This window comes from Manis javanica, chromosome 2 (genome assembly GCF_040802235.1).
Source record: "Manis javanica isolate MJ-LG chromosome 2, MJ_LKY, whole genome shotgun sequence".
Classification (NCBI taxonomy): Eukaryota; Metazoa; Chordata; class Mammalia; order Pholidota; family Manidae; genus Manis; species Manis javanica.
Window position 1 is genome coordinate 181037904 of NC_133157.1, and position 138402 is coordinate 181176305.

Consider the following 138402-nt stretch of genomic DNA (forward strand, 5'->3'; position numbering starts at 1 on the left):
AGTGGATATAGTTATGGAAATGTGGAGGAGAGAAAAGATGTCCCATCCTAGTAAAGGGATGGGACACTGGGGCATAACCAGGAAGGAGTGGGAGAAAGGTATGTGATTGTCTAGGATTGTGCATAAAAAGGGGGGGGGGGCTTGAATGGGAAAATCTGTTTACCTCCTACCCCGACTATAGGAGTAATGGCTGGCGTGGTAGGGCCCCGGTATTCTCGCAAGACTGAGAAGGTGGCTCCTGTATCTAGGAGGAAGGAGATGGGGCAACCATCTACTGTTAAAGTAACCCTGGGCTCCTATTTGGTGATGGAAATGGTCGAGCAAGAAGCCCCCGAGCCCCATCAATCTTCTTCTGCCAGCCCTACTACGGCAGGCTTAGGATGGGGGTTGTTCTTCCAGCCTCCCCTTCTGGTGGTTGGGCAATCAGACCCACCCCAGTGGCCCTTTTTGTGGCATCTGGGGCATGGGGTGGTAGGAGATCTGGGGGAGGGGCACATCCTTGACCAATGTCCTTCTTTTCCGCACTTGAAACAAGCTCCTGGGGGGTGCTTGTTTGTAGAGGGGCACCCAGGTTGTGGTTTTATCAGCTGGGCCAACATTTGGAAGTTGGCCTGATCAGCCTTTTGTTTACGGCATTCTTTCTCCTTCTCCTGGTTATGGAAGACTTTAAAGGCCACTGTTAGGATCTCAGTTTGTGGGGTAGCGGGGCCCTGTTCTAACTTTTTGAGTTTAGCTTTAATGTCAGGGTAGCTTTGAGCTAGGAAGTATGTCATAAGGACATGGCTTCCCTCAGGCGTTTCTGGGTCTAGGCTGGTATACTGTAGTAGGGCTTGAGTGAGTCTGTCTAAGAACTTGGAGGGAGTTTCCTCCCTCCTTTAAATTATGTCTTGGAGCTTTTGAAAGTTGACTACTTCACGAGCTGCCTTTTTCAGACCTGCTATTAAGCAGCAGGCGAAGATATCTCGAGAGCGGAGACCTACAGCGGTGTTATAATCCCAGTGTGGGTCTTGTTCGGAGACAGTGGTGGGGCCAGTGGGATAGGTGGTGTCAGTCCTGTGAGTTTCAGTAGCATGCATTTGGGCGAAGTCCCAAACTCGTCTACGCTCTTTAGGAAGGAGGGTATTGACCAGGAGCATGAAAATGTCATGATGTATGAGGCTGTAAGACTGGAGTGTCCATTGAAACTCCCTGATGTATGTCGTGGGATCAGTGGAAAAGGAACCTAGGCATTTCTCAAGTTGCACTAAATCTCCTAAGGAGAAAGGGACGTGAACGCGCACGATGCCTTCGGATTCCGCCACCTCCCGGAGGGGGGGCGATAATTTTGGGAGGCCCGTGGGACCGAGTCCGAGGGGGACTGAAGGGTTCTGGCTCAGTCTGTGGGGGAGAGACAGGTGATAGGGGCAAGGACAGAGGAGGCTCCTGGGACTTAGTTAGAGGGGGGCTGAAAGGCTCAGGCTCCATCTGCGGTGGGGGTGAGGTGAGGGGGATGAAGGTGGAGGGAGTGAGGTGGGGGAGGAGATGGTGGCGGAGGAAGGGGGAGGGGCTGTTGTAGGAGAAGAGGGGGAAGGGAGAGGATGGGAGGCTTCTGTGGGGGAGGAGGTGGAAGAGGGGGAGGGGTTGTAGGAGGGGGAGGGGCCGAAGGGGGAAGCCTGTATGGTGGAGGTTCGTTGGCTGGGTCAAAGGTAATCGAAGAGGGACTGGGAGTGTGGGGAGGGGAGGGAGACGGCTTGCAGGCTAGGAGAACTTGGGGCAGGGAACAGGTGGTGCAGAGGCTGGGATTTTGGGCTAGGAGGCGAAAAGCCTCAATATAGGGAATCTCCTTCCATTTTTTCAGGTGCTGGCAGTAGTTAAAAAGATCGCGAGTGATGTTAGGATCAAGAGTTCCCCCTGCGGGCCATTGGTTGTTATTGTCTAGGGGGTATGTCGGCCAATCTTGGGAGCAATATTTAAGGAGAAGTTTTGGTTTTATATCAGGCATCAGGGAGAGGGTAGCCAGATGCTTAAGCAGGCATTCAAGAGGTGAACTTTCAGGGAGGGATGAGGAGGCTCCCATGGCTAAAGGATAGAGAAGGAGACAAACAGGGGAAGACGAACGGAGATCCTCGGACTGGAAGCAGACCACAAGGAGACAAAGGGCATCCCTGATGATCCTTGGTGGTCTGCGGAAACTCGTATACCAGTCAGAGTTTCTTAGGAAGTGTGGGTCGTCACCCAGACTTCCCTAAGAAGGCAGAGTGCCAGAGTCACGAGGAACCTAGCACTAGGAATTTTTGGCGGAAGGAGCAGAAGGAGGAAGAGATGGGGAAAGGGAGCGTTCTCATCTACAAAGGAGTCACCTCGTTTATGACTGTCGGAGGAGGGGCCTGAGGGTCTGCCGCAGCCATGAAGGCCTGAGGCGGGGAGAGTTCCCTCCTCGTCCCCGAGCATCAGGGCCTTGCCGGACGATCACGGTCAGTGGTGCTGCGATAGCTCGGGGGAGAGTGGCCCACTCTGGGGGAAAACTTACCCAAAGGCTCGAGAGGAGTGGTGAGTGTGATGAGCCAGCGCCGGAAAAAGAGGACAAGGGCAAGCTGCTGCTGGTGTCGGGGGGAAGACAGGGCCCAGTTGGGGTGTCCCATCTCGCGGGTTTCGGCACCAATGAAAGGAAGGAGCGACACACAGCAGCAATTCACCGGAGAGTTCCGCTTTATTAGGGAAAGGTGCTGGGTTATACAGGAAGGGGCATGGGGTGATTGTGGTGTTACTTCTACGGGGCTGGTGGCTATTGGCTAGGTGCTGGGATTGGGATGGGGGCGAGAGGTGATCGGGCTTCAGGTGGTGCCGGCAGGAACCGAACACCCGGAAGAGAAGCAGAAAGTTCGCCATCTTACGGATGGGGGCCCTTCAACGGCTCAAGCCAAAAACTGAAGTCATACTTGACTCCACTCTTTTCTATGCCACACATCTGGTCTTCCAGAGATTCTATTGGCTTTACCTTTGAAATACACCCCAAATCTGGCCCCTTTTCACCACCTTCACTCTGCCACCTTGGCCCTAGCCACTGTCATTGCTCATTTGAAATCTACCAATTGTCTCCTAACTGGTTCCTCTACTTCTTTCCTTGTGCCCCACACTCCAGCAGAGGTCCCAAAGTCATTTTTTAAAAAAATCAGGTTATGTTCCACTACTCAAAATCCTCCAATGGTCCCCCATATCTCAGAAGATAAGTCAAATTCCTTAATATGATCTCTAGGGTCTGTATTATTTTCCTAGGGCTTCTGAAGCAAGTCACCACAACCTTAGTGGCTTAAAAGAACAGAAACTTATTCTCTCACAGTTCTAGAGGCCAGAAGTCTGAAATCAGAGTGTCCTCAGGCTGCATTCCCACTGGAAGCTCTAGGGAAAATGCATCCCTTTCCTCCTCCTGCTTCCGGTGCCTGCTGGCATTCTCTGGGTTGTATTCCATCTCTCTCTGCTCTTTCTTCCCATCATCTTCTTGTTGTGTGTCTGTCTTATAAGGATACATGTGATTGCATTTAGGGCCCACCTGGATAATCCAAACTAAGCTCCATCTTGCAAGATCCTTAATCATATTTTTGCTGTATAAAATAATATCCACTCTGCTAGATGAGGGAATATTTGCAGGTTCCAGGGGTTATGGTACAGAAGTATATTTTCGGGGACACAATTCAATCATTGTAGGGTCCTATATGATCTGCCCTTGTCAGCTCTCTGGCCTCATCTCCTGCTCCTTTTACCCTGTTCTCTCCTCTTCATGCTCACTGGCCTTGCTGTGCCTTATGCAGTCCAAAATCATTCCTGCCACAGAGCCTTTGCATTTGCTGTCTCTTCTGCTAGAAAGCGGGCTTCCTCACTTCCTTCAGGTCTTTGCTCAATTTACCTTTCAGTGAAGCTTTCTGTGGTGATCATATCTAAAATTTCAATACCTATTGCATTTCATTTACTCCTTCCCTGCTTTAATTTTTCTCCATGGCACTTACATTATAGATTTTACCATTTCATCTCAACTTATGACAGATTTTACATAACTGTTTATTGCCTGTCTTCCCCCACCAGAACGAAAGCTACCTGGGCAAGGGTTTCTGTCTATCTAATTCACTGATACGTCCCCAACACCTGTGCCTGGCACATAGTCTTTCAGTAAATATTAGTTGAAGGAATAAATGTGTTGAATGCATAAGTACTTGCTAGACACTGTGCCGAGGGTCTTACATGCACTACCTCATTGGAATCCTCATAAAAATACAAGGTACAAACTGTTATTCCCATTTTGCGGAGGGGAAAACTGAAGCTTCCAGGTTTAGTAAGTCACCCAAGACCACACAGCCAGAAAGAAGCCCAGCCAGGGTTCAAACTTGCACTGTCAGATCCTAAAGCCCGTATGCACAGTTACTACAAATGCCACCTAGTTTGCTAGAGCTCTTGTAACAAAGCATGAAGATTGCATGACTTAAACAACAGAAATTTATTTTCTCACACTTCTGGAAGCTGGAAGTCTGAAATCAAGACGTCAGTACTCAGAGGCCTCTCTCCTTGGCTTGCAGATGGCTGTCTTGCTGCGTGTCCTCATGGTCTTCCTGCTATGCGTGTCTTTGTCTTAATCTCCTTTTCCTATTAAGACTCTAGTCATGTTGGATTAGGGCCTACCCGTATGACCTCATTTTACCTTAAGTACCTCTTTAAAGAGCCTATCTCCAAATACAGTCACATTCTGAGGTGCTGGGGGTTAGGACTCCAACATATGAATTTGGGGCCACACAATTCAGCCCATAATGCTACTTTGCCAGACAGCAGAAAAAAGAAAGGGCTCCCCTATTCCTAAATCCACGGTCCTACTTCATTTTCCCTGACATCTTCAGTCTTTCTCATGAGAGGCTCTTTTTCTTCAACCCACAATTACATACAAATCTATCAATATATAAATTGAAAAATCTGGTTTTCCATCTCCTTGACACTCATATCCACTCGCCTTCATTTTGCTGCCAAACTTCACAACAGTCTCCTCCAGTCTCGTTCTATCACTTGAAATCATCATTGTTCTTCCAACATCCACTGACATTGCTTTTGCAAGAGTCACAGAGCTCAGGCTTGTGGTGTCCTCTCAGTCTTCATCGTTCCTACACTCATCATCACGCACAGTGCTCTTGCCTTTGGTTCTCACTTCACACCTTAGGTTTATCTCGGACAGCTATGATGCTCTTTAGGGGAAGGTAAAAGGAGAAAGGGAAGTGAATAGATAATTTCTGGTTTGGGGAGTAAAAAAAGGAGCTGTCTCTTTAGCGTTCAGTTGTCTCTTTAGGATTTAGAGTTGCCAGATAAAATAGGGGTTACCATGCAATATTGGGGACATACTTATACTAAAAAAGTACTCATGTTTGCCTGAAATTCAAATTCAATTGATAGTTTATTTTTATTTGCCAAATCTGGCAATGCTGCTAGTATTCAATTTAGTTGAATAGCATTTCCTTGCCCCACACCTTCTGTGACATCTGCTATTCGCAGTCAGTGGTGATTTGGGGAGTAAGGTAACCCAGGCGGTGTCCTAAAGGGGTCAGGGGTTGAGGAAGGGAGAACACACAGGAAAGACTGTACATTTAGAGAGAGGACTTGCCTAGGAGAGAAGTGAGCCCATCCCCCAAGTCCCCAGAGATTAGAGAAAGGCATCCTCGGCACCTCCCTTATCTGAAGAAGTTCAAGCCAATTGATTTCAACATTAGAGGAAACAATCATCCATATTGTCTGTACTGTAATTTAGAATACCTCAGCATAGCCAGGGTGATATACATGTAATCTACACCCTAGAAGGACCCTATCAAAAACACAGTTAGCATTTGGATGGCGTTATCAGGCATTCACACTCTAGAAACAATCACTACAAGAGTTTCAGTACTATAGTCAGGTTTGTAAACTAACATTAAGAATGTTTTAGAAATATCTTACTATGGAAATGACCAGGGCTAAAGATACGGGAATTGGCTAGAAATGCTGTTCAGGCAGCTGGCATGAAGGGGATATTAGATCTGGTGAGTCCAGTGGCTAAATGTCTCTGGAGGGGCCTGTTTTACCCATTTCCTACTCACCCCACTGGTGAAGAAGGCATTCCCACCCTAGGGTTACGGAGAAGACCAAACATGTGACGCGACACTGGACAGGAAAGACAGACAGCATTTTGTCAGTCATATATACTTACAGCCCAGGGAAGAGGACACTGCCACACAGGGCCACATGGGGCGGCACTCAGGAACAGCGGGAACAGCTAGGGAGAGTGGGAGGTGAGGCAGGCTTTGTCGTGCCAGGGAGGGGAAGTGGCCACTAGCTCCCTCAGGACGATGTGATTGGCTTGTTTGAATAATTCCATAGGCTGGCAGGGAAGTGAGTCTGCTACTCTGGGATAAGCAGGAATTGTGCCTGGTACCTGTGGTAAGGAGGTTTGTTTGCTAAGGGACCTTATCTGCAAGAGCAGAGTGGGGAGGAGAACTTGTGGCTGGACCATTCAAGGCCTTACTGATTTTATTAGATGTCAAAGAAGCACAAAATTTGGGGTGTTAATTTTAGACCACAGGGTCCCCAGGCTTAGGGCTCCACTTGGGCCTGGGTGTCCCTGCTTCAGGGAGAATTCATCCCATTAGCTTAGAAGGGAAGATGATCCCACTATCACTGTCACATCTGCCTCAAGAGAATACTACAGGCAAAGTATTGTTGGAGAGCTAGGGCTTCACTAAATCAGAAGAAAAGCTTGGGCAAATGCCTTTTGCTGCACCTGTTAGTAAATATGTGAGATTTGCTTTTTCCATTATTACGTGCCTCCTGATGGAGATATTTTGTGGGAGAGACCACATACTTCTCATATACCTCTAATCCTCAGACTTCTATTCAAACCAGTCTGGCAATTGTGAAAGGCCAACAGGGTCCTTTGTGGCCTGGAAGGCTCAGGGACACCTGGGGGGCTGACATAAGGAAACATGCACAGTCCATCAGATCTGTTTTTAGGGCCCTTCTCTTCTCACTCATACTCACCAATCAATCAACCCAGGGCTTCAGTTATAATCGCTCTGTGGATCTAATTATTGTTAGATTCTGGTCTTCTCTGGACACCAGATTTACTTTCCCAATTATAAGGTGGATATTTCACATGGTGCCATTAATTCATTAGCACAGTCATTTATTAGACATTTATTGGGTAGTAAGTGTTCTAAACACAAAAATAGATGAGAAGTTTTGCAGTCTTCCTGGGTGGGGGAATTCCTGCAGGCACATAAACTCAACACCTCCTATAAATAATTGCCATCTTCAATATCCAAACTGATTCCTTCTTTTTCAATTAGAGGCACCACAAACCCCACCACCTACTAAAATGAACAGTTCTAAAGCCATGCCTACTTCCTCTCTCTCTCCATCATCCTCATAATTCCCTGTTACCTTTCTGTCCATGCCATGGGCCGCTTACCATTTGCTAGCCAAGAGAGTAGCAATATAGCTGCAGTCAAGGTTTACTGGGCTGAAACGAATTTCATTACAGCCTCTTAACCTCCATCTCCCAACTTACCACTCTAACATTTTGCTCAGTTATCATTCTTAAGGTTCCCTTAAACATGGACTGTTGTCCTCAAAGAGTTGTACTTCGTACTTTACAAATGTATGCCTTACATCTTGAAAGCACATCTTTTCATCAAGGTTCTCATTGTTTTTTAAGTTAAACTTCCTAAGACTTCAAGAAGTCTGAAAACTCCATTGTCTACAAGACCAAAACAAGCTAACAGATGTGGTCTGGTCTTTTAAGGGCAGATCTGAGGTAAGGAAAGAAACATCCTTGCTGCTTAGAAAGATGCTGATGGTGCTATTCAGAAAGGGACTCTAAGGATTCCAGTTTTAAACAAACTCTAATAACAAAACACTCTCAGCCAAAAGGGAAAGCTGATCTCCTGACATAGAAGGTGCCAGCAATACCACCTTCCTCCCCTCAGTGAGGCCGCTGACGCCTGGTGACGCATCTTCCCCTCTTCTCCCCAGTTTGTGGGAGAGCCAATCAGTCCCCCTTTGAATGAAATCTTTATTCAACAGTTTAAACACTCTTGGGGGAAGGGAGGGAGAGGACAAGAGAAACATTTCAGAAACAAATGGAGATACCCAAGCGCCAAGTTTCTGTTCTTGTTACTGTTCAGGTTTTGGCCTTGTGGAGACTGTCTCAATTCCATGTTTTTCGTTAAGCTGGTTTGTTTGGCAAAATCCAATGATAAATACAAAACTCTGAGGTCAGTCTCACCTTACTCAGAAAGCTAGAGCTGGGAAGTTCAGCTTTCTGTGGTCGGGAAACTTGGGAAGCGCTGATCCGCTGTTGATAAGGGGAGGCAAAGATATGGGTCAGATACTTTTTTCTTTACAAATGTACAAATCTAGGACTTTCCCCCTTAAAAAACCAACATACAAGCAATCCTTTGTTGATAGCTCAGGCCAGTGGCTAGGAGGCAGGGGGATGTCTAGATAGAAAACACATTGAGTCCATAGAGAGGCCAGGATCTATTCTTTTAGTTATTAATAAGCACCAAAACTGACTTGCCTCTTGACCCTGTTTTTCTTACCCTCAGCTACTCAAAGGCAGTCACACCCCTAAAAGGGTAAGGCGTTAAGGGGACATGGCAGGGAGCAGGCACCTAGACCTTGGAGACCACCGGTCAAGCTGGAGGAGCCTGGATAGCCTCTGTGGGGCCCGGATCTGTTTATCCAGCATGTGTCCCCCTGCTGCTTTTACTCAGGCCACTCAAATAAGCCCTTTTTCTCCTCCGGCCATTGTCAGCTTCCCTCACTTAAAAGCAGAGGAATCTAAATGTGAAGGAGAATCTGTTTTAGTGCTGGAAATCTAAAGGACAAAGTGAATGTTTAGTTTTGTGTCACAACCTGTGAAATCATAATGGACAACATATATTAAGTGAGGCACCATTGTTTGTGTTCATATATTTAATCACACAATCTCTGAGTAATATTTTGATTATTTCATTTTTTATATACAAGGGGCCAGAGGCACAGAGAAGCTAAGTAACTGATCTAAGGTTACACAGCTGGGATTTGAACCCAGGCAGTCTGATGTCAAAGCCCATGCTCTTAAGCAGTCACACACAGACCTGGCCTGTCCCCTAAGTAAAGGCATGTGACCAATGGCCAAGTGGCCTGGATAAACTTCTTCCCCACCCTTATTCCCATAAGTAAAGGGTAAGAAGTGAGGGCTGCCTGGAACAGCAGACAGAATCAGAAAAGGAGATGGTAGCGGCAGCTGGCTCCTTGGACCGGGTGCTGCTAATACAGGTCTCACTGCGCTGAGCCAGGCACGGGCACATGTCAGCAGGCCAACCAGCCAATTGGAGGGAACTGAGAGGTGCCCCAATGTCAAGTTATTGTGGGTGTGTGGTCACCCCAATGGGAAAGTGGGCACGCCAATAAACTGCCCTCAAATATGGGTGAGACTGAAGTACCACTGCTGGACATTACATATATAAACTAATAATTACATGTTATATAATAATTATGCATATAAAATAGTTCATGTCATGCAGTGACCCACCAAAATATATAGCTTGGATTCAGTGTGTGCACTGGAAAATAAACAGCTTGATGATTATAATACAACCAAAAGATCTCTTAGTTGTCTTAGTTTGGGCGGCTGTAACAATACCAAACACATAGATTATGTGGCTTAAACAACAGACCTTTATTTCTCACAGTTCTGGAGGACGGGATATCCAAGATCAAGGTGCCGGCAGGACCGTGTCTTCTGAGGGACCACTTCCGGGTTTGTAGAGAGCTGTTTTCTCATTTCCTCACATGGTGGAGAGCCCAGAAAGAGGAAGCAAGCTCTCCCATGTCTTTTCTCATAAGGCCACTAATCCCATCATGATGGCTCCACCCTCATGACCTGATTACCTGCCAAAGGCCCCACCTCCATATACCATCACAGTGGGCATTTGTGTTTCAACATAGAGGTTTTGGTGGGGAATACATTCAGTCCATAGCCGATGCCATTCTATAAGGCTTCATTAGCACCATAAAAAAGTATACACACACACACATGCAAACTGTGCGGGCCTGGCCCAAGCCTGGCCCAAGGGAGTGTTTGGCCTCACTGCCAGCACCTCTATCCAATAGTCATGCAAGCAGAAAGTTTAAATAATTGCTCCATTGTTCCTAAATGGCTTATTTAATGTCACCATGTCACTAAGACATTTATCTGTTTTGTTCACAGACAGCTTATCTGTTTTGTTCACCACCGTATGCCCAGTGTTCCATTGCCTGGGACTGCGAAGTACTGAGCTGCAATTATTGTGTTCAGTTACTCAGACTATCCCATTCCTCACTGCAATCAAGATCTGTCTGTGTCTTCTCCCTGAAACTTCCAGTGAGTCCAAACCTCCAGCTGTGTTTCTAGATTCTGACTAGACTAAGTTACCTCTGTTATCCCATAGCAGAGATGGCTACAATTTGTAGTCACTGCCAATATTTTCACAGTTGAAAGGAAGTAAACATTCCAGGATAAAGATAACACTGGATTGTGATTAATGTAAAGATTTTCCAAACTATCAGAGAGAGACCTACTCCATTTTTGTTTAACTCAGGCACTACCCTCTATACTTTAAAATCAGATTTGTTTATCCAGTGAAAGACTCTCTTCAATATTTAAACAGCTGCCTTCACCAATCCCTCTACTCTTAAACCCCTATCTTAAATCTCTGAACCAAAGTCCAGAGACCCTTTTCTCCTAGGAACTATGTGCTATGGAATAGAGGTTATAAATTTAGTCAAGCCCTAAGTTCCAACTTGAAGTGTTAAGGTCTAATGTTTATATTTTGCTTTTTAAGTCAACCAACTCATAATTTGAAACAGTTGTTCATCAGCAAATCAGTTTTCTTACTTTTTCATCTTCAGATAACAGTTTCAACAGTTAAAAGATTAAAACATGGGTCAGTGAGGTAAGCTATTTTTTAGGTCTCAATACTCAAGTTAGTTAACTAACAAAATCTTATACCAAAATTTCAGTGTGGATTGGAAAGAAAAGCAATTTGGGGAGAAAAAAGAGAAATGAACCATTGTCCAAGAATGTCTGTTTCTTCTTTTGGCTCACCCATTTGTGCTATAAATATTTGAGTGAGGTATAGACATAAGGCACTTTCTCTAACCCCAGAGATAAGTTCCAGCAGGTGGCTCCACGTGTTGTTTGCCTTCTCAGTCCATTTCCAGTAGGAAGCTCTCTTCCTCAAAAGGGCATCTCACTGTGTGGCTTTTATACCAAGTTTTGCACACCAAGTTAAGTAACTGAGTCTTACAATTTTCTAATTAAGCTGCCAAACTGCTTCCAGACTTCCAAGGAGGGACTCCAGAAGTAGCTTTTTGATAGGTGGGTATTTAACATAATTTAAATGCTGACAAAGCAGCAATGGCTTCCTATTTTGGAGGGCTCCACGGAAGTTCAATCCAAAATCCTTTAGAGATGATAATGACACAAGGCATAGGAAAGGGTGAGGGACTTCCAACATAGCAGAGAGAATAGTGCTTTCTGATAAGGTGCCTACTATGGAAGAAGAAATGAAGAGAAAGAGGGCTGAAGAATCATCAGATATCTTACTTAGAAAGAAATGAGGAGTGGTAAAAGATTGAGTTGAAAGAGGTTTAGAGGTTGTTTCCCCATATGGGAAATGTATACATGTTTGGAACTGGCGATCCTTAGGCAGGGGTGCCCAGGTGATTCTTATGATATATATTTTTTAATGCTGAATTAGAATTTCTGGGAGTGGGCCTTGGGCATGTGTGTTGTGGAAAAAGCACCCCAGGGGCTTCTAATACACCCCTGATTACAAAAATGTATGTCACATACATGTTTTTTCATTTTTATTTTCTCCTAATATCATAGTTTAATTTTTCCAATGCCATTAATTTTTTTTAAAGTAACAATTCATTGAAAATTTGGAAAACATGAAAAAGTACACATAAAAGGCTAAAATTATCTCCAAACCCATTAGCCAAAGATAAACTTTTCAGTCCAGGGAGTCTAAATATAGAACCGCTGGGTGAATTTCAGAGGGTCCATGGCCTAAACTTCTGCAAATTTATGGAAAATTGCTATTGTCTTTTTTTCCCAAGCATATTTAAGGCTTTTATAATATGAATATAACATTCTAAGTTTAGTTTTGAAACTGCTTTTTTATTTAGTCAACAAGACCTATCCTTAATATCCCCCCAGTCTTCAGCACCCTTTGAGAATATCACTTTCAAAGGGCGACTAACACCCCAGCCACCATTCCCTCATCGTTAGACAGTAATGTTATTCCCTCATCACTGGACAGTGACATTATCCATGTTTGCTACTATAAACAATGCTGGAATAAACAGCCCTGTACGTAAATATCTGCATTTTTGGCTATTTCTGAGATTTGGAATTAATGGGCCAAAGACTCTTGGAATTAATTAAAGACTCTTGGCATCTACTGCTTCTGAGAAAGATCTTGTCAATCTGCATGTCCGCCAGGAGTGACTCTAGTTTCTTGTTTGTATGCTTTTAATACATACGGTGTGTCTTCGATATCTTTCCAGATCCCTTTTATTAGTACAGTTCTTACGGAAAGGGACAGCTGATGAAGGGCCCATGAGCTATCTGAAGAGGAAGGACAGAGTCACTCCGGTAGCTGCCAGGCCTGCAGCCCAGCTTCTCTTCCTCCCTGGTGACCCCCCGACGATCGGTTCCTTCCTGCAGTGTAGATGTGGCAGTGCATCCACATCAAAGCTCCAGCATCTGAACCTGCTCCTGGCAGGTCACGGGAGGGAATCTTCTTCAGTGAGTCCTGACTTTGGAAGGCAAAGCTATGCTTCTTGTTACCAGAGCTTCAGGAGCAGTATGCCTTCTCCTGACAGTCAGCGTGGGGCACCTGAGCCAGGCTCCACCAGCTGCATGGTTCTAGCTCAAGATTTTATCTTACAGGAACAACACAGGTCCAGGGATGCTGGGAAATTACTCAGGCCAGCAGAGGAGTGAGCAGCTTTATCCCGGTCCTGGGGCTGGACACTGGCTGTGTGTACTTGAGTCCATCCATCCCTTTCTGGAGGTTTCCCTCTTGCCTTCTGGGGTAGGCTGAATAACAGACTCCCTTCCTAAAGGTGTCCTCATGAATATGTTACTTATATGGCAAAAGGGACTTTGCAGATGTTAAAAATCTTGAGATAGGGAGATTATCCTGGATTATCTGAGTCGACCCAGTGTAATTACAAGGGTTCTTAGAAGAAGGAGGCAGGGGTGTCTATGATAAGAGAAGGCCATATGCTGATAGCTGCAGAGACTGGAGTGATGTGGCCATGAGCCAGGCAATGCTGGCAGCCTCTAGAAGCTGGAAAAGGAGCAGAATTCTTCCCCCTGAGCCTCCAGAACGAACTAGCCCTGATGACATCTTGATTTTAGTTCCATGAGATATATTATGGACTTTTGATGCCAGAACTCTAAGACAATAAATTTATGTTGTTTTAAGCTAAGTCTGTAGTGATTTGTTATGGCACTAACAGGGAACTAATACACCTTCTGAGGACTGCATGATATCCTCCCAATGCAAATGTCTACTTAATTCAGCCACAGTCCATTCCAGTTTCTTATCAACTCCTGAATGTTACCCACCTCCAGCCCCAACCCTGGTGTTGGTTGGGTTCCATTCTCCATGTTCCCACGCCATCCCCTGCTTTCCACCAAGAAACCCTGCTCACCCTCTACTTACCGGGCTTTCCCCCTCCGCAGTGTGAATTCAGTGAGGACAAGTATTGAATATGATTAATCTTTGGGCCCCAGCACCTAGCCCATTGTATGAATAAATACTAGTTAAATGAACATATTAAAATTTATTTGTATACAAACATGCAGAAAAAGGTGGATGCCTTAAAATAAAAAATTTTTGAAGAGATAGAGGAACCCTCATATCAGGCTCCTTTTCCTTTATAAATGGGAATTATTTTAAAAATAGTATTCTTATTTATCTAGAAGGAAAATTCTGATTCATGACAGGTTTTTTAAAAAGCTGATTTTTATGTGAACATAAAATACTAAAAATACAATATGTTAGCTAAACCGCTTGGATAGAACTGAAAGCAGAGCAAATGTAATCAATTTACAGTATTATTAAAACCTAAGGGGAAATGAAATGTCCGTTTCAGTAACATTGGGTGTGTCCATGTTTCTGACACTTCAGTGTTACTGCAGGACACTCCAGCGACTGCTTGCAAAACCCCGATGCTCTGCTAAACCTGGCTTTATCCAGGCTGGAGTGGAGCATGCATTTGAGACACTTGGGCTTAAGAGATCTCTCTCCTTTGCCTGACAGGGACTTTTAAAGGATTTTCTCCACTCCCCACCAACTATGTTCCCTGTGTAAACTTTTTAAACCTTTGGTCTCTGTCCTACAAAAATGCAAGAGACATGTGCACAAGGATATTCACTGCAGTGCTATTTGTAATGGCATTCCATTGGAGGCAGCCCAAATGCCAATCAATGCGAAAGTGGTTGAATAAATTATAAGACATCCATAATCTGGAGGGCTCTGCTTTCCTTTAAAAAAATGAGGTAGTTTTATATGTTCTACTTACTTTAAAAAAATAGTTCACTGCTCTGCTTAAAACTCTCCAGGGCTTCCATTTGCAACATAAAACTCAAACTCTTTCCTCTGTCTGAAAGGCCCCCTATCACCAGGTGCCTGCCTTCCTTCTGACCACACGGTCTGCACATCCCCTCCTCCGTCCAGAGCCAGCAGATGGCCTCCACCTTCCCCATCAGCTCCCCTCAGCCTCTGCTAGCTCACTGCCACCACAGGTCCTTCGCACTTTGTTTTCTCGGCCGGGAGTGCTATTCCCTAGACCAGTGTTTCTCCACCATAGTTCTGTATTACAACAATCTGCATTATCAGGCTGCATTCCCAACCAGTCAATCCTGAACCTCCGCAGTGATACCCAGGTATCAGGTTGTTTTGGTCTGGGCTGCCTGCCTATTTTTAAGCTTCCCATATGATTCTCTGCACAGCCTGCCCTGAGAACCAAGGTGGCTTCACATGGTGGCCCCTCGTCAATCTTTAGGGTGTAGTTCAAATATCACCTCCAGAGAGAAAGTATGATTGCACTAGTTTTAAAACTAAAGATTTCATTTAACTGATAAAGTTAAAAAAGAAAAATACAGACAAAAGATGAGTACAACATGAAATGGATTTGCGAATGCAAAGATGGTAAGTATGAGATGGCATACATTGAAAAGACTGCATAGCAATTCAAGGCAGATGGACTTTAAATTTCAGTTAGCTCCCCCGTTAACTATGATCTTATACCAGTTACCAGTTTCATACCTATATGAAAAGTGGGTAATCATACACACCTTAAAGGGGTGTTTAAGAACTAACAAAACCACAAATGGCACATAGTGAACACTGAGTAAATAATATTATGTATTGTTAGATTCGTTGAAGCAATAAGTGCCTAGAAATTCAAAGAAAATAGAAACGTCAAGTGCCTGGGGATCAGAGAGCTTCTCTGCCTAGGTTGAATTTAATTTTCTTCTTAAACTTGGGCACGTGTAAAGAATAATGAAGGAAGTGACATTCCAGGAGACAGCGAACAGGAGGGGCAAAGACGAAAGGTGGAATTTTGCCGAGTGTGTTTGGGGAAGAGGAAGTTAAACAGAAGGAAAAAGCTTGCCCAGAAGGACGGACGGTGCAGCAGTGTGTCAGGACCGGTGACCCTTCTGTTTTCTGTCATACAGCATCTTTTTAGTGTCAGCATTTCCCTGAACTAAATTGCATGGAAGAGTAAGTCTCTGATTGGAAGCAGATCCATCAGGCATAGAGGCAAAGAGGTGGGGGTGGTAGGAGACAGGACTGGGAAGCCATTCCCTTCGACAGGAACTCATATAGTCTCTTGGAGGCTGACTCTGGGCCATGAGTTGGCCAATCTCATGGAAGCAAGCTTGTTAGGTCTCTCAGGGGCAGGTCCCACACCAGTTCTAAGCAGCAGCACTTGGTACTCCCATGGGAAAACCAGCTACTCTTGGGAAGAGCCCAGCTCTGTCTGAGTGAGTCAGGGTTCTTGGTTGCCAGTCAGGTTCCTGCAACCAAGGAACATCCAAGGAAGGGGCTACTAACAAAGGTCAGGCAGGTTAAGGGGACCACCAAGGATGTGGGGAGGCCGAGAGCTGCAGGAACCCTGAGAGGGGCGGCCAGCCCTCAGCCCAGAGCGGGGTATAAATACCCCAGTCTCTCTGCTTGTCTGCCTTCTCCTGCAGGTAACTTCCCCTTGCTCAAGCCTGAGCCGGAAGCCAGAGGGCAAGGCTGTCTGTTAATGCAAGTCCATACAGGTTGGCCTCCTGGAGTGCAACACAGGATGGAGAAGTGCAAAAAGTGGATCTGGAATATCCACCCAGGGAACAATCCTACAGAATGACAAGCCCTCTTAAGGGCTGATTACCAGCCTGCATTCTCCATTAAAGGATCTCCTGCAGTGAATCCCCTTTCTATTTCCCTTTCTGCCTCCCACCTCCACCCTGTGCACACGTAATTGATCATCTAGCCTTGCCAATTGGACCTCTTAGTGTCTCTCAAAAATATACTCTGCTCACACCATATACCTAAATTCCATAGGGATTTAGATTTATGGTTTTACTTCTTATAGCTAAAAGTACTGGCTGAAAACCTCACTGGATATTTATACAACCTTGTAGTAAAAGGAGGACTTCTCAAAGTATGACCTTAAAGGCAAAACCACAGAGGGAAAGGCTGATAGATTGTACTACATAAAAATTGGAAACTTCCATTTGACAGAAACCACCATGAACAAAGTTGAAAAGGCATCAAAAAGTAACCAAAACAAAATTCAAACAATGAAATAAGAAAACATCACTTCAGCAAATTTAAGTAAAAGGAGTATTGTCTAAACATATAAAGTTCTCATACAATAGATAAGAACTAACCCAAATTTGGGGGAAGGGAAAACTAAGAAACTAAAACTAAGCAAATAACGAAAAATCTGTGAAACTAAAAATAGACATATAGGCAGAGGACGCGAACAAGATTGATTAAGGAGGAAAAACAACTTGATAACAGGATATGGGAAAATGTTTAACTACTCAATCCAAGAAATGCAAATTTAAACAAGAAACTCTTTAACTAAATGCACAAAGATTGTTCTTAATGGGAATACTGACTGCCGGCAGGGGTGCAATGAAAAGGGCCCTCTTGAACTGCTTAGAAGAGTATAAATTATTACAAAGTTTCGAAAAGCAAATTGGCAGTTCAGCATTAAGAAACTTTATAATTCAGTACCCTTGACCCAACTTGAAAATTCTGGGAATTTTCACTTCACAGAATGTATCTACTTTCCTGCTCACAAAGTCCAAGCATCTCAATTTGGAATATGCCTTCCAAGTTTCATCTCCCACATCTCGCAGTTGAAATTTGCCATCCGTTAGTGTGAAACTGCCTGTTCTCTGGACATACGTCACGCACTTCTGTGCCTCTGACCATTCCCTGTTTGTTTTCCCCTGGTTGGAAAGCCCTTCATCATCCTCTTGGCTTGGTTGCCTTTGCTTACTCTTCTGGAATCAGCTAAGTTTTCAGAGGGTCTCCCCTGATCACCTAGGTTGGGTTAGTTTTCCTTATTCATGTGTCCATAACACACTTTATGCATAGTTTGTATAAATAACCTATAACTTTACATAGCTATTTATATATTTATGTAGCTATTTATATATTTATGTACATATCTGTCTTCGCCATCTTGGTTTCTCTCTTTGTACACCTTACATTGGTGGTTTTCAACTGGGGGCAATTTCGTCCCCCAGGAGACATTTGGTGATATCTGGAGACCTTTTTGGTTGTCACAGCTGGAGGGAAACCAGGAATGCCGCTAACCAGGTACAGGAGGGCCCCCACAACAAAGGATAGCCAGCCCAGGCTGTCAACAGTGCAGACACTGAGAAACCCTATCCTACACCTAGCTTCTGCCCAGCAAGGAATGGACAAAGCATGCACCAAGAAACAAACAAATAAACCCAAAAAACGATAGAACAAACAATGGTAAAGTGAATATTTTAAGGCCAATTCTTCTTCCATACAAATGGGTGTAATAATATCGATGCCAGAAGGTTTCAGGGAGGATTAAGAGAGACAGTATACAAACAATGCCTGGTATAAAGATGATAATACTTCATCAAAAGCAGCTCATCTTAAGAGTGAAGTGCATAAATTAAATCACAGAGCCAGAATGTTTTGATGCTATGAGTCTTAAAGACTGCAGTTAAACTCCTTTCACAGCTTGGGAACCCCTATCTGTAAAGATGTATTACTTGCCTAAATTGCTGGCCTCATATCCAAGTTTCCAGTTAGTGGCAAACTACATGTTAAATGCATTCATAAGAAAGAAATTATAAGCTGGCTCTTTTGTAAAACACATATCTTTTTTTTTGCTTTGGCTTATAAATACAATTTTCATATATATATGTATAGAATTTTCTTTAAAATTGTTAGAATAATAAAAGAACAATGATTCAATTGAATGTTACCAGAAGTTTCACAGGGATTTATTTGAAATTACATTTTGACATTTATGCAAAAATAGGCAAATGTATTAAAATACAAAGTAAAACAAATAATACATTCTTTTGATTGTAGAGAGAGATAGAGTCAGAATCCAGAATTACAATTTAAATGGTTTGTCATAATATCTAAGCCCCTCAACTATTAACAGACTTTCTGGAATCTATGCTAAAAATTAACTACCTTGTAATGACTCCATTCTTCTTGCCTGCTCAATTGCTAATACATACAATGAAATTTCTTAGCAAAATACAGTTTAGAGGCACCATCCAACCTGAGATCTTAGATCCTAACGTTATGGTTTTAATATGAACACCAGTAAAACCAGAATTTAAACAAATTATGGCAAATAAATTAAAACATTTATAATTTAACATCTATAGACTTTATTAGGTGTTCATTATACAGTCATCTGGTATGTTTAAAGAGTGAGCAATCATATAAAAGGAAATATGGTCATAACTGATTGAAGTAATAAAATCCTGAAACCAAATAACATCTCATAATTCATTGCACAGCATATATTAGATTTCATTACATCAGTATATAGCTTAGTAGTAAATTCTCCTGATGGCCATAAACCTCTAAGGTGTTGTCATCCTGAAAAATGAAGGGGAGTTGGTGGGCGTACAGAATGGATAAATCTTCAGTCGTGCTGGTGTGGGATGCCTTTAGGTGTAAAGGTGTAGTGCACTGCCACCTAGTGGTAGAATATTCACACTTACTACATTTTTCTCTGATACTGTAGTTCCAGAAATTCATGCCAGGCATACAGTGTGAACCCAACTGGGCTCTACCCACCAGGCTGTCAGGGACTAGGTTAGTGTGGCTTTTATGTTCATCTAACTTTTTAATTCCAAGTACTTTTGTTATTTTCAAAGCCACACACAGAATAATTTTATTAATAAAACACCATCTCGTTTACAAATAAGAAGGATTATTGTAGCTATAGGAACTTGGGGCTTTCTTTGACCAGGTTTTTATTCTTATTAATGAATCTTTTAGCAAGTCAGAATTAGTGCAGAGTTAATGCTTTAAAAGAGAGTCCTTAAAGTAAACAGCTACATGAAATCTTTATCATAATCTACAGTTTGGATTTTATTAAGATCCTAGAATTTTAAAAGAGGTAATGGTGCTGCTGGTGAAGATTCCTTCACTAAAATTTTGGTACCATTCATACAGCATCATATAAATGCGAGGCCATGAGAACTCAGTTTGGGGATGTCCAAATCATATCCAGTAGTTTAGGATTAGGACCAGAGTCATCACTGGAGGATCTGAGGCCACACCATCCCTTATTTGGCTTCCGATATTTCCACAGCATAAAGGCTTTGTGATGCACTACAGGAGTGAACATAAGCCAGGTGTCTGCTTTTTTGATGGAATTGCAAGTACAGAAGAACAGGAACTAGACCACTTTAGGGTAAGCAAATCTGTCTTTCTTCAAGGTTGAGGAAACCATATATATCAAAACCTAAATCAACCTCAAACTTTCAACAGTAAAATATATCAAACATTTTACACTGTACAAAGAAAACTAGCAGGACGTGAAACGTTGGAAGTTTTAAAACACTGCCAATCCAAGAGGCAAAACAAGGAGGTGGCAAAGTCTTAGCTCCATCCCAATCCAGTGGATCCAGTCACACCAGCCTGCATCTCAGGCAATGGGTATTTCATTCAAGGTCAGACATCCAAGGGAGTTAAATGGGCCAGAAATGAGAGTGCCATGTAGGAAATGAAAGGATGGAGCCAAGGACTTGGGCCTCAACTATGCAGATACTAGACTTGATGATACTCAGCATTCTCCCAGAATATTCATTCTCCCTTCTGTTCACATAAAGAAGCAAAGAGACGAACCTTTGGAGTGCCATGTGCCAGAAGCTGATCTAAGTGTTTGGAGGAAGTCAGTTAAGTTTCATAACATTACTGTAGAGTCAGTTCTACTGCTAATCCCATCTTAGAGCTGGGGAAACTGAGGCACAGAGAGGTTAAATCATATTCCTGAAGTTACACAATGTCAATAAACTCTTATCTGGACAGTCTAACCCAGAATTGGCTCTGAATCACTCTATTCTGTCTACAGATGATGATCCTCTGTATTTCAGATACTCCCATGCTGATTTTTCAAACAGTACAGCTTTTGGTAACAAAAAATTAGTAAAATTCTCATCCCCTCCCCTCTTTTTTTCAATGAGCCAACTACTAGTTCTTTCTTATTCTTTCTAACAAGCTGAACAGTACCAATAATTATAATTAACAGTAAAAACGTTGACTGTTTTCAAAGAACTTTTGCACTTTTTCCCCATTTAGAATAAGAAAATAAAGTGACATTGAATAGCCACAGTTTGGCAGTAGGACGAACTCTCAAAGTGCAAGTTGCCCCAGTCATACCAAACTTCCTGCCTCTAGCAGGTGATGGTCCAGAAGTTCTTCCTGTTACACTTCAACCTTAGTCAGTCGTTTGTCCTCCCATCTTTCCATGGGGCTCTTAGGCTTCTTTTAATGTGCACACAGCACTTACAAGTGTGGTTCCCAGGGCCAGTGCCCCGGCCTCCCTCCACCCCATCCTTCTCCCTACGCACTTTCATAACGCTCTCGTTTGAGGCGCTTCAGTTCTGATCTCCTTGTAAAGGTGCACATCGGGTGCCTGGTTGAATGAGACCAGACTCCTGCAAAAGTGATCTTGAACTTTCAATTAAGAGCCTCTGGGAAGTCAGTCAAGGAAATTTTCTGAGCATGCAAATACTTAAAAAAAACACAGGAATTTTGGACAGTCCTCTTCTCAACTTGTTTCTGCTAAGTAGGACTACACTGGAACCTTTTTCTTTTTCTTAAGACCTTCCAGGGAGTCTTGATCTCCCCTGGGTGGTTTTCAATCCTCGCCTTGCTAGGGAACATAGCAGCAATAGGTATATACAAGGGCACAGCCTGCCCACTGCTCTTCTGCCCAGTCTGCCTTATTCAGCCTGAAAATGTTTAGAACTGTTTCAGCTTATTGCCAACCATTTCACCCACAGGAGCCCACAGCAGCATGGGGATCACACAAGGCCAGGGCACTTGCACTGAGAACACAAGAATCTGCTATCGTTTTTTCTATTATAAAAGTGATAGCTACAACAAATGCTGGCGAGGATGGGGAGAAAGGGGAACCTTCCTACACTGTGGGTGGGAATGTAAACTAGTTCGATTTATTATGGAAAACAATATGGAGGTTCCTCAAAAAACCAGTAATTCCACTTCTAGGAATTTACCCAAAGAAAAGATCCCTGATTCGAAAAGACTTACGCAACCCTATGTTTATTGCAGCACTATTTACAATAGCCAAGATACGGAAGCAACCTCAGTGTCCATCAATAAGTGAATGGATAAAGATGTGGTATATATACACAATGGAATACTATTCAGCCATAAAAAGAAATCTTACCATTTGCAACAATATGAATGGAGCTAGAGGGTATTATGCTCAGTGAATTAAGACAGGTGATAAAGACAAGTACCAAATGATTTCACTCATTGTGGAGTGTAACAACAAAGCAAAACTGAAGGAACAAAATAGCAGCAGACTCAAAGAATCCAAGAAGGGACTAGCAGTTACCAAAGGGAAGGGACATGGGAGGGTGGGAGAAGGGGATTAAGGGGCACTATAACTAGCACTCACCATATAGGCAGGTCAGGGGGAAGGCAGTACAGCACGGAAAAGACAAGTAATGACTCTATAGCATCTTACTACATTGATAGTGATTGCAATGGAGGTGGGGGCAGATAGTGAGGACTTGATAATATGGGTGAATGTAGTAACCACAATGTTGTTCATGTGAAACCTTCATAAGATTGTACATCAATGATACTTTAATAAGTTTTTTTTTTAAGTGATTGCTAATTATAAAAAATTGACAATCAGGGAGAAGGAAAAATCCAAGACCACCCTTACACTTAAAAGATAACCAGTTGCCATTTCGGGTGTTTCTTCACTCCTTCTTTAATGAGGAGTTGGGAATGTTGTTTTATCTAGGTGCAGCTTTTTCACTTACCTTTAATACCACAAGTTTCCCAGCTTTAAAACTATTTTCCAATTAGCATTGTCCTATTACTGAAAACTTACATTTCTCTCAACTTTTCACTCACTGACAATGCTGCAATAAACATTTTTCATAAAGCAGCATCACACTTTTTTCATGGCTGTATAACCTTGGACAAGTTGCTTGACCTCTGTAAGCTTTGGTCTCCTCATTTGTGAAGCAGTACTAGTTTCTGTCTCACTGCATTGTTGTGAGATCAATGGTAGTGTACAGTGCTAATGTAAAATAATCACTCAGTAAGTGATGGCTGCTTGTAAGTCCAGGGAAAGGAAATCTGGGGCAAAGTACTTCTAAAAACCAAAATCAGTCAAAGGGAGAAATAAAGTTTAAAATCCATTTATTGCTTATAAACTGCAGTCTGGGGCCATCTCTTTCCTGCTCCAGCAGAAGCAAAACTGGTCCTCCCCCTCACCTACAAACTGCAGTCTAGGGGCATTTCTCTCCTCTGTTTCGGAAGCAAGCCAGCGTCGTCCTCCCCTTAATTTCTCAGGTTCAGACACATCCTTGGTTGTCCAGGTAATTATCCACTGATATGGAGATGAACTTCTTTCCGCCCCTAAGGAATGATGCAAATGCCCTAAAGACATACTTCTCTCCACCCTTGAGTGCCTGTTAATATGCAGATGTACTAAGGCCAGGAGAGATATTCTGGAAATATTACAATTTTACCCATACTGCTACTGGAATTATTTAAGAGTAATTTTACAGTTCTTGACATGGCCAAGATATTGTCCAGGCAGGTTATACAAATGTAATACCCATCAGCAATGTATGAGATTCAAATTTATTTTAAAAGGTCTATGAAAGAAAATTGAAGCACTGAAACACTGAATTGTTCTTGGTTGTCTGAGTTTATCTTAGTTATCTAGTTAGGTTTGATAGGGAAGTACCGTGACACAAAAATACTTTACTAGTCTACTGGCCTTTATGCAAATAGTCCCTCACTAAAATGTCCCTTAACACTAGCATCTGCCAATATTTTATCCGTTTCTCTGTGATCTACAATACTGTTCCAATAATATAATTCAGATTGATTGGAAAACCAAATCACAAATCTTACAACATACTAAGTAGGTTAAAGGAGAACTGCTTTCACCATGACTCAACCGATTATCAAATGGGCATCTACGTTATTTGGACCAAGCAAAAGGAAATTGACAAGAGTGATTCAGGGTAGGTATTTCAGGTGAAAATCAGAGAGGCTCTTAGAGAATTTAACAAGGGTTTTAATACTTTAGCAAAAAGTTTAAAGACACTCATGGTTATGTTGTCAAATATAACTCATTTTATGGAAAAAATGTATCCAACATACTTTTTTTTAGGAAATGTAAAATAAAACGCAAGACTTATTTTCAGACTGGTTTTCCCCAGGTTAAGAGCCCAGTCAGACATTCCCTTTACACACAGCAGTGGCTTGTGGACCACCACACAGGCCGCATGTTCTACCCATTGCTTCCCTACATGCTGCTGTTCCACACTCACTTCCACTACAGCATTTTAGAATTTAAGGGGTGGAATGATGACATTACTACATGGTTCTAATTTATATTTTAAAAAGTAGCCTATAACCTTAAACTCTTATCTATGATCAGTATCTAACCCTTATAATATACTTTCCAAAGTGGAAAACTCACTGGTATATGGAGGAAAAGTATAACTTACCTTTATATCTTTGCCTGTTTTTCTAATGCCAATTTTTTGTTTTCTGATTCACATTATCACAGGAGCACACACATACGTAACTTATACAGACCCATATTGGGGCTGCATAATTTTTAAAAAACGATAGGATGTAAAATCATTTACATTTGGAAAGCAATGGTTAAAGAAAGCTGTTTCCCAATCTGGGGAAACTAGTGGGTGAATCCTCTCTCCTCCCATCTGGTAACTTTTGAAGTCTGAAAACCAGTCTATTGGAGTGCTGTTTGTTTCAGGTAAAATATTGGCACTTGTTTCTTGCTCCATTCCATCCCAGCAATTTAGGTCCTGAGGGGGCTTCTAAGTATCTTTTTAATCTACAGAGGCAATATAAAGGCAACTATTCTACCTGGAAGAATGTTATATCCTTTAGTAAATTAACAAGTTATCCAATCAGTGAGGAAAACTGATTAAAATGGCCTGAATGTTAGGAAGCAGTTAAACAGTAAAAAATATCTTAGAAACCGGGAATGAATTTTAACAGATAAGTTAAACTCAGTTTTTATTCAGAATAAGGTTCAGAATTCAGAAATTCCAATAATTACAATGGACATTTGTTTGAACTTAATACACTTGTAGCCTGAATAGTTCTAAATCTGTACATTTCACATTTAACCAACTTCATAAAAATACTTTGAGGACAGCTGCAACCAGATTTCAACTACGATTATTTCTTTTCCCATTCTTCTCTCTCTTTTCTTTCCCGAATAACCTCTTTCAAATAAGGTTCAAGGTAGAATTTATCCTAAAGAATGAATAAAATAAAAACATTACATGTCACCATCACATACTGGTATTTCCCAGAATAATAGGTCTTAAAGAACAACAAAAATCTATCAAAATTAATTATTTCCAAGTTAAGCAGATTAAGAATTGTTGACTTTTCTAAGATGTAAAAAACCACAAAGATATTGTAATAAGTTGCTCTGAGAGTTTATGAAAGTCTGCCAAAGAGGAAAAAATGAAAAGTCTTCAAGCTTTTGCCTAATTTCAATGTGGTTCAAGGGGTGAGGGTTTACCTCAGAGTCCTTCCTAGAAGCTAGAAGGTCACTCACATGAGCTCACACGAATTCCAATATATTTTCATCTGAGCAGGAAACAGAGTGTACAGGGAGAACAACAATGGCCTGGGAGACAGAAGACCAGGATTCTACACCTGGATCTCTGTATTAGAGACTTGTTTATAGATTTTGGAGCAGTCATTTCAACTCTAAGCCTCAATGTGTTTATGTCTAAAATGGAGCTAATATTTGCTCTATTCATTTCACTGGACTGTCATAAGGATATTTGATACAACTTGAAGAACTAAATTACTAAACAAATGAATGTTTTTCTTCTGTTTCTAATACTCAATCCTTCATGGACAACACTGTTAGATACAAAAAAGCTGTGTGCTACCTCCTCATATTTTGTCCACTGCTCTTTAGGCAGGATTTGCTGCCTCATGGAAAGGTCCAGTGCTCTTTTAATGCGGAACATCCTGTCATTGTAAAGGTTCTCAGGAAGCCGCCTTATGGCTTCTTTCACATCATCATCCTCATATATTGTATCATCTCTCATTAACCCTATGATAGAAAACAGAGTTAGACTGAATATTCATCTCAAAAAGCAGGATTTTATTTTTAATGAGTAAAAATCTTTGACTTATAACTTAAGACAGGTAAAATATCAAATCAGGTATGATGGTAGGTAATTCAATGCATTTCATACATTAATAATGGGTTAACAGATTATTTCTTAAATGGTACTATAGAGACAATATATGAACCTTTTAAAATCCACTGCCCCAAAACACATTTTACCTGCAACACTTTTTAAAATATTTAAAATGTCTACCTTGTTTTTAAACATACATCAATAAACTACATCTTTATTTTCTTCCCCTTTCCACTTTAAATCTGAATCAAGGTATTAAAGAATCTTAAGATGACAGTGTACTAAGGAACCAGTAATACTTAATGATACTTCCATTAAGCTTCAATAACAAAAGATAAAGTTCATGACAAATTATAAAGTCTAAGAAAGTTCAAGAATCAGATGATTGTAAAGAAGTCATACTTTTTTTATGGAAGTATCATTGATATACAATCTTATGTTCATTTCAAATGTACAACACAGTGGTTCAACAGTTACCCACATTATCAAACCCTTACCTCCTCTACTGCAATTACTATTTATCAATGTACAAAGATGTTACAATATTACTGACTATATTCTCCATGCTGTACTACCTTCCCTGTGACCAACTTATATTGTGGTAGTGAATTATTAGATGTCGCACATTTTTAACCTTTGAAAAATCTCTACTTTCAACGTGCATAAATGATTAAGTGGAAGAGTTAGGAGAGGGAATGTATAATAAGGAAAATGTACTGCTACCATATTTCAAGAGCAAAAATTATTTCTACCTTAAGCATTTGAGACAATTTCATCCCTCTCTTCTTAAAATATTAAAAAGAAAATGGATTTAACATAACAATAAAATGTGACCTAATTAAAAAATTTTCTAATGTGCACAGGCACAATTAGTTAAAGGGATTTTTCAGAACCACAAGAACTTTTGCAAAAATACTTCTGAGAAGCAGCAAAAAAAGAAAAAAAACAAAGGAAGAAAGCACAGATACTCACCTAGCTTATTGAACCCGGCAGCATTGTAGTACCACTTTCGAATACCCTCTAGCCACCGGCCTGATGCTGAAACTGACAATGTCACACTGTTAGTTGCTACAATTCACTTATACCACATGAACACATTGACAGGCAAGTAACCAATACTCTTACAGTTACATTAGAAAACATAAACAGGAATTTCCTTTTAAAAGCACAGACTCTATATACTGTAGATAAAAAATAAAAGTTGGTTATTTTATCTATGAGCCAGAGTAACTGCAGGTAAAAAATTGGGAAGCAAGTCATGGGAAATAAGGGTAAACTCAAAACACCTAACTTACAAAAGATCTATAGGTACAATTACTGCCACTCCAGTCTCTCAAAATCAAGAATCCATCCTTTATGTTCCCCTGCTACCATCAGAATTGAAGGGGTGGGGTATGGGAAAGGAATTCAGAGCTTTTCCAGCATTTGTAGTTTCAGAAATAGATAATAGGTAATGTAAACTCTTCTTTTCAAGGAAGTTGGGAGCTATAGGTAAAGAAGGTATTTCAGGATAGGCTGGCAGATCTAAATGACCTTCATCTTCCAAAATTCCTATCCTATAGTGCCTTTATTTCACACAGCTACCCTCTTTAAAACTGTATGTATCCATTAATCAATCATTTAAAATTAATATAGCAAAAGAAGCCCATTTTCTTCCTTGCAAGCTGCTAACTTTCCTACTCCTTAGTACATCACAATGACAGAGTTTTGGTAAATCTTCTAACTTTAGCACCAGGCACAATTGTTTTTAGAAAAGCAAGTACCAAAGAGTCAATTACAAACATACTTGTAAAAGACAAATAATGTGTAAATCTATTTATCAGGGTTGCGATAATGATTAATATTCACTGAACAATTATTGCCGCCAGGCACTATCCTATTTGCTTCACCCACATTACCTCGGTTTGTTTACAACACGCCTATTCGTGCAGAAGAGATACAAGGCTTACAGAAGTTAGCCTATCCAAGATCAGAGCCAGCAGCGGTAGGGATGAGGCCAGGTCTATCTAGTTCCCAAGCACAGCACAGAAACAGAGGGTCTTCAGTATCTGTCAAATTTTAATGCCTCCAACCCCACCCCAGCAATCTGATCTTTTTTAATAACTTTACAACTGCTGGGAGAGGGGTGAAAGGCGACAGTATTTTTAAAAAGCCAGTAAAATTTGTACCGCCGGAGAGCGGAGATTGGCAAAAGAAAAACGAAAAAAAAAGGCGTGCAGGGGGAAAAGGAAGTGCCTTGATGTCTACTTTGTTTTAAATATTCAGTCAATTTCTTTATTCTGTTCTATCCAATAACAAATGTTTGTTCTAATGCCTACAAAAATACAAATTTCTCCAAATCTACAGCACAAGGTGACGTTCCAGAGAAGCCAAGGTTAATGTGAAACCGCTGAAACCCTTTTTTAGCTGCCTTTAAATCCCAGTTTCAGAAGCGACGGGTGGGGAAGGAGGTTTCCAATCCTATTTCCTCCGGTCACTCTGCTTCAGTTACCTTACGAGCGTAAAAGAAAAAATACTATCTCCCGTCGCGCCGGCAGAATTTATGGATCTAATGCACATGACAGCGCTTGGCTCACAGTAAGCACTCAGTTCCTTCTGGCTTAAAGTCATCCATTAGTCATCTCCCTGTGCCCTTGAACTGTTCTAAGGCCGAGGGGAAGGACTGCCGAGCACGGGGAGCTGGTACACCAGGGCTGCCCGAGCCACTGCGGGCACCTTCACCCAACAGTAGGTCTACGCCCCAGGCCTCTAGGCGAGAAGCGGTAGGGAAAACGCGTCCTCTCGGCGGCGCTGGGGCCGCCACCTCCTCTTACGCCGCAAACCTGGCCACTCAGAGAGAGCGAGGAAGAGGAGCAAGTAGCTGAGAGAGTAAAAGGTTGAGCACCGGCGAGACCCGCCAGGCAAGCAACCAGCCACTTACCAGCAGGCCTGCTTGCCATTTTGACCCCAGGCGGACGCACGACCTACTGGGTAAGTCCCAGAAAACATCCTGGGTCCAGTGCGCAAGCACCTTACGTCACGTCCGGAGGCTAGGGAGGATGCCGGCGCAGGCGCAGTTCTGGCGGCCGACGCAACTGCCGGTTGCTAGTCTCCGCAGGGGTCGCCCCGGTGGAGCAGGCTGGATATTTTGTGTTCTGGGATTTAAGAAGCATTCCCCGTGATGTGATAGGAAGAATGGTAGGCAAGGGATTAGGCCACCGGTCTTTAGCCTGGGTTCTATTACTGACGAGCTATGAGAGCTTGAGCAGTATTAATTGCGCCCTTTGTGCCAAACAGACTGCTAAGCGTTTTACAAGCATGTTGTCATTTAACTCTAAATCTGTAAGGTAAGTATTATGATTATCCCCATAGTAGAGAGGAGGAAACTGGGGCTTTGAAAGGTTGGATAAATTATCTGAGGGCACACAGCTAGGAAGAATACGGATGCATCATCCATAATGTGAGAAGTGAAATAAAACTTTGGGATTCCTTCATCACAGGGCATATACTACACTACTAATCCAGGAAAGTGTGGCCTTCAGTTTTTCTAGTTGAAGATCTGTATCAAGCCATTTTAGTGGAAGGCAAGTTAATAAAAAAAAGACTTTGAAATGTTATGTCAAAAATGAATAGCAGGATTTGCATGCAATTTTAAATAAAACACAAGTACACTTTTAAAGTCTCAGCCCCAACAAGTTAAGTATAAGGCATTAAAATCTGGGGACAGAAGACAATTAGAGTAGTTAGAATGACCCATAACTCATTCAGTTCCTGGTGAACTTGTCGGTACTGTGTTGGTCAGCTCAGGCTGCCATAACAAAATACCACAAACTGAGCATCTTAAAAAATAAATTTATTTTCTCAGTTTGGAAGGCTAGAAGCAAAAATCAAGGTGCCGGCATGGCCAGGTTCAGTTGAGCTCGTTTCTGTGACTTGTAGAGGGTTGCCTTCTCAGTGTGTCATCACACACATGGGGGGCAGTGAGCAAATTCTTTTGTATCTCCTGTCTTAAAATGACACTAATTCCATCAAGAGAGCCCCACCCTTACTACCTCATCCAAACCAAATTATCTCCAAAGGTCCCATCATCAAATACCATCACACTAGGATGTAGTATTCAATATTAATTTTGGAGGGACACAATTCAGTCCATACCAACCCACCATATTTTTGTTTTCTTTGATTTTGAGCTGAAACCTGGGACTATATGGAACTCCATCTCATTGTAAATTCAAAGGTTAGATTTAGTGGTCTTAGCTACATTGTACTTCTGGTGCTTTCTCCCTTTTTCTTCTCTGTGCCACCACAATTTCTCATTTCTCCTGAATGCAGCACTAAAAACTGGTGAATGGATGCTTCTAGTAGCCGATATGAAGTCTGAAAGATGTGAAAAAACGCAATACATTTGTACAGTGTCATATTGCTTTACAAGAAGTAAATTCTGCTCCCTTCCTCCTTACACTTTAAATCTCTCCCTACTGGTTACAGGGTGGAGGCAGTAAGTGAAGACCTTGTCAAGGGATTAGATAACCAGGAAAGTCACAAAATCCAGCTCTTAGGAGCATAAAGCCTAGAGAGCCTGAGTTTGCTGGTAGTCATTAGTGATGATTGAAAAATTACTTTTGGCTTATCTCCTGGCACATGGTAGGATTGCACTTATCTGCCTTCTTAAAACTAGGCATGCCATGGGAAGTTCTGGCCTAGAAAAATCTTGAGATTTTCAAAGCAATTCTCCACAATCTTTCCCCCTTCCATTGACTACACTCCAGACATGGTGGAGGCTCCATCAATTTCTGTTACTGAAGATGTGGAACAGAACCTTTTTAGTCTCGTTGACATGAGATTAAAAAAAGTTCCATGGTTTTAAATCATTTGAGGTCTGTTCACTATACAGCACAGATAGCTTATTCGGCCTGATAATGAGTTTAATAAAGGCAAAATGAGGTTCGGAGCCAGTCAGGGTGGTTCTATGCTTTGTGTTCTTGCTGTATTTTCTTCCTTGTTTACCGTTTATTGATCTCACCCTAGCACTTCTTGAAAGCACTATCTATGCCACACTCACCACTGTATTCTAGGAATTCAAATGTCTGTTGACTAAACGAATAAAATAAGTAACAGGAAGACAACTATACTCAGCCTTAACCAATTAAAAATTTAGTTTCTCCTGAGGTTTCAGAACATCCAGCATACCACAAACCCTGGTGCTTAACAAACTACCACCAAAGCTAGGGGTTTAAAACACTTTATAATTCTCCCAATTCTGAATTCACCTGGGTGGTTCTGCTCTATGTGGTACCTACTGAGGCTAGAATATCCAAGATAGCTTCTTGGGTATTTGTCTGGTGCTTCCATGGTACAGCTAAGGTTTGGCCAGGCCCCCCTCTCCTTCCCCTACAGTAGTCAGCAGGCCTCTATATGGTTGCTCAGAGTTCTAAGAGGACAAGCCCCAATGTGCAAGTACGTAATCAATACTCCACTTGATAATGTCCCTTGGACCAATTCACACTGGCCCAGAGTCAGTGTGGAAGTGCAGATACCAGGCATGGTTCACCGGGAATGCTACCAGTGTTTAACAGTCTACCCATCCTAAGTGATCCTGAAGCAGGTAACTGAAGTAATGATGCCTCATTTTACACATAAGAATCAAACTCAGAGGTTAAATCATTTGCCCAGGATTATATGTCTAAATGATAAATGGGGGGGAAAGGGAGGTGGGGGAAAATATCAATTCATGCTATAGATTTTTGCATACTGGCAATAAGGCAAAGGTTTGTAATGGCCTTTTACCATGTCTTATTGTTCTCTACTTAACTTCAAACTCTCCTTGCTATCCTTTTTCCTTTCCTGATTCTTAGTAGCCAACTGTGGGCAATTTTGTATATCTATACTCAGGAAGATGACGATGTAGATAATCCAAAATGGAATGTGTTTTGTAGCATTATCTAAATGAGCAACAGATATTTGGTGAAAAATAATAATAGTATGCTCCAGAAACCCCTAATATTTCAAAGAAAACAAAGATGTCTTGTGATGAAACCACTTTGAGACCTGTCAATACAGGAGGAAAATCTGTTCTCATCTTCACTAGAATGAAAACATGCCAGCCTATAGGAAATTGACTCTCTTTAAGTTTGCTGTATTTTTAGTTCTCTCCTTCCTGAGAAGATGGAAAGATCTACCATAAGGATGAAAGACTTACCATAAGTACCCACATTTACATGAAAGATCTACCATAAGCACCCACACTTACAGTATCAAGAAATTGTTTCCAATATTGAGGAGGCATTTATTTAAAAATATATTCATTCATTCATATATACATTCATTTTACATTATTACATTTTAATATGCATCAAAAACTAGACAGTTTTTAAGAACTTTTCAAAGTCTTGTACAGAGGCTTTGGCAATCTCTTCACAAAATATTTCATCAGGTACAGATACCAGTCTGTGCAAAGAGATGTAGTTAGGTTTTGCTGGGTCATACTGTGCTCTTCCTAAATATGTCAGAAACAAATGTCTTTCTTTCACTTTAAACAACCTTGTATTAAATACCTAAAAAAAGAAAAAAAATATTTAAAAAACATTCTGTACTGGAAAATCAACTATCAAAATATTTGGCTAAAAATTTTAATAGGCTAACACTTATGAAGTATTGACCACATGCCCACTGTGATAAATGCCACAGGGTTTTAACTGTAGTAAGTAATTATCATTAAAAAGGGACTCTAGATTAACAAAGAGAAAAATTATAAAATAACCAAGGACTACATTGTAGGTAAAGAACACTGACTAATCCAGAGAGATAGAAGAGATGTTATAAAAGCAAATCCTTAGGTCCCACCCCGGAACTACTTTGACAGTGGGGCTCACGAGTCTTTCAGACGATTGTGATACCTGCCAAATTTGAGAACAAAAGGGAGTAAGATCTATGACGTCAAAAAATTTATAAGATTTTATCTGTGAACTTTCTAGTATTATTATTATTTTTAAAATTCCTGTGGCTCCCTTTCTGTGACTAACATCAAAACAAAATGAACCTGGCCTCTAGGGAGGAAGCAAGTAGGGAAAGTGAGTCTTGCCCGCATCAGGGTTAAAACTCCTAACTAAGGAGGTACAGTGGCTGCAACTTCACAAAGCAATCAGAAGCAGGGTAGGTCCCTACAGCCAGCCCTTATAGCCAGCTGTAAGAAAGAATGGAGAATTGGGAAATCTGGCCACACTTGATTATTAGAACCAAGAAGCAGAAGAGAGATCCATGAGGCTCCCTGGCAAGGCCCAAACGAACCACATGCTGCTTTTCGTCTCGGGTTCTTCTCTTGGCTATATTTCACATACACTAAGGACACTGGACATGGCACATAACCTCAAGAGTCTTATGTTCACGTGGTAACAAAATAATAAGAGATCATTTAGAGAGGACATTATGAAAAACAATTGTTGAAAACTAAAACTCTGAGAATGGCAGCCAAAAATATAGTGTGCCAACTCAACATGGGATTGGCTTGCTTTGAGGACACCTTTTTCTTTCTCTGCAAGAACATATCAAATAATGTTCTGCCTTCATTTTGGTAACTAAATTCCTGCTACTACATTATTACTGCTCATAAAGATGTGAGGAGCTTTTAGATGTATTTCTTTAGAAGTATGACTCCTATGCAGTGACTCCTGGCTTACAAAATGATCATACAACAGACAAAACCACAAATGACTGAAGCTCCCAAGCTATTAATTTCCTAAATATAATAACACTTTTGGCCATTTATACAGCTTATGACAAGAAATCTTCCAATGGATCAAGATGACTTCATTATCAGAGACTTGTGTGATATTTCAAGTCCGAAAAGCCACAGTTCAGACTGAGACTGAGTTATAATTTCCTTTGTTTTATTTTTTTTCCTTGGTTCTTGACCATCAGGAGCCACTCTGCCATTGTCAGAAAAAGTTTATCTAATTAATGATCTATTAAATTCCCAGGGATTTAAAAACAAAGACCCCTGGGACTGAGAATTACCTATCCCCTCTCGTCCTGACATGGACTCCTGCTCTGCCTTCATGGAAACCGACAGTGGGAGAAGAGAAACATGGTTTTAGGGGATCCTGAATATTACCTCTTCCCTTATTTCCTCATGTTCATTCCCCTAACTGCTTTTGTTATTCTTTCCCTTCCATGGTTGCTGCTTTGAAGTTACTAAATTAACCATAGTTATTAAGTTACCATGTTTCCCCATTGTTAATCACTGATAAAATATATGTGCTAACCATAACTGTTACTTGCACAAGAAACCTTGTTTCACACCACTAAGTTTTTAAAGCACCAGCCAAAACCTTAAAGTCCCTATCACTTCCCTGGCAGCCCTACTGTCAGTTATTTTATTTTTTATTACTGAGGTTTTTATTTTATTTTTTAACATTACTAGCCAGTCCCTAAAAGTCTGAGAATCCCAATATGGAAGCCACAGTTCTACAACTGGGCTTCCCAGAACCTAGGTTTTGAAGTGGTTAAAATCTCTGTTTTTGAAGAAGTGATTTTGATAGTTTCCTCCTCTTAGAAAGTTTCTGTCCATCTCTGAGACCCTACTCATTCTACAGACAACTCAGATGTCACTTCTTAAAGTGGCAGCATTTCCTAATTAAGAGCATGGGATTTTAAACTTGACTGCCACACCTCTAATCCTAGCTCTACCCCATTACCTAGGTAACCTTGGACAAACTACTCAATCTCTGTATGCTTACTTCATTATAAAACAGGGATAATAGTACCTAACTCACAGGTTGTTGTAAGGATTAAATGAATGAATTATAGAAGTAAAGCAGCAGAGACAGCTGGCACATAGCAGGCACTCAATAGGTGTTATTATTTCTATGATTTTCCTACTTTTTCTACAATAACTGTAAGACATCTGGTTAAGACTTTTAACATTATGTAAGCAATTACATTTTTAAAACTTGTCTTCCACACTAGATTACAAGTTTCATAAGAATAAAGACCATGTCTCATTGATTTTTGTATCCCCCAATCAGATTCTCTTATCAGGCTCTATTATCACTGAATTACCTACCAACCCAGGGGAAAGCTAACTGCCATTGCTTTTTTGTTGAAGATTACAACTGTTCTATAGCCAATTTTGTACGACTACAGGCTTCTACTAATTTTCATAATGAACATATATGTATATAAAAAAGAAATCTTCTCTATGAAGGGCCCATTCATAGAGAAGTATGATTATTTGATAAATAAACATTGTTACTGGTGAAGGAACTGTACCACAGTCAATCTAGTTCTGATAGTTAATACTAAAGTTGTATTTCTTCTGCCTATCTTTATATTAAGAAGAGATGTAGCAAACGGAGTAAGAGAATTACTTGAATGAAATTTATTTCTCCAGAGAATACTTTGAGAGTCTACTCACATGGCAAAAAGGAAAGAAGGGTGACTCTGATGAAATTTAATCATTCATTTGTTCAAAAAGTCTTTATCTAGTGCCTATTAATTGGCCCAGTATGGTTCCAGCACTGGGAATTCAGCAGAGTATAAATCAGACAATATCTCTACTTTCAAGGAGTTAACGTTCTTACAAACAAGAAGATAATGTCACTCACTAGGTTAAAGAACAGGAAAGTCTGATTAGTTTAGAATGGAATTACAGCTTTGCAGTGATGGCAAACTGGAACTGTTTAATATTTTGGTAGTAGATCATTACAATGTGGCTTATTAACTAATGGATTTATATAGACTGTGTATAAAAAGTACATGTAGATGAAAGGACCTTTAAGGGAAGTGATTTCAAATTTAAATGGAGAAAAATATGATAGAATATATTAGATCCTAAAAGGCAGAACAAGAGTAGGTAAAAACTACAGGGAAATATATTCATCACTTCTCTCTCCTCTGGAGATGCACGTGTGTATGCTTGAAGTTGTGAACTTTTCACAAGTGATCTCTCTACTATGTCTGCTATAGACATAGCAGAGAGATGCTATTCTTTTTACCCAAAAAGAAACATGAAACATGACATTAATACAATTCTTAGAACTACATTGCATTTGGTCCAATTTCACAAACAGTAAGGAATTTTCACATGCAAACAGTACCATTCCCCTAGAAGCAGCTCTGGATGAAGGGCATTGTCTGCTACGACATTACCTGTGGAACCTGTGGGAACCTGACATTACCTGTGGGAACCTGACAATGATGTGGTGGGGAATGTTCATCACATTATGAACATAGTCGAAAGTCTCAGTAAGTTTCTTTTTATTTGCAGTTAACATCTTGGGGATTTTGGTGATCATATGTTGAATTTCATTATGTTTAAAACCTAGCTCAAGACGATATACCTAAAAGAAAATAGAGTTGCTATGAATCGTGAATAGAAATAGTTATTTTGGTAATATGCTGGAGGGCACAATGATTCTTTTAAAATATAAAATAAGGACATTAAAATCTGGAGTCAGCTATAGCAATGCCCTCAAGAGTTCATAACTTCGTGCTTCTGGGGTAACCTGAATTTCAAACTCCTCTCCTGAGAATGAGCTACTCACAGCATGCTGCTCATCATGGAGATCACCAGAAGGAGCTTTCAGTTATGAGACAGATAATGGTGGACATAGGAAGTCTGTTCGGGCTATCTGTATAGGCCCTACAACACGCAAGCCAGAACAAACAATGGATTTTCAAGTGTTTTTTAAGCCTCTGTTCCCAAACACTCTCTCCTACACGTTATCTGGAAAAACTACATGTCAAAATCCCAGACAGACATGATAAAACTAAAAACCCAAATGTGGGCCAGGTCTTCTGTGTGCTTCCCCACCAATCCACTCTGCAAGTGGGACCCCTTGCAACCTGAGAGCAAGGACTACCTCCCCAGCACAGAGTATGGGCAGGAATTCAACACAAATTTCTCCAACTGAATGTGACATACTTTAAGCACCTCAGAAAATAGGCCTTACACAGTAATTTCAAATACTACTATAGTTTCATATTCCAATTAGTCAGCTGACCTTGGCTCTATCCTATTCTCTTGGAAGAAGGATAGCAGAGAGTGTCTGACATGTCTGTGATAGAACTACAGCTGGGAATCAGCACAGGTTCTAAGAACAACAATGTGCTGGCTATTATTTTCTTCACAGAAGTCTTTGCAATCCAGCCTTTACAACTCCTCCCCCACCTAGGTGACACAGACATAGACTCTCATACTGAGCAACAGAAGGTTAGATTCCAGGTTCCACCCTGACACCTAAGTTATTAATCCAGGATTACAGGTATCAGTGTCTGCAAGGTGATTTACTATGTCACACCTGGTCAACGTGTGAAACTATTATTTGCTAAAATAAATCACTTGATATTTATTAAATCATTTCCTCTGTCCACCTTTTTATAAATAACTTTTAAAAATCTAGTTTTAAGATGACAGTAGCAAAATCTGCCCTCCTCAGAGGACTTAAAACACATACAGAAAGATGCTGATTTCTTAAAAGCTTTAAGCCATCCTACCTTTATATTTTCTTTCACAGGCTCCAGACTTCCAGTTAGTAGCCTTGGGAGACGAACTATCAAATCTCTGGTCTATGGTTATGAAAATAATCGATTATTACTATATATGTATATTGAACTATTTTGGAAAATAAGACATTACTAGGAATATAAAACTAAAATTTTAAATGTGACCCAGTCAGAGAAATGCTAGGAACCACGGAAACAGATAAACTCAATACTGTTTGAGGAATAAACAAGTACTGAACATAAAACTCAAGGACACCAACTTGATGGAATATTATATGATACATGTTTAACCTAACAGGGTAATTTCTTCTTGTGCAGAAATACCTGGCATTTATAGAATTCATATGGGCCAGACATCTGTTATAAACGCCAAATCTAACAGTATCTCGATGTATCTGACATGGAAATACACAAATTTTCCCCTTTATTTACCTTTTTCACACTAAGTTCAAGTTCTTTCTGAAAAAATCCCAGTCTATTATCCAATCTCTCCACTGAAAAACTCAGTAAAAATGGTGCATTTCTGACCATCTGTGCAATATCGGCCTTACTGAAATTTTTTGACAGTAGATAAGCCACTCTAGAGAAACAAACAAAATACATGTACATATGATAAACATTTACTAAACATACTAAAGTCATGCAACTAAACATTTACTAGTGTCATTCTACTTTCCAAAGTAACATGTTTTTAAAAAAGGCTCCCAACAAAGGATCAATATCTGATTAAAACTTTATCAAAACTGTTGTCTACACTGTGATAATTTTTCCAATAAAAAATTAAGATATAAGACTGAGCCCAAAACAATTTTTAATGCAGATAATTCATTTGAAAATTCTTATACACAACTAGCTTTTTGTACATATGAAATTTTCTTCATTCAAAACAAGTATGTGAAGTCAGTGCTATCATAGAAATTCTATAAGACTCCTGTACATAACAGAGCCAGAAGATAAGCTCAATTAAATAAAGATTATCATACCCTTGTCTCATCCAGTAGAAGCTTATTTTTTCATTGTATACCCTTTTAAATACAGGTGGCAAATTACTTATTAAATAATTCCAAGTAATTTTAAAAAATGCTCCACAATTTAATTTGACAGCCAGGTTTAGGAACCACTAAACTATACCATCAGTGTGAGAATATTTCTTAGTTCATGAACAAGTGACTTAAGCTCCCTTTAAGCTTAGATTTCCTTCTTAGAATTAACAGTAAGGAGACAGTATGGTGTAGGAGCCAGTACTGTGGAGTTAGATTAAGTGTGCTTGAATCTCAGTTCTGCCACTTATACTAGCTGTGTAATCTTGGGCAAACTGTTAACCTGTCTGTGCTTCACCTGCAAAATGGACATATTAATAATAATGGGGGAGTGGGTAGCCTCTGAAATGGCCCACAGTTATCCCCACCTCCTTGTATGCATCCTTCTTTGGAATAAATCTTGAGCAACAGGGCAAATTAATTTTTGAATGGGGAGGGAATCTGTGTTCCAGTCAGGAGGAGTGAAGCTGAATATGTCAGACTGTTTCCTACAATCATTCTTTCTCTCCCTTGTATTGTAATAACCTGTCTATATTTTACCAGACTGTAAGTTCTATGAAGGGAGAGGGCATGTCTATATTACGTGGTTCAGTGCCTTGCATACATAAAAAGGACTGAAATTGTTCAGTGTAAGGAATGTAGTTTATGTTTTGTTTTTTCCTAATTCAGAGACAAGGCATTACACTCTGATTGTTCAAGGAACCAGAAAGCTCTGTGAAATGAAATGAGGCTCAATATCAGTATGAGAATAGTCTAGCGGGAGAAGACTAAAGGCTGACCAGATAGGAAATTGTTGCAGTAACATTCATGTGAAATGATGGGACTCAAGGTTAAGTATTACAAGTGAAGATTAAAAGAAATGCACTGACTGATTTGAGAGAGAGAAAAATATAACTGATAGGTCCTGATATTTTAGATGTGGATGCCAAAAGAAGAGAGGCCAAAGTTCTACCAATATTTCTGATTTGGACAACAGGGTGATCAGTGCTCCCATTCAGTAAATCTGTAGGAAGAAATGATTTAGGTGAGAGGTGGGGGTGACGACAAATTCACAATGTGAACAGAGGGAAAGGGACTCTGTCTTGTTCTGTCATGTTCCCAATGCCTTGCAGGATTCTTATTTCACAGATCATCTTACTGAAATGATTCTCACAGTTTCAATAAATTCTTTGACTGCTGAATGAAGTACAAAGACTTTCATGGAAGTGCTAAAGAAGAAAAAAAGGAACCATAATAGTCAGCTTATGGAAAAGATTAAGCAATTTGCCAAGAAAATGTCAATGTCTATCATCAAAAATTGGCCAGAAAAAAACAGAAGTTCTGGCTTTCATAACTTAAAGTGCACTCTCAGATAATTTTGCCATTTGTAAACGGATTTTTTAAAAACTTATTCCAGTTTCGGAAGAGAAACAGTTAAGTACTCACTCAGCAGTAAGTTGGAAACATAAGTAATGAATAGTTGAATAAAATAACTGTTTTGGATATGTAATTTTCATCAAGGACTGCCCGTAACAAAAACCAGTAACATTCATGTTCATAATCTCAACAAATCCTTGTGTAGCTGAGACTTGAAAAATAATTTATTCATTATGTGAAAATTATTCTGAAACCCTACCTAGTCTTCAGATTTTCCAGGTCTTCAGAGAAAATAGCATGGTTTTTAGTCAAATATGTTCCCAGTTGGTTATCCTCTATACCCAAATCTTTAAGGAACAGGAGTATTTGCTTAATATCTTTTTCAAAATCCAGCCTCAGAAGGAGATTGGCTGCATCTGGATGTTTCTCTATCTTGGACAGATCCACTCCTATAATAAATTACAAACACTGAAGATAATTGCTTAGCTTAGTCATTAAACTTCATACCTAGAAATATAAGAAATTACTGATGGAGATCAACAACCTAGACAAAGGAGAACTGAGACAGGCCAATAGAAACTTTTAAATATTTTACTGCAGAAATAAAAATAAATTAAAATGAAAATGCAGTGCTTATTTCAAAGCCATGTATAGAGGAAAACAGTACATTTGGGGCTAAATTTCCATCCCAAACAAATTCACTAAGTCATACTGACCTGGGATCATCATCTTTATCTATGATTCCCTAACTAATGATTGAAGGATGTTTCTGAGTCCCTAATGCTCTCCATAGTGATTGCTTATGGAAATTCTGCAGGGAAACAAACCCTATGAACAAACTGTTACTTTCTTTGGAGTTTATCATTTCTTTAGTTATAAGCATTGTTTTAAAAATATACCTATGATCCCCTCCACAGGGAGAATAAAAGTGGCCCTATGTCTTACTCACTGTAATCTCCAGATCTTGACTATGGAGACAAATACCCTGAACAAGCTCAAGAAATGTCTACGAGAAAAAGGGCGAACACACACAGCCCTCAAGAACACAACAAAGCAGAAAGTATACAGCCTTTAACCTTCAGGTACCCTTATAATCTTAGGTAACCTAAGTAAGTGAGGCAAGGGACAGGAGAGACAGAAGGGGAAGAAAGCAAGTTATTACTTTAAAGTATTCTCTGGTTATGGATATAATTAGATGTCAACATTAATTAGGCAGGGAATCAAAGTAACCTAGAATCCAAAAATTCTCATTAAAACTCATCATTTTATTCACTTAGTTTTTCCTTTAATCTGGTTTAAAAAATTTAATTAAGCCTGCACAGGAAAGGCCTACTCTTTACCTTTAGAATAAACACATGGAGATAATGTAAAACCTTAAGTTTAGATTTAAATTTTATATTCTTAAAAATATTTCTTCAGGTTAAAAGTAACTCTCAAGTTGTTTTCTAGATGCAACTTTACAATCTTACCATAAAAGCAATGAAATAAAAAATTCTTTCTATAATGGTATCCACAACCAGAAAAATAAATCATAATTTGATATATTATTAGATCCAAATATAATTCTAAACCTAAATTTCTTGTATTATTGACGTAAGATGGTTATGAACAGAAAAACAGATTAGATAAACACACACAGAATAAAGACTAGAAGATCCAGGATGAACTAGAAATTTAGCATACATAAATAATGACATTTCGAATCAATGGAGTAAGATGGACTATTCATTAAAATATAATGGGACCACTAGCTATACATTAGAAAAATAAGAATTCCTTCTATATCTGATTAAAAAAAAAACTTCAGATAGATTAAGAACATAAATGTATACCAACTCTAAAACTAAAAAGAGAAAACACCAAATTTAAAAAACAGTATTAAGTTTGATAGATAAAAATATAGAACCTACTTATGGCTTTCTGTAATATATGTATTTGCATAAAAAAAGGTCGGGAAAACTACTTAACAAGTTGGTGACAGTGGTTACCTTTGGAGAGTAGAATTGGAGAAGTAGAGAAAGTAGGAGTTCTTGTAGTATTTGCACTTTTAACAAGTAGATGTAATTGTTTTGTGATTTAAAACTAAAATTAATAGAAAAATAAATTACTGAATGGATGAATAAACAAGACAGAAACTAGTCTCTAAAATCTGTGTTAACTGTGGGAAGGGATGCTTTAAACATAATAGAAAGGGTTCAGACTTCAAATTTAACTCAATATTACAGGGTACATGTGCTAAGGCACCTTGCTCTGCATGAGCTATCACACCCCACCCATGCTGAGACAGAAATCCTGAAGAGTTGTGTTTTAACAGCAATAGGAGAGTAGAATCTCAAGGAGAGCACACTGCTGTCTCAGCAGAAATCATCTAGGCCTACTCACAATTGCATTAACTTGAAAAAATAGCCACTGAATACTTATGAACCAGACACTTCCAGTAGGCTCTGGGATTTAAAAAAATGAATACATGATTCTAACTTCTAGGTGACCACAGTTTAAGATGGCTTTATCCACTCAGTAACCACAAATATTACCACTGTATTCAGTTATGGTTATACATATTTAGTGTATTATGCAGGGTCTGGTAGGAAACAGAAATTGCCCTAGAAAGTTTAAATGAAAAGAACTTTAAAGAAGGGACTCTGTACAGTGGTATGAGCAGAGTTAGGGAACAAACAAAGGCACCCCTAGTGCTAAAGGGACAGGGAGGAAAAAGTATTACCCAGACGCCGAGGGAGCTGGAAGCCATTAAAAAAGGGCTGCTCAGCAGGAGCCGTTGTCCTGGAGCAAGGCAGTTACAGGACCCAAAGCAGGAAGGGAACAGGGAAAAAAATACTCCCACCTGCCCTTCCCCTCCTTCTGAAGTTGCCTCCCATGGGCTGAAACCCCAGAAGCCAGCTGGCAAAGGAGGCCTAGCACACAGAGGTTAGCCTACAGGGATAGAGAACAGGCAGAGGACGGCAGAAAACAGACCTGAGAAGCAGAGAAGAACCAGAACACTTGGGTACTCAAAACTCCCATTTACCAATGCAGTCATGGTTCCTCTAAGGTAATGTCATTTAAGTTACTTTTAAGGTGTGCTAGAGATCAATAGCTGAAACATATTCCAGAGCTCTAAGTAGACTGTTAATTCTTTAAAGGTAGGGACCTCATTCTATGTTCATCTTGTATTACTCACAGCACCTAGCATAAGGCTGGGAGAGCTGTTCCAAAGGAAGGTGACTGGCTCTCCTGCTTGCAACAGATGTCACCTTTCCTTCTCCTCTGAACCCACAGAACACTTTATATCTTTTGTGTGGGACGTACCACTACCTTTCATCTTTGCATTCCAGTTATTTCTATATATGTGCATTTAGATGCTTCTGAAGACTTGAAGCTTCTTGAGAACAAAGGCTATATCATATACAATCAGGTAACTTGCACAGGGACAGGGGAGTAAATACTTATAATGTTATTAGTGCTAGGGTTGAAGTGAGCAGGGGAGATGTGAGAGCCCAGAGAGGACATTTAGAAGTTACTTGGATTTGAGTTAAGTTCTCCAATTGTTAGAGCTGGCCAAGCAAAAGGGGGGAAGTGGCAAGCAGCGAAGCTGGAAAGGTACACAGCAACCAGACCACAAACTTTTGATGCCATGGAAAGGCTTGGAAGGATTTCAAGAAGGTCACTGACTTACTCAGGTCTGCATTTTAGAAAGAGCACTAACATTAGAGACATCAGGACAATATTGATTATAACAAACCCATCAAGTTAGGAAGCAACTGACTTTTCATAAAAAATGAGGACCTAAACTAAGGCAGTGACTGAAGAATCATGGAGGCAGATGGATTTGAGAGAGAATGCTGTGCCTCTCAATCTCCTAGGAGAAAGGCTCATCATCTGGGAAAAATCATGTAAGAGAAATCCAAACCCAGAGATACTGGGAAAAGTAGGTTTCAATAAAGTGTCAGACTAAAAATAAAAGAACCAGAAAGTTTGCAGAGAGATTCTTTGGCTGCCTTCAGCTATCCAGATCCAAGTGCACCCTACCAGTCCAAAAGCTAAGATAGTTATAGAGTAGGCCTGGAGAGAAACCATCCAAATCAGGGGGATAGTGGGCTCCTGGAGGAAGGCCCAGGGTGTGGGAAAATTTAGCCCTAGGACAAAGAAAACTCATCAAGTGAAAAACAAGACAATTATTAACTATGAAAAATCAAAAAGTTATACAGGAAGAAAAACAATCACAATACACTTCCTGGATAGCAGTAAGCAATACAGTTACATTATCAATAATGTAATTGTTGATGGTTTACCTAAAAATTGTTAATATAACTGTATTGGGATAATTAAAAAAAAGGGAAAAGTATGTGTGTACATACAAGAGAACCACTAATGTCTAAAACTGATAAACCAAGCAACAGCATTACAACAATTACATAACATTTAGAAATCAAATACAAATCCCCTCTGGGGAATGGGATGCAAGGACAGGAAGGATGGAGCAGGGAGAATGATTCTTCACTAGAAGCCTTTTCACATTATTTGATTTACGTTCATCTGCATGTACTACTCTGGTAAAGATTTAAAATGTTAACTTAAACAAAGTAAGGCAAAAAAAATAATAAAGGTACACTCAAGAAGTACCTGTAGGTTACTCAGACTTACCTAGCAGCACTAATTTCTGCAGATTCTCAGAATGATCCACATAGTCTCGAAGTGTGAATGAAGCTGGGGGCAATGGAGGGTCTGCAACAATCTGGACAGCTTCCTCCTCAGAAATCGGTTGTAATGGAGACAATGGGGGCAAATCGTCCAGTTCTTTGAAGACAGTTATGTGGAAAGAGAGAAGCAAGTGAGCTCTCCAATCTGTATACTTAGAGCTATTTCTACAAAGACAAGCAATGTCTTCCCTAGATTGCTTCTTTGTAAATCTTGGGATCATCTCTGAATGAAACATCTAAGAAGTCCAAAGAATTTCTACCTTCTAAGAGGTAAGGTTAAGACTAATTTAGACTGATCACTTTCTGTTACTCAAATAAGAAATTAGTTGGTAAATTTCTATTCCAAAAGGAGGAAGTCCTGTACAAAATTTTTCTTCTTTTCTTCTTTTAAACAACAGCTAAGAACACTAAAGATGAACTCACCTTCAAGTACATTTTTGGGAAAGAGATTGACTCTGCCAAGGCTTGTTAACTTAGCCAAAAGAATGACATATTCTACCAGCCTGAATTGTATGGATTAAAGCCATCACATCCTGAAATATCTGTTTCGATCCAATCCCCTCTCCTCCAAGTTATTCTCAAATATGTCATTAAGAGGACTTCTACGATTCTGTTTCTACTACCTGTAGTCTTCTGCTAAGGACATGATCCCCTACAGTAGACTTGATTCTAAGGTTTGGGTTTGTTTAAATCAAACACAATATGGAAGATGCTGGCAACTGTAACCTACCTTAAGCTAAGGAATAAGTATTAGATTTGTTTCCCCTAGTTTTTGCCTCTGAACACCACCCTTTCTCATTTTTTATAGCTATCTTTTCTTGTCTCCCCCACACTCCCCTATACATATCGACTTCCTTCCTTTTATGGTTTGCTTAACCTAAAATTATCTCACTTGTTGTGAAATATTTCTTGCATAGGAATATTCCTAGAATAGGAAGCATAAGAGGGAGAGGATTAAAAAGTGACAAAGGGAGGACAGTGACTGTAACGGGGTATGTGGTGAGGACTTGATAATGGGGGGAATCTAGTAACTACAATGTTGATTATGTGATTGTATATTAATGTATATTAATGATACCAAAAAAAAAAGTGACACAGGGAGCTTTTTGGGGTGTTCTATTTGTTCTTTTATTTGTTGATTGCAGTGCATGTTACACACTACGTATATGTCAAAATTCATAACTATCTAAAAAAGATGAATTATACTTAGTATAAATTATACCCTAATAAACCTTAATACTACCATTCTCAAAAAAAAATGTTTTTAAGAATCTAAATAATAAAATACTTAGAAAGTAAATGTTACATATAGAGTTGTAAAATAATGTTATACATATTATTCTACAAACTTTTTTCTTAATAAAATAAAGGTATAATACAAGTAAACAAATAGTATTGGCCCTGTTCTTTTTCTTGCCTGGTACAAAGTATGACTTGAAATGGGCTAACAGAATGTAAACAGGTAACCTATTCACACTACCAAAGTGGGGCAAAGGGGAGTTTTCTGAAAGTTCAGAATTACCTTCTAGAGAAAGCTCAGAATCAAAGCTGGATATATTTTGTGTCTTCTGTGACTGCTCATTCACAGAAGGAAGCAGAGTGCTTTGGGCAGAATTAATCTCTTGCTTCCTTGAGTTGGTAAACTGGGAATTATTCCATAAGGACAAAGTCCTGTAAGTCTTCAATCCCCACTGGAGAAAGCAATCCTCAGAGGACATTTGAGGTTGGGCAGAAAAGCCATGTAACAGTGTTTTTCCTGGTCTTTGAAAACATTTTCCAAGTTGTGCACAGGTAATGAAGCTACTCAATTTAATTGAGTTAAACCATCTGGGTATCTGGTGGGCTGGCAGGGCCATTTTTCTTAAAGCAGCCTATGAAGAAAATACACAACCATCAAAAAAGAGAAACTTACTTTACTTAAATGTTTAAATCAGTATTCAAACAAAAAAAAGATAAACTGGAAATGTTTTTTTTAATTAAAAGGTGTTGAATAATTTTAGATGATTAAAGCAGTCAAATGTTTCTAAGCACAGGAAAAGCCAAAAACAAGACAGCCTCAGCTACAAACCCAAAGACAGAATTTTTGAGCTGGAAAAAAAAAAGATATTCTTTACAATTCAAAAATGAATAGCAAAATTACTGGTGTAAAACATTTAGAACAAAAAAAATCTGTAAATGTTCAAATTAGTCAAACCCAATAACCTTCATTAATATAATATTTAACAAAAATAAGGTGATGCAATAAGTGTTCTTGAAATTTGGTTTGAAGGACATTTAAGAGGCAGATTGCTGATCAAAATAACACTGAACTATTCAAATATATTTGATGCATATATATTAGTCACAAAATAAAGAACAGGAAGAAGTCTACTGTGTCTTAAATGAATCATCAAAATATTGTCATTTCTATCTAGAAGGTTGTTTCTGGCTTCATCCTCAGGGCTGAACACTGTTAATTAGTTCACAGAGAAAGCTGTTCTCAGCAGAGAATTGAACAAAACCAATTTTGTCAAATTCTGTTTGACTGCAGGGAAAAAGAAAAGCCTTCAAAAGAGAAAGGTCAAAAATAGCAAGCAAAGTGAAGTGAGGGAAATACATAAACAACCAGCAATGAATACATGCATATTTTGACTGAAAAAGAAGTTGCTTTTAAGAAGATTTTTATCTGGAAAGGCTGTCACTTCTTTAAGCTACAGGTATATGAATGAATTTTATATTTAGCCAGCCTAATTAGAAAGGTAAATCTGATGCATATACTTTTACATTAAATAAGTGAATCCATAAAAATCATGGCATGGAGTCCAGCATATGGAAAATAGTTAACAAATGTCAGCCATTATTATTATTATTATTGATTACACAACCAAATATACATGAATTCTGCTCAATTAACTGTTGCATACAACTTTTTGATTTACTTTTACACATAAGGGAACTCAGCTTATTTTATGCTTTAAATAAGACTAAATAATTGAAGTTTAGGGAAGTTTCCTGAAGGACATTTATAAAAATTAAAATCTCATCATCTCAACTGATTTTAGAAAGGAAGTAAGTATTCATGATAGCCTTGTGGAATATGTGATTTTTGTTAATTTTGGTAGGAAATGGGCTTCCACATCTGTCAAGTTTTTCCTCAAACCTACAGCATTCATTCTCTACACAACAAAGTCAGAAGGGTGATAACTGGGAGCCAATTACTCAGTTACGCTACTTTGACAAGGCTGTTTCTTGTGATGATTTAGCACAATGGCCCATGATGGAAGCTCAAAAACCATTCTTTAAACAACATTTTTAAAGGTTACTGAGTACAATAAAATGATTCTTTGTTTTGACTTTAAGTTTGTCAAAGCTTTAAAGTGTTTTGACTTTTAAGTTCGTCAAAGCATTTTGCCCTCTTTCAAAACAAACTTTTGAAATCCTATTCACTCTGAAGCCTTTCCAGGCTCAAATTAATACTCCTCCAACATCGGGCAGATTAGTTTTGAATCCCACGTTCATTATAAGACCTTTAAGCATACAACTAATGATTATACTTTTATTACAGGCGCACAATCTTCTCTACATCATTTCATGACTGTGTATACCTCTTAACAATTCATTAATTCTTCGTTCCCGAAGAGCTGGGCTGCGTCTCATCTCCAGATCCACCCTCCCAGTGACTACTCCCCGTTAGTCCAGAGGCCAGCACGGATCCAGTGTTTGCTGGATGGCAATGAATCATTTCTAACTACAGCTAATCCATTTGCCTACACCGTACTCAAGAGCAGGTAAGACATTTGCAGATGTGTACAAAAGCCCTGCACAGGGATAACAGTAAGCTTTCTTACATGACTCTTAACAGGTAAAGGAAAAAAGAATTTTTCTTAAAGCATTAGAGAGCTTAGAGAATTAAGTCCATAAACATATCATATACGAGTTCTCAACTGTATGCCTTGACCTGTACTCGCTGGGAATAGGAACTGCCACTGAAATACTGGTTTTCGAAGGTTCAAGATTTCTACCTCTGCAAGGCAACCAACCACCGGAAGTGAAAGGGAGGGTGGGAGGACGACTCCGTGCTACAGGGATCCTGAGCTACTGCTCGAGGCCCTCCCCAGGCCGCGTTAGCCAAGTCCACTCAGCTCCCCACACCCAACTTCCGCAGGAAGCCCGCTGACATGCCGCCCGCCTGCTGCATCCTCCGCAAAGTGCGCTAATAAACAGGACGGTGTCTTTTTTTGTCTCGTCAGTCAGGGAAGAGCCAAGCAAAACAGAACACATCATTCCCGATAGGGCCGCAAATGCCTAACAGCCATGAGGCCCCGGAGCGCGGCCGATCACTGGTGGGCCCGGACACAAGCCCAAGGAGGAAGTGCGCCCCCCGCGCTCCGGCGCCTCCGGCTTTACCTGAGGCGAGGCCCGTGCTTCGTGGGTTGCGCTGCGGGGGCTGCCAGGCTGGCTAGGCCGCGCTTACGGCCCCGCGCCACCTCGCGCCCGCTAGCGCACCAGGTCCGCAGGCTGGCGCCGCCGCGCGCCTGGGCCCACGTGGACTGCGCCGGAGTAGGCGAGTCCATCTTCGAGGCTGTGCGGGGGTATCGGGCGGCCTTCGAGGGAAAGAGCCGGCTGGGGGCAGCAGCTTCCGTTCTCCCGCGCGCCACTTCCCATAGGCCTCGTTCGCTGAGAGTCCGGAGACACAGCGAGTCCACAGAAATGCCTCTTCCAGGTCTCTAGGGCGGGCACGGTCGGCGGCGTCCCCCTCAAGGCGCCGCATCGGCGGCGCCGCGACCCCGCCCTCCGCGCCTGCCCTCCTCTCGGCTCCCAACCTTCCCTCCGCGCCAGACCCGGCCCCGCCGTCCGGCAGCTCTCCTTCCCCCTGCGGCTCGTCACCTCCGGGGTCCCAGCCTACACGGGCCGGGGCCGCCGCCGCCGCAGGACGGGGCGGCGGGTCATGGCGTCCTGCGTGGGGAGCCGGACCCTGAGCAAAGATGATGTGAACTACAAGATGCATTTCCGGATGATCAACGAGCAGCAAGTGGAGGACATCACCATCGACTTCTTCTACCGGCCGCACACCATCACCCTGCTCAGCTTCACCATCGTCAGCCTCATGTACTTCGCCTTCACCAGGTGACACTGGCAAGGCCGGGCCGCGCGGGAGGCGCCCTCTTCGTCCAAGGGGAAGGGTGGGCGGGCTGTGGTGGCTGGGAGCTCGGCCCGGTGGGGCTGTGGGTGAGGAGGCGTGCTGGCTGCCCTACAGACGCCCGCAGACCCTCCGCCCTCGGTGCTCCGCCACCGGCCGGGTGTCTCACAGCACACCCCGATCTTCCCCTACAGCTACTAAATTGGCGTTAGCCTCTACCCTCCAATCCCTACCCCACCCTTCTTTATACCGCCTTTCCTCCCACAGCGCCCGGGCTACATCAGGAACACTCGAGGGTCACCTAGCACGGCACCCCTTCTATCGCACTCAGCATCGCTCCCCACACACATCACGACACGGACCCCTTCCTCTCCAGCCCCCTTACCGACCCAGCACACCGCATGAATCATCTTGTGTGCACCACTGCCAGCACAAAACGCTGTACACGGAAAGCACTCCCCGTCTACAGCGTCTCCACGCAGAGTACCTGAGCCCAGGACATAATCCTGACCCCTTCCCTGTGGAAGTCGTCCAATATTCAGCACTACCCGCCATGCACAAAAAGCACATGTGAGGTGAACTACAGTCTTTCTCATGCAGCACTTCCCATATGCACTGCACACAAATTATCTAGCATAGCCCTTCCCCCAGCCTCAAATACGACCATGTTTATCACAACACAAACTGCCGCTGTAGACACATCACAATTGACCTTTCCTCTTCCAGCACCAGGCCACCACACTTCACACACACAGTTGCACACTCTGCCCCATTCATTACCTAACATACATGCTGAAGTGAGATATTGTCAAGCAATTGTAACCACGCCTGGTGCATAGTAAACACTGTAGAAGTGTTAAACAGAACAAATAAACCTTGCCCAATATTGCCCAATTCTATCCCCTTGAAAATACAAAGGTTCAAAGCACTTCTGATATATATCTGTGCATAGGAGTTACCCACCCCAAATCTTTGACACCCACATCATGTAACTACTTCCCTAAACATGTGACCCCTCAATACCTACCCAGGGGAACTAATTCATCCCTGGTTCATAATGTCGCACACACCATGGGTCCTACCTAACAGGGATTTATACTTTCTGAATGAGCATCTTTAAAGAAAGGCAAGGCGTGCATGCCTACCATAACATTGTGGCTTAAAAGACCAATCCCGAGGATTGTAGTTTTGGAGCTGGTCTCTTGGTTTCAAAACTATCTGTGTGTGTCTTTGGTTAAGTTATTTAACCTTTCTCAGAGCCTCAGAATCCAAACCAGTAAAATGAGGATAAAATATGTGCTTACCTCATATGTGATTATGAGGATTAAATGATTATGTGTGAATGCATTTAGCAGAGTACCTGGTGTCTGATGCAGTTAATATCAGTTACTTCTTCCAGGTCAGCAGACACTGCAGGGGTATATAAGTGGAGGAACTTTTGGTATTAACGGGTGGGGGTTAAGGATACTACAAAGCATGGGACAGCATGTACAATGGAGAACGAATTGTTCCCCAGTCATGTGTGTGTGCATACATGTGTGTACACACACATGTGCCAATGGTGCCTCCCTTGGGAGTCATTGCAGTTTTTCAGATTTTTGTAAGATTAATAATATTCTCCTGTATCACACTTGTCCTTACTGCATAATCTTGGTTATTACTTTATAAGACTCTTGGTTCTTACTTTATAAAAGTTTATCTGTTTGCATGAATTTACCTAAAGCTGTAAAGCATATGTAACAATTACTTTTAGTAACAGAGAGATGGCTACATTCTTATACTCTTCTGCTAATGCTGTGCAGTGAGATAGGACCAGACCTTTCTACCCTGTCCAACTAATAATGTATTTCTGGCGTTGGAGAGAAATCAGTTTTGTCCCCAGTTATGGTTGCCCTCACATCTGATTTTAACACTTAATAGCTGTGTGGCCACTTAATTTTGCTAAGCCTCAGTTTCCTTATCTGTATGTAAAATGCGAATATCTAGTGAAACCTCATAGAATTGTCTGTCATGAGGGTTCAATTCTTTTTTTTTTCTAGATAATCTGTTTTTAGGTCTCTGCATGACTTATAGTGAGTACTCAGTAAACATTAGCTGCCCATTATTGAAACATTAAAATTATTTTGAAAATAATACTGAAAACTATTTTATGGAAAATTAATGATTAAATTTTGCATTATTTCATTATATGCTAGTGCCTTCTCAATTATATTTGTCACTGAGCAAGGCTGTAGTATACTCTATAATTGAGAAAAAGGATAAAGGATTTGAAAATGGACATTTTGCTTGGCTAGAAAGTGTTATCTGTTTCATATTAACTTAAGGGTAGCTACATCTCGTGTGGGCTAGCAATGATAGAATTACATACTGTAGGAGTTTCTTTGGAAATTAGAAAAGTAATTATGGTATTTTATTTTAAATAATGAAAAGCAAGAATGAGTAGTCTGTTTTAACCTTTATCTTTAATGTTATTCTAAGCCCCTTTAGAATAAATCTCTCTTCCTCTTTTCTAATACAGAAAGTCACATTGTTCTGTAATTTCCCCTTTACAGCATATTCTGCCAAAGCAGTCAATAATTGCAGCAACGGAAGTCTAAGAAACGAGTGTGAATTTCAATAGCTTGTCAAAAGTAATAGAAAAGGATATCTAAACCTCACAGTGGCTTTTCCCAGAAATGATCATTTTATTTCTTCCACTAATTTCGTAAAGGAACAGGAATTACATATTGAAGAACTAATTAATGACAAGGTTCTCCTTGTATAAAATCTTAAGTGCCATTAATACAATTAGTACTTACTATATTGTACTCATTTTTGTAATGATTTGTGACTCTTCAAAGTGGGCCGTTGCAGATAGCTCTCTCTTCTTCCATAAAGATTGACGGTAATGACTTCTTAAATGAAAATTATTCTGTGCTCTTCTGTAATGATTACCTCTAGTACCATATACTTTATAATGACAGAATTTTAGTTGGATGACTGTTGTGTACAATTCTTTCAGTAAAACTTACATGTCTTAAAGTTTGTTTTTCAAATACTTGTAGTGGAAGAGGAGATAAAATACTTTTGGGGTGTCTTATTGCAGTAGGTGAGAACCAGTACCTGGGTTATGTCACATGCTACATAGACATGGCAAGAATTTAGGATTGGGAGGATTAGCTACCCTGCATAGAATGCTGAAACAAGTTAAGATATGTTAAGTAGTTATTTGGTAAATAGCAACTTGGTCAACTCACTGTTAAATCATAATGTTTATATTTCCTGTCCCTGTCACTTTCAATAAAAATAAAGGCAGATGCTATGGAATCAATCATTCTCTCTAAGCTCATCCTGCCACATTTTAGGATAGATATTGTTACAGGTTAAATGCTTTGGCATATGGCTCATTAGGTGTTTCAACTAAATGGGGGCAAGAAGAACCTTCTCTCAAGCTCAGAGTGTAATAATTACTGAGGTATCTAGTATTTATTTGGCTTTTAGAGATTGGTAAACTTGGAAATATTGAATTGCCCTGGTTTTAAAAACTGAAACTTTAGATTTGGAAGCACTAAAATCCACTAAAACACATTCAGAGCAGCCCGACCTCTCCTTAAGAGGCACCTGGCAATAAAACAGTGGAAGCAGCCTCTCCAGGAGTGCTTGCCCAGAAGACATCACCACTCACCTAGAAGAGACTGCCCTCCTGTAGCTTGCTCTACCAACATGATTATCAATTTGTCTATGCTGGGTTTTTCCGTGACATGGGATTAAGGCACAGAAATGAACAGACTTATGATTTCTTCATTTTTATTGATTTAGTAATAATGGTTTTTGCTTCCTTTCCTTTCTTGGCCTGAAACTCCAGTGCTTCATCATATCACTGAGCCATCATTCCACCTTCTGTGTCACCTTTCTCATGGGTACCTGCCAGCTTTCCCTCTTAGACCATATAAATCCCATTAGAAAGGGTCTCCTCCCACTGCTGACTCAGTTGTCTCAGTTTTGTTTCCTGTATGTACATCATGTTCTTTCTTTCCCAATAGCGAAGGCCTGGATGTCCTTGTTCCCTGACACCTGCTATACTGATTGATTGTCCATGGTGGCTATGTACACAGTTTAAACCAACCCTGGAGGCGAATAGAGCGCACTATTAGGTGGTGTCCTCTAAGAAGGTTCAGTTAACAGTGATCTTAACATCTCTCTTCCCCAATTCACATTTGAATCATATTTTTTATGGGTTTTAATTGACATCTTTGTATATCCTTTCTTATGCTTATTTTTGGTGTTTTATGTACCTAATAAGATTATATACTTACTGAAGGGGAAAATATGTCATATATTTTCTTGGGGTCTATTGTAGTAAATAAGGCACCTGGGTGACTTCAGATACTTTTTGGTTTAGGTAATGCCTTATCTCTGAGAGACTGCATGTCTAGGAATTGCTGCCTGTGTTTAGCATTTTAGCTATAATTGTGTTACTGAGTATAATACAATTTATCTTGTGATTTAAGCCCTGTAGCCCCAGATTTCTGTAGGGAAGTTTGCAGTTTTTCAGTCTCAGTGAATCCAGAAACCAGGACTCATCCAGTCAGCCATGATTGCTTCCTAAGCCCTCACCCTTGGCATCATGTTTAATTCAGTTTAATAATGCAACTGTCCAGGTCTGTGCCAACCTGGAGTTCGTTTAGTTTACCTTCACCAGGTCTAATTGGGCCTTTATGGCTTTTAGAGCTGTTCTCCTCTTCCTGAGCCCAGGCCTTAGCTTTGCAAATCCCTAGCCCTTTGAAATAGCACACTCCCAGGCCTTGACTCCCATCTCCCTTCAGTCCATCCTCTACCCTGCTGCTCTCATGAGTGTTTAAGGACAAATTCCTGATCCCATGTGTCTCCTACTCAGTCTTTCACTAGATCTGCAACACCTGTAAAAGTGCTAGCTGTACTCTCAGTCTTTCATTACAGAGTAGGTCTGCCTCTCCACGCTTACCCTCCATGCAGCACACAGCAGGCCTGGGCTGCTCCCAGTGCCAGGCTGCAGCCCTCTTTCCAGCTAGGGAGCACCTCCCAGTACCTCTTTCCTACCCACAAGGCCATGACCTATTTCACCATCCACAGCATGGGCTCCCTTCTGGGCACTTTTCTTGATTGTTCCAAGAAGCACAGAGGAAGGCATGTTTATATACCACCAAACACCTTTTTTATTGTTTCTCTCATATTGCAATACTTGTTACTTTATCTGTTTCTTGAGGTCAGATATCTTAAATCATCCCAGGATATACACCCAGTAAATGTTAAATGAATCAAATATAAGAAATCATTTATCCCAAGAACTTTTTAACAAATATCTGTTCTCCTTTAGTTGCGATCTCAGCTATAATTCTTAACCAGTATCATGGCTTTCTATAAAATGGAATAAGTGTAGTCTTCAAAGGTAATAAAACTAGTTAACATCAATTCACCTTGTAACACAGAACTAAGTTTTCCTTCGGGAAAGAGGATTCTTAATAGTGACTAGCCTAATAAACATGATCCTACATATGTGTGTCAATTTCAAGGACTCATATTAAAGGTCAGGGAAGGAGAATATAGGAGCAGAGGGAGAGCAGTCAACTTAGCAGCCTTAGGATTCATGCAAAAGGGTTATTGTCTGCCTGACCCCAGGGAGAAAGCCTTGTCGAAAGATTGCATGGAAGTGAATGGAGTTTGCTTTAGTTTCCCCAAACTGTCTCCTTGCCCACTGTCTGCTGTCAGACATTAAACTGCCATAGAATCTGAGTCCAAAACTTTTTCTAAGTGCAAACTGTTTTTTTGTTTTTAAACTTAGGGCTTTCCTTACAGTTTTCCTGCTTTTTATGTATTACCTCTTCTCTGGATAGTTACCTATCCTGATTGAAACAGTTTGACAGAAGGAGTCAAAGTGTTTAGGTAATTGATTGGCTATTCAGCACTAGGGCCTGAGAGCTGCTGTTGTCAGTGGACCCTGTGGCCTCAGGCTGTGATTCATCCTCCCGTTACCTGTGTCACTGGGCCCACTCAGCCAGAGCATCTTGCTCATTCTGGTATCCACTGTGTTGAGAATGCCTCTTGTGCCAAGTGCTGTGCTGGGCACTGGAGTTTCCTGGGAGGAATGAGATGGGACCAGTGCCTTCTGGAGCTTAAATTACAATTTCACTGGGTATTATCAATGTATGTAGTCTAGCTTACTTTAGCATGCTTCTGGAGTACCTCCTAAGTTCAGCAGAGAGAAGAGAACTTGGCCTCCCTAAGCTTGTCTGTGTGTATCATACTCGTAAATGTAGCAATCTTGACCTAGAGCCAGTATTCCAGAGCCCTAGCTTCTACTTCCACTCTGCCTCTGTGTGTGTGTAATTGTGGGCAAAATAAGACAAGAACTTTATTTTCCTCATCCTTCAAGTAAAGATAATACTTCCCCACAGAACTGTGGAGCAGATAAATAAAATGCCTGCAGCAAAAGTTCTTTGCAAAGTTTAGAGCACCAGAGACTTAAGATGTTTGTTGTTAGTAGCTACAGTAGACCTAGGAAAGAAGTGAGGGAGCTATTGGACCATAGCAGTTGAAAGCTTGAAGTCCTTTATTTTACTTTTTTGGTTTGACAGGTTAGAGCAAATAAAAATAAAAAGCTTTTCTCTCAGACTAAAACTATACTAAGATAATTATTTTGCATCTCATTGTCCATTTCATCATAATTATCTCAAGAGTAGGACCATGTCCATTCATCTTTGCCTTCGCAGCCCCCAGCCTAGTACCTAACCCAGCAATAGGCTTTAGCTAGATGAAGGAATGACATTCAATTACACTGAACTAATAAAATCAGCACTTTCTCTGGGCCAGGCACTACTCTAAGGACTTTACATGTGTTATTTTATCTTCACAACACCCCAGTGAGGTGGAACTATTATTTTCCTCAATGTACTGGGGAGGAAACTAGGGCACAGAGAAGTTAAGTAATCTCCCCAAGATCATACAGGGTGATAATTGTTGAAGCAGAATTCTGGTCCAGGCAGTCTGGCCCAAAGTCTGTATTCCTGGTCACTGTACCAAGCAGCTACCTAAAGGGGAGAGAACTTGGACTTCAGAGCCAGGCCCCATCAGTAAAATTCACATTATGATCATTTCTCCCTTTTAGGATGTTATTAAGAGAGCTGACATGCCAAAGAGCTAGCCTAGATCTAAGTGAGTCACAGATGCAGTGGATGTCCAGAGATAACTAATCTGGATTTGATAGTGTGGTCTTGTGGCCTTTGCAGCCAAGTTGCTTTTCATGATTAACTATTGGAAATTTCTGTATATATGCTTCAGTGTATGGTTAAGTCTCTGGATTATTGGGAGGTGAGAGAGGATGAACTCACCCCAGACTTTAGAGAATGGTCCTTCGTGGTCATGTTGTCAGGGACGGGGATGGGGGAGTGGCCAGAGGGGGGTTAGGCATGCTTCAGCAGCTACCTCTTGGAGCTTTTCTAGATGCTGTAGATGTAATCTTTTCACTCTCAAGAAAGAGTGAAGCTGGGGCTACTAATCTGATATGATTCAGGTTACTTCTTAAGCTCAGCAGCCCACCAATCTTTGATCAGAGAAGTTTGAAATTCTTGTATATTTTCAGGTTATCTAAAAACGTTGCTGTCCATATTTCAAAAATTTTTTTCTACTAAGACAACTATAAAAGTGCCAGCTTTTCAGATATACTGCTATGTTACTCATGTTTAATTGGTCTTTTTTCTCTCCTGAAACTAGGCCATCTATTTTATCCTGTGTTTCTAATAAAATTGCTGAAAATTTACAAAATTGCAGTTTCATTGGTTTTATATCATTATATGTTACTGATCTCAAGTTCTTACAAATAATGTTGATGTATGTTCTCAAGCATTTTGACTGTAGGCAATTTTAAATAGAGTTTGCTGGTTTACCATAAAATACCATTTATTTAATTAAAATTTTAATTAATTAGCTCTTTTGAAAAGAATAAAGTATCCATCCTGCTTAAAATCCAAGATACACCAGAGGGTATGTGAAGTCTCCCTGCCACTCCTCTTTTCCCAACTCCACAGTTAAAACCAGATTCTTGGGTAGATTTCCAGACATGTTATGAAGCTATAAGCACAAGTTACAAGTTACATGCACATAAATATGCCCCCTTTTTTGCATAAATAGCTGCTTACTATCCTTACTGTTCTACAACTTGCTTCATTTACTTTATAATATCTCTTTAAGTTATTCTGTACCCATTAACTCATAAAAAGCATCCTTCTTTTTATGGCTACCTGGTATTCCATTATGAGATGGGACCATAATTTAATCAGTTCCCTCTTGGCAGATGTTTAGCTTGTTTCCAGTCTTTTACTTTAGTACATGTGACACCATAAGCAACCTTGTATATGTCCTTCTTGCATAAATGGGGGTATATCTATTACAAATTTCCATATGTAAAATTTCTGAGTCACAGGGCATATGCATTTATAAGTTTAATATGTTGCCAAATCACCTTCCATAAAGGTGATTTAAATTTGTACTACCACTAGTACATGTATGAGGGGTTCCAGTTTGTTTCTTCCTATCTTCACCAGCTTAGTCATTAGATGTCTACCTTTGCCCATGAGATAGATAGATAATGGTCTCAGAGTTGTTTTAATTTGTCTCTTGCCATGGTCGAGGTTAAGCATCTTCTCACTTGCATTAGAGCCATTGGATTTCAGCCATTGGACTTATGAACCATCCTTTCATATCCTTTGCCCATTTTTCTATTTGCTTTACTTTGTCCATTTGTTGTCCTTTTCTGTTCATTGATTTTTGAGGAGTGCTTTGTGTATTAGGGAAATCAACCTTTGCCTTGATATGAGTTGCAAATATTTTTTCCAAGTTTATCACATTTCCTTTACTGAATTTTTTACCATGCAAATTTATCAATTTTTTCCTTTATTTATGACTTCAAGGTTTGTGTCATGCTTTAGAAAGGTCTTCCCTACTCTGAGATTGTGTGTTTTGTTTTTGGTTTTTCATTTCTCTTATTGTTTCTTTTAGAATTTTTTTTTAAATTTTTATTCTTTGAACCATCCAGAATGCATTTTGGTATTAACTATTGAGTTATGGAATCAGCTTTCTTTTACCAGGCAATAGTTACTCATTTCAGCCTTGCTTTTACTTTGTAACTTATAAAGTGTGTGCCCTGTCCATCTCTCTTATACCATCCCTGTGCATCTAACATGAGTCAGATTGATTTAGAATGTCAGGTGATTTTTTTCAGGAGGCAGTGGGCATTAGCAAAAGATCATCTTCAGAGTCTAGCAGACCTGGCTTCAAATGCCCACTCTTCAACTTCTTAGCTATGCAATCTTGGGCAAGTTACATAACCTTTCTGAGCCTTTGTACCTCATTTGTATGTGGTTGATAATACCCCATTTTGCAAGTGGGTTGTGACAATTAGAGATAGTGTTTATAAACTGCCTATTTAGTGCCTGGCATACAGTAGATACTTGATAAACAAGAGCTCTTATTGTCATCATCATTACCAATATTAGTAGTGTGAGGTTGGTCTGAATGAGGACATCGTGCCCCCTGCATATTCCTGTGTGTAGCCATTCTTCAATAGAAGCTGGTGTTCCTGGAAATTGGATATGGGGCTTCCATGCTTAAGCCAAAGGGCATGGCAAGTACTCTAGTAATGATCTGGCTGGCATTTTTAGGACTGTGTTAGTAACTTCTGGGCAGGTGTTAAATTGTTAGGGTGTCCATTAGAGTAAGATTGCGTTTCACTGCAAGAGGAAGTCTGACTGGTTTGGAAGTTTGGTTTTGTAAGCAGATCTAAGAAGTTAACAGTCAAGCATTTTTTGTTCAGCGCTAGTATTAATGCTGTTTGGCCATATGATGCTCTAAGAAACATTTACAATTTGTGTGATTCGTTATTTCAAAATCTTAGCAATGACTAGGCATGAGATGGAGGAAGCTTGTCTCCTTTCTTTGTAATTCTTTGCTTCTTGTCCGATATTAACTCTTTTATTTTGTTTTCTCTTGGTTTTTCTTTTAACATTCTTTTTGCTAGTGTTTTCTTATTACCCAGAATTTTCTCTCTTCCTCCTCCCCACCATTTTCATTGTCCTTTAGATGGCCAACTGCCCATGTTTAAGAATTGATTATATAATCTCATTGCATTATGCCTTCTTCCTTATAATCTTATGCTTTCTATTTCCTGAAAAAATTCTTTTCTGCAGTCTGTGTCATGAAGGCTATCTTTAGTCTTGAAACCGAAAGGCATTTCTCCAAAATAAACTTTATCTTTTAATATGCCCGCTATTTTTTTTTTTAAAGAACAATCTCTTGCAAATGCTTGTCTGAATAGAATGTGTGCTGGTGTGTGTAAAGTTGCCAATTGCCTTTCGTGTAATAACTGGACTTTATTATGAGATTGTATTATTTCAGAAATGATAGTAGTGAGTAGTATGTATAGTGACTTTGCTCGACAAAATAAAGTTAGCAATCCCCCAGTTTTAGAACATGGAACTTTACTCCTAGTTTGTTTAGATCTGAAAATGAATACTCAATGTTCCTTTTCTGTTTTCAGGGATGACTCTGTTCCAGAAGACAACATCTGGAGGGGTATCCTCTCTGTTATTTTCTTCTTTCTTATCATCAGTGTATTAGCTTTCCCCAATGGTAAGTGATGTAATGCTTTAGCACATTTTTCCTGTGCATTGTGTTCTTTTGGTAATTTTGAAATGCCTATTATCTAGAAATGAAACTAAAAGGTGGAAATATAAAATAATCTGAATTTTATGTGGTGGTTAGGGGCACAGGCTCTGGAGGCAGACTGCCCACCCTGCCATCTCCTGGCTTTGTGCCCTGGGAATTCCCCATCCTCTTCTCCAGTGCTTCAGTTTCTCGCCTGTGCAGTGGAGATAACAGTAGATGCTGCTGTAAGGGTTAGCTAAATTACTACACAGTGGATTTTCTGAGTAATGACTAACAAATTGTAAGCTCTCAAGAAATGTCAGCTCTTCTTGTTGTGATTTTTGTTATTATCAGCTGAGTTATAAAATACTGAGTTATTACTTACTCATTTTTGCTAAGAACAGGGTCAATGCTTTCATGAGTATTACTTAATTTTATTGTCATAAGTGATCTTCTTATCACAGTAAACTTTTTTTTCTTTTTTCTTTTGGTATCATTAATATACACTTGCATGAGCAACATTGTGGTTACTAGTTTCTCCCCATTATCAAGTCTACCACATACCCCATTACAGTCACTGACTATCAGCATAGTAAGATGCTATAGAATCACTACTTGTCTTCTCTGTGCTGTACTGTCTTCCCCGTGCTCCCCACTACATTAAGTGTGCTAATCATAATGCCCCTTTTTCCCCTCCCCAGTCCCTTTCCCTTTGGTAACTGTTAGTCCATTCTTGGGTTCTATGAGTCTGCTGTTTTGTTCCTTCAGTTTTTTCTTTGTTCTTATACTCCACAGATGAGTGAGATCATTTGATACTTGTCTTTCTCCACCTGGTTATCACAGTAAATTTTGCTGATTATGAACTTGGGATATGAATTTTCATTATTATGATTCCAGGGTGAGGCAAAACCTTTGTTCAAAAAACTGGTTTAGTATTCTGCCATACTTAAGATCCATTTCTTTCCTCTGAATTGTCCCTATGAGTTGCTTTATTTTTCTTACTCCCCTTCAGTGCCTTCTCCCCATAATATTCTCTACTTACCTTCCATACCTATTCCTGTGGTCACTCATGTGACCTATTTCTTTTATACTTAAGATATTTTGAAATTGTTTCAGTCTTTCATATAAGTTATGCTTCATAGGCCCTATTCAGTTTTAAGTATGCTTTAAAACATGTTTCTTCTCTATCCTTCCATCTATTCACTAGGATATAATGTGTAATGTAAGAAGCTCATTTTGAATATTGCTGATTGCTATCTGGAAATGTACCATGCTAATAGGATTCTAATACTATTTGCAGTGTTTGTGTTGGGGTTAGTAGAGGTCATGGAGGGGGTCCCTCACCAACAGGCAATTCTCAGACACTAGCTGGATCTCCTACTGTTCAGCTCAGTTCTGATACTACCTGGAAATGCATCAGATTCCACAGGCCAAGGGCTTGGTCTCACAAGACTGCCTCCACTTCAGAGGCCAATCACAAGTCCAGGTTGTTGGTTGTACTTCTGACTGAATGCTCATAAATCAGAGGTTCCCATGACCTCCTTGGGTTCAATTAATTTGCTAGGTAGAATGGCTCATAGGACTCAGGAAACTAGTTTACTCACTAGATTACCTACAGGTTTATTACAAGGGGCCTTAATCAACAGCCAGTTGGAAAAGATGTATAAGGCAAAGTGTGTGGTATAGGATGAGGAGCTTCCACACCCTGTCCAGACATGCCACTCTCCCGATATCTCTACCAGCCCAGAAGCTCTCTGCTTACTGAGACTGTCCTTTGGGCTTTTATGTAGGCTCCATTACATAGGCATAATTAATTAAAGCATGAGCTATTGGGGCAGCCTCTCTCCCTTCCCTGGAGGTCTGGGGGTGGGACTGAAGATTGCAATCCTCTCTCTAATCATTCACTTGGCTCCACTGGCAACCAGCCCCCATCTTTAGGCACATTCCAAAAATCACCTTATTAACATAACAAAAGACACTCTTCCCACTCTCACTTAGAAAATCCTCAGGGTTTTAGGAGCTCTGCCAGAGGGTGACAAAGAACAAATATCTATTATTATAAATCACAGTGTCACTCCTGGCAAGGACTTCAGGCTTTCCAAGATGGTGGCCGTGGAATTTTGTTCTGTATTTTTGCTCATCTGTATAGCACTGTGTGGTTTTTGCTGGTAGCATAATAATATAACCAGTAAAAACCATGACTTTGAATCCCTCAGGGACTGAATTGTTTCAGATAGCCAAGTTATTTGGCAGCTGGTTAACTCTCCAGCCACTCAAACTTTTAGATAAATTTTTTTTTTTTAGTGAAGACCTTTCAAGATAAGAAAACCTGCTGTCTCAGTGCAGGCTGCCATAGCAGAATACCGTAGACCCATGGCTTGCATCAGAGGACTCATCCTGTGGAAAATTCCTCTCTAGCTGTGAGCCTGTGAAACCCAACAAGTTATGTACCTACAAAACACAGTAACAGGACAGGCATGGGATAAACATTCCTATTCCAAAAGGGGAAATAGGAAAGAAGCAAGGGGGGACAAGTCCCAGGCATGTCCAAAACCTAAGAAGGCAAACTTAGCACTTAAGCTTGAGAATGATTCTCTTTGGCTTGATGTTCTGCCTTCCTCACCCAGTGGGTAGTGGTGTGCCTCCGCAGCTCTGCCAGCCGGGGTCCAGCCCCTGTGGCTCCCCTGGGCTTTGGTCTTGCCCTTTGAAACCAAGGTGGAAGCATTCCTCACTCTCACCCCTCTAGGCCCTTGGACCCCAGGCCTATTGCTGGAAGTGACAGCCCCGATGATCTCTGAATCACCTTCTGGGTCTTTTTTCCTATGTCTTAAAGAATAGCAAACATTCACAGCCACATAGCTTTATGATCTAGCCCTGTAGAGCCCCAAAAGCCCAGCAGTTTTCCCATTGGGGGTTAGCATTTCAACATAGGAATTTTGGGGAACACAAACATTTGGTCCATAACACCCATATATGCTGTGCAGATTTGACAGACATAGTTTGACCTTTCCGTGGTAATTGGGAGTTTGATAATGCTCAAGTATTAGGGTATAAGCAGAAGGTGTTCATGATTTGGATAGGTCATGGAATAAAGGAATATTGACCCTGCAGTAGAATTCATTTTCTCAGAAAAGTCCCTGATGTCAAACTATTCACCAGTTTTCTTTTTCCTCCCATTTCTAGCACATAAACCTCAGAATTTTAAGTTCAGGGGAAAGCCTGGACATTAGGTAGCCCATCCTTTCTTTCTAGGGTGCCCAGTTAGGGCACAGCCTAAGTAGCCACTTGCAGCATAAGGCATTTTACACATACTGGAATTACCAGAGGCTATGGGGTGGTCCCCCAGTTCTGGAACCTGGCCATTTCATATGAAGGTGACAGAGGAATATAGCCCAAAGCAAAAAGATGGGAGCTCCCAAGCCCAAAGGGAAGGTGAGTAGGTAACAGTCCAGTGATGGGCACTGACGCTCCTCCCCTCAACCATTCTCCCCTCTGTGTCCTGTGACGGTCTGCCATTAGTCCATGGCGAGACCATTATTGCTCTCTATTCTATTTTATACTACCTTTTTTTTCTTTTTTCACTAGAGCACTATCCTTGCTCTGGAAACTGGTTATTCCATAGGTATCAGGTGTGTTCTTTTAAGTCTTCATCTTTTCTTGGCTATATGTTAATTGTTGCTTAGTTCTCAAGGGTTACTTCTTCATGGCTTTGAACGTTTTCTTTCTTTCTTTTTTTTAACTGACCATTTCTGAATCCAAGGCCATTTTGGAAATCTAAGCATTCTCAAGATTCATCTCACAATAGCCATGATTTTACATACATCCCTTCAATGAAGCTTCAGCACCAGCTGAGTTTGGGGGCTTCATTAGCAGATGTTTATCTTAAGGCATCAAAGGCCCAGGAGGTTAGGGGATTAAAGTTTTTAGACATGACATTTTGTGTGATTTCTGCAGGTTTTTCCTGTTTGCTAGGAAAGTCCTCCAGTCTTCAAAGTCTTTTTTACCTGCCTAGTCTATCATTGTGGAACTGTGCTTTTGTTTTCCTTTTGAAAAGATAAAAGTTCAGTTTGTTTTATGCTTTTCTTATCCTGCCTATGTGGACTTTGTGATATATACAAAGGGGGAACAACCCACAGGGCTCACCTAGTTTTCACCCACTCGGGTTTCAGTTGAGAAAGCTGAAACCCATTGTCCATCATCTGCGAGAGGTCACTCAGCTACTTGACGTCAGCCTGGTATTAGGGTCCTGGCTCCCAAATTTTCCTTTACTTGGTGTTGTAATGATCATGTTAGGTATCTTGTGAAGTGTTGTTATCTCTGTCTCCTGTCTGTGTCTGTCTTCCTCTCTTCTGCTGTATCAGCCTGCGTTTCTCTTCCCCAGGAGTGTAGTATTAGTGTCTTAGTTGGCCTGTACCTGGTGTGTGGATCCTGCAGAAGGTGGGTGGTGGTTTGTTCCTGAGCTCCTCTTGTTACTGTCCATGACCAGCAGGAACTAGCAGGTTGATCTGAACCTTCCTACTTATTCCTTTTTCTTCTCTCTTTCTGCCTTTTTTCTTTCCCTTTCACCTGTGTGTATGTGCACATGTACACATACACACTGCTCATCTATAGGCAGACCATGGCAAAAAGAAGGTTTTGGGTATAGAAAAGGGCAATGGGAGTTCAATATTCTATATGAGAAGGATTAGGACATTAAGAAGTGAATATTTAGAGGGATTCTCTTGAAGCCATGTGTGTGTAGCAGACACAACATTGTGTCTACCTTCTTTTCTAAAGACCTATAGTATTAGTAAAGCTGTAAGTTTTCCACAGTAAGGAATGTTTATTATTGAAAATTTGTAGATTAGGTGGCTTTGGGAGGTGCCTGTGGAGGTGATGGGGGAGTTAGTAGGGCCACTGGGAGAGATGCCCCTGAGCTAGGTGACTGCTTCTCTGGGTGAAATACATATGCCTTTTCTTGCTCCAGTCTTCTCATCTGACTTCCATTCTTCCCACGCTTGGCATATATTCTCAAATTAAGTAATGAAAATGAATGGGGGAATGGAGCCCAACATTTGCTTTCGCCTTGAAAGGCAGTTTTGGAAAAAGTGCCTGCAGTGAATGGCATTCCCAGAGTGGTTCTGTTTTGGCAGCTTCAAGTGCCCATTTACCCTTGACCTAGTAAAGGCCACCCTGCATGTTTGAGTACAGGCTTCAATTTGACTGTGTCCAATATGTCTCATGTTTGTGAGTTCATCTATGTCGTCTGGATGGGAGAATTGGCCACCACTACCCTCCCCCAGGAAGGAAGCCCTGTGATTCTTTTTGTAGAGGATCTAGATAACAGAAAAGACCCTTGACTTTCCTCATAGGGTTTCATAACAGGATGCTTTGACTGCAAGTAATAGGGACCCCATTTCAAAATGGCTTAAAGAATGAAGAGAATGTTTACTTCCTTATATTACAAGAAGTTTGAAGAGTGGTTCCAGGGTTGGCTAATTAAGAAACTCAGTGACATGTGAAGTCCCACGTTCTTCACTTTTCTGCCTACCATCTTCAGCATTTCAGGCCTAGCCTGTGTGTCACTGCCCCAATGATCTTGATTGAGATTGCTGCTCTGATGCCTGACATGGTCCTGGACAATGTCCAGGGGAAAAGGAGCTCATTTCTTCCTGTGTATCTTTTAAGAATGAAGAAACCTTTTCTTAGAAACCCTCCAGCACACTCACTTCTCTGACTAGGATTGGGCCACGTGCCTCTTCAGCCAGACCAGAGGACAGGAATTTCCTGAGCCTGCACAAACAGGTACACAGTAGATCTTCCATATATTTCACTGACGAAGAATAAAAGGGAAGTAGGATTACCTCCATTGGCTTAGAATGTACTGCTGAGTTATGTGGGAGAGGAGTGGACACTCAAACAAAATATCATTTGACGGCCAGCAGGTTGAGTGGCTGGGGTAGGTCCTAAAGTTCCTTTCTTCAGCCCCATGAAGAGACATGGAGGGAGAGACCCTAAAGTGAGACCAGGGAGTGAGAAGGTCTAGTATCTATGTCATGCTTCTTTCCTGCCATCTCCTCTCCCATTCTCTTTTGGTTCCCCTAAAATGATTTTTTTTTTAATGCTACCTCCTCCTCATTATAGCAGCTGACACTCAAGTGTGAGTATAATTTTAACTGTTCCACTGCATCATTAGGGTATAATTATAACTATGTCACTTCAACACTGGAGTGAAATTTAGAAACCTATTTGGTCTCCAGTTGGCCATGGGGTTTCTTTCAACAAGCGACCTTCTGGTGTATGTTTCCAGCTTCTGAGGGAGCTGTTCTCCTCCTTCCACCCAACTCTACTCAAACCATCCAACCTTATCTGTTCTCCCAGAGCCTGGCCATGGTGGCCTCTCAATAAAAATACGTATACCAGGAAAAAAGTTCACAGAATTAACCCTTTCTTTTCCTTTCCTAGTCTGTAAGAGGAACACCATGAGGAGAGCTAAATACTAATATTTCTTAATTTTTCCTGAGTGTATCTTTGTGTTTGCCTTTTACCTCATTTGACTTTTCTGAGCTAAGATAGCGCCAATCACATCTCCTTGAGGTTTGAAGTCTCCTAAAGTTAAAAGAGTTCTTGTCTCCCTCATTCTCTGTCCCCTGCTCCTCTACTTTTTCTTATAAAAAAATTACCTAAGTTTGAAGTTTACTTAGAGATAATTTTATTCATCTTGTTTTTTTCTCGGGATTTAAATTTATAAATGATGGTAATCAAATGTCTTACAGTTTTTTCAATTATGCCTCAATAAAGCTGAAAAAAAAAATCAAGGGGAGGAGCAGACTAAGAGGCCCTGAGGACACAAATGTGTAGCTGTTGAAGAGGCAACTTCTGATTTTGATTAAAAGAAATACACCTTCTAAGCAACCTAAGTGTCCATAGATGAATGGATAAAGAAGAGGTGGTACATATACACAATGGAATATTATTCAGCCATAAGAAGAAAACAAATCCTATCTTTTACAAAAACACGGATGGAGCTAGAGGGTATTATGCTCAGTGAAATAAGCCAGGCGGAGAAAGACAAGTACAAAATGATTTCATTCATCTGTGGAGCATAAGAACAAAGCAAAAACTTAAGGAAGAAAACAGCAGCAGACTCACAAAACCCAAGAATGGACTAACAGTTGCCAGAGGGAATGGGACTGGGGAGGGTGGGTGGAAAGGGAGGGATAAGGGGGAAAAGGGCATGACGATTAGCACATGTAACATCGGGGGCAGGGCACGGGGAAGGCAGTATAGCACAGAGAAGACAAGTAGGGACTGTAGCATCTTACTATGCTGATGGACAGTGACTGTAATGGGGTATGTCGTGGGGACTTTATAATGGGGGGAATCTAGTAACCATAATGTTGCTCATGTGATTATATTAATGATACCAAAACTTTAAAAAAAAGGGGGGGAAATAAAAAAAAAAGAAGTACACCTTCTAAGGTTAGATCCCTTACACTCATATATTCACAGGCATAATAATAGGTTGCTGGCAAGTCAAGATCTTATTTTCTAATTTATGAGGTAGTCTTTTCAAATGCTTACTCTTCTCATGGTGAAGACATTTCATTTCTATTTTGAAATCAAACTTGCTCTTAATATCTAATTGAAAGTTATGTATTCTTGATGTAGGAACTGATAAAGAAAATAAAACATGTCCTTTTTAAATGTGCCTTGTAAGAAAACTACAATCTGAACAAGAACAGCACTTGTTCCTTCACTCCATCCTCAGGGGCCTTCACGGTTCCTCCTGCATAATCCAGAAGAGTACCTGGAGAGCCAGTCTTCTAGGCACTTTTATCCAGTCAGATGTAAAGTGTAGATTAGCACACTGTGAGGTGGGGCACTCTTTACCATCTCCTGACCATAACATGAGGCAGAGGAAGGAATCCTCTCCTCACAAGGCTCCTGGGAAAATAGCCTGGAAAGAAGGTCTATGTTCAGTGAAGGCTTTTGGTAGTATTGACATGCTGGGCAGATGAATGCCGTGGAAAGCATGGCTCTAAAGCTGATTTGGCTACAGTAACCAGGTGTGGGTAATCTAGTGAGCATAAGTGTCAGGTTTATGATACAGAGAAAGGCCAGCCTCATCCTCAGTTTTTTAAAAAGCAAAAGAATATTTTTAACAGTGTTCCGGTCTTTGATGGTAAAGATGGTACTCTTCATGAGTAATGCTACTAGAATATACTTTTTAAAATATTTCATCAAAACATTCAGTTTTTTCTGAAAGAAGTGGGCATATTTGATGACTAAAATAAAGCCTGGATTGGGTTTTGAAGTTAGCTGCTGGAAGGGTCGCCTTACACTCTTTGTCTCACTTTTTGTAGGCAAAGACTCCAGTGATGCCCACGGATCTGTTTCAGGGTAGAGCTGCTGGTACACTACCATCTCATCTGAAACCCACCACATCAGATTTCTTAAGCCTTTCTCAGACCCAATGCATTTCTGAATTGCAAAGCTGAAAGGACATTTTTAAAAGTTGTATTTTATAGGAAACATTTATGATGTGATTTTATGATGTGTAAGTGGGAAATCTGGAGAAAAGAGGAAAAAAATAGGAGTCTGTCAAGGTGGAGCTTTAAAAAAATGCTGTAATAAGATGATAATTCTCTTTTCAGATTCTGCAACATATGTGCCTGTCACAGAACCACAGAGTGACAGAGAAATAGCCTTGGGCTAACACACTTACATGTTAGGTTAAGGAGAGCTGCAAGGCTCCATCATCCCCAAATTCCTCCACCACCTTGTCCTCCTGTTTGCTCTGGACACACAGCATAGGGTTAGGTGAGAAAGGGCTGAGTTCTGTTTTTAGAAGATTCCTCTTGAAGTAATCATAGGAGGCCTTTCTGATGGTTGATGTGAGGGAACTTTCATCAGTCTCCTGTCCTCTCCCATTTTGGCTGACCTTGTTTATCACTGCCACACTGCAGCAATTCTTAACAGCACTCACTGCTTGCTTCTCTCCCCTTGCTCTCCTGGCTCTGAGATGGCCTCAACTTCCTCCATGCTTTCCTCCTGAGCTGGTCCAGGCCCGCTAGCTGATAAGAGGGTACATATATATGTGGACTGTGTGACCCTAGGCATGTTGTTAAGCCTCAGTGTTCTTATCTTTAAAGTGGGAATGGTAGTAGCACCTTCATCCCCCAGCTCTCAGGAGAACTGGGGAGAGATAATGTGTGGGACATCTCATCCCCCAACCTGCTACACGGCAAGTGCTTAGGAAAGTACTGCTGACATTTGTAATTGTGATCACCCCTGAGAATAACACTGTTTCTATGATTGTAAGTGTTAATTGGGCATGAAATTCTGTTGGAAGCCAAATAATCATAGAATTTTAGAGTTTCATCTAAGAGGAAACCACAGAGAAAGCTGGGGTCCCAGTTATAACCAAAAGTTTAATTCAGTAGTCTGGATGAGGTAATACTTGCTAGCTATAGAATTCACTCATCACCTATCAGCGAGGTAGAGCATGTGGAAGAGAAAATTTCTTAAAAGATGACAGTTTTAGCCAGCAGTTTTTCAATGACTTGAAGAAAGTTGACCATGTTGTGTTACCTGGAAGGGCACTCTGGTTTCACTGCTTTTATGAGAAAGAAGTGGCTGATTAGAAAGAATACAGCAATTTGTTGCTATCTAAGCCTTTACTGTCAGAACTCAGAAATCAAACAGGTTTGGAGAAACTTTGAGATAAAGCCCTCATTATCTGTGTTCTCACTATTTGCTGTCTAAAACTCAGATACCATATTACTTTGGATAAAGCAGGGCCCCTAATGAACCTAATTCACCTTCTGAACTCTCATGTCTAAACTAAGGAACTGAATAGATTGGATGGTAAGAGATACTTTTAGCTGATTGTCCTAATATGAACTTGATTATTTGAAAGAAAGCATTTGAAATATTTCAATGTATTCTTTTTAAGAAGAGATGGGGTAATTTAGAATGAGTTTGATAATAAAAATTATAATGTAATGTTTGCTTCAGACAGGATTCCAAGTTGCAAGCAACAGAAGCTGGCTCTGCTGATTAAAAAGACTTAGAGGATTTGAGCTGGTGGAAGAGTGGTAGGAGGGCTGGGAAACCAGTCTCCAGACTAAGCTTCTAGGAACTGGCCCATCTCCCAGAACCAGTCCAACGAAGAAACCCCAGTGAGCACTGGCTATAGTCTGTCCCCTTGTTGCCTCTGTAGGCAACTCTAATAGAACTGAGACTGCCACAGTCATCAGTGCCACCTTCACTGTTGTGAGGAGTGCCACCCCTACTGCTGTCCTTGCTGGCCAGTGCCAGAGAGAGAGAGAGGGCAAGGGGAGTGCTGCACATGGACCCCTGCTGTCGCCAGCTTCTGGGGCCAAGTCTGGCAGGGGTGTAGCTGGAGAACCGAGCCCTGGTACCATATCAAGGGCTGGGCAGCAAGCTCTGGCGTCTCCTGTAGACACGTGTGGGATTCAGAATGTTGGAAATTCTCCAAGTGTGTTCCAAAGGTGTGGGCAGCCTCAAATAGGTCAAGTGCCCACTGAAGCACTGTTGAGCATTTGTGAGTTATAATCCTTCAGCTGGAGGTAAATCAATTTGGTGGATGAAGGCCCAGCTTGCTTGCTTATTTCTATTCTTTTTATTTAAATGAAATAAAATAGAAGAGAAAGTATTAGTGTATCACTTATAGTAAGAGAAAGTTTCATCATCTGAAACTTTTGTTTTCATTTCTTGAAATCTGCATCTGTATGTCTGAGGGTTGCCATGTAAAGGGTATTTTGTTACCACAGTTCATGATCAAAAGCCACCTGTACTAGTGTGTTCTAGTGCTCGAAGGGCTGGTTTTCAGGCACATGTCCTTCTCACTTGCTTTCAAAGCACAGTATTTCTCTTGTCTTACATTTTCAGAGTCTCTCTTTCTCACCCTCTGTCTGTCACACACACAGGCACACACACACACACACACACCAGGACTGTCCGGAACATCTTTCCCTGGAACACCTGAGTAGCTGTGAATCTTACAACTCACTTGTTGCGGTATCATGTACGCTTAAAGGCCACCCTGGTAATCTGCTTGCTGTTACAACACTGCTTCCAGGGAAATTACAGTCTGAGTTCTAAAGACAAAACCTTTAAAAAAAGAAAAAAACACCTCTGTCGTGGAGATTGGTGCCTGTTACAATTGTGGAAACAGTTGTTACAATGTGCATAAAAGGATAAAACATTTCAACTGACACTTTGACCACAAACTATTCATGTAGAATGGAGATCAGCAGTGCTTTCATTTTAAAATTTTTGTTTGAAACCAGTTTGCTCTAACCTTATAATGTTACCTTTCTGCAGGTCCGTTTACTCGACCGCATCCAGCCTTATGGAGAATGGTTTTTGGTGAGTCACCCATTAATAGATCTTAAAATATGTCCTACTTAAAAAAGTTCTTCATCTCCATCATTATAGCAGGTCTACTTACCGTTCTACAGTAAAATCATAGCTTTTTACTTTTTCATGTTCCTAATACAAATTTTTTGTTAAAATTCTTTGCCGCAAAAACATATTGGTGATAACTGCAATTCTGCTACATGTGAATTGTTGCAACTCCACTTGCCCCCTTCTTATGCTGTTGTCTCTTAATTTACACAGGCTTTGACGTAAGGGAATGTGGCTTTTTAAAAATTTTTATGTATGTTGGTGTTGTTTATGAGGGCAAGCGTGTGTCCTGTGAACATGTTAGTCTTATTGGCATCCAGGAGGGACCAAAAACCCATCCATCTCCTCAGTGTTATGAGTAGAAAGATCTTGGAAACAGGAAAAGTCTTTAGATAAAGAGCCCTGATTTGAAATACAGTTTAGTAGTAAACATCTAATGTAAATATTGGATGTTTTGTTTCTACTTGATTTCTAGTCCAAGTAGTCAAATCATCTGAATGGATTCAAAATAACTCTTAAAAGCTTTGGATATTTGGCTTCATCTTGCCTAAGTAACACATCACATAAATTATATAGGTTTCAAAAGTGTATCTTATATGAAAAGATCCTAAAAATGGATATTTTGCTAAAGATCACCTATTCTTCCTTCAGCCTTCAGAGATCATAGGTAAATCTCTTCCAATTTAGTGGTGAATCTGTCATTTGCTCTGCAAGTGTTCACTGAGTGCCTCCCTGTGGCAGGTGCTGCTCTTGCCCTGGGGCTGCAATGGTGGGGCCCCAGGGAGAGAGTACAGCTATAGCAAACAAAGTATTAAATATATCATTACTCAGAAGACACCGGATGTCACTAAGTGTTGGGAAGTTTGTTAAAACCACTTGCAGCAGTGACTGAGCAGCTGCTTTCACTTGCAGGTGAGGGGAAACTTGAGGGACAGACCCAGGTGGAAACCACCTGAAGAAAGACCTAAGCGAGCCAACCTGTAGGAGGGAGGCCAGACCCAGGGAAAGGTTTCTAGAATGGTGCCCAGCAAGAAGGAGCTTGGTGTGTTCCAGGTGGTGTGGCTGGAGGGTAGCAGGCCCCAGGGGAGTAATAAGAGAAAGGTCAGAGTTGGCATGCACCAACCCTACAGGCTGTGCACCAGTATGGAGTGCAGATGTGAAGGGCAGTGGGAGGTCATGGGAGGATTTTTTGCAGAGAAGAGATATGATTCATGTATATTTTTCAAAAGATAGTCCTGATTACATCCTACGTACATCTCATGGACTTAATATTGCTGCTTGAACTTTTAAGTCATTTTCAGCTAGTTGGCTACATTTGAGTTTCGCTTATTTCAAATGGTCCATTATAGGCAATGAGCAGTTTTATTTTTTTCACCTGAGATCTTTTTGGGCTCATGGAGCCCTTTGAACAATGGGCCTCTCCCAGCGCGCACACACACTCACACACACACACACACGAATTGTGCATATTCTATCCAAGGCTTCACAGACCTTGAAGCCCAACAATGAATTTCAGTTTAAGATAACCTCTGCTCCACAGATGCTTTAGTTCTGTCTTAATTTGAAAGGCTTATAATAAAAAGTTGTAATGGGGGACATTTGAGGTGAAAATAAGTAAAAACAACTGGTGCATAAGTACAAACCTGAGGAGGTCCTCATACCAGTATGCCTAAAATGTCTGCGTCCTGGGCCCCCGGATGTGTGGCTGGATCTGCCCATGCAACTCTGAAGCTCCCAAAGCTCTCTGAGAAGCGGGAGAGGCCCCAGGGAGAGGCCTGGCGCAGTAGCTGTTACTGGGGACTTCGTGCTGGCTGTGGCCTTTGTCTCCTCTGGAGCAGCTCCCTGGAGGCTTGTGTTGTGCCAAGTTTAAGTGGGGGACTGTGATCCAAGGTGATTTGTGTCACGGTGTCTAGATGTCTTGCATAAATGTTTTAATTGTAGCAGGTTCAACAGAAGAAGTGAGAAAACCACTGGCAGTTGGTATTCAAATCTTTCAAAAATTTATTTACAGGCTTTTGCTTTCTTAAAGTGGATTTTTAACTTTATTTTTAAGTGATGTGGGGTGGTTATTAGGATATCAGTTCTGGTGTGACGTGACAGTAACATGTTGCCTGGCCTTGTCTACCCCCATCCACTCTCCACGCGGCAGCTGGTCAGCTTTGTGAAATGCTACCTAGGTCATCTTCTTTCTCTATTTAAAACCCATCATGTGCTCCTAGTTTCACTTAAAATAAAATCTAAAATCTCTGCCATGGCCCCCAATCCCTGACTGTCACTTCTGTGCACCTGCCCCTTTACCGTTTTGCTGGCACCCCAGCCACATGCCAGCCCTCAGGCCTTTCTCTTCCCAGGGACCTACTGCATGCCTTTCTCTGCCTGAATGTTGCACCTACTCCCAGAGGATATTACAGCCCTTCTCAGTCTGAGTTAGGACTGTGCCTCTGACTGTCATAAAGGAAATACCACACTGTAATGGGGGGCTTAGCATGCTGTTCCAAGGTCAATGTCTGCTTTGACCTTAGGCGACTTGGGTCTAACATGCGCTGGCATCTACCTCCCAGATCATTCCTAAACATGAGAGTATCTGTGTTTCCCTCAGGACTCAGTGTGCTCTACTTCCTGTTCCTGGTGTTCCTCCTCTTCCTGAACTTCGAGCAGGTTAAATCCCTGATGTACTGGCTGGATCCGAATCTTCGATACGCCACAAGGGAAGCAGATGTCATGGTATGTACTTGTCACTGGTCTTGTGGAGAAGTTGGCAGACTCTTGGCAGAAGGAGTTGGCTGACTTCACATTCTCAATTGTTCCTTCTCCATATTTTCTGTGTAGAGATCTAAAAGCCAGGTATATGGGCAGGTTGGAGAGGTGTGTGGTTTCCATGAGTGGTACAGTCCAGGGAAATGAAATCCTGTTTTTGAGCAAAGGGGGATGGTAAGAAGCCTGTGAGCATTATCCTCAGGCAGCCTTGGGTGTGAATTCCATCTCTGTCAATTTCTAGCTGTAAAACTCTGGGTAACACACTTGTTGGGCTGTTTCCCTTCCTGTGAAGGGAAATAGTAGCATTCACTTAGGACCTTACTGTGAACTAAGTGAAGTAACATCATCAGGAGGCCCAGTGGGTGCCTTGCCCACACCAGGTCCTGGGTGACAGCAGTGGCAACTCTGTGAGTGTCCCCCTCTACTCCCCAGCTCCAGCCCTGATGCCGGGCCTTCTCCCCTGTTTGCCATGACAGAGCCAATTGTAGTGATTTAGGCTATTCCATTCATTATTTTAATTAAACCACAAAAAAATAATTTTATTCTTGGCTAAAGCTCTTCTATACTTTGGCTTTCAGCAAAGAGGCTACTCTATACTGCAGTCCTTTCCTTTCTTTAATGCCTAATATTTGGTACCAGTTGAACAAAAACCTAGAGATGCTCAGAAAAGAAGAACAGGCTTTGGGGCCATAGATGGGCCCTTGTTTAACAAACAAGAAGCAACACAAAGGGACTTAATAAAAGGTCCATGAGGTAATCATTCTATTGGAGTTAAGAATGTCTGACCCTTCTTGAAATGGTGTTTCTGGTTTTTATCTTTTAACTTTTGTAAAGGTCATGTTCAACAGGAATGCCAAAAATTATTTAAAAGTTTTAGGGAGAAAGTCTGTTTTTGGGGTTTCCCACTCTGAGGAAGACAATGGTACAGATGACTTTACCAGTACTATGATGACAGTGATGATAATGACTGTTGCAGAGAAGATTATAACAGTTCTGACTGTGGGTTGTCTACTCTGCCAGGCACTATGCTGGATGCTTTCCATATAGTCCATATAAACCTCACACAGGCATCATAGGCATTAATATACCTGTTTAACCAAGGAGGAAATAGAAGCTTAAAATGGATGAGTATCTTGCTCAAAGCATAAGCTGGTAAAATCCCTCTGACTCCAAAGTGTGTATTTTTCCTTTGGACAGTGCCTCGAGTATGTGACTGTAGTAGCAGTAAGTGCTTTGACACTTACTGGAGCCTTATGAAGCAGAGATTGGGAGTAAGGGGTCTCAGATGTGATATTTTCCCCACAATTTTCTAGGAGTTTTGAGCAAAATTGGTCATATTACAAAGTAACCTGACTTGCAGATGGATTTGCTGGTGTGTCTCTCTGTCCTTCCTATTTGCACAGGTTGAATCTAATAATGCCCTTGACATCTAGCTTCCTAAGGAAGTTGACATCACAGGAACATCCAGTTGTCACAATTAAAGCCCCAACAGAGCTGAAACTGACTTACAAAAGTCTGGTTTCCAAGTATTGCCTAATTCTTCCTTGCCAAGCGAAGCAAAGCCTTAGGCTGCTTTCAGTGTCCACAGTCCAGCTGGTGTAGAGCATCCTCAGTCTTCTCCCTCGTCACCTCATAGTTCCTGAAAGTGATCTTTCACATTTCTAAGGACCTGTTCTTTGATGGCTCTAGAGAGATGTGCCTTCCTTTTCCTTGAATCTGTGGTGAATCCTCCCTGAGAGAGAATCTGTCGGACAGCAGACTGCAGCTGCCTTGTTCCTGGGGTTGTCTGCTCTCCCAGCCCTTCAGCGCTGCCTCCAGTTCCAGGCCTTGCTGGCTCTGGCCCACGCCTGGTATCGCACACTGAGATTCAGGCTCCGTTTTCTCTCAGAACTAACATTGTAAATTGGGGTTGGGGGTCACTGAAATCCTCTTAGGGGTAGTATTTTGTGTAATTGCCCAGAAAGTTTGCTACATTTCTAAATACTAATTCAAAAGTGCTTTCCAACTTTCAGATGAGCTTTCAGAGCACATCTGATTTATAACCTGGGCTGTCTGACGTGGCACCTTTCATTTAGTAAGCACTCCCTAAGCTTTTCCTGTGTGCCAGACACCATCCTGGTGGTATCGGGGGCAAAGGATAGGTAGGCATTGCCTCTTAGAGTCTACAAGAAGGCAAATTAAACAAATGATTGTTGGCTCTTTTTCTTGAACTCTGAACAACTTAAATAGTTTTCTAAAATTTTATCAATATGTGTTTAGTTTTGTTCCCTGCCCCCTCCACATACATCTTGGATTGTTTTGAAGCGGTTCTCAATTAATATATGGACTTTAAAAAAAATATTACAATGCCATTTTCAGTTGCTTAACAGCTAACAGTATGCCATCAGTGTTGACATTTCCCCAATCACTTCGTAAAGGTTTTTTACAGTTGATGCATTCAAAATTGGATCCAGACAAGGTCTACACATTGTAGTTGCTGCACCTCTTAAATCTCATTTGATCAGTGGTCCCTTCTTACCTTGAAGTTTACTTTTCAAGGAAGCCATATTATTTGTTCCATAGTTTTTCATGTCTGAATTTTGCAGCTTGCATGTATTGGTTTCATACAGGGTATCTCTCTGTCACCTGTATTTCCTGTGAACTAGAAGTTGGATATACAGGCCTTGGTTTCTGTGGCAGGACAACTTACTAGGTGGTGCTGTGTGTCACAAGGGCACCCATGATGTCTGGCTATCTCTTTTTTTTTTTAAGGTTAAGCTCAATCATGGGGTGAGGAAGTCAGCATCCATTTTAAGGTCTACTGTCAATTATAGGTATGGTTTTGGGGAGGGAAAAAGAGAAGCCTCATATTATAAATGCACCAAACATTGTATATTCATCCCAAGTCTCCAGATGCTACCATGTGAGAAAGATGTATCATAAAACCAAGGTAGCATAAGGACTTCAGTGTGCAGTGCAGTGCAATGACAAAAAGAAGAGAGTGCTATAAAACTTAACAGAGGGCCCCAGTCCAGTCTGGGAAGTCAGGAAAGACGTTTAAGCTGACAACTAAAAATGAGTTAAGCTGACAACTAAAAATGAGTGGGAGTTAGCCAAGCAAAGTGGGAAGTAGGGGATCGAAGCCGTTATCTAGGAAAATGAAATAGTCTGTGTGGAGGCTCCACGTCCAGGGAGCTGGGATCAGTCAGCAGCTGAAGGAGAGTAGAAGTCAGGAGGGAGAGGAGGGTAATTCCTGTGCTGGACAGACTGGGATGAGGAGCTTGGATGTTGTAAATGTACTAAAGGACCATGGAAGGTTTATGAGCAGAGCTGTATTGTCTCTATTAGTGTTGTAGCAGGTCAATAAACAATGTCCCATCTCCAGTCAAGTTTGGAAACAGAAAAAAAGAGTGCAGACTATCAGCCAATTTCTTCCTGGTGAAAGCTCAGGGAGCAAGCACATGGCTTCAGACCTGGGCCATGTGGCCCTGCTGATACCACGCCACCCCAGTTTTACCAGGCTTGTGCTCCCCTGCCCCACTGACAACCACAGGCTTCTTCCCGCAAGGCAGAGCCTGACCTGCAGAATTTTCTGCTAGGATGACAGAGTCCCCAAGAAGATCCAAAAGAGTGAAAGTACTTATGTTCTTTTTCTAAGGTCATGAATTCCCCAAGGAGGTATGAGCAGGAGGGGGGTAGGAGGCCTGTATTGTATAGCAGTGGAGATCTTCTGCACAGGAAGGCTGACTTACCCAGCCCTCCCCCAACACACATGCACCCAAAATGGTCTGATTCATGATCTGAGAAGTCATTTTGTTTGTAGAGAATCAGTTACAGGAAGCAAAAGTGAATATAGAGATCAGTTAAAATCTTTGCCATCTTAAGCTAGAGGTGGGTAGTCAGGTACTTATTAAAGCATCATTGAAGCTTTTTTATATACCCAAAATATTTCATAATTTTGAAAAGCTATTGCAGTAGCCTAAGCAAGTGATAATAATGGCAGTGAGATGAAAAAAAGAAACACTTGGAGAAGTAAAATGAATAGGACTTGGTGTTTGGCTAAGTGCTGGGTAAGGCAGGGAGAAGATAGAACCACTAAATTCAGCCTTCTGACCATTTGGAAGGTAGGCAGATTTGTTCTTACCTATCGTTAACTTGCACATGCCGCAGACACACACGCATGCACACACACTCTCCCTGGTTCTGGTATGTTCTTATTTTATGCCTTTTCCTCCTGCTTCTGGGGGCATGCCTGCTTGCATCTCCCCAGCAGTATTAAACTGCAGCATCCTGCATCCCTCCCAGATCCAGGACCTTTAGGTCTTCCAGATGTGATCATTGGCAAATCTGTTCATCAACAACTACAATGCTAATAGATAATTTGGCTCTTTACGATTTTCAAAGTGCCTTTCCATATGCTGAAACACAGAAATATTCTCATAGAGAGTAGAAATGTTTCTAAAGTTGTCTTCAACCTGTGATTACTTTGAGAGGAGTCTTCTGAAAACAACCCATCCCTTTCTTAATTAACCCTAAGCTGTGTGTGCAGAGTACTTAAGCAGGTAGAGTGGCAGAAGAATTTGGGGTTGACAGGGCCTTACAGCTCTCCTTAACCTATTACTGCTTCTCTCACTGCCTCCTTCACCTGACATATAACATACACCTAAGGGCCCTTCTTTCTGTCACCTTGTGATTCTGTGACAGGCACATGTTGCAGAATCTAGAAAGAGAATTTTCATCTTACTGCAGCAGTTTTTTTTGTAAGTCTTGTCTTGACTTAGATCTGTTGAATTTTTTCTTTTCTCCAGATTTTCCACTTACACATCATGATACTACATTGCAATGTTTCTGAAAAAATATATATTTTTAAAATATCCATTCCACTTTGCAAATTGAAATGCATGAGATCTGAGGCTTAATAAATCTGATGTGGTGGGTTTCCAAAGAGACAGGAGTACCAGCTGCTCTTTTGCTTCCTCAGAAAGCATTTCTAGCATTTGAAACTATTATGCTTTAGAGGAATTATTTCAGCTGGCTGATAATAGGTGGATATTGTCCAAATCTTACTCTTTCCTACTGATTAATTTTGGGAAGAAAGAATGTGAAATACATAGACTGCTGAGAAAGATTATATAGTCATATGATAACTGGCTTCCTAATAAAGAAAGAAATATAGGGATGTTGAGTTAAAATTACTTAAAAATATTAATGTCATGATAAAAACAAAAAGATAATTGTAAATGGAACCAAAATTCTTAGAAGCTTTGTAATTTTTAAATATTTATGTACTGTTGGATACATTTTGGAATGAGAATAAAGTGGGAAGCTTCAACTTCTTTTCTAATATAGATATTTATGTCTTTATATTTTCCTCTAAGTTCTGCTTAACTGCATCCCATCATGTCTATATGTAGTATTTTCATTATCATTTATTAGAGAATATATTTTAAATTTCTATTATGGTTTCTTATTTACTCCATGAAACATACATGTGTTTTTAAATTTCCAAACCTAATGGGATTCTATTTATTCTTTATTTATTGGGATTCTATTTATGTTTTTTTACTGGCTTTAACACCATTGCCCTATGGTCATGTGATATGGGCTATGTGATACAACTCCTTTTATTTTGCTTCCCATCTTAACCAACTATTAGCAATTCAGAGCAGAGCAATTCTGATTCATAAATTCTAATACTTGTTTATTTGTCCTCAAGAATCTTCAATTATTAAAGCTCTTTTTTTTATTGGGCAGGACATGTGTTGGTTGTCAAGGTCCTATCAGTTCTTTATACTTATTGTCTGAATCCTAGAAATAAGTTGATTTCTAAAGTGTTATTAATTATTTTCCCTTTATTTTAAATAGGAATATGCTGTGAACTGCCATGTTATCACCTGGGAGAGGATTATCAGCCATTTTGATATATTTGCTTTTGGACATTTCTGGGGCTGGGCCATGAAGGCCTTGTTGATCCGTAGTTACGGTCTATGCTGGACAATCAGCATTACCTGGGAGCTAACTGAGGTAAGAGTGGAGTATGGGCTGTTATCTGGCATATAGGGTGGATGGTTTATAGGTAGGAAGAAGATAGTCTGACCATTAACAATCAATTAATCCATTCTCCAGCTCTTGTGATACAAAACTGGATTTAAGTCCTCCCCTAGGAATATTTTATACCTTTGTGGAGAGAAAAAAGAAAACTTGTTAACTTAAAACATGCCTTAGTCTCATAAGTCTTAGAGAGAAACAAATGAAATAAAGCCAAAGAATGAAGTTAAAATTCCAAGTGAGACAAATATTTGGTAACAAGGAGGTCTGTTTTAAAGTAAATAAGTAGGTTGACCCACTAACTAGTTTCCAGCCTGAAATAGATAGAATTGTGGTGTTTAGGAATTAGAAGAGCATCCAGACTATTTTGTAGCTGAAAACATGGTTTCTCAGTATAGCTCTAATATCTCAGTAATTGTTTGTCTTAATGAATGAAAGAGATATATTCTTGAAAAATATTAGGAAAATTAATTTGGGGAACTAACTCATTTAATAATCAGTTACTATACAATTCTTATTAATCATTCCCATAGGACAAAATTGAACTTGTGCATAGTGTATTTTTTGATGCCAGACCTTGTGCTGACCCTAACTTAGAAAAGCCTGCCAGTTAGGCACAGCTTTGGTTCACATGCCTCATAGCTCTGGGGGCTAGAAGTCCCTGTTCCAGGTATTGGCAGGCTTGGTTCCCTCCAAGGGCTGAGGAACAATATGTTCTCCACCCTTCTCTTGGTTTCCAGGGGTTTGCTGGCAGTCTTTGGTGTTCCTTGGCTTGTAGATACATCCCCTGATCTCTCCCTTCACCTTCATGTGGTGTTCTCCCTGTGTGCATTCACCTGGCATTCTTTGGGTTAAGACTCAGATCATGCTGGGTTTGGACCCACTGTATTCCTGTATGACCTCAACTCAACTAGTAACATCTTTAATGACTCTATTTCTAAGTAAATTCACATTATGACATACTGGAAGACTTTGACATGTGGACCTGGGGGGAACACAGTTCAGCCCTTAACGGTACCTGACACTGTACATATTATTATCCTCAACCCTCACCATAAACTGGAAAAGGCTGCTATCTTTCCCGTGGACAGATGAGGGAAGCAGAGCTCAGGGCCTTGCTTTGTTAGGTGGGCCACAATTGGATTCCAAATATGCTTGACTCCACATGTGCAGCCCATGCTCCCGCTCTCATACCAGCACCTCTGACTTCCAGGCATCTTCACCCCTCTGCTGGATGACATGGTTCAGGGCACTTGGCCTTTGCCAGCCTTGCTTGCCTCCTCTTCCCTCATACAACAGACTGGGCCTTGTGCACCTTCCCTTACCTGCTCCTCAGCTCCCTGTAGACTCTGTTCTAAGTGCTCTGCAGTCTAAGTCTTTGTACACCTCTGCTCCCACTTATATCTAACCCACTGTCATCTCTTGTCCGAAGTATAGTCCCATCCTTTCATACTATCTTTTGCCAAAGTGACCCTTTTCAGGCCTCAACCCTATCACATCCTCCTCCTACTTTAGTTTGCCCCTTGCTGTTAAGACAGAATCCAAACTCCTGAACCAGCCTGTGAGGCCTTATGTTAACTGGCCCCAGCCTGCTCAGGGCCGTCTCCAGCTCGGTGTCTGTGCTCCAGCCATCTTTGCTTTCTTCACATCGAAGATTCTGTGTCCTTTCCTACCACAGAGCCGGCCTGCCTGCCCTTCCCTCTCTTGCCAGCTCCCTGCAGTGGCTGGGCTCCATAGACCTGTGCCAGCATAGTCGTCTTAGGTACTCTGCTGCACACGTAGTAGATGCTTCCCAAATCCCTAGTAAATAAGTGAACGCAGCCCCTCAGCAACTCCTGCTTGGGTCTCTCGGGCCCCCATCTCACCTCCAGAACCTGCAGCTTCCCAGGAAAGCTCTTCAGGCTGAAGTATGCCCTCTGCTTCCCACTCCCCTGCATAGTTTTGTTTCAGCAAATATGTGTCATCAACTTCTGCTGAAGGTTCTCTCTTCCCTGTCTAAGGGCAAGAGTTAATAAGTCGTCTCCTGGCTGGGAACCTGGGAATGTACTTCCTGGGTGGTACCAGGCCCACTTGCAGAGCAACACAGCCGCAGGCCTTCACATGCAGTAGCCCGTTCTGTATCTTGGTAGCAAGCATGTGAAGAAGGCAAACTCCTCATCTCTGTAATGATTTATATTCTTCAGAGGTTTGTCGTTATGGGGCTGCCTCTTCCCAGAGAACCCCAGGCATTGGCTTGTCTTTACATACTTTCCTAAGGGCCTTCACACAGCAGGGCATGCTGCTCAGGCCACAGCTGATGTGTCCTTTATTCTGGACAAAACGATTCCCATAGGAGACTTCTTTTCCTGCTTGCTCTTACTGTTCCCTCTTTCTAGAATGTCTTCATCTTCATCTCCATCTCGTGAAACCGGCAATTCCTGTCCTTAATGATCCTGTTCCAATATGCCTTCCCTCCAGGAGCCTGCTCCAATTGTCATCCATCAGAGTGAATCTCTCTTTTGTCCTCAGTGTACATTTATGTCACCATTGTAACACTTGCTGCAGCACACCTTATGTTGTGGTCCTGGGTAAACATCTGACTCCTGCCCTTGCGGAGTCAGATGTTTGGAATTTTGACTTCATGTTGTCTCACCACCTTGCACATCATCAGCACTGAGTAAGGTTATCATCCTTGTGGGTTGGTTAATCTGAGAGTTCCTATTATGCTTTCAGTTTCCTACAGCATACCAACAAAATCTAACCTTTCTACTTGCACAGTTTACTCACTTTTTATTTGCTTATTTATGTTATTTATTACTATCTAGCTATGGAACATTTCTTAAATGCAAGCTTGAATTTTCAAGCTGCTAATTTTGAGGATGATGCCAGTGCCCTGTTGGCAGGTGTGAAGCTCTTCCTCCTTTCCCCTCCTGGATCCTTGTCCTATTGTTACTAGCCAAGGTAATTCATCAGTGGTATTATATTTCAAGGACCATCATTTCTTTAAAGCTCTATGTCAAAAAAAAGAATGTCTAGATTATTAGATTTGCAAACCAACTACAGTATGAAAAATAAGAACCTGACTACAGACTGTTTTTATTTTATTTTTTTGAATACATTAGAAAACCTGAAATGTCAGCACCTTTCCATAAAAGAATGTATTATTGAAAGGAATTTTGTCTTTCTGCATGGTACACCAGGTTTCTCTTTTTTTTTTTTTTACAACCATTGTCTGTTGTGTTTCTCAGCTCTTCTTCATGCATCTGCTGCCTAATTTTGCCGAATGCTGGTGGGATCAAGTCATCCTGGACATCCTGTTGTGCAATGGTGGCGGCATCTGGCTGGGCATGGTTGTTTGCCGGTTTTTAGAGATGAGGACTTACCACTGGGCAAGCTTCAAGTGAGCCATCTTCTTTCTGGGCATATAGTTCTTCACAGTGTATATTGAAGTGCTTTAATAGTATGCAACTTTAGTATGCTCTTTGATGATAAGGGATAAATTATACATTAGTAATTGAAACACATAAATGATTACAAACCTAATTTCAGGCATTCTTGGAGAAGATGCTAAATAGTTTACTGTTTTCTCAACTCCATCCCCTCCTTTTTATTCCTATGCCTCAGTCTGCAGACCACCATTGCTGGATTGATTTAGTTCTCTGACCCCAGGTTAGCCCCTTTAAGCTGTCTCACACCATTACTTGAATGATTGTATTAAGAATGTAGATTCATCATGTCATTACCCTGTGATGGCTTGTCATGTTCTTTAGGACAAAGTGTGTCCATGCTCTGGCAGGTCAGGCCCCTTTCTCCATGCCCTCTGGGGTTCCTGCGGTTCAGAGCTTGTACACAGAACTCCTTTCTACCTGAGTTGGACCTGTTTCCCATGTGCTGGGCTGACTGGTCCTTTTCTTTTCTGACTCCACTCAGCTTGTCCCCTATTCAGGTAGTTGTCTTGACTTTCTAGTTGAAGTTCCATGTCCCTCCTCTATGCCGCTCTGGGGACGGTACACATCCATAATTCTGTATCCTGCTTTCCTGAACTTGGCCCTTGATTAGACTATCACAGGATCCCTGCCATTGATGAGGAGCAAAAGAACAACCATAGTGATCTTGGAAGTAGTAGTTTTTATTGTAATTAAAACTTCATTTATTTATATAACAAAATAGGAGCATTTTCCTATATTACTAAATATTCTAACATATGACTTTAAAGGGTTTCTTTGTATCCCAACATATGGATAAATCATAAACTATTTAACCAGTTCCCTGTTGTGATCATTTAATTGTTTCAAAGTTTTTTATTTTATAAAGCTAGAGTGAACATTCTTGAACATACATCTTTGTATCTCTTGATTTTTTTAGTAATTTTTAAAGGTATGCCAATTTATATTTTCATCTATATACATTGATGTGTGTATATGTCTATTTCACTGTTTCTTTGAATTTTATTTTTGAACCTTTTTCAGTTTTATCACACTTAAAATTTTGTGATACTGAATTTCTAGGCCATTTCTATTGGATTTTTCCTCTTTATTAGTGATCTTTGTAGATTAAGTATAGTAACACTGTCATAACCGTGACTTTATTTTCCATTTTGTCATCCTTCTTTTAATTTTGTTTGTGGTAGGTGTTTCATTTAAATATTAAATATTTAATTAAATATAATATAAATATTAATATTAAAGCTTTTAATATTTTTGTGTACATAAATGTTAACCTCGATTCTAGTTCTTTAATCATTTATTCTCTTTATTAAGTAATTTATTTAATCTATCTTAAGTTAATTTTGGTATATGGTATGAGGGGGAAGATTTCACAATGTTTTTTGCAATTGATGAACAAATTTTCCTGATTCCTTTTTTAATAATCCTTTCTTTGACCACAGAATTGAAAGGACAGTTTTTAGTCATTTATGGCAGTATATAATGTATCAAAAACTAGCTGTGCTAGGTATTGCTCAAAGCAAGCTTTATAAGCAGTATTGCATTCAAACACTGCTATAATCCTTCTGTTTTCTCATACATTTACACTTAAAATTTGACTTAAGAATCATTTTGTCAAGTTACCAAAACACAAGCCCAGCTAAGAAATGAAAATCCCATTGTTTTTTTATTTATGTGAAATGTGAAAATCACTACAGATTAAATTAAATTAACCACTCTACTATACAGACAGTCCCTGTATGATTCAACATAATGATTTTTCAACTTTATGATGGTGTGAAAGCAATACACATTCTAGAAACTGTACTTCAGATTTCGAATTTTGATCTTTTCCTGGGTTAGCAATATGCAATGCGATCATAAGCATTGAGTCACAGTCCCCCTTCAGCCACATGACCACAAGGGTAAACAACCAATAAACTCAACAACCATTCTGTACCCATACAACCATTCTGTTTTTCACCTTTGGTATAGTATTCAATAGATTATAGGAACTACTCAACAATTCATTATAAAATAGGTTTAATGTTAGATGGTTTTGTCCAACTCTAGGTTAATGTAAGTGTTCTGAGCACATTTAAGGTAGGCCAGGCTAAGCTATGATGTTCAGTAGTTAGGTATATTAATGCATTTTCAACTGAACAATATTTTCAACTTTGATGGGTTTATCAGTACATAACCCCCTTATAAAATCAAGGAATAGCTGTATTAAGACTTAAATTCTCAATCAGGCTGTATCACTCTATTCCCATGAAGTTTTTTAACATGGTCCTTAACGGTTCTTATTTATTTTTGGATAGGTATTTTTTGTTGCCCTTGTGCCTCGAATCTTCTTGCTTTGAGATTCTCTCACTTCATACTCATTGATGGGTAGGTGAGTGATGACGGAGCAAACCTGGTTTCCTTCCATGCCCCCTCGCCTCCTCCCCCTTAGGCATGAAAGGTTTGACTTACTAGTTCCTGTGCCTGCAGCACTTAGCACAGTGTCTGAGACAAAAAGGTCCAGGATATAAATCTTTGTTGAATTGAAGAATCTTTACCGTTATTACATTCTATTTACTTTGGACTTCGGCTCTCCAGGGACCAGCACTAGAGGACTAGAATATACCCAGCTCTGATGCTTACCAGGTGGGCCTGTGCCAGCCAGGTGCTCTGTGAGCCTAATGTTCTCATTGGTAATACGTGAGAACCTTTGTTTCTGTCATGGGAGTATGAAATTGTTTATTGAGTGATTTCTAGGATTAAAACTAAGAAAGGTTTAAAATCAGTTTGCCAATCCAAACTGCTTGCTTATGAGGAAGAAATAGGGTGAGGAAATGAGGTAAGTGGGTGACCTCGAGAATATGGAGCATGTTCTCAATTTTACTAAAATACCCTGACTTGGGAGAGGAGCAGTGGGTGGGAATCGTATCCTTGCTGGCATCCTCCTTCTTCCTGGCATGGTTCCAGGTGGTTGTGTTTAATGCCTTTAGCTTCTTTTGTCAGCAGTTCACAAATTAAGGTCTCTCCTGGCTCTGCAGTGACCTGACCTCTGCGCTGTGCCTGTCATCGCTGAATTCCTGTGGAGTGTACAACTTCACCTGTGCATAGAGAGACCACTGTTGCAGAGATGGTCCAGCTATAAAGGAATCTTTTCATTCTGAGCATTTGTTGTAAAATTGTCCAGGCAGTTTTTCTTGTGGTGTTTGTTTTTTTCTTCTTCCCCTTCCTTATCTCTTTGGATTTTCAGTGGAATCATTCTCCTCTTACAGGGACATCCATACCACCACTGGAAAAATTAAAAGAGCTGTGCTCCAGTTCACTCCTGCTAGCTGGACCTACGTTCGATGGTTTGACCCCAAATCTTCATTTCAGAGAGTGGCTGGAGTATACCTTTTTATGATCATCTGGCAGGTATTTCTTCAGATGCCCAGAATTAGGAGAAACAAAAACAAAATAAAAACCATCCATGAAATTTAAAGTAAATGTTAGTTGGCATTGCCTACTAGTTAGATGCTTTAGAAGATATAGTATTCTGCAGCTGACTTAGAATAATTAAACAATGCAATGTTATTATACCTAAGGTCTTGCTTTATCAGGAAGATATTTAAAATATGGATCTTTGAGTTTCAAATTAGAAACAGATTAAAATTCCCTGAAAGGGAATGCTTGTGGTCAGCATCCATCACTCAGTGAATTAGGTATTGTACTGCATTTTAGAGTGATCATTTTCAGGACAAAGGAACCAATGCAATGCTTTTTCTTACATTCCAGATTTAATGTTTGATTGTTAAAATTGTGCCTCAGCTGTTAGCACTTGGGGTAATTTGTAGAGGGCTAAATAAAGAAGCCCTCTGCACCCTGTGGGGCACTAGAGCTATCTGGGGACCTTGTCTCCTCCAGAGTGGTGATGTCAGTGGAGAGAAGCTGTCGTTCCAACCAGACCATTACACAGTTGAAGTCATTCATAGTTGAAGCCTAGGGTCTTGGAAAAGGATTACCAAACATTCTGTTTTCTAGAGACAGCCTTTTTGATTGATCCTCCAGTCCCCAGGTTAATTGTTTCACAACTTTGGGAGACTCACTTTTGCCTAAAGGGTCTTTGAGAATCATAAGAAATTATATTTTGATCTCATATGCACAAAATACTCCCCAATATAAGAGAAAGCAAGCCTGTGTCACTTTTAAGACAGACAGCCTTCCTTGTCCACACATGGAGAGTGGTAATGCCTATCTCAGTAAATGGTGTTTGTGGATAAAGTGTATATAGTTCAGTAGTCACCATGGTTTGGGGAAGTCAGTACGTATAAAAATGGGAGTGTAACTGGATGAGGATTAAGTTTTATCTTATCAGGGCAAGGTGAGGGAGGGCAATGTAGGTTCTCTGTTACTTGAAGAACTGAGGAGCACTTTGGATTTGTCCAGGAGAGAGAGTGTGTGCTCCTAGAATGGCAGCATTCACAGGGCACACTTTTCCTGCAAGTGTGAGCATTGTGCTGTGATCAGCTTGCCATATGTAGTCTTAATTAATTATTGGACTATTGTCTATTTTATATCCTTGAAGTCATCTCTATGGGAAAAGACACACCTTTTATGTCCTTGAAATGAACCTGCCTGAGACATATGATGTATCAGATTGACTAATGTCTCATTCTTTTTCAGCTGACTGAGTTGAATACCTTCTTCTTGAAACATATCTTTGTGTTCCAAGCCAGTCACCCATTAAGTTGGTGTAGAATTCTCTTTATTGGTGGCATCACGGCCCCCACTGTGAGGTAATTCTGTACAAGCCTGACTAACATTTGAGCACATTAACCTGCTTTGTGTTCTCCTGGTTAGTTCCTGGTTAGCACAGGGAAGTTGCATAAACCAACAGCTCGGCCATAATAATCTAATTCTAGAGAATTATTCACCCAAAATACGAAGAAAATATTTTGTTCTCAGACCTCAGGAATATGAAGTGAATAATCAGCACCACACCGTTATTTCCAAACCCCTTTATAATCTTTCACTGCTATGCTTCCCCACCTCCATAACAACCTGGGGGTATAGCTCAGTGGTAGAACATTTGACTGCATAACATCCTATTTTTAAAAAATATATGGGTAGCAGTGATACTGAGTTTTTTTTTCCAAATGAGATATACAGAAGTTTTTATGGGGCATCTGAAGTCATAAATGATTTTCTTTTTAGAATGAGACTTTTTTAGCTCTTAGAGCCAATTAAGTTAATTTCCTTTTAAAAAATATCTTTCCTGTAGTCCTCTAGGACAACTGAGATAAGCTTGGATGTTCATGCCATTATTCTCCTAGATTTGCTTAGGGTCCTAGAGGCAAGACATTATTTAGAGATTGTCCCTCACATAGACTGATCCTAGTGAACTTCAAAGAAGAACATTTCCATTGTTTCATTTTTCCTATTTAGAACTGGCATTGGGTTTTATAACTAATGTGTAGTACTGGCATTGATCAGTATCAACACCAAAGATCTTTGCATAGACGATAGAAACATAAACTAAGCAGTTAAATAATTTGATTCATCATTTTTAATATGCTTGCAAACCACACAAGCAGAGGGCTTCACTTGCCAAGAAGAGTGGGTATTCTCCTTGGTCAATAAGAGACACCCCTCCTCACCACAGCCAGGACCTCTTCTTGTTCTCTTTCACTGGAGTTAAGGTCCCAGATTCCATCTCATTTTTATTATGAGGCAATAGGAAAGTAACAGTTGGTAAGCTGGCAGCCCTTTGACACTTTATAAACCAATGGTCTGTTGAAATAGTTATCTCATAAATGCTATTTTTCCTTGGTCAAGAGTTTCCCAGCCCAAGGGTAGGAATGTTAAATCAGTGACATATTTCCTCCCTTTCCCACTTAATATTTAATTTGAGGCTAACAATTACTTTGAAGAAAGCCCCAGTTTCTTCGTAAAATTAGGAGTAATCAGTAAAGTCAATAAACAGGAAAATAAATCTTCATGAAACAGAATATCAAATCACATCTGGTTTATCATGAAATTTCAGTATTGTTAAATACTTCAAAACAAAAACTGAAGACTAAAAATGCAATGTTTTGACTTTTTGAGAGAAATGAAAAATTTTACCAAACATAGCATCTCTTTTTGTTTAAAAGTCAGTCACTTTCTGTGTTTTCACACCACTCAAGATAGTTCCTGTGTAAGGAGATGCTTTGACAAGCTACTTGGATAAAAGGAAGAGCTGTAATGGGTTTTAACTAAGCCTTCCCAGTTTACAAATGCCAGGCCCTAAAAGGAGAGAAAGGTTTTAAGCTTCAGGATAAGTCATACACACTATCTCTCCATTTTCTTCCTTTTTGATTTGACTGCTGCTTTGAGAAGATATTTGAGATATTTAATATCAAGATATTAAAAGAAGGTATTTTTAATCTGATAATATAGAGTAGAGTATGAGGGGATAGATACACATAGAGGATAGAGTAGCAAATTAGGTCATGAAAACATGAAGTTAAAGGTAAAACTAAATTCTCTGTAACTAGAATTCATTTGGGTTTTAGTCATAGTTGGTGGATGACCTTTAGGCAGTTTGAGTCCTCTGAAGTTCAGTGCAGAATTTTGTGTGCATGTTAATATGCCTTTATCATAGCTTTCATCAAATCCTAAAAGGAGTCTGAATTCCAAAGTTGATAAGCTCCTGGTTCAGATGCTACTTCTGAAGGGATGGATTGAATTTTGGGGACAGTTGTGAGCATCTAAGCCTGTGCTGTCCGAATACAGCAGCCACTCACCATCCATGGCTTTTGAGCACTGGAAATGTGGCTAGTCCACATTGAAATGTGCTATACATGTAAAACACACACTGTATTTCATAGAGTTAGTACAAAAACGATTTAAAATACTTCATTATAATTTTGTTCAATATATTGGGTTAAATAACATGTTATGAAAATGAATGTTATCTGTTCCTTTTTACTTTTTAATGTGGCTTCTAGAAAAATTTAAATTGCATTTGTGGCTTGTATTTTCTTTCCTTTGGACAGTGCTGCTCTAAGCCTTTCAACTCCAGGTCATGCATGGCCTTTGTTTTCTGATCTTGGCAGCAACATTCAAAGCCATAGGCATTCAGTGACAGTGAGGAGTAGCCGGGGTCCCATTGCAGTTTCTGAGAGCCAAAAATGGATGTACCTCTTGCGTGGTTACAACGAGCAGCCTTTGTCCTAGAGAGCAGACAGTTCATAACAGTGTAGGTGACCCTTTGGAATCACTTCCATACCGAGGGTTACTTTGGCTCAAGGCTTTGGGAGTCTGTCCTTGAATCAAAACCACCTTTGTGAATAATCTGGCTCTTCAAACCATGCTCTCTGCCCTCCAGCCCACCCCAAACTTTTAACCCTTTACAGGAATGTTTCATCAGGCACTGGCTTTCTGTTCTCTTGAGTAGAACTAGACCAGGCAGCTTAAGTATGTTGGACGAGGCAGGATATTTTTTTTTTACTCTGTCAAAGTGATCTCTGTATTGACTCGTCAGTTTCCCAGGTGGTCTCAATGAATTCCACCTTTGTCCTTTCAGACAGTACTATGCCTACCTCACCGACACACAGTGCAAACGCGTGGGAACACAGTGCTGGGTGTTTGGGTGAGTAATCTATTATTGCAGAGGTTTAAAAACCACTTAAGCCTCTAAATTTCTTTGGTTATTTCTTGACCCTGTATTAAGTGCCTTTCAGTAATGCCTCCTATGAAAGCTTGCTATTGTTTTTAGGTCTTTGAATTTTTAACTCTCTGTTTTCTGGTTTAAATTTAGAATAGTTAATCAGCAAATTATAGAAAGAGGGTATGCAAACTTCTTTTTTAAACAAATTAGGAAATGAAGATACTTCCTGTGTAGAACTTGAAGACCTAGCTTTATGAAATTAATTAAACAAAATGGATTGTCCTATTTCTCTCTGAATTTGATGATAATTTGGAACATCATCTCGTGATAGGCTTATCCATGCTTCTTGTTATTTTCACATCAGAAAAACTCCTCAGAAAGGCTGCTTGTTTGTTAAGAACTCAAATTCCATCTCTTGTTTTTCTTATGAACCAACAGGAAAGTAACACTTGATAGACCAATGGTCTTTTGAAGTAGTCATCTCATAAATGCTGTTTCCCTTGGTTGTTTGGAACCTCTCTCTCCCATCTAAAATTTAATTTAATTTGAGGCTCACAGTTACTTTCAAGAAAGATTTGCAGCAGTTTCTTCATAAAATTAGCAGTAACCAAGAAGGTCAATAAACAAGGAAAGAAATCTCTTATAAAACAATACAAATCATATCCAGTTTATCATGAAATTTCAATAGTGTTAAACACTTCAAAAACCGGAAACTAAAAATCCAGTGTTTTGACTTTTTGAGAGATCCTGAAAATTTTTGCCAAACTCTGTGGATTTCTACATAACTCTTTTTTGTAAGCTTATTGATTCCAGAGAGAACCAACACGTAGCCCATTGTCACATTTATTGTCTTGTTACAGATGCACATGCTGTATCTTAATTTTCTGTTGCTTAAATGATTTGAAAGAGATCATAGGTTCTCTAGTTTAAGCCCCCCAATGTCAAATGTGAGACCATGTTCAGTATCTCAAGTAAGTGGTTCTTCTGCTTAAACAACATTGTCAATTTACCATCCCCTGTAGCAACAGAAGTTTCAGAGACCTTGAGGAAATTTGTATGTGATGTTCAGTCCCTGAGGAGGCTTCAATTCAGGACCTAGTCTAGGTTCTAAATTGCGTGTGGTAGTGTAAAGACAATTTGATATAAACCCTTCATAGGGAGGAAATTAATACTTTCAACAGGTTTTTAAACAGAGTAACTTTTTTCCAATTAAAAAGTAATATGTACATATTGATAAAAAATTCAGAAAAAAAGAAACTAAGAACATCCAAAGAAGTCAGCTATGCAGAGATAATTGCCCTTAACATTTTGATGTCATTCCTTCCATTTTCTGTGTGTGTGTGTGTCCAGCTTTCATTCCTGATTCTGAGGGGGTACTCATTTAGATTTAGGCAAGTTTCTCCCCACCTGGAACACAAAGGGCCATTGTCAGTATTACCAGTACATTCTCTGATGTAAGCTGATTTTCCCTCCCAAAGTGGCTTAAAGGATGATAAGATGGATTAGATTTCCATTGTTGAGCCATCTAACAAGAGAGAATTTATACATCTACCAGATTTCTGATATACTGAGCAAAGGACATGTGAGAGCACAATTGTTGAGTCATAAAAGAGGGGGAGGTAGTCTTTTACTTCTTACTGTCTTGTCTAAGGAGGGCAAAAAGCATTTTATTTTTTAATTTTCTTGAACAAGAAGCATTTAAGCTCTTCTCCTCTACCACTTTCCACATGCATTTTTATCTTCACATTTAAAAGTCCTTGGCAAGGTCTTACTCTGTTGCAAGTGGACATATTTTCTGCTCAGCTGGATCTCTTTACCTGTTTAGGAAGAAGAGATGCACATCAGATAGAGAGAGAGTATTACAGAAAAGTTTCTAATCAGGTGGCCAAAAAACATAATCCCTGCAGCAGGAGAAATAACAAAGATAAACTTGGCCATAGAGTGATAGGAAATGTAGCTACAGACAGTTGCACCTTGTTGAAAAGTGATTAACATAAAATGCAAAGGGGAGGTCATTTGGCTAATTTAGTATACTTTATTAAGAATTGAGAAATCCCGGAATGGTGATATCAAAATTAACGAAGCTTGAGAATTAGTGGGCCGTGCTGAAAAATAACAAATCCCTTTTCATAAATCACACCCAGTGTGTCCCGCCTGCCCCCGGTGTGTGAACCCAGTCAGTGAAGGTGAAGTGGGAGGCAAAGCCTCCAGTCTCCTCTCTGAATGTTTGCCCCTCCAAGGCCACCAGCTCCCCACCTCCCTGTTGCTCTTACTTTGTTTTCTTTCCATCTCCTGTCAAAACAGCAAACATTTAAAAGTCTGATTTCCTTCAAAATCTAATAGTTGCTTTACAGCTTTCATTTCACTAATTTTGGAGTAATGTCTGGCTGTAGCAAAGTGGGAAGATGTGAGGTAACAGAGTAAGAATGCCCATGTAGTGACAGTTGAATTTTCCCTTGGAAGTAGGGTGGGGGAAAGGTCAGATGGGGCCACCTGAGGCTTTCTGCCCACCAGCATGTCTTTTCTCCTGAAGAGAGCACTTTTCTCTTCTGTCAGTGTTATGCCCTCAAAAAGTTTGTATTATTCGCTGATGTAACTAAATACGGACTCACAATGTGGTCTCCTACATTTGTACCATAGATCCGAGCTTTTAAACCTTTTAGACTTAAATGTGCTGTACGCAGCAAGATAGGACTCGTCAGGCTCGAGAATGGGAACCCCACCTGGGAGAAAGCAGCAGTGTTAGAAAGTCTCATTGTGTTACTTCAGTTCTGTGGGGTTATTGGGACAGACCTATGTGAACAAATTTCCCAGGGGTGTGGCTTATATCTTCTTTATCTTTCTCCCCAGTCCACCCTCATTATAACTGACCCTTTCCAGGCTACCGGTCACTATGTCTTCCTGCTGACCTTTGTCCTCGCCTTCCCTCCTGGTCCTCACGTCAGCACCCACACTGCTAGGTGGCTGTAAAGTCAGCTTCCCTCTTGCAGGATCTTTGCTTCCTCCCTTCCTCACTGTGTTCATCTTTCCCTTACCCTGCCCCTCCCTGCTCTCTTGCTCAAAAGCTCCTTCATTAACAGCGCCAACCTCTGGCAGTTGATGGAAAAATTTTTTTAGCAGCTGAATCCTATTCCAAAAGACATTTTGCCCCAAACCCTAAAATACAGCAAAACAGTTGAGCAGGACCCTTCATCCCACTCTTCACCCTCCCCACCTTGCCCCTCAGGACACAGAAAGGCCCATGAAACACAGCTGAAGTTTTTTCTGTCAGGTAATGCCTAGCTCCCCTGTCACTCCCTCCACAAGGTGTCTTTGCTCACTCCTGAACTTCTGGAACAGTTTCTGGCTGCCTGTGTGATTGTGCAGTGGTTGTGTCCCATTCCCACTGCTGGAGGGTCAGCTTCTAGATGGCTGAGGAGTGGCTCACCCACCCCATAGAGTATGGTCATGCAGCTACAGGGAGGTCTTTGGGCTCTGCAGGCAGGCAGTGGCATCCTCAGAATCCAAGAGCAAATTTTGTTTGCAAACTAAAAGCTTCCTTAGCTTCTCAGGATTTGGCTTGTCTGCCCAGCTTCCACACACTGAGCCTAGCACTTTTTGTGCTCCAGTTTCTAGGGTAACTGTCTTGCCAGTGGGTTTCAGCCCCGGGCAAGTACACTGTGGATTCAGTGAGACCAAGGAATGACAATGGAACGTTCTTGGGGTAAAAGGGTTTATTACCCAACTTGTTCTCCCAGCGATAGGTTGAGCGTTAGAATTACATCTGTATCCAACAATCTGCAGGTCTATAATCCTCCTCTGTCTCTGCCTCCACTCAGAGCACTGGGAAGAGCTCTTTATATAGTGACTCAGTCAATAATAGCTCATTGCCAATGGGTGTGGAGCAGTAGCCTAGCAGCAGGCCAGTTACATCATCAGGTAGTTTAGGTTCAGGTGAGGATTCTGGCCATAGGAACTTCAATTTTCCCCACAGTAACCCTGCTAGCATTCTTGCTCCATTCACTGAGGAACTCTGTAACTGCAGCTCTACATCAAACGCCATCTTCATTTCAACCCTGTCTCTGAAGAGCCAGGAGCTGAGTGCCTGAGTCAGCAGACCAGCTTGCCCCCTGGCAGAAGCCCTCTGGCAGCCCCACTGTGTGCTTGCCTTCTAGCCTGGCTGATTGCAGATGGGGATGTGGGTGCCATTGGGGAGTAGCAGCCCTTACTGAATCCCCTCAAACCAATTTAGCCCCCTGGCGCTCAGTCTGGTAGAGATCAGAGGCCTGTAAATTTGCCCTATTTCAGGGGCTGTTGCAAAGGGAGACTCACCTGGCCCCCCAACTCTGGTTGGGAGTTGTGCTGTCTTAGGTGACGGCTTGATGCAGGCACCCATTGTGCTGAGGTGTTTGGCCTCAGCCCTCAACTGGCTGCCACTGAGCCTTGTACAAATATAATGTTAATCTTTTTTATTAGGACTGCCTCCAGGGACCGAGGGATAATGTTGGGAGGCAAGGGCTAGTGATTCAAGGGTCCATGTGAATTTCTACCCCTTCTCACATCTCCCCTGGTCCTCTCCCTGGATTAGAAGCCTCCCTGCTTCTGCTCTTGCCTCCTTCTATCAGTTCTTGGTTCAGCTGCCAGAATGACCATGTTAAAATGTAAACTGAATCATGTGAAACCCTTTGCTCCAAACCCTTCTGGGGCTCCTATCTCCCTCAGACTAAAACTGAAGCCCTGGAGTGGCCCTCAAGACCCATGTTACTCTGAATTGACTTGACTCTGCCGTTTTCCCTCCTTCCCCACCCCAACCCCCAAACTCTGCTAAAGGTCACTTCTCATTGAGAAGGTCCCATGCATGGACAATGGCTTAGCTAAGATTCCTTAGCACGTAGGAGCAAATCATATCCTCAAGTTGCTGACCAAAAAGCTCTGATCCTTAGAACAAACTTCAGGTCATTATGAAGTCAGTTGAGTAAATCCTGACCATTTTCTTAAAATGAAAAAGAACAAAAAATTTCAGAGTAAGGGAGCAAATTGTTTTGGGAAACACTGGTTTCAGGTGTTTGCCTGTGTATCTACTGGGTCATGATGAGAAGTATGTTTCTTGCTGTGGGTCTCAGATCACAAAAGTTTGAGAAACAACTCCATTCTGTGGTCACTGTGCTTTTGAAAGGTGACTCAATCAAGTTAAATATCCAGAAATTTCTCCCTGGAAACCCCAGGTGTTCTGTCTGGTTGAAGGGCAGACTTATTTTCTGGCTTATTAGCACTTTCCATTATAGTTCGTCAAGAAATCCCAGCCAAAGGTTAAATACCCTTTTTATGTCCACTCAGTAGGCACCTTCCCCATACTGTGCAGCCTGGGAGCAATCAAAGTTTAGCTGCCACCTCGTGTCAGCTCACTGTCTAGACCAGGATTACAATGAAATTCCACAGTATAGTACATTTAAAAACCTCTTGTGTAACTCAGCTAAAATGAGGCTTTCTCACACGTGTTATATTTGGATGTGGGGTAGAGTGGAGCTGGTCTTCAAAGATTCAGGCCAAGCACTCTAACCCTTGTTTGGTTAGGGCCCGGGGAAGACAGCCCCAACTCTCTAAAGATGTATTAAGGAGATTTTCTGCTTGCTGAGTCAGTTCTGATTTCAGACATCCAGCTGTCAAAGCCATCCATGCCTTTCTTTGGTAATGGCAATGAACCTTTGTTTTTGCTGGTGGGTAGAAGGACTCAGTACTTTCTGAGCCCCCTTCTTGCCTTTTTAGAGAGTATCTGTGCAACTATAGTGTCCGAAATCCATCTCAAGCAAGTAGCACCTCAAGAGGAGTTGTCTGAAATCAGTATTCTTAGGTCTTTGGGATCACATGACCAGCCAGCCATGTCACCCTCACCTCAATCTCTGGACCTCAGTATGGTTCTCATTTTTATATTCATAAGTTAAGATGTAGACTACAAGAGTAGCTTGTTTCTTTGATGTTTTAATTAAAGAGTAAAATATTAAGCTTTTTTAAAAAACATTTCTGTATCTACCAAAATTGCTTATAGATCAGAAAGAACAAAGGGTTTATATTGTTAGCAAAAATGGGATATTGAATCTGGAAATTCTTAGAAGGCTGAGAGGAAATGTGATAGATCACTTCTAGCTTTGGGAAGGCTCAAACTCTCCTTATACAACTGTGGAGGATAGAGTTAAGACCTATGGGTAGAAGGAGCCAGATACCGGCCTAAGGTGAGAAAAGACTTGCCAACCGCTGAAGAGTTTGAGCAGCAAAATAAGCCACCTACCAAGGTGATAGGTTCCTTGTCCACAAGAGGCTTCCAACCTGACAGAGGTGGTGACTGTCCACCTGATGGTAATAGGCTCTGAGTTTCTGAGTTAGATGATGCCAGGTACCTTCAGCTGTTAAAATGTATGAATTGAGATTTTGGTCTCGTAGGAAAGAAGTAAAATATTTTATCATTTTTGGGGAGAGGTAAAGGCATGAATAGGCAGAGCACAGAGGGTTTTTAGGAGAGTGCAACTACTGTGGATGATACTCTCATGGTGGATACATGTTATACATTCATCCAGACCCACAGAATGTACAACACTAAGAGTGAGCCCTAAGGTAAACTGTGGACCTTGGATGGTATGATGTGTTTGTGTAAGTTCATCAGTTATAGCAAATGTGCCCCTCTGATGGGCGATGTTGGTAAAGGGGGAAGCAGTGTATATGGGGAAAACTCTGAACCTTCTCAATTTTGCAATAACCTAAACCAATAAAGTCTTAAAAAAAGAAAGAGGAGTAACAGTAAAATAAACTTTTTATTGAATCTAACTATATATATATATATATATATATATATAATTTCTGAAGTGCAGTGGACTTGAATAATGTCATTTGGGGGGTACCTGCTACTACCAGTCTTGGGTTCAGAGCTCTTTTGACCATTTAAGCTTTTGGATAGATTGATGTATATTTCTGGTAATGTATATGCTCTGATAAGAGGAATTATTATTAACCTCTTATTCTGTCTAACTAGGGTCATTGGTTTCCTGGAAGCTATTGTTTGCATAAAATTTGGACAAGATCTCTTCTCTAAGACCCAGATTCTCTATGTTGTGCTTTGGCTTCTTTGTGTGGTAAGTCTTACTTTTTGATTAAGAAGTAGTAGCCAAACTCCCCATGGTGTCTTTTTAAAAAGAACTATCTTTTGCACCAAGCTTCCTTAGAAATTCATGGACTGGACACTTACTCGTAATAACCTGAGGTTGACCACCAGTCCGAAGTCCAAGCATAAACATTAGGACCAGATGGTATCCAAAATGGGTCACCTTGCCAGGTTCTGGTCAAATGCGATCAACAGGTGCACCCTACGTGCACTTATTTTGCTTATGGGAATTCATCTACACACGCTGAGTATTTCAGGCCTGCCGTAAAGGGACAAGGACAATTACAGTGCCCTGTAGCATATGTCTTACTGTACAAGGGTTTATGTACAAGATGATGGACTATTGTTTATAGGCCATGTGAGATGTTTTTGAAGGTATCAGACCATGCAGTTTCTGTTCCTTGGGCTGACTATAGGCCAAGCCTGTGTAGAAGAGCTTCCTTTCTAAAGGGAACAGCCCTGGAGGCCTCCAGTTCGGTTGTCCTGGGATTTTTCCTTCATCTTTAAAATGAAGTAAGATTTTACCTCATCTAAACATTACATGCCTGCCCTTCTTAATTCAATTGTTTTATTATTTTGAAGAATGATTATTATTTTACATTTAAGCTTAAGATTCTTTACTTGTACTTGCTTGGTCCAGAATATGTGGAAGTAGGTAGAGTAGATGACCTCTCATGTACATATGTTCCAGTTTCAACAATTGTCAACTCATGTTCAATCTTGTTTCCTCTTTCCCTGCTCACTATCCACAGCGTGAATTATTCTGAAGCAGATCCACCTTTAATATTTCACAATTTGTCTCTAAAAGAAGATAAGAATGCTCTTTTGTTTAATGCAAATGATACACCATTATCATATATAGAGAAGAATTAACAATTCCTAATACTACCAAATATCTAATTAGTGTTCACATTTCTAATATGTTGTTAAATTTTGTCTTTCTTAACATTTTATTTGCGTCAACATCCTCTCATTACAATTGGTTGGCATGCCTGTGAAGTCTCTTTCAATCTATAACCTTCCCTGCCCCTAGCTCTCTCTCCTTCACAATTTATCTGTTAAAGAAACCAACTCTTTTGTCCTTTATTTTCCCACGGTCTGGATGTTACTGACTTTATCCTGTACTGTAATTTAACAAATTTCTTTGTCCTTTGTATTTTCTGTAAATTGCTAGCTATATCTAGAGGCTTAATCAGATTCAGGTCTTAATTTTTTTTTCTTTCAGCAAGACTAAACTTTGTATTATTAAAATGTTTCTTATTGCCTTTCATAGTATCTATTTTTAGGGTTACTTGTTAGAAATCCCAATTGTGCCAGGTCACCCTGAACCTGTTCAGTCCTGTTTTATCTTGAACAGTAAAAGGGAATAATGATCTCCTTTATACTTAACCTCCAGAATTAATGCTCAAATGTTTTTTTTCCGTCCCAGTGAGACTAGAGATAAGGATTAGTTAGGGGAGTGTGTCAGACGTGCCTGGAGATTTAACCACTTCTCAGATTTCTCTGGGGCATGTGCACTTTGGGTATGGGAATTGTAGCATGACCTGCAGTGGTGGGCAGAGGTAGTGCTGACCTCACTGGTGCCAGAGAGCCCTGGGACCATGGAGAGGTTGAGGCTGGTGGGGCTTCTGGGACACAGGCAGAGGTCCTTCTCACAGCAGCCTATTTCCCCCTGGGGAATCAGTGACCAGAAAGGTCTTCTCAAAGTCACGTCCAAGAAGCTGTCTGGTCACCAGAGAATGCACCAGTCTCTCTTTACGTTTTAGAGACCGTCTCTCTGTTTTACTGATTTGACACTTAGCATACACCTCCTTATGTTTTGGTTTACCTTTGTGTCTATGTGATTGTCACTTTCTGAGGACATGAACCACTTCTTGTCCTTCCATTGATCTCTTCTTCACTTAGCATGGTCCCTTGTAAGTCTGTCACTTTCTCACAAAATATCAAAGCTGAGAGCTCATCAAAGCTGCACCTGATGCTGGACCCATTCCGAGATACGGTGGTAAGGATAAGATTTACTAATGCTTGCTCTCTACCAGACACTTAGTGTTCTGTATAGATTTCAAGTAAGTTCAAGTATAGATTTGGTGTGGCCCTGAGCAGTCCTCATGAATTGCATGTTTGATCTTTGCACTTTGAGGGGAAGTACTTTATTTAGCCCTCTTTCATAGATGAAGAAATAAAGAAATAGGGAGGTTCACTAACTTTCCAAAGGTCACACAGATAGTAAGTGGCAGAGTCAGGGCTCAAACCCAGAGAGGCTAGCTTGAGAGTTCTGGCTCCTGCCCCAAGGATGTCCCAGTCCAGACGGGAATTATACATGCAAACCATTTATGACAGATGTGTATGTATAGCTAAAGGAATGCCAGAGAAAGCCAGCAGATGAGCTGGGGTGTCGGTGAAGGCTTCCTGGAGGTGTGTGTGAGCAGGATTTTGAAGGATCATAGTGAATGACCTCCCGTCCCTCGGGTACCTCAGCTGAAAACCGAGGAGGCTGCTGCCTTCCCTCTCGCTCTTCAAATCAGTGGGTCACCAGGTTCTAGTCGTTCAGCCACGTAGCCCAGCTCCATCTCCTCCTCTTCATTCCCATTGCCTCTGCAGCTGTCAACACACCACACCCATTTTCTCCATTCTGCTCTTTAGATCCATTATCTACACTGCTGCAGATGCGATCTTCCAGAATTGAGATCTGAATCTCTTTACCCTAGTTAGAGTCAGTCCCTCTCGTTGAGAGCTTGAGAAGGCCCAGTCATACATTTCTCACCCACCCTCCAAGTTCAGAATAATTAAGGGATAGGCAGGGTGGAAGAAAGGTGTGGAGATCAGAATAGCATCTTTATTACTCAGAATCCATATCTTTCAATATCAGCTTTAGGTGCATGGCAACAAAGGGCTTCCAAGTAGTGAACCCCAGAATTAGACATCTCCAGCTTCAGGAAGCAGGCCTTCCCACATCGTACTGGGGGCCTAGTGCTCAGAGAGAAAGACAGGAAATGCCAGCGTCCTTACCTCAGGTTCACCAGCCAGTGAAGAGACAGCTCCTCCCCAGGGCAGGAGCGCACGAAGCAGGAGTATTATTCCCAGAAAGCTCCCTCCTGTAGAAGAAGCCTCAGGGACGAAGGATTCCTACACAGACCCACCAGCTGAAATAGAAATTAGCTTGCGTGTTGTCTGGATGGTTATTGCCCACCCACTTGCGGTCTCGGGCTACCCCAAATTCATAGCTTCCTCAGTGAATGATCGTCTCAGGCTTCTCTTGCCTTTACCTGTGATGCTCCTCATCTGACTGTATTTTCCTGCTTTGTCTGCCTAGTGAATCTTATGTTTCATGGATCTTAAGTTTATGCCCTCCGTAAATAAATATACCCGAGCCTGCAAGGCACACTAGATAACTCCCTCCATGGGGACGAGTTGCACCGTGTACGTATTTCTTTGAGTTCTAACCCCAGTGTAATATAATCTGTGGTGTTTACATCTGTCTCCTCAATATTGCACTTCTTGCTCACAAAGAATAAGTTTTCATCATCCTTTTGCCCCCACTGACTAGCACAGCACCTAACGCATAGGAGATGCTCGGCAAATGCATGGAGAATAAAGGTGTGAGTTGGAAACGCACAGGCAGGCAGAGGCCAGCATGCACAGACAGGAAGCTGTGCCATTGTGCCAGCACCCTGAGTCTCCCTGCACAGGAAGATGGCACCTGTCTGGGGAGCAAGAATAAGGAGAGCAAGTCAGAGGAGGAGAGGGGGATGGGGATGTTTGCTGAGGAAGGTCTTGTGTCTTTCATTGGAAACCCAAGGAGGGTTTTTCAGTGGATGGCAGTGTTCACAGAGAAGCCCTGGAAGGCGGGAGACTCTGGAGGAAGGGGGATTGGAGGAGGGATGAAGTGTGAGGGTGTGGCCGGGTCTTAGGTGAGGAGCAGCAGTGAAGGTGCTGAGAAAGGGCTGGATTGAGAGCTACTCAAGAGGTCAACTACAGGACGCCACACCACTCCTGTGTGATAGCTTGGAAGGGGCTAGAGGGCAGCTGCAGGGTTTCTAGTTTGTGCCGTTTTCATGGCTTGAAAGAATGGGAAAGACTAAAGGATTAGCAGTGTTTAAGCCTATATATGTATTAGCTCCTTTATATGGAGCAAATCTGGCCACCCCAGTTTCCTAGGTGGGGTGTGGGGGGAGAGGGTTTGGCCTCCCCAGACCAGAAAGTGGCTGTGCAGTGCAGGTGGGGAAGCTGACCCCACAAGGGTTACTCCACTAGACCAAGGGAGCCTTGAGAGCAGCCGGCTGTCAGTACGATTCTGCCCAGCAGAGGGCAGGCGAGGGTGGCTGAGGCCTGGCTTCTGCTGTGGACAGCTGGGCAGAGCTGGCTTTGCAGCGCAGCAAACACCAGCAGGTGGTGAGCAACAGGTGCTTATTTTCACAGTCGCCACACAAGAGGCCTGCTGTGGTTGCCAAATTTACCACTTCACTTAGGTACAAGAGCCATTTTACAATTGTCACAGGAGACAAAAGCTTGTAATTTGTGGGTTTGCAATCACACCTTTGAAAATCTAGGCAGGTACCCACTTAAAATGCCAAGGCCTGCACTTAAAATAGCAATTGTACAGATACTGTTTAATGAAAGGGAAGGAAAATATGGATCCAGGAATATCAAGAGACGTGTTTTGCCACACGCTAGCCATGTGTCTTTGAAAAGGCCATTCACCCCTCCAAGCATTCCTTCCTCTTCTGTGAAAGAAGAGTTGAAATTAATGATCTCTGAGGGAGCCCATTTAGATTGAAAGTTACGATTCTTAGAATTAAAATTATTCAGAAAAGAAGGTTCTGTCATGATTTCATAACTATTCCTACAGCTGGTTCGAGGTGATGAGTGCCCAACAGGAAAGGCAGTAGAAGAGATGGTTAGATAGAAAGGATGGCCTTGTTTCATGGGTTTCTGAAGCAAGGAATTCTTAAGAAATGTGTATGAAGCAGACAATCATCTCATTTTGGTGGTTTACTTAGAATTAGAAAGGTAAGGCCTGGCTAAGATTCACCTGACACTCGCTCACTCAAGACAACTGGAAACTTTTCCCCAACTTTGAGTTCTGGGCTCATTTTTAAACTTCATATTCTTGTAGATGCTTATAATCCTCATATTAGATATGAGGATTAAGGCAGAGAATAGATGTGAACTGGCTTAAATTACTATAGCAGTAAGGTCAACTGTAATGTTTTGTAATGTAGATGCCCTTCTTTCCTAAGTTCAAGTATAGATTTGGTGTGGCACAGAGTGGGTGGAGACTGCTGGCGGGGGAGTGGGAGGTTACTGGCTTCTGAAGACCTACGCACCACACCTTCTCCTTCCACTCAGGGGAAACAAAGCATTTTATTTTCTCTTTATTTTCCTGTCTGCTTACACAAGAAAAACAAAAGCAACCAAAACTGGGGTAAGCATGAGGCCACTGAGAGTAAACAGTGCAGAGCCAAGGGCAGCCATGTCGTGGTGTACATGCCACTGACCCAGTGGGTGTTTGTCCTCAGTGCCCTCTAGCACCACTATGGCCCCAGACTGAATGACACTTCTTTCCTTCGGAAATCCTCTTCCCCATGGAAGCTGACAAACTGAGTCCTTATGACGTGCTCCAGTGACAGACGGAGAGAACAAGCCATGAAATCCCAAAACCCATGGACAGTGCTGTGTGTCCTTGCAAGCTAACCTGCACAGCTGTGCAAGAATTGCATCCCGCCTTATCCCACATGGAAATGTGATCTTCGGTCACACATTGTAACTGAAGTCTCATCATAACTTTTGTTGTCAAAAACTTTGGGGGATGCTGTCCCCCCACTCATCACCTAGGGGTTCATCTCTGCTGTGTTCAGTCATTTTCGCACCAGAACCCTAAGACAGATGGCATTGAGCCATCTTGTATGAATTCCCATTGAAACCCAAAGTTCTGGGAAATGGAATTTTTGTGCAACACCATTTTTGAATTGTGCTTATTTTTATTTTTGTCTTCTAGGCTTTCACCACCTTCCTGTGTCTGTACGGCATGGTTTGGTATGCAGAGCACTATGGTCACCGAGAAAAGGTATAGAAGAGAAAGCAGAGATGGTCTTCCTTTAAACTAGTCACATCCTGCTGGGGCTTTAGGCTAGAGCACATTCACGAGAACATGGTGTAGCTGGCTTGAGAGCACAGCTTCAGTATTGCCACTATGGGAACCTGACTGGTTAGAATCCATGCCCTGGCATTTGTTGTCCATGCTTGTGACTGCCCTGTTCAGTGGTTCAGTATTTTTCCCCTCCGTTTGTAAGGAATTTAAAATTTACTTACCTGTTTGTTTAAAAAAAAAAAATTGCAGGGAGAGAGAGCCCTGGCCCAGTTTTTGGAAGGCAAGTTTTGATTCCTGGCCATCCACTGTGTACAGGCCTCTCTTTGTGACCCAGCCTGGGGAGCCTCATTGTAGAAACACCTGCCCCGTCCACCTCATAGTAGATATGAGGATTAAGGCAGAGAATAGATGTGAACTAACTAAAATCACTATAGCAGTCTGGTCAACTGTAATGTTTTTTAACTAAAAATAACAGCTTTCATCCTTTATTCATACTTACTTAGTGTAAGCAATGAAAGGAACTTTCTAGATTTATTCTGCATCACCTGAGAGGTAGTCTTGGTTTTATAGCTGAGAAACATCAGTATTAGGAGATTCTGTCACTAGTGATAATTTGCAGCCTGGGAGAGGCAGGGACAGACCATCTTCATTTGCTGTGCCACCCCTCCTCGGAGGGTACTTGAAATTCTGTCACTAAGCCTGCCTCTCTCCCTAGACCTACTCAGAATGTGAAGATGGCACGTATAGTCCAGAAGTCTCCTGGCCTCCCGGGAAAGGCACAAAAGGTATCTCTTTCTTCCTCATTGTTTAAAACTTTACTGGGTCCTCTCCCTCCCAAGATGTGGTAAGGAAACTTAGAATCAGTATTTATCCTCTAAATATTGATAAATGTATAATATGCTCTGAAGGGTCTTAAACCTACTCATTGCATGTTGCCTGTTACTTATTAACGAAACATGCAAAAAGCACTTACACGATCTGCCTAAGAAACTTACTTCATAAGAAGATGTGTAATGTGGTTCTGCCTTCCCTGAGACAGGAAAATGGAACAAAGCCTGCCCCATCTTAAGCATCCCGATGGGAATGTTTCTCTTGGCTTTCATCATGAATGAAAAGGGTTAGGAAGAATTGTGTGCCAGGAGGAGAAGCCTTTCAAAAAAGTGGATCAATTTAATCCTATTTAGGCAAGAGGCAGAGCAGTATAAGAGGGATTTTCATACTGGCAGACCTGTATGAAACAGACATGGCAGGTTTGGGCCAGACCACCACAATAAAGTGAGTATTGCAGTAAAGTGAGTCAGGTGAAGTTTTTGGTTTCCCAGTGCATGTAAAAGTGTTTTTGCACTATGCTGTGTTCTGTTAAGTGTGCAATAGCAATAGCATTATATCTAAAAGACAATGTACATACCTTAATTAAAAAATACTTTATTGCTAAAAAATGCTAACCATCATCTGAGCTTTCAGTAAGTCCTAATCGCTGATCACAGATCACCATCACCATGCATAATAAAAATGAAAAAGTCTAAAATATTGAGAGAACTACCAAAATGTGACATGGAGCCATGAAATGAGTGGAAAAATGGCACCAATAGACTTACTTGACTCAGGGTTGCTGCAAACCTTCAATTTGTAAAAAACGTAATAGCTTCAAAGTGCAATGAAACAAGGTATGCCTGTAGTGCAGTCAGGGATCTCCTGTCAGTCTGTCTCCAAGGAGCATTTTGGAAAGATTTGGGGCCACCTGTTTAAAGAATTAGACTGTGGAATAATGACTGTGAGGAGGCTTTACTGGAAAGTAATTCCTTGTCAATATTTATGAGTTGATGGAAAGGGAGGAAAATCATGAAAGCCAGAGAGTGTGAGTGCTGGCTCCCAGCATTGCTCAGAGCATCAGTGGGCCAAGGGAAAGGAAGCCACTAGTGTCGCAGTTGCTTTTCCTGCATCATTGTGGAGCCAAGGTTTTTAGAGCTCTTTCTGGGGAAAATGCTGGCGTACTCTGTCCTGAGATGCTGGACACTTTTTTTGAGATGTTTTCTCCCAAGTGAAGGAGTCGACCTGCAGCCTGTTTGGGAAAACTAAGAGAAGTGGGCAGAGGGGGTCCCCAGAGGCTGTCCCCTTAACAGATCAGTCCTTGGTACTTCCAGGTACTTTTCCAATGAAAAGACTAAAAGAAGTAAGCAGGGGTAGAGTCCTATTTATGTGAAATGTAATAGAGTAGTAAAAAGAAAAAAATCTTCAAAGTGGTAAAAGAATCTCTTGTTTTAAGCCAAATGCTACAACGGTGGAGACCAAACCTTTGGGAATTTTTTTTTTAATGGCTGTCTTGGGTGGAGATTTCCTCTGGGGCTGGATCTGAGCCATGGTGCACAGAACCTTGGGGCAGGGGCTGGCCACGTACTCAGTTGGAGGATGGAGCCAGCACAATGCCAGGAAGTTCCCTGACCTCCCAAACCATATACTGCCCTACCTGGTGTGCCCACCCCATCCCTGACTCCCCTGGCACCCCCCTCCACCTGGATGATACCTGCCAACAGCTTAGCCCTTAGCTGATAGAAGTCTTTCTTTGAGTGACCAAACAAATCGTACAGTGTGACAAATAACTTCATCACTATAGACTGAGTATCCTGAGGGCATGTGGCATCTTTAAGGTGAGGCTCCAGGGCTCTGTCATGGGCCCCAGGGGCCTAATGGCCTCCAGATCAAATGATAGTGGGCATGTAATATCTTTAATTTTATAAAGCCAATGATCCTCTCCAATGCAGGGACTGAAACACTGATGTGTAGTGGGCCAAGGTGTGGAAACCTAAGCAGTGTGCCCTTTGGTTGCATCCGTATTAGACTTGACACCCATGTGGTTTAAGTTTTAATTGTTCTTCCTTTGTACTTTGATTTCATTTGTACTCTTCTGATCCCATCACCATGACCGCGATTCACTGTGCATAGTGTGAATGTAAAATGTCTCAGGACCCCCCCCAACCTTTGTGGGGCCACTACCTCGAATACTGACACACCAGCTGCAACCAGCTCAGTGCTGGGGCTCCTGTGCCTCGCTGTCACTTGTTAGTGAGGCCACTAGATGGAGTGCTGGTTCCCTGGGAGGACCTGCCCTTGGCTGGCAAGCCTAGGGCCCCGGCAAGGAAGAGCTACCAATCAGGGGTGAGTGGGCTGCAGCCAAGGCGACTTGTGTTCTGATTCCTGTGCCCAGGTTCTGAAGACAGCCCGCCCAAGCATCCAGGCAACAACGAAAGCCACTCTTCCAGAAGACGGAATCGGCATTCCAAGTCAAAAGTCACTAATGGAGTTGGAAAGAAATAAAAGACCCTGGTCAATCAAAGATGTTCCGAAGAGTGCCTAGAACCGCAAGAGAAACGGAATGGCTTGGGCCTCCCTGTGAGGAAGTCAAGCGTACAGCGCCACCGAGAGGCGGACAGGGGGCTTTGGGGGTCATTCTTTGCGAGTGTAAGTCTTGTTTCCGACAGACCGGCCACATCAGGCTGCTCACCACCTGGGGTCCTTCCCCAGCCTGGGGCCCCTTCTACCTTCTGCACCTGGCCAGTGGTCCCTGATAGCACTACAGTGTGTTTGAAGGAAAGGGGTTATTTTCTCACAGTTGCCAAGGTCAGCTTTGTGCTTGCGTGTATTGTGGATACAGTTTAAATATCTTCGTTCAGGCAGAGCATTAGCCATATGTTAAACACTGGTGACTAGATTTTTTTTTTATGAATCTGCCTTTCCATTTGACGGATTGGTTTTCAGGCTACTTTTTGTCTTCTGTTTTGTTGTTACTTGTTTTAAAGTTAGAATGCTTAAAAGCCTTCAGAAGCCACTGCTGAAGTTGAATTGGGAGCCCCCCCACCTCCCAGAGCAGAAAAAGGGAGAGCTTTTGTGTTCCTTTTCAGCATCCTCATCCCCTTTGTAGGACCTGAAACCATGCGGTGGGTGTAAGCCAGTCTGAGGAAAGGTTAACTACTTGCATAGGATCCTGGGCTTCAGAAGAGAACCTTTTTCCATTCCAAATGCCATCTGTCCAGACTTACCTGTGATGCACCCAAGTAAACCTGCGTGAGAGGCAGTGCACACTGCAGCTTCTCCCCCAGCCAGGTGCCTTTTGCATTTTATTTGTTTTCCTTCCACAGTGCATTGCTGACATTGTCTTTTGTCCTATGTGAGGTGCTGGTGAGTATTAGCTTTCATCTGTGCCATGCTCTAGAACATTCACCCTGGTAGTTCACCACCACTGATGGATCCCTGTTTTAAATAAACAATTCACATTAAAGCCTATCCAAAGATCTGTGTCTGTAAAATGCTCATTTCTTTGCATCTTATTGGTATTTTTCACTGCTTGTAAGTAATCACTGTATTTTCCAAGTGACTTTAGGATAATATGAATGTATGTGTGTTTTATGTAGTAAGAAGAAAAAAAATATGTCTTTTAGAAGGCTACCCGTATTCTATTTCTTAGCCTTCCCAAGTGATCAGTAAGAAATGAACAAAAGTTATTGTCCTTTACTGTGGTAATGATTACATCAACCAGATTGGATTTTTTCTCCGAGTGGCCAGTACCTAGCTGATTGGCTTATGGTGTAAACATGCTAAAAGCAGTCCTTTTGTTCCCTCATTTCACAGCACAAAGGCTTCAGTGTCTTTTCCCCCATTAAGGAAATTTTTAACCATGGAAGTGTCATGTTTTTCTTTCTCTGCAGAGAAATTTCAGGGTGAAGGGGTTAAATGAATCATGCAAAGCGGGGGTCATATCCTGTGCCCTAGGCCCCTGGTGACCACTTGGTTTGGAGCGTCTCACAGACTTGACAGCAACCAGCCAGACACATAACTAGTAGGGAAGTGTCCTCAGTCACTCGGCCAGCACAATGCCTAAGGTTGCTGGGTGTGCCAGGCTGCAGCGCCGAGCTTTCATGTGCTGTCCAAACACCAGCCCCATCCTTCCCATGAAAGTGCTGAGGAGAGGCAAAGAGGTGCTTGTTTCAAACCCACTTGCACTTTTACAACCTGTCAAAGGGGACTTCTTTAAACATAAGTGCAATGTAAACATGACTTTACTTTGAAAGTGGGTGAATTTGTTTAGTTTTTCCCACACTTTGCTTTGCTGAGCACTGAGTGTTTTGTGTATTGTAGTTATCGTCTACCTCTGCTCTCCTTCCTGTGCCTGGGCCACATCGCCGTGTTTCCAATCTTGTTTTCTGGAAGAGTTGGGCCTGGCACTTGGACGCTCCTCTGACTAGTCACTCAGCCTGGCTGATGAAGCATGTTTCCTTTCTGAAAGGCCAGCATAGAGGAAGCCACCTGTTTAGCATGTGGTGTCTTTGACTTTCCTGTGGGATATGCAAAAAGCAAAGTACACATGGGACAGTTTTTCCTCTGTGGCATTGTACAAAATGGCCAGGAAAGGCCTCAGATACTTTTCATGCCTTTTCTTTTTCTCATTTCAGTAGGAGTTCTTCAAAACAGTGGTTATAAAACAGTGCTTTCCACCTCAGGCCAGAACCACAGCTGCCAATCTCCCTATAGAAACCATACTGCTTGTTTGGCCTCTTTTTCCACTGATTTCTATGGAAATGGATTTGACATTGATGGGAATAGATCTGAGTTATCATTTAATATCAGAAATAATTCAATTGCACATGATCTTTATTTTCCATTTGCAAACTGCCCTCTTAAAAGATACCTTTGTCCTGGGCGTAGCGCTTGAAGAATGTTTTATGTCCTTTTCTCCATAAGTAGCACTGCACTGAGCATTAGCTACTTTCCTCGTCATTGTTGGTGTGGTCTTCCCATGGCCTTTCCCCACTCTTGTGTCTGTCTGCACCATTTGTAAAAGCCTTGGCCAACTGCTCCCACAGCAATGCTAGGATATTTCATTGTCCTGTTAAGCATTTTGATGGTAAAAGACATCCTGTAAATGCCAGCCTTATTTTCACTAGGACTTTTCTATAGTGAGCTCATGAGGAAAATACTCACCCAGGAGAAATAAAATAAAGGTCTTTACCAAAACATCAAGTTCAGCCCTACTGATCTTCCCTCCGAAGCTGCTGTGCAGCACCTCTGATACCTCTTTTGGTCAGGGATCTCTCTTTGGAATTGGACCCTTGGGTGGTTACATTTGTTTATAACAGTGCCCTTGGTCGGGCCCTTGCAGGGAGAGGCCAAACACAAAATGCAAAAGAAAATTAACCACTGGAAACCAGACTGAAGTGGGGACTTTAAATATGGGGGGGTTTAACCTGTGTACTCTTTGAACTGAATTCCTGGTCCTACAGAGTGTACACCAGGAGGGCTTTGTTTGTAGTGTTCTTATTATAAAAACTAGGAATCCCACAGGTAGGCTATTGCAGTCCTCAATGTATTTCCCACTTTCCTGATTGAAATCAAGCTGTAAAGAGAGCCAAGACTTCTGTTTGTCATTGTTTCATCATGAATGCCTCTCTTTCCTTTGTGTGTGTGTGCATTGCAAGGGTTATATTAGAGGTTTTGTTTTTCACAAGTGTCAGTAGTAATGGCTCAGCCCAATAGGCTGCAGAGTCTCACTGCTAGCTCACTTTTTAACATTTCCCTTTATCACATTTTATCCTAAACTTGATGCTAGGACTGTCACAGGTGAAGGCCACAAAAATTTTTAATGGAACTTTGGTATTATCTTTGATGTAATAAATAATTAATGGATTTTTAATTTTGCTATCTTCTGTGAATTTAAAGTAATTATTTATAAATGTCCATAAAGAAGAAGAAAAATAGTTGGATATGAGTTTGGTTTTTTTAGTTTGTAGGAATGCTGACATGACTCCCTTGTCTCCTACGTTTACTGCAGACTGCCTCTAATCGGTCCAGGATTCATGTGTGACTCTGCCGTGGCATTCCCTTTCTTGCAACTTTGTTGGTAAGATTTGTGAAGCTGCCTGGCCTGTTAAGAGGATACTTGTCACATCTAACACTGCCAAGGATTTTCAGCAGGTTCAGGGATCACCTAGGCCTCATGTAGGTAAGCTTAGTTCATACACCGTGAGACATACTCTGGCTGGAAACTGGTCTCTGTGCAGCACACCTGGCTGGTTGATGGACAGACTTCCTCCCTGCAGTGCTGTCAAATGGGACTCCTAAGCCCCCAACATTATTGTCCTCTTGGAGCAAGGAGAAGGGTGTTAGGAATTCCACCCCCTTCTCATAAACCCAGTAAGACCAGGAACATACTCAGAAATTAGAATTTGCCCAAGAGTTTTGCTTTTACAGCTGATGCAGCCAACCTTGCAGCCTCTTTAGCCATTTGAGCCTCATGCATGGGCCTCTTATGCCCCTGGTGTTAATGATTTTTTCTTTTGTTATTGGAAGGCTCTGCAAATTGTGGACACCAGTAATGCCTCACAATGGCAGGAAGGTTTTCTCAGATCTGCATGGCCTCCTGCCCCTCCACACAGTCTCAGATACAGGTGTTCCTACAGAGGCTGTGTCCCTGTTCTGGGTGCTGAGTAAAGCAGAGTTGTGGCTTTTCAAACCATGGGAAATTTACCTTTAAAAAAAAGTAGAAAAATCTGAAACTAAACCAAATACTGCATTTTCATGTCTGAAGTGTACACACAATAGTCGTAATTATGGTGTCAAATTGCAGGCAGGGTTTGTGTAACAATCCATACTGGAAAATCTGGACTGTAAACCTTACTATTCCCACTAACCTGACAAAGGGCTGCTTTGGCTCACTGTCATCAATCTGACTGCATACATCATGGACTGATGAGGTACTTTACAGGTACAACCTGGGAAAGGTGTAAGAAAAATGTTCAGCTTTTGAAATGCTTAGAATCTTCCACCTTCTGGAGTGTATGAAATCCAGACCAGGAGCAGGGAGATGAGTTTACTAGGGCCGCTGCTAACAAATCTTCCAGGCAAAGGCATTGGGAGGACTGGGAACCTTTGAAAGACCTTTGGGTGGGACATGGAACCTGCTCTCTCCCTGAACCTTCCTAGTGCCACAGTAGCACTCAGCTGGCTTTGCCATGAGCCAGAAGTCAGGCCAGTAATTCCAATTCCAGGGGAGAGGGCTTCCCTGCCACCACCCTCTTCCCTGCCCTCTGAGGCCAGCACCCTATGAGTGTATGTGTGTTCTTTTTGAATCCCATGCATTTGGTAGTGTTAGCCCCATTTTCTGGGGTCTTTAGGCTTGGGGAGGGTAAGTACTTGACCCAAGACCACACAGCCATTCAGGGCCATCCCAACCCAGAGCCTAATGCTCTTCCACTCCAGCTCAAGACTGGATCTGTGCACAGATCCTACGCATTAGCCGACCACAGCCCCCACCTTTATCCCAGCCAGCCTCGGTGGCCTGCTGGAGGACATTGGGAAGCCTGCTCCTTAGAGTACCCACAGCTTTGTCCCCCTTTCTTCTGGAAGGTGTGACCTGGGCCTACTCTGTTAGGATGGCCAGGCCTCCAGGCCACTCTCCCAGTAATGGCTCGGTGTGATTTTGGCTGGTTTCATGCTCCATGGAGGAATAACTGGTGTCATGTGAGTGAATGGACTCCAGCCTCATCATCCCTTTGTTCCGGTGGCCTCAAATAAGTCAAGATGCCATCACTTGAAGCAGGGTCCCATCTGCACTGGATTCCTCTCCTGGTGTTTTGACACATTCTTCAAACTGTCGGAAGGCGATTCTGCCTGCATGTGGCAGCTCCCTCTGCCCCCAGGAGTCTGATTTACGATCCGGCGCAGCCATAAACCTCTGCTGTTCGTCTGAAAAACAGCAAAGTATGGGAAAGAATGTAAATTATAAATACTAGATTCCTATGGTCAGCAATAATGTAATGGCTTGGGTTGTGTTTTGTTTTGTTTTAAATATGGTATGCATATGGCTTTCATTTCTAAGGGGCTGTGTTTCCCCCACCCCCCACCATTTTTCCAGGGAGAACAGATAACAGTGAAATAATCCCGTTGAGATACGGTGTTTTTCCAGAATGAGAAATAGCATTTCTCTGATGACTCACTGGCCAAATACTTTGAAAGTTGCTCTTCACAGGGATGGGACAGTCGGTGACTGTGACAGCCTGCTGATCTGGTGTCACTCCACCTCAAACCAACCCCTGGTGTTCTCACTTAGCAAGCTCTACACACAATGCCCGCCCCCCAACCACCACCAGACTTGAACATTCTAGGAGGCAGTTTTCCTGTAAGACTATTGCAATTCTCTTTGTGTTCCTTTTGTCAGTCAAGGTTCTGCTCAACTAACCAGGAATAGACTGCCTAACTGCTGCTGCAGAAGTGAGGACAGCCGCAAAGTCATGCTGAAAACCAAAGGCAGCCTGGGTCTGAATTTTCATTCCAGTGGTGGGCCAGCTCCAGACTTAGGTTTCACAAGCTGGGTGGACACAGCTCCTTGCTCTGCTGAGGTGGGAGGGAGCTGCTGGTCCCCCTTTGAATTCCTGCTGCTGTTCTCAGACCACAGAATTCAAGGCCTGGGATTGCTGTGCTGGTGCTCAGCATTTTTCCCTTGAACCCAACTTCGCCCCAGTTCAAAATGATGGGAGAAAGCTGAAAAAATACCCAGTGAGTCTCAGCATTCCCAAGCTACTGTTAGAACAGCCCGGGCTGCCAGAGCATCTATTACAGTCGATAGGGTTTTGTTTTGCTTTGTATGGTCGGCAAGTATGCTGACAATGGAGCAGTGTGTGAAAATAGGGCGCTTGAAATCACAAACGGGTCCACCCACAGAAATGTATAATCCTACAGGCACTCATTCACTCCTGCACTCACCCGTTGGATCTTCCGGTCGTTTTCTTTGGACCCCATTTGGTTCACAAAATGCCAGGCTTAGCTCAAGCATGGGACTAGCCAGACCACACATAGGGCGTGGAGCACAGGGCTAAGGTTCTCAAGATGTCCTAAGTGGATGTGTCCATTTGGCCACCCAGCATATGTCAGCCGCAATTCCCCAAAACTGTCTCTCTGCCAGAAGATTCTTTTTATGAACATCTAAGTAATTCCATGGGAGAGTGAAGATAAGCCCAGCAGAGATGACCATAGAAAATGTGTACGTCACTGTGAAGGGTAATTTTATGTCAGCTTGACTGGACTGAGGGGTTCCAGACAGCTGGTAAAACATTATTTCTGGGTGTGTCAGTGAGGGTGTCTCTGGACATGAACATTTGGATCCATAGACAGTAAAGTGGATGGTGGACGTCATCCAATCCATTGAGGGCTTGAATAGAACAAAAGGTGGAGGGTGAGTTTGTTCTCTGTGCTTGAGCTGAAACAGCCCCCTTCTTCTTTCTCTGGACATTGCTGCTCATGGATCCCAGGCGCTGGCACTCAAACCCGGACTGACACCACCACTCCCCCACCCCAAACACACACACAGTTTCAGGCCGTTGGGCTCCGGCTGAATTATACCACTGCTTTCCTTATGCTCCAGTTTGCAGACAGCAGGTTGTGGGACTTGACCTCCATTTCTATGAGCCAATTCCTATAACAAATCTCATATATATAGACAGATATCCTGTTTGTTCTATTTCTCTGGAGAACCCTGGCTAATACAGCCAGGCTTTTATCTTTTTGGGGGACTAATATTTTTAACTTAAAAAGGGAAATGAGAAAATCAGAGTGGAGCACAGTTCACTAGCCAGGCAACTCTTTTCCTAACAATAAACCTTCCTTTGGGGCTCCATCACTGCCAGGGCCAAGCTTACCCATCCAGGAGACCCCTCTATGGGCAAGAGTGGAGGGCTTGGCCCCTCTCCTGCCCTCTGGACAGTCTGCAGCTCTGTCCCCGCCTGCCTAGAACAGCTCGCCAAGAGGGGGTATTGCAAGTGGGTGCCCTGCCAGGTCACAAAAGCGAAACTATGAAGTTCTGCTGCAGCAGGCCCGTTTCCCAGTTTTATGGTTCTTTCCCCATAAGGCATTGGCTGGATCTGCTTCATCAGATGTGGCAGTTTACAGAGGAGCTTCTGCTCCCATATAAGCTACTTCCTGATGAGACGTACAGCCCCTCTGGTTTTCAGATGGTGACAGCAGTGTTCGTGGGGGTTCTTTCTGGAGCCATGGGGTCTAGGCTACCAGGGGCTGTGTCAGCTGTGTGTCTAGAAAAGATGGTCCTCCTTCCTCTGTATCTTACAAGGCCTAGTTACTGCTTTAATGGGAAAAGACCCCCAAAGAACAGGCATGTACACTGGTGGTTCTCCCCAAACTGAAATAATTCTCTTTCATCCTGCTAACTTTATCCTGCTGTGACCACTTAAGTTTGGGGAACTGTTTTTGCTTTTGAACACAAATGTTCTTTCCTCTCGCATCTGCTTGCCACAAGCTTTCCAAACAGGCAATGACAGACCATTGAGTCAAATATTTTATCCCCTGAAAAAGCAGGTATGTGCTTTTTGAAATGTGTTTCCTCAAGAAAGTCACCCCCATGTGCAACATCCGACTTTTCCGAGCAAGCGTCTGTGTGAATCTGACTTATTTTGGGGGTTAACTGAGCCAGAAATAAATCACTCCTTTGGCTGCAGGGTGAGGCTGACCTGCCGTTCTGCCAGATTACTGTCCTGTAATCAGCCTACAGATCCATTCTGCTCACTGAAGCCAGAAAACTGGGCTGTATTAAAAGATGACTGAGGAAATGACATAAGATAGCACATTTTCACCTTCTTCCCAATCTAAAGAGCTGCTCCTAGATGCTGTTTCTGCAGTCCAGCTTCTGACTTGCTACCCTGGCTTACAAAGGAGGTTGTACCCCGGATGGCAAAAAGTCCACATGACATAACCTTCACACTAACACACACACACACATGCAGCCCGAGGAAACAAGATGACACTTGGAGAGGAGGACTCAGGGTCAGTATATGGTTGAACCCTTATAGTTCATAGGTCAAGACATCAAAGTCCCCTTTAAACCCATTAGGATGGCTACTCTCCAGGAAACAAAATGTCAAGTACTGGTGACGATGTGGAAAAGTGGAACCCGTGTGCACTGTTAGTGAGAATGTAAAATGATGTTGCTGCTGTGGAAAACAGCATGCTGGTTCCTCAAAAAGTTGAACGTAGAATCACTACATCATCCAGCAGTCCCACATCTGGGCATACACCCAAAAGAAATAAAAGCAGAGTCTTGAAGAGATATTTGTACACCCATGTTCATAGCTACACTATTCATAATAACTAAAACATGAAGCGACCCAATGTCTATCCACTGAATGGATAAGCAAAATGTAGCATATACATACAATAGAATATTATTCAGTCTTTAAAGGAAGGAAATTCTGCAATATGCTACAACATGGAAGAACCTTGAGGACATTATGCTGAGTGAAATAAGCCAGTCACAGAAGGACAAATACAGTATGATTCCACTTACATGAAGTGCTTAAAGCAGTTAAATTCAGAGATGGAAGGTATAATGGCAGTTGCCAGAGGCTAAGGGGATGGGGAAATGGGGAATTGTTGTTTAATGGGTATGGAGTTTCAGTCTTAAGAGATGAAATGTGTTGTGGAGATGGATGGTGGTGATGGTAGCACATTATGAATATATGTAAAACCACAACTGTATACTTAAAAATGGTTAAGATGGTAGGCACATGAAAAGATGCTCCACATCACTAATCATCAGGGAAGTGAAAATCAAAATCACAATGAGATACCACCTCACACCAATCAGAATGGTCACTATCCAAAAAATAAGAAATAACAAGTGTTGGCGAGCATGTGGAGAAAAGGGAACCCTCCTACACTGTTGGTGGGAATGTCAGTTGGTGCAGCCACTGTGGAAAGCAGCATGGAGGTTCCTCAAAAAACTAAAAATAGAAATACCATACAACCCAACAATTTCACTTCTGGGAATGTACCTGAAAACAATACTGATTTTAAAATGTATATGAAACCCTATGTTTATTGCTGCATTATTTACAATAGTCAAGATATGGAAACAATCTAAGTGCCCATCAATAGAGGAATGTGTGAAGAAGATGTGGTGCATACACACAATGGAATATTATTCAAGCATAAAAAATGAAATCTTACCATTTGTGACAACATGGATGGACCTAGAGGGTATTATACTAAGGGACATTAGCCAGGCATAGAAAGATAAATATCAAATGATTTCACTTACATGGAATCTAAGGAAATAAATGCACAAAACAAAGAGACTCATAGACATGCAGAAGAGTTTGGTGGTTGCCACAGAGGGGGGTTTGGGAGTGGGTGAAATAGGTGAAGGCAATAAAGTGGCACAAAATTCCAATTAATCTATAAATTAGTCACTGGGATATAAGTACACCATAGGGAATATAATCAATAATATTGCAATATCATTATATGTTGCCAGATAGTAACTACACTTACTGGGGTGAGCATTTAGTAATGCAGATAACTGTCGAATCCCTATATTGTATACCTGAAACCAAAGTAATACTGTGTAGCAACTATACTTTAATTTTAAAAAACTAAAAAAAAGTGGTTAAGATGGTAAATTTTATGTTATGTATGTTTTACCACAATTTCAAGTAACTGGGAAAAAGAAAAAGACGGAGACCCATAGTAGTGAAGTAACTTGGAAGGGTCACATAGCTGGCTGTACCATAGCCAGGGTCTGGGCTGCCTCCGATCTGTGCCCCAATGTTCCTGCCCTGGCACACCACATCCTCCTATGCGTTACTGAAATAAGAGAACTGTGTAGTGCAGCTGCCGGGGCTTCATGCATTTAGGGAATTTGTCTTTCCAATCGAACTTATTTTTTTCCTTCTCTATCAGTGCACATTCTTCACTTTCAGAACCCAGCTCCATCCTAGGATGTCATCTATCACTGACTAACAAGGTCAGAATTTTAAAAGGCATATACAAAAATAGAGTGTACATCACCAAGGATGCTTATAAAAGTAGCAAGACCTCTGTACAAGCAGAGTATTATAAGTGGCCAGAGCCCGGGGTGATCTGAAGTATTTGGGAAGTGCTAAGGACAGTTTTTTAAAAGGAGGTGAGGGGAGCTTTCAAAAATCTCATATAGGACAGGAAAGGGAAACAAAAGATTGGTGTCCCCTATTTGGAAAAGTAATTCAATTTGATTACATCTTTCCCTGCTGCAGATGCTTCTGTGATTTCTCTTCATTCTTTACTATGGCCCTCCTGTGTACCCTGTCCCCCATTCATCTCCGTCCTCCGCCATTCTGGCTTGTGTTCATTACTTGCATGTTTATCAGGGTCTTTCCCATCACAACCTACCTCCAGCTATTCCCATGGTAACCTCATTCACCTCTTTTCATTCTTAATTAGAAAATCACTTCTGTAGGAAGACCTCCATCAACACCTAGACTAGTTTATCACCCCCATAGCACCATTGGCTCCTTTTTAATCTCTTATTTCCTGCTCAATGGCTGTCTTCCCTGCAGATTATCAACTCCAAGACTTTTTTTGACCTGTCTACTCCCAGATACCCAATACCTAGCACAGTAGGTACTCAGCAAATATTTGTTGAATGAATGAATTCTTTAATGAATAGATGAGGGCAAAAACAGGACAAGTCAATACATGCATGACAAAGGACTAAAGGAAGGGAGAGATAAGTTTGTTCAGGAAAGACAAGTGAAGTTAGAGATCATCTGGCTGAGTCTAGAAGGAAATAATATGAATGAGCAAAGAGAAGTCAGGAAGTCAATGGGAAGTAGTGGAAGCATGAGAGTCTGAGTCAGGGTCAGTTAGGACTCTGCTTTGACCATGAAGCTGAGTTATTCAGATTTCATTTACATGTTCTCCATCAACAGTATGACACTCAACCTGAGAAAAGGCAGAACATGCACTGGTGGAAAAGAATTGAAGCACAGGACAGCACCTAACTGTTAAAAATGTCATCTCTAGGTAAATGTCATGAAAATATCATGGTATTGAATTTCAGAGCCATTATTGGTCCTAAGAAGCAAAGTGTCATCAGGACAGAGGAGGAAAGAAGTAAATTTTGAAACCATAGATCAACAAGCTTGGTATTAATCCACAGTAAAATTCTAGAGCAGGTTATTAAAGATGGTTTATGACATCCTTAAAGAAGAAGGCATTAATCACTGGGCACTAGCAGAGGTTTAAGAAGAACAGATCTTGCAAAGTCAATGTATACTGTTTTCACAGGATTACCAGATTAGGAGATTAAGAGACTACTACAGATGAGAAAATCCTAGAGTACAAATCCCACCGAGACAAAAAATAATTAAAAATATAAAAAACAATTGTCCTGCCTGGGGGTTTCAGCCCCAGGCAAGCTCACTGTGGTTTCAATGAGACCGAGAGATGACAATGGCACGTTCTTGCGGTAAAAGGGTTTATACCTGGCTTTATTCTCCTGGAAGCTAGTGTCAAGCACTAGAATCACATCTGCATCCAGCAGCCTGCAGGTTTGTAATCCACTTCTGTTTCTACCTCAGCCCAGAATACTGGGAGGAGGTCTTTATATAGTGACTCAGTCAATGATAGCTTATTGCCTGTAGGTGTGGAAGCATTAGCCTAGTAGCAGGCAAATTACATCACCAAGTAGTTTAAGGTCAGGTGAGGATCCCGGCCATAGGAACTTCCATTTTCCCCACAACAACCCACTTCAACTTTGAGAAACCCAGAATGCTATTATAGCTCCTCTTGGAGACACAGTACACATTAGCACATTAAAGGTTCTGAGAAGTCCTGCATGAAAGAAACCTATTTAACATTATCCCAATAGGTTTTCCACAGGACACAATTAAAGAAAAGATGGTTTAGGCAAATTTCAACAAGGTGTTTTTACAAAGTCTTATTACATAATCTGTGAAGGAGGTGGAGAAATGTGGGATTAAAAATAGCTCATTGGAATCACAGCTGGGTAGTCAACTGTACCTAGAGTATTAATTAATCAATCAGTAGCCACTCTATGGGAGATCTGTAATAGAATGTCTCCAGGCATTGCCCTTCGTCCTGGCACATTCAGCATTCTTACAGTGACTTGTATCACAACATAGAGGATCAACTTTTAAAAATTTCAGATAACTGAAAATGAGAGAAGCAGCTAATATGCTATGTAACACATTGAAATTCTGTCTCAAAACCAAGAAGGCAATTCAACAGAATCCCCCTGAGATTTGTTATAAAAATATAAAAAAATATACTATTTTTTTAACTGACACAGAAAAAAAACACTTAACAAAATACAACATCCATTCATGATAATAAATAAAATAAAAAAGCTAAAAACTCTTAGCAAATTAGGAATAGAAGAAAATTTCCTCAACCTAATAAAGGATATTATCTACACAAATATCCTCCAACTAACATCATACTAAATGATGAAAGATTCAGTGCCTTCCTCCTAAGATCCAGAACAAGGCAAGAATGTATACTTTCATTAGTTCTATTCAACATCATATTGGAAGTCTTACGTGGTGCAAATTGACAAGAAAAAGTGATAAAAAGCCTACAGATTGAGAAGGAAGAATAAAACTATCAGTATTCAAAGATGACATGACCATCTACATAGAAACTCTCAAGTAATTTATAAAAATACTTCTAGAACTAATAAATGCATTTAGCAAAGACTTGGATACAAGTCAACATACAAAAATCAATTGTATATTTTTTATATATGTGTCAGTCAATAGTATAAGTAAAGGATAGAGAAACTCTGACGTGAAACTAGTTCATATGAAAAGGACCTGGTAGCCACACCAAGATCAGTCCAGGTCAAGAGTGTGATAGGGTTACTATGCTTGCAAAGTCAGTGAAGCATCCTGGGCAGGTAATACAGCTTGCAAGGCCAAGCAAGGCAGGCAAGGTGGTCTGGCCCTGCTGGGAATGGCACTCTGATCTTGTGTTGCCACAGTTTTGAGAGGGACATTGACAAATGGGAGCATGTTTAGAGAATGACCAACATCAGGAGCATTCTGGAGAATATGTGCTCTGAGGAGGAAAGTCTGAAGAAACCAGGGATATTCAGACAGTCTGTGTAAGACGATAAGAGGGATGTGGATAACTGACTTTGGGAGGGTGGATAAAATGAGAGTTCCTGTGGCCAGGATTCTCACCTGGCCCTAGTTGACTAGCTCACTGCACACCTGTGGGCAATACATGGCTGTTGACTCTATAAAAAGAGCTCCACCCAGCACTCTGGGCATGACATGGTGGCAGGGCTGCAAGGCTGCAGGAGAAGAGCAGAGGCTGGAGTGGTGGCAGCACTGAGGACAGAGGCCCAGAGGACGGCTGTGCAGGACGGCTGTGCAGACAGAGGGGCCCAGAGGCAGAGACCGGCTTGCTGCATGCAGACTTGCTCTGAGTGAATAGGATTTTAGTGACTGACCTGCCACCTGGAAGTAAAGTTGGGTATAACCCTTTCACCCCAAGAACGTTTTGCTGTCATTTTCTTTGGTCACACTGAATCCATAGCAAACTTGCCTGGGGCTGAAACCCATTGGCAAGATAGAGGCAGAGTAGGATAGTGGGAAAGAGTTGGATTTGGACTCAGATCTCTGCTGTGGTACTTCTACGTTGTGTGGCCTGGGGTGAGTTTCTTAACCTCTCTTAGCTTGAGAGCCCTTGGGTAAGACATCATCATCCCTTTTTAGTGGTTGTTATTGTGATGGTCCTCGAGCAGAGAAGGTGTTCAACAACACATGCTTCTCTTCTCTTTCTCCATGGGAAGAAAACCAGTCACAACAATGAGCTAGGTGATCTGTTTGATGCAGGTCCAAGGGGGAAACTGAAATAGATGGGAAAATTTCCCTAAGGGATGTAGATCTGGCTGATGAAAAGTAGAAACTGTAGTTAATCAAAAGCTGGAAAACAATGAAACTGGCTCAGCTGCCTTTAGGTTTTTGATGGAACTACCACAGACTCTGTAGAGGAGATCTCTCCTTTTGGTGGAGACAGTATTTGTCTTTTTTTGTGATTGGTTATTCAGTTACCATAATGCATTCAAGATTCATCCATGTTGCAGCGTGTGACAGAATTTCCTTCCTTTTTAAGGATGAATGATATTCCAGGCTGTTTGTGTGTGTGTGTCTGTGTGTGTGTGTGTGTGTGTGTGTGTGTGTGTGTGTGTGTGTTTTATTTAGCCATTCATCCATCAATGGACACTTGGGCTGCTTTCACCTCTTGGCTATTGTGAGCCTATTGTGAATGATAGGATTAGATGATCCCCGGATCTCTTCCAACTCTGAGATTCCATGGAGAGGTAATTTATGTGTACTTACTTAAAATTATTTTTTGACCATTCCCTCTGTATGGGTTCTTTCTCTCCTATTTGGGGGCTTTATTACAGCCTAGTTCAGGAATTTGTCCTCAGTGAGCACTTAATAAATATTGATGGACTTCTAAGAGAGGTCTATATGGTCTAATGACTACATGCACTTAGTCAGTGTGTACAAATCCTATCTCTACATCTTTGCCATGTGACCTTGGGCAAGTTACTCTCTGGGTCTCCATTTCCTCATGTGTAAAATGGAGATAGTAGTAATAACTTTATGAGATAAAATGCATAGGATATTTTAAGTCCTTAGAAAGCTAGTAAATATACAATGGATGTCAGCTATTATTTTTGTGGCTGCTCTCAGAGTGAAATTAAATTCACTTAATACTTATGTAGGGGTCTTTTGACTACACAGTAAGAGGTTTAGGGAAGAATTGGTTCTTCCTGTACCTACTTATTTAAAAATACATTCTCCTAAACAGTGGTCTTAGTTATCATGCTCCAAAGCTCACTTAAGCCTATTACCTAAGTTCCTGCAGCATTCATGATGAGACAAAGCAGAATCAACTAGAAATAAGCAAAAATGGAGACATTGAAGAGGGGACAATTTAACCATGGCCAGATAATCTATGACAAGGCCAGAGCTGCTCTGGAACATCCTCATGGGGAACACCTAGTGTACAATCAGTCCAAGTTGGGGACCAAACAAGGACACCGCCAGCTGTGCCTACTTGGGAATGGCCCTGCCTCTTGTTGTTGTGTTCTGCAGAAAAGGGAGTTTACATGGGCTGCCCTGGGGAACCCTATGAGCATCTCCACAGTCTGCATCTTGATTAGTGCCCAGCCCAGTATGGGCCATGGCCTAGACTTAGAGATACTTGACCAGGAAGAGAGGGAAGGAGGGAGGGATGGAGGGGGAAGGAAGGAAGGAAGGAAGGAAGGAAGGAAGGAAGGAAGGAAGGAAGGAAGGAAGGAAGGAAGGAAGGAAGGAAGGAAGGAAGGAAGGAAGGAAGGAAGGAAGGAAGGAAGGAAGGAAAGAAGGAAGGAAGGAAGGAAGGAAGGAAGGAAGGAAGGAAGGAAGGAAGGAAGGAAGGAAGGAAGGAAGGAAAGGAGGGAGGGAGGGAGGGAGGGAGGGAGGGAGGGAGGGAGGGAAAGGAAAGAAGGAAGGGAAGGAGGGAGGGAGGGACGGATGGACGGAAGGGGGAAGAAATGGAAAAAGAAACAAGAAAACATATAGTCTAAAATTTACTATGTTGACCATTGGTTAGTATACAGTTTTATAGTCTGAAGCATATTTGCATTATTGTGAAACTGATCTCCAAAATTTTTTCACCTTGCAAAACAAAAGCTCTCATTGAACAATTCCCCATTTCCCCTTTTCTGCAGCTCCTGGCAACTGCTGTTTTATTTTCTGTCTCTAGGAATTTAACTACTTTAGATACCTCATATAAATGAAATCACACAGTATTTGTCTTTTTTGTGACTGGTTATTTCAGTTAGCATAATGTATTCAAGATTCATCCATGTTGCAGCATATGACAGGATTTCCTTCCTTTTTAAGGATGAATGATATTCCAGTGTGTGTGTGTGTGTGTGTGTGTGTGTGTTATTTAGCCATTCATCCATCAGTGGACACTTGGGCTGCTTCTACGTCTTGGCTATTGTGAATAATGCTGGCATGAACATGGGTGTGCAAATATGGAAATTCTTTTAAAAGAATACAGAAGTTAAAGAGTTTGGAAAGCCAGAGGAGGAGGTTTAGGGAAAAAATATGTAGAGACAAAGTAGCAAGTCAAAAATAATTTGTGACCAACAGTGGCAATTTGGAAAGGAACCAGTGAACAGTTGACAGAAAATGTCATTAACCAAGAATTATTGAGTTGTAAGAAACAGTACCCACTCAAACTAGCTCAAAAGAAGAGGAGATATTATAAGAACATAGGGATGTCTCATTGTAACCAAGGTGGGGCCTCAAGAAAGACAATCCAGAGACTGGAGTAAAAACCAAAATTCCTCTCTTCATCCCGACAGAACCCACATTCATTCTGTGTCATCAGCAGATACTACTGTTCTAGGCTTTGAGAACAGAGCTGTAAATAAAACAGACTTTACACTGGGGAAAATGAGTAATAAGCAAGTTGAATAAACAAGAAATTCCAAACCTGTCAATTGTATGAAGTAAAAGCAAATGCTGTGAGAAAGGATATAATGGACATAGGGGTATAGGTGAGCTCCAACTTTGCCCTAGATGATCACTGATTGCTGCTCTAGGAAGCAACACTGAAGCTTCAACTTGAAGGATAAGAAGGTGACAACCACCTGAAAGACAAGGCAGAGGGAACTGTGTGTTAAGGAAGTGAGAGAAGGCCATAGCCTGGAGGGCGGTGAGGGGTGGCGTAGCAGATGGAAAGGAAAAGAGTGTAATGGCAAGCACCGATTCACACAGGGTCTTGTTGACAATTGAATGGATTTCTTTTCTAGTGTAATAGAAATCCATTGAATGGTTTCAAACAAGGGAATAACATGATGTGATCTATGTTAGAAGGTCTTTCTGGAGGTCAGATGGAGAGTGGATTGGAGAGAGAGAAAGGTGGGATTCTTACACAGTGGCTTAGGCCAGGGCGGGCCAGGTTGGTGGAGAGAAGGGGCCAGAGTGAAGACATACTTGGGGTACCTAAGTGTTCACTGTAGCATTATTCATAATAGCCAAAAGGTGAAAACTACCCAAATGCCCCTCAACTGATGAATGGATAAACAATGTGGTATATCCATACAGCTGAATATTATTCAGCCATAAATAGGAATGAAGTAAAAGCATTATGCTAATTGAAGAAGCCAGTCACAAAAGGCCATATATATTCCCATTCATACAAAAGTCTAGAATACAAAAATCTATAAAGGCAAAAAGTAGGTTAATAGTTGCTTATAGTTAGGAGGAGGAGCTATAGGAGGAAAGATGACAGCTAAAGGGAAGAGGGGTTCTTTCCAGGTGATGAAAATCTAAAATTGACTATGATGATTGCACATATCTGAATGTCCTGAAATCCACTGGTTCTACACTATCAGTAAGTGAATTGTATGGTATATGAATTATATCTCAAGAAAACTATTTAAAAAAAAGGCTAATATGTGAGAAGCAGAACTGATAGGACCTGCTGGCCTGGAGGAGGGGGAACAGCCTGGCGTATCTGAAGTGTTTCTGCTGCTGTCCCCTTCCTCTCTTGGCTGGGCTCTGTCTGTGCACAAGGAGGAGAGTGGCTGCCTAGGGCTTGCTCTGCGTCCCATCTGGCCTCAGTGCTCTGCAAGAGAAATCTCTGTAACCCAGTTTCAGATCCCTGGATGGAGACTTGCTTGCCCAATGTGGTCAGTCCCAAGGAAACAGGGGTGCCCGGATCTCACAGCAAGGCCCCCTGAGTAGGGGCTGAATGGGGTGAGCGATTCTGATTCTCAGAGGTAACAGGAATCTATTTTCAGAATTTTCAGACAGAACCAACATATAATGAACATCTTCCATGTACCACATACAGTGTCAACTGATTTCATATCCCTAATCCCATTTAATCCTTTGTGGACACTGTATGAAAGCATGTGCTGACTGAAAGAAAACATTCCCAGCTGGATTCAACTTGTGTATGCATAATGTCACATCAAGTCCACAACCAGTAAACTGTCTGCCTGTGGGTAGGAAGACACCTCCTTGAAGTGGATTACCAACCACTGAAGACAGTGTTTCCAGTTCACCAAAATACAGGGCTCAGTAGTTCCTGCCAGTTAGTGACCTGAGTTGGCTAATAGAAAGATGTTTCTGAAATGTGTTTTGAAACCAGTCCAATGGGAAAATAATCTGTTACAAAAACTGTTTCCTAAACATTAGTAATCTGTGAATTCCCTATTTAAAAATCCTTCATGGCCTTTATTATCCAACACTACTTTTTACTTTTTACAATGATTGCTAATGCTCAAGGCAAAAGACACAGTGAAAAGCCATATTCTCCAATTTAATCAGTGTTCATGGAGCAGGCAGAATCCAAATCTAAACCATATTTTCCAAAAAGATTTCCCTCTTAATTCTTAAATCTATGTGTATTATATGAGAAATCTAATCCATATGTTTCTTGCTCATTTACACTTAACTCATCAAAGCATTTCCTCTAAAGAACTATTTGATGTCCAAAGATACTTTAGAGACATTTTCTTTTTAACAATCCTTTGTTCTTAGAAATAAAAAAGCTGCTGAAGTTGTATATGCAAAGAATAAATGAACTTGAACCCCAGAGAGGTTAAGCTTTGTTCTAAGTAGGTTCTATAGTCAGGAGAAATGACTTTAGGAATGAGCTCTTTCCCTTTTAAATTTTTTTAGGAGGAGTCTCCAAATGGTTGCTTGGATTTTTGTGCCAAAACAATTTCCTCCTCAGCTGCCAGCAGGCACCATTAAATAAAACCCATTTCCAGGCATTGGAGGTGGTCTTCAATGTTTCAGTTAGAAGAGACCACACTTAATTTTGATCTCTATCTGGTAATTTGTGGCGAAACCTGTCCAGGGGAAGATGTATCCTTCTGCAATTCCCAGTATGTGTGCTGGAGAGAGCAAAGCTCCCTGGTGAAAGAGGTGCCATGGAGCTGGAGGCGCTGGGCAGCTCCATGCCTGTGGCTGAGGCCTTGCCCAAACCATCTCAGAGAGTGGGCTCCTAACATCTCTTATCCCCCATACTCTGGAATTTCTTCCTTAATTTGCTAACAATTTACCTATGTGCTTCGTTCACGTCACATTTTTCATATTTTATTGTGCATCTCTTATCATAGCTATATCCTGGGGATGCACGAAAAAGTAAAAGCACACTGGTCTGGCCCCTGAGAGGCTCATCATTTCACTGGAGTCCAAGCAATCCAAGTATGAAGCTTAGCAGGCATGTGCGTGGTGAGTATTCCCACCTTCCAGGACTTCCAAGAATGGAAGGATGGTCAAGGACAGGCAGAGCAGGACAAGCTTCCCAGGGCAGGTGGGCCCTGAGTACTGATGTGGCAGTACCTATACAGGCACCATGGGCTAGCACCAGTTGTATACTCCTAATTGATGTGTTGAAAATATGTGCTTTTTGTTTGTTTGGAAGAGAGATGGAGGACTGAGTGTAGAGAGTGTGCAGGAGCAAGGTGGCAGGGCTCAAGACATCTATCTGTCTCTCCACTCAAATTCGCCCACTTCACCCAGCAAACCCAAAGCCATGCTTCCAGCTCCCTGGCCTGCTCAGTGACCAGCAGGTGTAACTTCTCGTGCCCCTGGGGGATCTCACAGTCATTGAAAATGCTCCCCCTGTGTTCTCAGAAATACAGATTTCTTCATCTTGTTCCATTTCTAATGATGCTTTAGCTTCCCTTACGGTTTGTTCTGGGACAGCTGCCTGGCTGGAATGATGTCAGATATGGGCAAATACTCGCTTGGTGTGCAGAGAAAAGAAGGAAGGCTGAAGAAGAGAAAATAAGGTCTAGAGAATCAGTATTTGCTTATTTTTCTCTGTTCCAGGCTAGTGCCTTATGTCTTAGAAACACAATTCTTACTTATTCTCTACAAGACTACAAGGCAGGTGTTGTGATCCCATTTAATAGATGAGGAAGCAGGACATACAGCAGGACCAAGGGCAAAGAAAAAATAGGTTTTAGTGACTCTGTCACATGCGAAGGCTGGGAGCGGGATTGGAGGGAGAGGAAGAGAAGTTTCCCGTCCTGGGAAAATATCAGTGACATTGAAACCTAGATGTCAAGGGAGGGCATTGGTTTGAAAGGAAAGATGCTGAGTCTGTTGTGTCTGAGGTTCTGGAAGAACTGTGGTCCAGGCTTCCGGTCTGTGCTGGACAGGGGACTAGCCTCATGCTGAGGTATTATAGGCATGGATGGGATCACCAAGCAGGGAAGCGGAGCAGCCCGCTGAGAGCTGACCCTCTGGGACCACTGTTCTGTGTTTCTCACAATACAATATCGCTGCTTCACAGTGAGGCTCTGTGGGCCCTGAGGCAGGGTGTTGGAACATTGAGGGGACTCTTTTGGTTGTATTAGTGACTTCAGGAGGTCACTGGTCTTCAACAGGCACACAGAGTGTACAGGGATGCAAGATGTCCAGTTTTGCACAATGAAAAATTACTCTGGGATCTTCTTGATTTCTAAGTATCCCACTGGACATTCATATAGGTGAAAAATCTATTTCTAAGTCTCTGTGCCTAGCTTGTAACTACAGTTTCCATATATACCTATATATTTTGCTGCTCCATTTAGATTTATACTTGGTTTCACAAGAATGTAACAATATAAATTAAAAATTGTACTTTATTTTGTTGAAAGTTGACTGAGTTGTTCCATTTAAGAAAATCTCACCTCTGATGGCAATATCATTCCTAAAATTGGAGTTATTCCTCTGCATTGCTACCCCATTAGTGATGATTAGCATCCAATTACTTGTCTTCAAGTATTCATGTCTAATCATAAGTTGAAATACATTTTTTCCTATCGATTCCTTTCCTTTCATTTATCCTTCACATTATAGTTGGGCCATTATATTGATATTTTTTACAAAAATTATTCCTGTTGATGAGTTATATTATCTATAACTTTCATTTCAGGAGAGTAAAGGGGAGGTGTTACAAATTAATTTTTATAGGAAGGGTTGATGAGTTATATTATCTATAATTTTCATTTCAGGAGAGTGAAGGGGTATTAAAAATTAATTGTTATAGGAAGGGTGGAACTAATGGAGTTGAGAACTACTGGTTTTAGACTAGCTCCATCCTGGAGAGATATAATAGAAGCCACAAATAATATATTAAGTTTAAAAGGGCTGGAATATTATGCAGCCTTAAGTAAGGAAATCCTGTTACATGCCTCAAATGGATGAACTTTGAGGACATCATGCTAAGTGACATAAGCCACTCACAAAGAGACAAGAGTGTATAATTCCACTTACATGAGGTCTCTGAAGGAATCAAGTTCTTAGAAATAGAAAACAGAATGGTGGTTGACAGGGTTGGGGGAGGCGGAAAAGAGGAATTGTTATTCAATGGATAGAGAGTTGCAGATTTGCGAGATGAAAAAGTTCTAAAGATCTGTATCAAATGTGAAGACAATTAACACTGCTGAAACTTAAAAACACTTAAGATGATAAATTTGTTATGTGTTTTTTGCCAAAATCAAAAAATTAGAGAGAGCAAGTGAAAGTAATTTAATACTATGTATTTATTTAACCCAGTATATCTAAAATGCTATCATTTCAACATATGATCAATATAATTACCATCGATGAGCTGTTTCATATTTTTTTTCTTGTACAAAGTCTTTGAAAACAGTGTGTATTTTATACCTATATCTCTTATCAACCCAGATGGCTACATTTCTAGTGCTCAGTAGCCACGTTTGGTTAGTGGTTACTAACCACATATTGGAGAGTGAAGCTCTAGGTCATAGCTAACACCTGCTGAGCAGACTTAAGTGGCAGGCACTGTTGTGAATCCTTCACATGAAATGACTCCTTTAATCCTCACACAGTCCTATGAGATAGGTACGATTATTGTCCCTGTCACACATGAAGCTCAGAGAGCTTAAGTAGCTTGCCTAAGGGCACACAGCATTGTGTCCCTAAGAGGAAAGCCCAACCCAGGTATTCTGGCTCCAGAGTCCTGCCTTAATCACTGTGCTATGGGCGACTTTACAGGACTTTCCCCCAAGACCCCTTTTCTGGCCAACTGGGAGTCTGCACAGCTCTGGCAGGCCTTCGGGCAGCAGGAAACTGGCAGGCCCACCAGGGAGCCTGTGAAGCTTGTCCTCCCTGATGTTTCCGAGGAGCTTGGCAGAGGCACTGGCCAGCCCTTCTGAGAAGCCAAAAACAACCTGTGCTTGCTTGCCAACCCCCTTCTTTTTTTCTCTGTATTTCCATTAAAAGAGGCAGTGGGTCTGGGCAAATCAAGATAGAACACACATGGGGCAGAAAGATTATCCCAACTCATGCATCTAATAAGGACTTGCTTCCAGGACCTTGCTGCTGAATTGTCTGCATTCCAATAACTTTTTCTCTTGGGTTCTCCTTAATAAAGACAAATTTCTTCATTTCCTGGGACTCCCTCAAGATTATCCTGTTATTTTCTCCATTAATGGTTAAATTATGCTCTGTCACACAATGATTACATTTGCTTCCTACCTGAACACCTCCCCTCACTGATGAAGAGTCTCATTTAAATTAATATGCTGTTTACTTGCTTCATTTCAACATCTCAGTAGAGGTTGCTAATGAGTTGACTCCTTGCCCTGCTGGTCCCTCAGCCCTTTCTTGGAGTGTTTTGTTCCAAGACCAATCTTGTGGTACAGGAAAGGGGAGGACTCGCCCTTTGAATTGGAGGGTTGGCCAGAGCCTTCTTGAGCATTGTGTATGTTTCAGCACATGATTTGGAGTCTGAGCCCCCCATGAAAGTGAGGCTGCCTTGCTGCTTCCAGAAACATGAAAAGTGCTTAAGAGTGCAGTCACTGGAGAAAACAGCCTCCCTGCTTTGACTGGATAGCTTAATGAATCAGGTAATTACATCCAGATTCCCTTTACAGGGGCCTCTTAATTGTTATTTAATAAAGAGATGATACCAGGCTGTGACCCACAAGGCTGGCAGCATTATCACCATGGAGCTGGAGAAGTACCTCTTCCCAGATGTCATCCCCCCCGGGAAGGGACACAGCGTCCCTGCTTTTGGAGACCATCATGTGCCAAGCAACTCATCTTCCTGGCACCGTCTTCTCTGGGTGTCAGATGGGTCACTTCACTGGAGTGCTGCGAATCAGGTCAGACTGTTCCTCTGATTAACCCTGATCTCATTCTGTTGGCAGCAGGCAGTAGCCTGAGGCCCTGCTGCCTTCTGAAGGCTGCCCACTCATGCCAGGGCTACTGGGAGCAGGAAGAGCCGACTGAGCCCACACCATGAGCCAGGCCCGGTTCTAAGTGCTTTGATGCCCATCTCCTTAAATTTTCACATAGCTATCATTACCCTTCTCTCCTGTTTTTCAGATGGGGAAAGAGATTCACTGGGGTTATGTATGTTCTCAAGACCACACAACAAATGTAACGGGCAGCTGTGATGTGAACCTACTCTCTCTAACTCCAGTGCCTGAGGTCTTGACCTCTGTATCATAGTGGCAGGGGTTAGCTGGCCAAGGAAGGAGTTATCTGGACTGTTTTAATGGCCAAAATGTCAGTAGATTATTTTAAGAGCATCCATTTTCATCAATATTGATGGGGCATCATGCTCTTGGCCCCTGACCAGAGACATATACACTAATCATGATTTCCCTTCCCCACTGCAGTCATTAGACCCTTTAATGAGACTAGGGATGGGCCTGTTATCCCAGCTAGTCCAAGAGAAGGTCTTCCCTGGAATTTTCAAACTGGAATTGAGGAAAGGAGGGGCCTTTCCCACTCTAGTAGTGCAGGTAGGTGGATGTGAGTTCTACGTGGCCATAGGTCATGGTCTGGGCTTGTGATGAAGAGCGAAAGATAATGTCAACAACATAGAAAGGAGAAAGAATTCCAATGGCATTTGAGCGTCTACTTCAAACTCCTGAATTATAACCTTTGTATCTTCTACAATTCAGCTATGTAGCCAATAAATTTCCCCTTTTCACCCAAAACTTCCTACTTAAGTTTCTATCACTTGTGATAAAATTGTTCTAATGTTCCATACCCTATAGCTTGGTCAACTAAGAACAGCAAGAGCCTCTAAAGGATTTTAATGTGCACTGTAGAGAGGCAGGAATGGAGAGGGGGACACTGTGAGCAGGAAGACCAGCGAGGAGCCTCTTGTAGCGTGGGCTGCAGAAGGATCCCACAGAGAGATGATGACCACTGGAACCGAGGCAGTTGGTGATGGAGTCAAGAGATATTTAGTTGGTAGAAATTTTTAGATTCGGCAATTGATTAAAATTGGGGAGATGATATTAGAGATGCCCAGGATGATTCTTAAGTGGATGGTGATGCCATTAGCTGAATGGGAAACACAGAGGCAGAGTGGCCTCGGGGAAAGTGAGTGGAGAAGCAATAGGTAATAAGCCTGGCCATGGAGAGTTGACTGGTGTCCCGCTGCGTGTGGCTCCTTTAAGCTGATGTGACATCATGACAAAGGTGTTCTCTGGCAATCTCCTGCTGAGTACAGCCTCAGTCTTGACTCGTGCATCCTCACCTGTGCCTCACGCCCCTGCTTCTTGCCCTTGGCTCTCCCAGTAGCCAAGTGGCCTTCTTATTTTTGTCCTTGCCTCACCCTGCAGATTAGTCACACCTGGTATTGTCTTCCTGGTAGAACTTGGGCTCCTTTCCATGGGATTCTGTTCTTCCTGCTGCTCAGTTAAATTGAGCCACCTTGGATAACCCCCTCTCTGGTGAGGAAGGATGGCTAGCACTGTTAAAAACAAACAAAGGAAACATGCTGTGGAAAACTGACTCTAGCCAATTTGGCTGCTTATAATTATTAGCTTCTTTGGTCAGGGTATCTATAGCCTGACATAGTTAAAAGGAGATGAGGATTATAGACCTCCTCTACCACAACTGCCCAACTAAGGAGTGTGTGTAAGTTGCACTGAAAGCAAGACCCAGACCAAATTCTGCTATACATACATTTACTAGTGAGCAGACACCAAAATAATGCACAATCATTTTTTTTCTAAGTTTGATGAAATCTTTCCTTTCTGTCTTATATATGCCTTGCATAATACAATATTCTTATCTGTGGCAGAGTTCTTCAGAGCTACTAGTCAGAATCAGGCAACAGCCTCATCTGGCACACAGATCAAGTGGAGTCTTAGGGTTGGTGGGCCATTATGAAGCATGTAAGCCATTGAGCTTGAAAAATGCTTATACTCCATTCACATAAGCATGGAAAACCTGTATTATATTTTTAGCTATCCACATATCTTTAGCACCATTCATTTCACCGGTGAAAAATAATATCTAAATCCTGATATTATACAACTGACCAAACCCTCTAATGCCATTGAAAAGTAAAGATTGCTGAAGCCATACCCAGAAATAAACCAATGCATGTATAGTCAAATAATATTTGACAAGGAAGCTAAGAACACTCAATGGGACAAGGATGGTCTCTCCAATAAGTGGTGTTGGGAAAGCTGGATAACCATATGTAGATGGATGATTTGGACCCCTGTCTTATACCACTCACAAAAATTAACTCAAAATGGATTAAAAACTTAAATGTAAGTCCCCAAACTGTATAACTAATAGAAGAAAACATAGGGGAAACAGATTCTTGACATTGGTCTTGTTAAAGATTTTTTGGATATGACACCAAAAGCACAAGCAACAAAAAGCAAAAATAAACAAGTGCAACTGTATCAAATAAAAAAGCTTTTGCACCACAAAAAAAAAATTGGTAAAATAAAGAGGCAACCTATGGAATGGGAGAAAATATTTGAAAACCATCTATCTGATAAAGGGTTAATACCACAATATATAAGGGACTCCTACAGATCAATAGCAAAAAAAAAAAAAAAAGAAAGAAAGAAAATTCCAATTTAGAATGGGCAAAGCACCTTAATAGACATTTTTCCAAAGAAGACATACAGATGGCCAACAGGTACATGAAAGATGCTCAACATCACTAATGATGAGGGAAATGCAAATCAAACTGCAATGACTTATCATCTCACATCTGTTAGAATGACTGTTATTAAAAAGACAAAAGAAAAGTGTTGACAAGGATGTGGAGAAAAGGGGAACCTTTATAGACTATTGGTGGGAATGTAAATTTATACAGCCACTATGGAGAACATTACGGAGATTCCTAAAAAAGTTAAAAATAGAACTACCTTGTAATCCAGCAATCTTCCTTCTGGGTATATAGCTAAAGGAAATGAAATCACCATCTTGAAGACATATTTGTACCCCTGTGTTCACTGCAGCATTATTCACAATAGCCAAGACATGGGAACTGCATAAATGTCCATCAACAGATGAATAAAGAAAATGTAAGATATATATATATATATATATATATATATATATACATGTAAGATACACACATATATATATATGTGTGTGTGTGTGATTTTATACACATAATAAATATATATACAAAAGTAATGTTATATATAATAATGGCCTTTGGGGTATTATGCTAAGTGAAGTAAGTTAGACAGAGAAAAACAAATACTTTATGTTCCAGTTATATGAGGAATCTAAAAACGCTGAATTCATAGAAATAGAGAATACCTGGTGGTTTCCAGCGGCTGGGGGTGAGGGAACTGGGAGATGCTTGTCAAAGGGTGCAAATGCTCAGCTATAAGAAGAATAAGTTCAAGGTACCTAATATACAGCACGATCACTGTAATTTTATCAGTATGTTTTATATACTTAAAAATTGTTAATGGAGTAGATTTTAAATTTTATCATCCCCTACACACAACACATGGTAATTATGTGAGGGTGTTAACTAATTTTATTGTGGTAATTACTTTGTAATATATACATGTATCAAGTCATCATATTGTACACCTCAAATTTAATAATAAGTCAATAATATCTCAGTAAAGCTGGGGAGAGGAAAAGATCACTGAAGCTCTTACAGAAGCTAGTTCTGGAGTGTGAACTTCCAATCAGAGTCTATCAAAGCTTACAAAACACTCTGGGATGTGTATTCCTGGTCAGGGTACTTCAGATGTGAACAAATCACTCCTAGAATATAGATTAAAACTAACACATACATCTCTTTGTCTAGGCTGAAATATTTAAAAATAAATTACATAAAAATACATCTATGAATATATATAATTCATGGCATGTATTTGTTTCAGAACCTTTGCATAAACTGTTCTCTGCATACACTGTCTTCATCCCCTTCTCACTCACTTGCCTGAGTAACTCCTATTCAATCTTCTGGTCTTAGATTAGAGGTCACCTCCTCCAGGAAGCCCTCCCTGATCCTCCCCCATCCCCCACCACAGCCAAGTTGAGCTACTCTTTCATGTCTCATGTACCCTTTAATCTATCCTAAACTTCTCATCTTTGAAAGTCAGCTGGTCCATCCTCTTCACTCTATTATAATTCCCAGTCCTTTTAGCCCTGGTACCAAGCAAAATATCTGGCCACTAGTAGGTGCTCAAATTGTTTGTAAAATTAAATTTAACTCAGAAGGGAAACCGATTTTGTTTTCCTTCCTCCCAGCAGCCACTCAGGAATCACACATGACATTTTGTTGGTCAAAGATAGATAACCAGTGAGAAGGGGCTGAATGAGATACAGCCCTGGACAGACCGCAGTTTGAGAATAACTTGGGAGTGACAAAACACAGAAACATTTTCAGTTTGTTTTCATTTCAAACGCTCCAAGTCGTCCCTGAGTTTTCTCTCAGGGTGAGCTTAGAAGCTGGAGTAGTGGCAAGTATCTTCTGTGTTAGCTGATCGCTGATATTTGTCCTGAAGAGAAGGGAACAACTGGCAGCCTTATACCTTCAGGGATTCCCTATGGTTCATGCAGTTCCTAGAGGAGTAAAGGTTGGTGAGGTGCTGTCAGCCAGAAAGAAAGCCCATTGGGAGGCTCCTGACCTCATTTTGTTTACCTCAGTCCAAATACACAGACTTGGACTCGACATTTGCCAAAGTGCAGCTAAACAAATGGTGGCGAAATGATGCCCCACCTATTCTGACCTACATCAAAGTGGCTTAATGTTATAAAATAGACTTAGCAGAAATATTGAGATACAAGTCTTTTATTTAGAGGTGCTCTTTCTTTCCCTTTCTGGTTCCGTAATTTCAAATAAGACCAGGCCTATATCTCACTGAGCATTTTGTTGCATTTAAATAAATAGTGGAGAAGAGAGAGGATGATGCAGAATTTATGCATTCAAATATCTAAGGTTTATGCTTTTGGATCATGTGGAAAAATACTGTCAGCAAATGATCACTGTCCTCAGAGGCTCCAGGAGAGAAACTGGAGGCTGAGGAGGCATCCTTCCTTTTTCTCTTCTGCACCTGTATCCACAGTCCTAACACCTTCCCCCACCCTCAACCCCCTTAGGCCGGTACACCACACCACCAAGTCATGCCGGCATCAGCATGCAGAGCATGGAGAACAACGTAGGAAAATCCAACAATGCAGAGTTGAAAACCATGGTTCTAGGAAACAGGCTGGGCAGCAGGAACTATGAATCTCTAGGCCTGCCTTCAGGTGGAGCTGCATGGGTGTGTATGGCCTGGGGCTTGTTACTCTTCATTGTGGGGAACGGGGGATCCTCTGAAGAGCTCTTGAATAAAGGTTCTTTAAACGAAGGTCATTCTGTAAATGAAATCTGGTGTTGTTTGGATTCTTTGCCCTAGTAAGTAGCAAAAATGGTCAGAGATAATAGTAAAAGGCCCCAACCCCTCATCCAAAATTCAGGTTTTCTCGAATTTTAGAAAGGTAATTCAGTAGCTGCTCACAGACCTGTAATAACATTGTCCTGAGGGGCTGTTGTCCAGCTTAGCTATCTTCAGAAGAAAGACTCAGATTTCCACCCCCATTTAGGGGGCCACAAGCCACAGCTTCAAGCTCGGAGTCCTGATACCCCTCAGGTGAGCCCATGGCAGTCCTCTCCCACTTGCATTTCCTTTCCAGAGATTTTGAGACTCTGGGTGTTTTTTCAGTTTTTCCTTCTTTCTGCATGTGCTTAAGGCAGTGTTGGCTTCATCACTCCACTGATACCCACAATAGTGAAACAAGGCAGAATAAAGGTTAAGCACTAAGACTTTGTGGTCAGAAGGACCTAGAGTACCCCTGGCACTCTAGCTGTTTGTCAGATACTAGAAGCTGCTTATTCAGCTACAAACCCTCTTACAGGGTTGTCATAAAGTTAAATGAGGCTATAAAGTTGCTGACATTTAGGAATGCTTGCTCTGTACCAAGCATATGTTAAGAGTGCTACGCAAAGGTTTATTTTATCAAACAGATACAATCCTTATTTTATAAGTGAGGAAACTGAGGCTGAGGAAGGCTAAGGAGCTGGAGCCGTCTTGCTCTCCAACATGGTATTCTTAACTGCTCGGCTATGAGGGCTCATTAGATGGTCTGTGAAATGTTTTGTGTGGTCTCTGAAACAGGGTGAACTCTCAGAGCATGGCAACCACGATGTCATAGTGATGATGACCGTGGTGATAAAGGAGGACCAAGTTTTAAAGTAAGCATAATTTGGAGGAAGCCCACTGAGTGACTCGGTGGTGGTGATTACCTGTGAGATGCTCCTGACTTGACGGCCTAAGTCTAAGCCCCCACAGCTGTGTCAGCATCTTTTAAGTACAACTGACTCAGAGACTTTTAAAATATTACCAGTCTGTCCTCCACCCTCTAGCTCAGTGGTACAGCAGCACTTGTGTCTTAGGTCAGCTTCCTTG

The 138402-nt window shown here is 41.4% G+C and overlaps 3 protein-coding genes across 5 annotated transcripts; 1 reads left to right on the forward strand and 2 right to left on the reverse strand.

Moving 5' to 3' along the window:
* Positions 1–24855: 24855 nt before the first annotated feature.
* UQCRB (ubiquinol-cytochrome c reductase binding protein) lies at positions 24856–29061 on the reverse strand. The gene is made up of 4 exons (XM_017657858.3): positions 28947–29061; positions 26999–27070; positions 25769–25935; positions 24856–25115 (listed from the first exon to the last, which is right to left on the reverse strand). The coding sequence occupies exons 1-4, from the start codon at positions 28963–28965 to the stop codon at positions 25038–25040; spliced, it is 336 nt and encodes a 111-aa protein (XP_017513347.1). The 5' UTR covers positions 28966–29061; the 3' UTR covers positions 24856–25037.
* Positions 29062–32267: 3206 nt separating this feature from the next.
* On the reverse strand, positions 32268–49130 carry MTERF3 (mitochondrial transcription termination factor 3). 3 transcript variants are annotated; one of them, XM_017657860.3, is made up of 8 exons: positions 48987–49129; positions 46123–46471; positions 44545–44697; positions 40163–40352; positions 37940–38087; positions 37499–37570; positions 36181–36342; positions 32268–32559 (listed from the first exon to the last, which is right to left on the reverse strand). In XM_017657860.3, exons 2-8 carry the CDS (start codon positions 46454–46456, stop codon positions 32365–32367), a joined length of 1254 nt encoding a protein of 417 aa, XP_017513349.1. In that variant the 5' UTR covers positions 46457–46471; positions 48987–49129; the 3' UTR covers positions 32268–32364. The 3 variants fall into 3 exon arrangements, with proteins under 3 accessions (XP_017513349.1, XP_073085957.1, XP_017513350.1); XM_073229856.1 differs by lacking the exon at positions 48987–49129 and adding an exon at positions 48185–48454; XM_017657861.3 differs by lacking the exon at positions 36181–36342 and having other exon boundaries at positions 48987–49130.
* Positions 49131–49372: 242 nt separating this feature from the next.
* Positions 49373–109120, forward strand: PTDSS1 (phosphatidylserine synthase 1). The gene is made up of 13 exons (XM_017657865.3): positions 49373–49706; positions 60269–60360; positions 71707–71751; positions 74390–74514; positions 80392–80550; positions 83802–83953; positions 87251–87392; positions 88641–88753; positions 91525–91590; positions 98612–98711; positions 104739–104807; positions 105547–105616; positions 108037–109120. The coding sequence occupies exons 1-13, from the start codon at positions 49528–49530 to the stop codon at positions 108144–108146; spliced, it is 1422 nt and encodes a 473-aa protein (XP_017513354.2). The 5' UTR covers positions 49373–49527; the 3' UTR covers positions 108147–109120.
* The last annotated feature ends 29282 nt before the right edge of the window (positions 109121–138402 follow it).

What these genes read in the sequence shown, in the direction of transcription:
- MTERF3 (XM_017657860.3), bottom strand. Translation starts at nt 46,456, where the DNA reads ATGGCCCTGCCAGCCCACCAGATACCCAGATGGTTTAACTCAATTAAA. An exon ending in TTCTGAGCTTTCTCTAGAAG is followed by an intron (nt 44,698 to 46,122) that starts GTAATTCTGAAC and finishes CTGTCTTCAAAG; the next exon opens with AACTGGACGATTTGCCCCCA. An exon ending in GCAGAAATTAGTGCTGCTAG is followed by an intron (nt 40,353 to 44,544) that starts GTAAGTCTGAGT and finishes AATTTATTATAG; the next exon opens with GAGTGGATCTGTCCAAGATA.
- UQCRB (XM_017657858.3), bottom strand. An exon ending in TGCCGGGTTCAATAAGCTAG is followed by an intron (nt 25,936 to 26,998) that starts GTGAGTATCTGT and finishes TTTCTATCATAG; the next exon opens with GGTTAATGAGAGATGATACA. An exon ending in AGTGGACAAAATATGAGGAG is followed by an intron (nt 25,116 to 25,768) that starts GTAGCACACAGC and finishes TTCATTCTTTAG; the next exon opens with GATAAATTCTACCTTGAACC.
- PTDSS1 (XM_017657865.3), top strand. Translation starts at nt 49,528, where the DNA reads ATGGCGTCCTGCGTGGGGAGCCGGACCCTGAGCAAAGATGATGTGAAC. An exon ending in CAAGGGAAGCAGATGTCATG is followed by an intron (nt 74,515 to 80,391) that starts GTATGTACTTGT and finishes TATTTTAAATAG; the next exon opens with GAATATGCTGTGAACTGCCA. An exon ending in TCCCGGGAAAGGCACAAAAG is followed by an intron (nt 105,617 to 108,036) that starts GTATCTCTTTCT and finishes TCCTGTGCCCAG; the next exon opens with GTTCTGAAGACAGCCCGCCC.